Genomic DNA, 144179 nt, shown 5'->3' on the forward strand with positions numbered 1-144179 from the left:
ACCCTTCAGTAATTATATTATTAAGCGACGACGTTTTTATAATAAAAGATAAATGATAATGGAATAAAAGATTTATTATAAATGTATTTATATATATGAAGCTTAAGGAAGATATATATATATATATATATATATATATATATATATATATATATATATATATATATATACGAGGGGCGATCAAAATGTAAAGGACATAAGTAATGTAACATCATTATTGTAAACGGACCAGTGATTCTTAAATATAAAAGCTAAGCTCGCTTGTAACTTTTATATTCAGTCCCATCGTCGGGCGACATTTTTATACAACGAGATACTTTGTATCGTTTAATAATTACCTGTACCTTGGGCAGAAAGTGCTCATACTCAAGCACTATACTTGATATAATGTTAATTTAAAAATAACAAAAGAAGAATGTTTTTAATATATGTGAAGAAATATACATTATTGTATAATTCGTTGCTATGTAGTTGTTTATAGATACCTAGTCAATATGTATGTTTGCAAGACAGTTTGAGTGAAAATACGTTAAAAGAGTATCAACTAATAAACCATTTAATACCGATCATCGACTTGTAATTTCGATAGAAAAGGTGAGAATAATAGTGTATATAATTATTGAAGATATTTTTATGTGTAAACAATTACTACCACTCAAGATTTACTTATATCATTAGCCGAACCAGGTTGACGACTACCTTTGGTGAGTCGTTGTACGGATCCGAGATCCGGATATTATAGGATCCGGATATCCGAGATCCGGATCCGTCTGGCCATCCCTAGATCATACAGATAATAGAAAAAGAAGAAACGCCATTCTTATTCGGCACTCCGATTGGATTATCATGCTGATAGAGGGAAAGGCAGAGGGAAAACCAGGAAGAGGAAGAACAAGAATAGACTATCTAGATGTAGTTACGAAGAAGAGGCCTTATCAAAGTATAAAACAGCTCTCCCAAGCGAGAGAAAAAATTCCATGTTGCCCACCGACCTATGTTGAAGTGAACAAGAAGATATATATATATATATATATATATATATATATATATATATATATATATATATATATATATATATATATACTTTTCAGAGGTGATAACTTGCATAATGCACTTTTGCACTTTTCAAGTGAATATTTTCATTGTTTCTCATTCTACCGCAGAGAAACAAAGCCTATAGTATATTAAATATAAATCCTGTAGACCTTGGACAAATTGGCTTGAATGTGAGGTACCCAAAATTGTTCCCAAATAGGCTTAATATTAGGTTAAGTCCGGCTCTTGTTAGGACAATATAAAGCAAGGCCATCGAGAGATAAGTAAGAACAATTCACAGAGAATTAGCTTTGAAGGAGATGTTTCTGCAACAATGAAGGTCTGATTTCCTTAGACGATAAATAAACTGTTAGCAGTATTATTATTATTATTATTATTATTATTATTATTATTATTATTATTATTATTATTATTATTATTATTATTATAGACACGATGACTCAGTGGTAAAATTCTCATCTCTGTCGAAAGGGGTCCATGGTTCGATCCCAGATTATGCGAGTTTGTGATGAACAACAGTATGTCCGTGGAGTCTCTCAAAATTCCCCGTTTCCTCCCACATCCTCATCCCACCAAATATTTCATAATCGTTCATTTTCATTACCGATTCGTCTTTTGCAGCTTAAGTGGAATACCCATGGAATAGTATTTAGTTCGTTCAATAATGATTGGCACTTCCCCCTATAACTGGTGCCAAGTAGCAGTTTGAAATGTTCGTTGATGTATGCATTAAGATAGGCTATAGTACTATCAAACCCCACTAAATGGTTTTGTTTCTTTCCGTAGGTAGCACATTGTAGCAGCAGTTGTTCCAATTTGCCAGGACGCTGGTGGACAGCGAAAGGACAGCATGGAAGCAGACACACGTGGGCAACGGTGGACAGTGTGGTTTCTCTGGAGGGAAGGAGTGAATACTTCAGACATCCACAACAGATTATTAGCCGTATGTGGGGAGACAGCACTAAGTCGCAGATCCGTGTTTCGTTGGGTATCCTAATTCAAAGAAGGCAAAGACAGTGCTGCAAAAAACCAAAGCACTGGGCGTCCTGCAACTGCACGCAGACCAAGCAATGCCGCGCGAGTGAATGATTTGATAATGGGGCACAGAAGAATCACGTTTTATGAACTAGAGAAAGAAACAGGTCTATCACGGGGTTCGCTGTACACTATCATTCATGAGGATTTGAAGCTGCACAAGTAGTTTGCACAATGGGTGCCTCATGACTTCACCATTGCACAGAAACAAACGAGTATGGAGATTTACTAGCAGTTGATGCAACAGTTCAGTGAAAATCCGACCAAGTTCTTTGACCGTCGACGAAACTTGGTTCCTCTCTACGAGACTCCAGAAAAGAAACGCCAGTCCATGGAATGGAGGCATACTGAAAACCCTCGTCCCAAGAAGGCACGGATGGGACTATTCGTGCGGAAAGAAATGGCGACCGTTTTCTGGGATGCGGAAGGGATACTACTGGTGGAATGGCTCCCTCCCAATAGGTCCGTCGACATTGAGAGCCGCCGCCGACGCATCCAACAACGCCGACAAGAAAAATGGGGCCGTGGCATTCTTCTTCAACACGACAATGCACGGCCACACGTCAGTCACCAGACAATTACTACAGTGCATGAACTAGGGTCTAGTGTACTGCCGCATCCTCCGTATTTGCCGGATCTGGCTGCTAGCGACTATGCTTTATTCGACACAATGAAAGAGGGCATGAGAGGTAAAAAGTTCAACACAAATGATGAACTCCACGTATTTGTCCGCAGTGGCAGAGAGACACCCCCAAAGACTGGTTTGCTACACAAATAAGGAAGCTTCCAGAACGTTGGTAAAGGTGCATACACATTGCCGGGGAATACCTCTAAAATAAATTGTAATCGTTTGTTCAACAAATGGTTCCTGTAAAAAAAATGTTGTGCCAATCATTTCTGAGCGCCCCAAGTAAATTAAAGATATGTATATGGTTTTGACCTAAGAGCCGGGGTAAATGTGGGTCGCATGATATTTCACATGACGCATGATAGCTCCAGGAGTCCCGTGCCCATTATTGCCCATTGTAATTTTTATAAAGTGGGGGGACGCCACCGATATTTTCTGGAAGTGCTCCTGCCTAAGATAATTGTAGCTAGTGACACTAACATGAATTTATAACCTGAAAATATTAATAACACAAAACGCTTCTTGAACAACGCATCCCCAAATTGTATTCATTGCATTTTTGTTCGTAAGTTCGGTATTCTTTCCTTCTCTGAAGAACGATTTAAGTTTAATCACTCGTTAAGGTGTTTTGCGACGCGACGGTAAAAACGCTTTCGCATACTGCCATCTAAAGACAAAAATTGAAAATACGTGAATTCTTCCGTGAATAATGTAATCACTAAGTTCTAAATAAAGCCTGTAGATGGCACAAGTATACAAATGCCAACCAGAATCAGCTTCATTTTCTTACCAATTGCATGAACTCACCGTGGGGACGCGGCACTAGACCTAAAAGGTACAAAACCTAAGAATCATTTCACGACACAAGTCCTAAAAGTCACTAGTCCTAAACGGCATAAGACCTAAAAATCATTTCGCGGCACAAGTCCTACACGGCATAACACCTAAATGGCACAAGAGCTAAAAATCATTTTGCTTCACAAGTCCTAAACAGCACAAAACCTAAACGGCACCGGACCTAAAAATCTCTTGTGGCTACCATCGCATTCATACCAAGAATACTGTCAATTAGTTAGTCAAAGTTTTAGATATACTGTTTCAACGGCAACTTTCCAAAATTTGTGTGAATGCATATCAATACAGGACGTGTTAGCCTATGTGTTCCCATGGAAGTATCAATATTTGATTGATTTTTAGTTAATTTTTTTATGAACACTGTCATAAAGGGCTGTACTGTGATAAAGTAAAATATATCAGGTACTAAAAGATAAGTTGTGGCTGCCGTAGCTCAGATGGTAACAAGACTGACTTAAAGGCAAGAGAAACGGGTTCAAATCTGGGTCTAAACTAAAAATCTTGTGGTGCAGTGCACCCACAACATTATTTGTGTGGGTGCCGGAGCCCCGGAGCACTCACGTAGTCGGGGCGCATGTACTGTTTCATATTACAGAATCAGATTCTAGCTTAGTTCTTACAGGTAATTTGTATACAAACATATTCTATCGTTCTGAAATTAAAAAAAAATAAATAAAGTCTATTGTTCTATTTTAGTGTTTGTATGGTAGCATTTATATGGTGAAAAAATATTAACTACCTATCAAATGTTAAAATAATTAGAAGAACCTACTAATCATCCACTTTGTACTCTAATTTGCTTAACTGGACGAACTTAGAACTAAAGAAAAAAGTTTTCTGCTCAAATCTCATAAGCAGTGGGAAATTTTAATATTATATAAATTGACTCTTCTTTCCTCTTAGAAATGAAATTTTCAAGACGCTGATACATATAATTTTATTACTTTTAGTTAAAAGTTGAAATACTGAGTTTCACGCAACTACCTTAAGCAAATCATTGTTTATAAATATTTTTGAATAAGTAATGGAGAATTCGCACATTAAAGAAAGTGCACCCTTTGTTCTTTTTCTCTTATGTGTTGAATTTTCAGCCTTTTTTGTTTGTTTTACAGTGGAAAGTTTATATGCCAAATTTCATTTTACTAGCTTCAGAGATTTGCGAAATACACTACTCTTTTAAAAAAAAATCTTACACCATACGATACGTATTTCCAAAAATTCTTTCTTATATTGTGCTTTCGTTAGAAAATGATTTTTTAAATTAAAATTTAACGACTCTATTTATAGTAGTATTTCCAGAAAGTCACTTATCTTAACTCTTTTATAAAAGAGTACATAAGATAAACCCAGAGTCAAACAAATGGACTTCCATGAATAGTTTCTGATTTCTTATGACTAACTTATTCGTAAATTTCCCACAAGCTGTAGTTTTAAATTCACGCACTGTCAAGACGCAGGTTTCAAAAAGGTAACAAACTGAAAATATAATATTATATAATAATAATATATGTATTTATGTACACTCATGTCCAAAATTATTGTCGCATGTCTATAAATATGTTGTTCTAAGAATACAATTTGATAACGAATTCGCCAGGTATTTCTTATAATGTTAGTATGTGTATAATGGGCAAAGACAATGTATGTGACAAATTTCATGTCAAAAGAGCAGTAAATAAGAACAATAAAACGAAAATAATATTTTCTTGTCCATTTATCAACATTTTATTTTACTCATTCTAATTTTCATATTTATAATTTTTTTCCTATGAAATTTACCACAAATATACATTTCCCGATTATACACATAATATCAGTATTAAAAGTATCTTGCAAAATCATTATCAAATTATATTCTTACAAGAAGACACTTATAGATATGCGACAATAATTTTGGACATCAGTATACATGTGTAATATGTATATATTTAGTGTCTGATCGAAGCTTACATAATTTTGAATTGTTTTTGCTTTTAATATGAGAAAAGCTTGCTCCCTGGAAGACTTTGCAAGCTACATCCCTAAATGACTATGTATTGGTTTCTTCAAACGTCATGTCACGCCCCTCACTACGAAATCCTGGCTAAACGAACGAATATATGTTGGCAGTAAAATAGTTTGGAATGATCGAGTCCCTGGTGTGATGACCACAGTAATTGATGTAACGAATCCCCCCCCCCTTCACGAAATCCTGGCTACATGCCTGCCTTATTTATTGATTTTTCTTGCTTATACATATCAACTCTATCAAATCACACTGCTAAATATAGTAACTGTCCGCGTTCTTAGTGTATATAATCGGTATTTAATGTTCACTTGTGAAATATCTAGTGGGCTTTCGTCCTAATTAAGCAAACTTTGGTGGGATTTTATCCTATCTTTGGAAAGTGAAAGTGGGAACTCTTCTCTTTCCCACTATATATATCTCTTAATAATATACACTCCACAGTGTATATATATATGTTGTAATTCTGAATGCTTGCCTGGTTTCAGAAAAGTCTGGTAAAATATGCTGTTTAAACATTTTTATTATTTTTTTTTTTAGAAATTTGTTATGGGATTCTTGTATCTCCATTTCAAAGAAACGAATTTCTTAACCAATTACATAATTAATTCTTAGAATGAAGTATGTTATATAATGTAATTCATGTATAACTGCAGAGCAGATAACGATAATAATAATTTTAGGAGTAGAAATGTAGCTGTTACCGTTGGAATTAGCTACGTTCGTAACATTATTGCCAATTAGTTACTGCATCGTCGCAATTTCGAATGATGGAGGCAAATTTCAGAACTAAGGCAAGTGAATGAAAAAGGCACAAGTCCTAAATGGCATAAGATCTAAAAATCTTTTAAATGCAAAGTCTAGATACTAAATTTCACATCTCTAACCTTAAAGGATTCTAAAGGTTTCTATTATATTAATTTGAAATCTTGAAAGGTTATTAAAAGAACAGAAAAAATTAAAATAAATATAGTATAAATTACAAAAGTTCATTGGAAACTCCAGACGTACAGAAGTATAAATATAAATAGTAGCATGTGGGAATAAATTTTGAATCACATAATACACATTTATTGTTAAATATGACAATGTTGTAAAAACATGATAATGTACCATATACGATGCTATTTCAGTAACCATGGAGCAGATAAAGCAAAGGTAAAGATGCTAACGTAAAGTTGTGGATTGCTTTAAGAGATTTCCTGATGCTACAAATTGCCGCACTTTCTGCAGAAAGAAGTTTTTCGAAAGCAAACACTCTACGACCTTGCAATATTACATATTGGAAATAACGTCTCTTCGTCGCTAGATTATAACTTGATATATTTTCTGCTACTAAAGCATGGAAAGTTTAACTGTAAAAGGCATTTTATATATTTTTAGAAATTTCTTGTAAAAATTATTGTTTGACTGAAACTCGGATATAAGGGAAAGCAAAAGTACAAATTTTAATGCAAATTTGTTCTAAAGTAAACAACTTTTGTTACATGTAAACTTACTAACTTCATTGTCATAATTTCCTTTATTTCTTGGGATATTTTTGTAATACTTTTTTCAAATATAGTGTCTAGACCTACCTAATATTTGTAAATATTCTCTACTTTCAGGTGTGCTAGTAATTGAAATAAGTGTATGCGTTGCACCTCATATTATCTGAACTAAACTACTATTTTATTTTCAACTATACTTAATTTATTTTTTGCATAATCAGTTTACTTTGCATAACATAGTTATTTTGAAACAAATAACAAATGTTGTGCTAGTAGAGACTGGCAGTTTTATTTTCTACCATACCAAAATTGTAAACAATGAAAAGGTAAATAATTTATCTACTTTGTTTTCAGTACAGTGTGTATTCAAGTAAGCTATGGCTGAACTTTAGTTTCATTATAGAAAAAATAAATATATTAAAGTATTAATATTATATTAATAATTACTATTATATATTAGTAGTAAGTTAGATTTACGTTAGATAATTTATTTTACTTAAGCGTTTGGTGAATAAGGTAATTCAAAACACTGGATTGAAGGCCTTTCATAGGTGTATATTGGAACAAGTATTAGTCTATAAAGTGTAATTTTAAGGTGTTATTTTTCACGTTAGTTATTAGATGAAGTAGCTGTGAGTTGATATTGAATTTCAAGTATTTTTCCTTAAAAAATCTGGGAGAGTCTCCCAGTCACTCACTTTTGCTTAGGGATATTCCACACTTTCAATCCATTCCCTGCCTGGTGTGAGAGGCGCCAACATTCAATCTTGTACACATACCATTTGGCTCTTAGGCTGGCGCTGGAACCTGAAAATATTTTATTTACTCTTCGGCTATTACACTATCCTATATTTTACCAGATAGTCCAATAAATCAAAATTATCTGGTTATAAGATTACTATATTATCTCAGTTATGTGACGTTAAACAGAAAAGAAAAATGATCTTGAAAATAATCTAAAGTTCGCCAAAGAAGAAAAATTTTTAATCTTTAGTAATAACTTTACTTGTTTTACTTGTAAGTTTATTCATTTGTTTTACTCTCACTTTCGCATTTAGGTATTCCTATACAATTATTATGTACATCATGTCACACGTTTAGTATTGTTTGACACCTTAGTATTCCTTAAGTATAACCATATTTATATTCATGTACTCATAAATATTGAATATGTTGTATATGTATGTGCTTTGTCTTAAATAATATTAAAATATTATTTACATGTATAATATTTTGCAAAATATTTTCGTATGCTAACACGTGGGGACATTTTCAGATAAATTTTTCGTTTGTAATATCAATGATAATGACAGTAATCTCAAGTACAGTCACAAAAGAAAGTATTCTTCAGTTGACAAAATTCTTTTCTTAATAACTCAACAATAAATTAACCTATTACAATACCGACTTTGGCAAGTTATCAATACCGACTTTGGCAACTATCCTATGAATAACAACAAAAGGATTCAAATTAATTCATTTGTGCCCGAGTTATTGGCAAAAGAAAATTGTCAACTGTCAAATACTTTCTTTTCCGTGTGTACAACTCTTTTCGGTCAAAATTTGGCATTGAAGAACTGAATTTTCAGTATAAACTATAAAATATTCAAAACGTAATTTGATATTTTTGTTTTATTTATTTATTATTACATTGTAAAGTAACACACCATGTCTATCTCAAATTCTATACAATATTTCCTTAGAGTTGCAATTATATTTTCAGTCGTTGCAAAATGAAGATAATTTTCTGAGGTTCGTAAATTCCGATTATATACGTGAATGCTACAAAATGTTTAAGTTATAAATGAATTTTGTTGCTGATTTGTAGTTCAGTCAGAAAAAGAGTTTTTTTTCCACTTATGTAGTTACTTCAAAATTTAAAATATTTTATAATTTGAAGCCCGCTGTTGTTACTCTGAAGCTTCCTTAGTAAATCGTTGGTGTGATTTTAGAGCTTCCATATGAATAGGTTAAGGAATATTACAAAGAAAATAGAATATTTATTGGAGATATATTTTATAATATATTTATGTCATACATTGTATTGCACGAGTATTTGTTTTATTATGAGAATATGAATACTTGGGACTTAAGTTATTCTGGTAATGTAATGCAAATAACTCTTCACGGAAAACCAACCAGTCGATGTGTACATTGTCCATCGTTTCCAGCATAGACATTATCTTCATCTTCAGGACAAATATGAGGAGACCAGACAGAGCTGGGATAGACATTGCCGTTAATGATTGGTGGATAGATTGCTAATCAAATCTTGGCCAAAGTGCTTCTTATACTGTTCTTAGCCAATCCCAATTTGTCTGCTTGGTAATGTTTTACCTACTTTGCTAAATTACATGGAACAAAAACAATTCACAAACTTCCTGTGAATATCAGAGGTATCAATTGCCTGGACCTGAATATGATAAAGATTACATTGGAAGGCCCACCATTGCAGTTCGCTGCAAGAAACATGCCAACTACCTAAAACTTTTTTCCAAGTAAACTAATTGAGCATACTACAAAGACAAAGGCATTCCATATTACTTTCTGAAATTATTTCCCTTTCCAGATGTTTAGGGTATGGGATAAAAAAATAAACGAAATCGAAGTTATATGAAAAAATGCTGCAACTTAACAGGATATATATATATATATATATATATATATATATATATATATATATATATATCGGGTGTTGCAAACTGTTACAACTCCTGGGAAGTGACTCCTCCCACTGAGACAAGATAAAAGTTATCTTGAACTTTCAGTTATCGGACATAGTTTCGGATATACAAGTTGCCGAAAGCGTGGGAAAATGACTTTCGGACGCCAATAGTTCGGAAACTATCCAATGTAGAGGGTGGGTAAAAAATTCACTCAAGAAGTCATACCTGCTGTATTGAATTTTACATGTTTCACAATACTAACATGCACGCGCAAGGGATTCCCCAAAGGAACGTAGGGAATCCCGGATAATCTGCCAAATGAAAATTGGTCTAAATGGATATGAATTGATAGAGTTTCTACCAGGTAACAATAATTGGTTTGTATTAAGTCGATATCTGGAACAAATACAAAATGGCGGACACTTTCATTCCCGTTGTGTGTGGTTGCATAATCGCAAGGTACAGATGCAGGCCAACAGTGACGTTTTGAGTATTAAGTGTAGCGAATTTGTACTAAAATGCTCTAGAAAGACATCTGACGTGTCGGTAGAGCACAACAGATGAAGCAGGGTGAGTCACATGTGTGGAACCACTTAACGAGAAATGTCCAGAAATGCACTCATACTCAGTAAACGTGAGTTCAAAGCGTGGGAAATGTAAGAAATAGCATCAAGAACATGAAAGTCATTGCCAACTCTCCAATAATATTCCATCAATCCGATGTGATATGATCAGCACGGTTGCATACCGATAAGGATGCAACAACTGAGGCCAAGCTGAAATTGTGCAAGGGGACTCACAAAGAAACTGGGTAAACTAAAGGAATGTCACTAGTGGGATCGCATGATCGATATTGAAATGTGGCCAATGTGTGTGTTGATATCAATACGTAGCTAATGAACAAATGTCAACATGTCCCACTACTGCTGGACACCGTCCCACGTGTGAAAACTAGGAAAATAACGTTGTACATTCTGCTATTACATCTGGTGCACTTTTTGGTAGAACGTAACTAGAACACGATTGTATCAATGTCCCTTTTTGTTTGGGACATTGTAACACAGTCGACACATGAAAAGAAGTCTCTTAATCCATCATTCAAAAGGTAGATAGAGCGTATAAATAACAAACTTATATCATGTCCCACGTCTTCTGGGACATATGACGTACTCGAAATATAGGGAAATACATCCAGAAATTCGCATCTTACACACAGTGCACATGCCAAGACAAAGACGAAAATCAACCAATTTGGCCATGTAACACTACTACTGGAATACCATACATATGGAAAATAAAACGACATGAGAAATAGGAAGAAACGTCTTAAAGCTGTGATTGTTTGCAACTGTGCAGTAGGAATAACAATGAAACACACAAGTATGTCGGGAGGGTGTACAAGAGCGCTTGCCAAACAAAGTAGGTACTCCTCAAATAAACGAATACAGAGAAATTGAGGCTCCCACGAAGCCTCAGGGCTAGAGCGTTCGCTTACTGGGAGCCCACATCCTTAGATTCAAGACCCGAGTAGTTATTTTCCCATTTATCGCACGTGGGACGGTGCCCCAGCAGTAGTGGGACATGTTGACATTTGTTCATTAGCTACATGTCGATATCAACACACACATAGGCCACATTTCAATATCGATCATGCGATCACACTAGTGACATTCATTTAGTTTATCCAGTTTCTTTGTGAGTCCCCTTGCACAATTTCAACTTGGCCTCAGTTGTTGCATCCTTATTGATATGAAATCTTGCGCATCATATTCCATCGATTTGAGGGAATATTATTGGTGAATTGGCGATGGCTCTCATGTTCTTGACGCTATTCTTAACATTTCCCACGCTTTGAACTGACGTTTACTGAGTACGAGTGCATTTCTGGACATTTCTCGTTAAGTGGTTCCACACATGTGATTCACCTTGCTTTATCTGTTGTGCTCTACTGACACTCCAGATGTCTTTCTAGAGCATTTGAGCACAAATTCGCTACACTTAATACTCAGAACGTCAGTGTTGGCCTGCATCTGTACCTTGCGATTATGCAACCACACACAACGGGAATGAAAGTGTCCGCCATTTTGTATTTGTTCCAGATATCGACTTAATACAAACCAATTATTGTTACCTGGTAGAATATCAATTCATATCCATTTAGACCAATTTTCATTTGGCAGATTATCCGGGATTCCCTACGTTCCTTTGGGGAATCCCTTGCGCGTGCATGGTAGGGTTGTGAAACATGCAATATTGGCGTCCGAAAGTCATTTCCCACGGTTTCGGCACCTTGTAGATCCGAAACTATGTCAGATAGCCAAAAGTTCAAGAGAAATTTTTTCTTGTCTCAGTGGCAGGAGTCATCTCGTAAGAGTTGTAACACTTATTTTGCAAAACTCGATATATATATATATATATATATATATATATATATATATATATATATATATGGAAAAATTAATAGCAACTCCAAATCCAAAAATTAATAGCAACTTTATGTAGGATCCAAATCTACTCACAGAAGTTATCTATTTTTAAAATAATTGATGATATTCAACAAAATGTGTGGGAAAGGAAACACAAATTCGTCATGCTAAATATTCATTTAATGGATGGCTCGATGTTGCCCTCAGTGAGGTTCATGCTCAATAAGGTAATCGACATTCCAAGCATGTAGTATGGTTTCTGCTTCCTTACTTGTTGTGTAGGTGCCCTGGGTTACGTAATTGTGTTGTTCTAGTAGTGTTACTTTTACTGATAAATTTGCAAGTGATAGTTTTACCCATAAATATTGATTTACCGTTTATAAATTATTGATATGAGACATGACATAGACGAAACGAGTGACATTATACCACAGAAAGCCATTAGAATTAAACAATAAGTGATTGTTGCTAAACTAATGCTGAAATATCCCGGATTATGCAACTGCATAAAAGTACAGTTGGTAGGCAGCTGACAAAGATTTGGTAAGCAGGGTGCATATAAAGTTGAAGAATGGGCAAATGCCTTCGAAAAATGAAATCCTCGCTTGGTCAAAACAGTGCACTCCGGCGGTTGTGTCTTGCAGATTGGTTTGAGTACTCGGCAAATTTTTCTACAAGTTGATCTTGAAGATGGGAACAAATTATGCTCTTGAAACGTTGAACAAAGCACACATCAGCTGGTTGAAGTTCCGAGATCAGCTAATTGTAGTACGAGTATTATCGTGAGATTCACGAATAAATAAATATGAATATATCAAAGATATAAATAGAATATTTTGAATTTACAGTAATAAAAGTAAAGAAGGATATTTGACCTACATGCGTTCCATTATATTAGCAAATGTGTATGACTGCAGGTAAAAATTAATCAATAAATTTTCATATCTTTAAAAGAATACTTAGAAGTCCTCCATTACCTTCGTCAATATTGAGGTCCATAAGGAAAAATGGCTAATAGCAAGTTATCTTTTCCAATTCTTTATTCTTTTATCTTCTTTGTTTAGCAAATCTAATGTTGAAATCTTTCTTACAAGGGACATCACCCAATTGTCCGGCTCCGATTTCAGTGAAGTTTTTATTGCTGATAGAGGATATGTATTCATTACTTGTGATGACAGAAATTTTTGCCATGGTGCATGTTTTCCATTTTTTAATAATTTTTAAAGGTTGTGATGTGGTTAATAGAGATTACTGCAGAAGTTCCTTACTACCCTTTGTAAACGGAGGATTAATGAAAGAACAACCATGTAGATACATATAGGACCTACGGGAATGTCGTATGGTACGTATGACCTTGACGGCAGCCATCTTGAAATCCGCCATTTTGAATTAAGGTCAAGTTTTTTAAATTTGAATAGGGTAATATGATACATAATTTTGAGCTAGAATTTAATCAAGAAGACAATGGTGAAGTTAGTTTTAAGATGTGCCCATTTGGTGAAAAGTTACAGGCATATTACTTGTTTATACGTACTATGTGCGTAAGTCCCTTACCTCCGCTTCTAACCCGCGTATTAATGATAATAAGCGGATAAAGGTTTCGGTAATACATATTATGCCTAGAGGGAAGTGATACGATAAGGGTATCATTGACGGCAGCCATCTTGAAACCCGCCATTTTGAATTAAAGTGAAGTTTTGAAAATTGAAAACTATAGCATGTGGCACAAAATTTTAATAGTAAATTTTCCCCAGAAGTCAATGGTATGCTTATTTTTGTTCTATAGTTAACAAGTATGAATTTATGACTCTTCTAATGTGCAAATCCATCTTTCAAACTGGCAACACACCTAATTTTTTACCGCATGTTTTAAGATTTGCAATTGTTGCCATAGCTCGTGTTTTCTAAATTTATTACATTTTTTAAGAGTTGCGATTTGTCAGTTCATGAATAGTGTTGGGATAAGCATCCAGCAATCTTTCTGAATTTTGCAGACTTGCCATGTAATTATTAATTTCCTAGGCAGTGTAATTATTTATTTTAACCCAGAGTACATGAGAAACATATGGACCTATGTGATGTAAGGAAATACAAATGAAATTATAACAAATTGGTGTTATACGAACACAAAAATTATCATGAAATGTAGCCTACATGTTGCGCAAACGACAAACAATATTTTTTTAAATAAATACAACTTTACAACTTTAAACGATCAGCAGCAATGATAGAAAATATCAAAGAGACATAATATGACTGTTTCCAAAAGTTTCTACCATGAACAAAATATGAAAACAGATAACTTGTTTATAAAGAAGTGTAACTTAGTCGAGTTCCCGATCAATACTGATTATAAATCTTTCAAACATGAACCATCGACTACAATCGCTAGAAAACGTATGATTTTTTGTCTGACTAGCTAAAATATTGCCATAGAAAATAAATAAATAAATATACAATAAACAAATAAATATAAAAAAGACCATTAATTTACACAACAATCATATTTCGTTTTCTTTTTTGAATTGAATTTTCAGCTTATTTCTCGTTTCATCTACTGTCCATTACAAGCTGCGTCTCCGGTATTATCTGAATGCAAAGTTGGAGTTCTTTCATTCTACGATGATTCATGCCATGAAACGAGTTTTTGAAGGGCAGATATGGGAAATAAATAATTACATTGCCTATGAAATTAATAATTACATGGCAAGTCTTCCAAAATTCAGAAAGATTGCTGGATGCTTATCCCAACACTATTCATGAACTGATAAATCGCAACTCTTAAAAAGTGTAATAAATTTAGAAAACACGAGCTATGGCAACAATTGCAAAGTGCCAGTTGGAATCTTAAGACATGCGGTGAAAATTAGGTGTGTTGCCAGTTTGAAAGATCGTATAATGGACGTTTCGTGCACTTTAGAAGAGTCATAAATTCATACTGGTTAACTATAAAACAAAAATAAGCATACCATTGCCTTCTGGGGAAAATTTTCTATTAAAATTTGGTGCCACATGCTATGGTTTTCAGTTTTCAAAACTTCACTTTAATTCAAAATGGCGGATATCAAGATGGCTGCCGTCAATGATACCCTTATCGCATCACTTCCTTCTAGGAATAATATGTATTACCGAAACCTTTGTCCACTTATTATCATTAATACGCGGGTTAGAAGCGGAGGTAAGGGACTTACGCACATAGTAAGTATAAACAATTAATATGCCTGTAACTTTTCACCAAATGGGCGCATCTTAAAACTAACTTCACCATTGTCTTCCTGATTAAATTCTAGCTCAAAATTATGTATCATATTACCCTATTCAAATTTAAAAAACTTGACCTTAATTCAAAATGGCGGATTTCAAGATGGCTGCCGTCAAGGTCATACATACCATACGACATCTCCCTAGGTCCTATATGTATCTACATGGTTGTTCTTTCATTAACACTCCGTTTACAAAGGGTAGTAAGGAACTTCTGCAGTAATCTCTATTAACCACATCACAACCTTTAAAAATTATTAAAAAATGGAAAACATGCACCATGGCAAAAATTTCTGTCATCACAAGTAATGAATACATGCCCTTTATCAGCAATAAAAATTTCATTGAAATCGGAGCCGGACAATTGGGTGATGTCCCTTGTTAGCAAAACGGAATAAATAAAATCAAGAATGAAAAAAAATGTTTAGTAAGTTATTAACATTTTATTCCTGTATATGATTACTACTTTAACATTGTTCATTGCGTTTCTTGTTGAGCCTCCTCAATTTCTCTATGGTGGTATTATTTTTCTTCAGAATATCTATTTCCAAATATTTAAATTATATATTTATGTGTAAGAGGAATGTTGCGCATAAAATGTACTCTAGCAAGAATTATCTACTTTTAAATGTCATATCTCTAGCAAGAACTATCTACTTTTCATAGTCAATATTCGTTGTGACAAAACTTTTCATCAATTCCTTTTCCTCGGCATCGTAACACTTTTTTAATGCCAATTAATTCACCTTTGTAAAACTTAAGCCCTTTAGCTTTCATGCTTCTAGCTACTCATTTGAGACTCATTGTATCTTAATATCCTTATGCCTACTCACACTCAGAGTATTATTTTACTTTTGAATATTACAAGTATATTAATATAACAGTAACCAGACGACTTGAATTATTTTAATGATAACGTGCATGATATTTAAGAAAGTAAGTAGATACATGAAATAACAATAGCTTTAAATTCAAATGATTTGTTCAGTAATTTTTTAACTTGCTTTCTCGTGTTTTATTTGTTCTTTATTTAACATTTAAAATGAATGAAATTTAGAATCATTCCACAACTGCCATATATGTGCAAAAAGAATTAATTCAACATTACACCACTGAACATCAAAATTTATCTTTTACCAATAACAAGCGTATAAATTCTAGAAACTTACATGACACGAAATTTGAAGTACTTAAATATATCTTTAAACACATTACAGTGAGGAATCTTTAACGAGAGCTAAAACACACAAGCCTTACTAGTTTTCAAGTATATTAAAAAGAGAAAAGTGTTGATAGTAAATTTTCCGAGTCCAATGAAATGCTTACCTTCATCACTTACCCTGTACGAACAACCACAATCAACGTTTACAATATATTCAGCCTCATCGTCCTCTTATATCAAGTCTTTTCAAGGGGAACAGGATTTTACATCAACCTTTGAAAATTTCTATAGTAATCCAATATAAAGTTACATCAACGTCTAGAACGCCTTACAAGAGGCCCGCAACGAATGGGGCTAGAAAGGCTTGCTCTAGTCTTTAAATTTTTCTTTGGCTCTCCAGACCACAATGTTTAATGTGTTATGCTCACACCAAAAATACAATTTAGATATTTGTAAGAGGTACTTAAGTTTAAAGTTATTTTTGTTTCTTTAAGAGTGTACAAAGTGAAAATATAGACACTAGTGATAGAAAAATACTTTATTTGCCGAAATTTTTATATAAATTTCTCGGTAAGTGGACTTACAAATACCGAGATTTCTCGGTATATGGATTAGAAAAGGCAGAAGTCAAGAATACCAAAAAGGGTCAAAAACACTCTAATTCCAACTAAAATGAAGACATTCTTTGTGTGTTTGGTAGATGTTTAGCAATTAGCAAGTGAGAATGAGATTGATAACTTAGTAACAAGCAATAAGCAAGATATATATATAGAGGAAAAGTACCAAAACCGACATACCATTTTGTTTTTGACTTATAAAGCTCAACTAAATGACCAGGATTAAGAAGTAAATATATTTCTTTAAATCAGCAACACTACTCAATAAAATTATGTAAGGAGTTTTAAAAATTGCCATATATTGCCACGATTATAACGATTTGTTCAATTGTATCCGAAATCATATTTTTAGAATCCAGGCCCCAAAACCGACATTCCTTCAGAAAATTATTATGTTGCGAAATGAAAAGAAGATATCTTTTCAAATTTGTATTTTGATAGCCTTGTATAAGTTCTGCTACGCACAACAGTAGGTTTACTTGTAAGATAGTATTAGATCTGCAACATACTTTACTTTCCAAAAGTAGAAATAAGTGCTGATAGAAATAGTCTTATCGTCGTATTAGGTACAATTCAGTTCTAAATAGTTTACACAATTTATGGGTATTTTGTAAGTTAAGTGAATATTAATATATCGATATTGAATTACACATTCCGTCTAAACCAATGACAATAATCACAGATATAGAGGTCCTCTTCCACACCGACACATTCTGTGTGTGCCCATACCTCACAGGATACACACTGAACCCATTCTCCGCTGGTGTCTTCTGAAAAGAGTATTTCGCAAAAAAACAGAATGCATCATTCTCTGGAACATGGGCATTCAACTCATGATGAGTCGTCTGCTTGTTCATACCTTAGCGTTTACCTTGACCTGAACATAGATTGGGACTTAACCCTACTTTTATTTCCATTTGAGTCTTTCTGTCTATCTGTGTACCGTTTAGATTCTTTCTAGCCTTCTTTTCCATCGTACGTAATAGTTTCTTTTTATACGGTGACGAGGTTATCACTACTGCTTGAGTAGCTTTACAGCCTCAGGTTGACAGGTTTGCAGACTTGTAAATGAAAGGGTATGTCGGTTTATAGAGCACCACACTCCTACATGTTTGTACATGTTTCACAACCAAAGAGTATCAGTTGGTACAATAACCACGGCGATTTGCAACTTAATAACTTAAAGAATAAAAGTATGTAATGAGTAAATCATCTACCTCTAAATAATTCTCAATTTCTAATTGTAATGAATTAACCAGAAATTTTAGCACAACGAAAAACAAAACAATGCTCGTCACACACTAGTCCATCCTCACAACTGGTTTTAATTGCACTTGTCCATGTTTCTTTGTGCTCGGAATAATGTGTGATGCGATGTATTTCGTCACGGTATATTTCACGTTTTCTTCACTTACAAGCGTGAGAGAAAACATTACAGTGTGCGTTTTCCCGAGTGCGAGAAACCATGCTGCTGACGCATCGCGCCAAAGGATTCTGTGCTCATTGGTATCAAGGCTTATCGTTTGCCTGCTTTGGACCAATCATAAAGTCAGAGCATATCTCAAAATTCGGTTTATGGCATGTCTGGGAATTTCATCTTGTATGGAATACTCTGTACACCCACTGAAAATTTATGAAATATGCATTTTTGGATTGCGTATGTGTGACTTCCTTTACGCCGATAAGGACCACCATCCACAGTTTCTGGAATTCGCAATAGGGCCTCCTGAAATTAGGCTTTTTCGCGATTTTGTACAGCCTTAGCTCTGAAATTATGAACTTTCCCCACAGGTCCATAAGAACTTTTTGTCTTATTGTGATGTAAGGAATCACCTCTTACAGTTTGTCGGTATAGTTCATTAACACTATATAGGGCCTATATAAAGAGAGGGACTAAGACATCGCCATGTTAACATTATAACGTTATTTCCATGTTACAAACGCATATCAGAATATTAAACTGTAACACTATGTGAAGGCTTTGCATTCTAAGAATCAGTACAGATTTTTCACGTGACCTTTGGTGCTCATGAGTTGTCTGGAACCACGGTCCGACTTTGGATGCCTCGAATATTATTTCAAGAACGTAAGTGACATGCTGTAATGAGAATATGACAAATAGCTGAAAATAAATATACTATATGACTTACTTATTGCTATCATATTCTCTTCTTAATTTGTATTTAACATTCACATATAGAATACCAACATACTGTGAACACCTATCTCAGATGTTATATTTTAAACATAATAATCACTATGTTCTGCAATGATTATATGTTATGTATATAAACTGATGTATTTTAATGTAATTATTTTATAGAATTTTTCGTGCATTACGAAAAATGGATTTTCATTAAAAAAAGCATTGACCCAGATGGGAATCGAATTCAGAACCTTACGATGTGAAATCCAACGGCTTGCCAGTGAGCTAACACAAGCATTTTTTGTATCATGATTCTAGTGATGTATAACGACGGGCTCTCAGACAATGACTTTCATATGCACTGCAAACGCTGATTTTGTTCTACTTTGACTTTTAGTTTAGTACTTAGGCGAGAATTATGTTCTATATCTTAACTTTGAGCATTCTTTTACATATGGAAAGATTCCTTCACGTATCTAAATGTTCTCTTACATATGGAGAGCTAAATTACAAACAAGTACGTGCTGACATTAATACATGGTTTCGAAATATTGTATCATTAATTATTTCAATCAATGTTGCTTTTTTTCTACGTTTGGTAAAAAGTCTTATTATACCTATTTAAAAGAAGAAAACACGTTTGCAAATTTTTTCCCGATTGCAAAGGTTGGCTGGTCAACTTTTTTCCGGAGATACCTGAGGTTGGACTTAGAAAATGTTTGCTTCAAAATAGCAAAGCGAGTGCGGCCAAGCTTTATGAGAAAAGGAGTACATATCTTCACGCTGTGTATATCACCTGGTAATGGAAACAACGTATTGAGCTTTGGCATATTTTATTAATACTCTATAATAAGAGTAAGCCATTTTCGCTGAAAAAAATCCGAAATTTCATAGAGGTGAGGTGTTTTACGGATGAATTTCTCAAAAATTTCTGGATTTTATTATTTCATATATATATATATATATATATATATATATATATATATATATATATATATATAATCAGTTACAACGCTATAATGTTACGTAAGGCAGTTTTCTGAAAAGTCAGGGGGGTAAGTTATAATTTTCTCAAACTGCTAAAGTGGTTTTGTTCATATTCATAAATATATATTTACAACGATCTCTCCTGGAACTATTTCTTCTCGAAGAACACACAAGGGGTACTCTATTCTAGGGGTGTCTTTTCAGACGATATTATGAAAACCTGCTGAGGCAATTTCTCTATAGTGGGTGATTTTTTGTTTTCTCCCTCCTTTCTACAATTTTGTCTTTATAACTTATTTGACCCACCTGGTGATATCTTTCTCCATGACACCTTCCAGAGAACATTATCCAATATGTACCAGAAACACCTATTTTTTAAAAAGATCTCTCCTCCCGCCAGTCTTATCTACATTTAGAGATCTGTAGGGTGATACTCAAAATCTAGGGGTATATTTTTCATTATTTAATGTTTTTTTCACATGATTTTATTTTGATTGATGAATGAAAAAAGTTAATTATAACTAATCTGAGTTCTAAACAGAGTATCGATGTCAAGAAATTACGATATAAATCTTCAACATTTTTGTGTGATAGTCATTTCTACTTCTTTTTCTACTTCCTATCGTAAAATACTTATTGCTGTGCTTAAAAGCGCTATCCGAGTACTCCTAAAGAATAATAAAAGAGCATGATTTATGAAGTCCTCTCTCATTGGTAGATAGCTTAATTCGATGGAGCATTTGTAAGGTTAATCAAAACCGATGGTCGAAATTTCATTCACATATTTTCAATTCTTTCCATACATAACAATAATTTCTTGAAAGTTTCATCTGGAAATTAAATTTAATCACTACGTTTACACAATTTTAACGTTAAGAAAATTATTTAGATTGATTAATAAAAGATCAAACCCTAATTTGAGTTTTTCATCACATGTAATTTATGAAATGTTAATGAAAACTTCTCTCAACATCTGCAAACTGCTAGTTATTGTTTTATCAAACAGGAGAAGAAACGTTTTGTAATAATTTACAAAACAGCCTTATGTATTGAATATTTATAAAGATGCTTCATCTATATTCACAGTAATAACTATACCAGATAGTGATCAAATATTATTTACTACGTGGTTACCAATTAGTCAGTTTAACGGCTATAGCTAAAGCTAAAGTAACAGGATACTTAGGAGGTTCATTCGCACCAGATCATGAAGTTATCCATGTATCAAACTTTTCATCTTGCGTATTGTGGCATACCACAGTGAAGTTATACATGCAATGTTGTTACTATCAAATAACCATTCTACTGTGCATATCCTTTGGAAGTTTCTCAGTGTAGGTATACTGATCAATTATACTACAATCCATCATCACTATGAAATTCTGCAATTCAGCAATGTACGGCTAGTTCATTGAACGCATCAGCTAATTTCTATGCGAACATTTCCCGCTTCAGTTGAAGAAAAGCGGCAGTTTAAATCCTACCAAAAAGAAAAAAAGAAAGAAAAAAAAAACTCATCAGACAACTCACAATATTAGACCTCAAGAACTTGCGACTGGCACAAAACGTGATTCGCAGTTTTAACAGTTGAATGACGAAGGAAACCGATTCGCTTCAGTTTATAGCCTATCTTAGGTTTTCTTAGACCGCATATCTTTCGAATAGTTATTTGAAATGTACCAACCCAATATTACCTTCAATGTGTATAATGTAATACTTAAGTGTTTTGATTCACTGATTACTTTACAATTTTGGGAAAGTCATTTGCACATGGCAAAATAAAAGCACCAACAACTGGAGTTGAAAGAAACAATTACTTGTTTAAGTACCATCCATTGGTTATTTTTACAGACTAAACAATATATTACTCGAACAGAAAAATAATATTTTGTCAAAAATAAAGAATTTGAACTATCTTATATCGTTGTATTCACGAAAGTAACCTAATAGAATGTACTGCAGGTTGAAATATAGTTGTCTAGAAATCTGAAATTCTACATATATAATTTTACACACCATTTTAAGGGATATATTTACGATGAATAAACTAAGACTTGATTTTCAGAAGAGCTCCTTCGTGGCTAAGCGGTTAGCATGCGCGCCTTTGGTGCGGGAGACCCGGGTTCGATTCCCGGCGGGAGCTCATGTGGTTCGGATTCCACGTTAATCAGTAGGTCCACGTCTCATATAGCCTCGCTGCTGAACGGGACGTAAAACTCAAAAATCAATCAATCAATCAATTGATTTTCAGAATTATTTTTCAAAAGAGATTAATGATGACGTTTCAAAGTTAACTTTGGTTTGAACTTTAGAACGCAACTAATATAAAATATAGTTTCAAAATTTTGTGACTGTAAATTTAGACACATAAGAATTAGACAATGTGTAATATTTCAATACACCTTATTCAAAAAGGGAATTTTTCGAACCCTTTAATGTCAAAATCTAATGTAACTCAATCCTCAAACCTTGTTGCCTGCTAACGTGATTTCTGCTTTATTTCTGTTGCCGCACTTGTTAATATTTTACAAATATGAACGAGGATATGGCGATAACTTGATGTAGTTTCAAATAAAATTCAACAATCTAGTGCCAATGAATCTGCTAGTTCAGATTTTTCTTACTGATTCAAAGGGATGTATTTCTTCACATTTCACCCTTTTGCTAATATTGTACTTATGGTATAGCACATTATGTTTGTCAAAACTTGTAACAAAATTTATCCACACAATTTATAAAATACCTAGAAAGATAATTTAAGTACCGAATACATAATGAAAATTGCAATATTGGATTACAAAGTCCGGAAGGATGCTTTGAAAAAATCAAGAAGTTTGGACGCTCTCTAGTCGATCCGACATGAATGGTTGTTACATATATTGGGCACACATTTGGTGTAGATATGCAATTCGCGCCATATGTGAACAACACGTATCTTTTTGAGTCAGTTACAAAAATCTGGACTGGACTAACACTAACTTGAAGAGAACCACGTGCCTTTATTTGAAAGTACATAAGTTATCAGGTGATCCACTTATGAGCATAACAGTCACATAGGCGAGGCATTTGACACAAAACTAAATGAAAACAATGTTACGGGGAGGAGAATCTGAAATCAAGTGATATTTGAAATATGTTTCAGTACTTTTGACATTTGCGAATATGAAATATTTGAATAATTCCTGTGTAAGCTAGATCTAATGCTGAGACAATGTTGCATATTATTTGATCGTTATAGTTTAAAATTACATTGACACAATAATTATCCAAGAATATTTTATAGCAATTGAACAATCAACACTAAATAGTATTTTTATATCTGCATTTTAAAGAAATAGTAAAGTGGATAAGAAACCAGCTGTATTTTCCTTAGTATAGACAACACAATTTATTACAGATATGAAACAAGTTGAACCTAATAGCCGTATTTCTTTCAGTATAGGAACAAGTGGAAGATATGAAACAAGTGGAAAAAAGCTACCTTACAAATTCTAGAGTTACCAATATTCTAATCTTAGGAATTCGGAGTGCAAGTTACAGAAATATTGAGTGGAAATTGTTTCATTTTTGATAGAATAAATATGCATGTTGCTACGTCTTAATTTTTTGTTCGAATCTGCTCAGGAAATAACGTTTATTTTCAAAGCTACAAAGAACGGAATTCTTACTGTTTACCTTTAAGCCAGAATCAGCTAATGGAACACAAGCATGCATAAGTATGTTTGAAGAAGCTTCTCTTACTGGTACATTGTTTAAATGTGTGTTTCGATTACCTATCAACTATAGTAGCAAATATGGATTTCAATTAACGCAAAATCAACCATATTTACTACAAATAATTCATAACATACTTTCAGTGATCCGAAACTACAATTTTATTTGCTACTGCCTATTTTTTAATATTGTCAAGGAACGTTAAGTTTGAAGATAATTTTTCTATTTTAAATTCATTTTATTAGGATATCAGAAGCTAAAGGTTAAAAGTAAATTATATTTTAAATTGGCGTTGTATTTCAAAATTAAGAAATGATGCAGACAGAATAATTACTAAATAAGATTCGTTATGTTTATGTTTGTTTTCTTTTCATATCTGAAGTAACGATACAGACACGAGTTTGCACGTGTCGTCATTATGACAACAAACATTGAGAAAATCTTAATTGTAAAACTTTTATAAAATTTTGTTAACATGAACACATTTTTGAAGTTTGTCAAAACTGTTAAAATCGCAGACGTAGACTTTTTGGAAATTTAATTCATTGAGAGACAATGGAGAAACCAATGGTTTCAGCAAAGAGATGAAACAACACTAAAATGAAGTAAGAGATGAGACCACAACATCGTAGTTTGGAGGACGACATAAAAAGGTTATGTCGGAGAGAATGGGGATCAGTTCTATCGGATCAGTTACCGAGCGACAAGTTGGATCAGTAGCAGCGAGTCCGTCAACAGTGGAAATCCTTCCACTGTTAATCAGCGAAGTAACTACATCAGAGTCAAACCAACAACCTTAAGGAAGGAACTCAGAGTCCATGAGTTCTCATCTAATATCAACAGGTACGTGGTGTTTCATCTCAGTTGCTCTCAATTGAGTAAATCGCCAAGAGTCTACTTTGTGTGATCTGATGGTATTAACAAACTTACTCGCTCACACACAACATTACACTTCATAAATCCTTTTATAAGAAATACATGATTTTAATCGTATGTGGTCAGTTTCTAATTTAATGACTAACCACTCGCAATAACATGTCAATTTCTGTTATTCCTGTCTATTTCAGACAATAGACAGAAGCAACTTTATTCGTGTCATAAAGCATCTACTTCCCGATTAGGCACGACACGAGTAGTAGTTGAGAATATATAATTATTAAAGTCAGAAATTCTACAATATTTAGAACATTACTGAATATTCAGAAAAGTTAGAGAACAATGCATTGTCAACTTTAATTATGAAATTTATTTACGTATTTTATTTATATTTGGCATATTTCATTGCCAATTTATATGTTGTATGTGTATATTCTCAGTTCAAGATCAGGGCGGCTTGTTACTTCTATAACGTGTAAATAAAGAGATAATGTTGTTTTTCTACCTTTTCTGTAGGTGCTTATTTACGTCAAAGAATAATTAAAGAAGAAATTTTAAAGGTCAAATATGAGCACACAAATCCGTAACTTAGAAAAATGACACTCGATTTAATTCTACTTTAATGTAGCAGTATGCATTTCTACTTACCATTATCCAAATTTTGGAGCTATTGTAAATTTATATTTTGCTGAACGTCAAATTATAAAATCTTCAACTAGACAAGTAGAAAGCCAGTAGCATTAAAGCGATTAAAAAATAAGAATAGTGATTTAAAAATAAGAATATATTCTACAAATACAAAATTAAACTTATTTAACAAGCACAGTTTTCCAAATATTATGTATGTCGTATGCAAGGTACTATCTACATGGAAATTTCTAAAGGAAAGAAAAAAAAAACAACTGATTTTGTGCTCCAACTTATATCTAATTTAACACAAGTATCCGAAAATGAGCTTATTTATTTCCAAATTCCTTATGTTTTACCGGTCATATTATCATTGCATTTTCTTTTTAAATCGGAAAATGCAATCTTAAATAGTCAATATATATGTCAGGAAAAGTATTAGAAATATGATGTAAAAAGTTGTTAAAGAGATATGTACGGACGAAGTAAGTGAAATGTACGATACGCGCAAGAAATAAATATGCAATTTTTGCACAGCTGCAGCATCATTGATCTACTGTGTAAGTAAATTGAGATCTAATGCGGAAAAGGAACAAAATAAACTGATTTAAGAAAGAATACAATGAGGCAGCAACAGTTGTATGACAAAGATACAATTTGCAACAATTTAGTGTGTAGATACATTCTCTGGAACGAAGTATTCCGTTAAACTGCCACTGCAAATGCACGTTAGCCACAAAGAATTGATACGCCTTTTAACAGTTTATTTAGTAAGTTAGGTTTTCCAACTTTTTTTCTCTGTAACGTAATATGTACACTCATGTCCAAAATGATTATTGCATATCTATAACTGTCTTTTTGTAAGAATATAATTTGATAATGGTTTTCCTCGGTAGTTTTAATTCTGATACTGTGTGTGTAATCGGGAAATGTATATTTGGGTAAATTTCATTGGAAAAGAATTGTAAATACGAAAATTAGAATGAATGAAACAAAATGTTGCTAAATGGACAAGAAAGTTTTAATTTCATTTTATTGTTCTTATTTACTACTCTTTTGACATGAAATTTTCCACATACATGCCTTTGTCGATTATACACATACTAACATTGTTAGAAATAAAGGGCGAATTCGTTATCTTATATATATATTTGTTATCTCAATTATATTTCTACAACATATTTATAGACTTGCGACAACAATTTTGGACATAAGTGTACATGGAAAATTATTTTTAAAAAACAGAAAAATTCATTTTGTACTCCAACTAAGATCTGCTGTACATACAAGTATCCCAAAATCATATAAGTTATCTCCAAATCCGTCAAATTTTATTGGCAATTTTTTTTGTTTATCGGAAGACGCAATCCGTACATTTCTTGTAAGCGTCAGATTTACATAAAGCTTATTTATTTGAAAACATTGTTACAACACAAGTGTTGAACACTCAATACATATCAGGTGAATAACTAAGAAAAGTATTGCAAAATATTCTAGAAAGTTGAGAAGATACATCTCCGATCTTTATTCGAAAATATTCTGTAGCTTGAGAAAGTCTAAGAAGCAAGATTAAAATAAATTTACATGAAAATTAAATTTTTAAACTTGAAATAAAAAAAATTAAATTTGGTTATTTCAAGCATTACAAGAAGATATTTCTGAGTTTAAAATACCTCTCTCTCTCTCAATATACAGTGTATATATATATATATATATATATATATATATATATATATATGGCATTAATGAACTATACCAACAAACTGTAAGGGGTGATTCCTGACATCAAAATAAGAGAGAAAGTTCATATGGACCTATGGCGAGAATTGCATAGTTTCAGAGCTAGAGCTGTCCAAAGTTGCGAAAAAGCCAAATTTCAACAGGCCTTATTTCGAATTCCAGAAACTGTGGATGATAGTCCTTATGAGCATAAAGGAAGCCACGCATACAGAATCCAAAAGTGCATGTTTCGTCAATTTTTAATAGGTATACAGGGTATTCAGTACAGGGTGTAGTTCTCAGATATGTTCTCAATAGAGTTTTCAGATTTATCCTGATTTCAAGGAGGGTCCAAAGTAGGCAAGAGGTAAGCCTTAACAACAATGGATATCCAATGCTTCGGAGGGAAATCGGGAGTGTTAGGAACCGACAGCTCCATTTTTTGTGTGTGTGTGTCTGTTCGGAATAATGTGAGATTCGATGTATTTCTTCACGGTATATTTCACGTTTTTTTTTTCACTTACAAGCGTGAAAGAAAACATTACAGTGTGCGTTTTCCCGAATGCGAGAAACCGTGCTGCTGAGGATCCTTAACACTTCCGACATCACGCCAAAGGATTCTGTGTTTACTGCTATCAAGGCTTATCGTTTGCCTATGTTGGACCAATCATAAAGTCAGAGCATATCTCAAAATTCGGTTGATGGCAAGTCTGAGAATTTCACCCTGTATGGAATACTCTGTATACCCACTGAAAATTAACGAAATATGCATTTTTGAATTGCGTATGCGTGGCTTCCTTAAAGCCCGTTATAGACGAACAAATATTCCATCATATATTGTATCAAATATTTCATCAAATTGGAATTTGAACGTATACGATACCAAGTTGTATGCAACTTTTGGGTTGGTTACAACATTTGATATAACTGTTCTAAATTAGAACTTGTTCTATTTCTATCCAACATTGTATTAAAGAAAAAAAAAAGAAAATCGCTCTGCGGTTGCACTATAATCGAGTATGATGTGGACACAGAAAGCAGTTGACATTCTTTCGATGCATACTAGAAGTAATCTGTTATGTATAACTATAAAATTAAAGAATATTAGAACAGTACAGCAGGTGACTTCCCAAAATTGGTGTAGATGGGAGAATTTTCCGTGAAATATATATATATATATATATATATATATATATATATAACATTTTGTTTCACTTTTCTTCATTTAAATGATTTCCTAAAACGTTCTGGTATGTTATTACTTTATCGTATGCTCAAATTATTGCGTACAGAATGACAATATGCATGCATATGATGTATCTGGAATGATTATGTGCTATCTTACTATATGTCATTATTTCTTCACAAAATTCATTCGTAATGTTTTAAAAAAATATTTTTTAGGGTAGGAGTTGCAATCATGAGTGCAGATTCACTTTACGAGGACTTTCTTTAAGATATAAATACGCGTCGGACGAATACCATTTTTAAAAAAACTGTAGAAAAGGTAACTTACGTTAGGTGGCCATTAAAAGGGGGGATGATATTTAACCGGCTCAAAGCAGGAGACCCACGACTTAGCACAGGGTTGTGTTCACCAGAGGCAGGGGCATGAGTGACTGAGAGTGGGCGCGTAAATGAGAACAGTGTGAGAAACACTTGATGTTGCATAAAATCACATAGGTCAGAGCATTAATATTTTCGAATTTCTAAATATAAATTAATAGTTTCCTACACTACGAAAAATTCCTCCGGAATTTAATGTCCTGCAGAATCCTCTGTAATATGTACTCTCTCATTTTAACTGCAAATCCAAATATTTTTATGACTGGCTATTTTTTCTTAATCAGTGTCTTAAAGCTACAAAAGTTACTCGGAAATTAACTGAATTAAATGAAATTTAAGCATCAGACTAGCAAATACAATATAGATTCATACGTATTTAGCAAAGAAGAAAGAAAGCATGGAGGTAAGATGTATTTGGGAATAGAAATAAAGGAGGAAAATGAGACAGAAGTAACTGTGAATAGTCATTTCATTCATTTCTGCAACTTTATTGATTATAGTTACACCAGCAGGTGCCACCATAAAACTCACATATACGTTTAAGTAACCTAACAAGTGAATCTAGAAATATAAACAATTGAGCATTGATATTCACCTTTATATTTGATCGTTTATAATGGGAGCGAAAGTTTTAGCCAACTTGTTTGACCAGATTACCGTCAAAGAAAAGTTTGATACAATATTTGATGGAAAAGTATGACGATGTATAATAGGCTTTACGCTGATAAGGACTACCATCCACAGTTTCTGGAATTAGAAATAGGGCTTGTTGACATTTGGCTTGTAGGCAATTTTGTACAGCCCTAGCTCTGAAACTGTACTTTTCGCCATAGGCCCATATGAGCTTTTTCTTTTATTTTGATGTGAGTAATCACCTCTTACAGTTTGTCGGTACAGTTCATTAATACCATATATATATATATATATATATATATATATATATGTAAGCTGTTCTTACAATATGACAACCTTGAAGAAAAATTAACTTTTGCATTTACATGACTTCTATATTTAAGTTTTTATATCTTTGAAAATTACATTACCCAATTTACAGTACTTAGTATGAAAATTGTTCAAGAATAATTTAGAACGTAAATACATTTTGTGCAAGGACTTTGTTACAAACAAACAAAAAATAAAACTATACAATATATGAAGGAGGGTTACATTGCTCTCAAAATACAAACTGTACAAATATCTTCGACCTGTGCAGTAACTACTAAAATACATAATATATAGATCACACTCTACTACATTTTCGATAAATAGCCACATTTAAATAAGTTCCAAAATTAACGAAAAAATATATCTCTGTTCGATATGTATCTCTCCACTATTACTGGCATATTAAAGATACTATAAAGAATATATTATTAGTAAAACTTTGAAAGCTAATAAAGGTATTGCTTATAGGAATCTTCTAAAATGTGATGGGTATATAATAGTAACACATTTTTATCACCGAATACTTTTAAGCAAATGATACATTATAAACATAACACAGAAAACTCCGAACTCATAATACAGACAATTGGTCTTAAACATGTTTCTATACTGTTAATATTGTAAGTAAAGGAATTAGTATTTACTCCAACCATGTGAAAGCTGAGGAATAATCTTTAATTGAAGTTGAAACCGTATTTGTTTCATAAAACACTTTTAAAGATTAAAAATTTAGCTCATTGTTTTCTATCAGAACGGTAAAAATATATCTAAAACACCTTGCCTCTCGACATATCAGCGTGAATACGTTAAACATATATTCAATATATATTCTATATAATTTCAATGTGTTACGAAATCAAATGGTATGACGTATAGGGTATCATACTACGCATCTCCGTACACGAATTGTGTTAATTATATTTGATACAACTATTCCGATAATATCGAAATCAATTGTTACAATTGAATTTCACTCGTTATCTTGTGACCCATTCTTCATTAATACACATTTAAACTTCTTTGGATAACAGTTTTATACTTTTATGCGATTTATAATGCTTTTTCAAATGAAGTTTGAGAGCAAATGTCTGATCACAAAGAGTACACTTGAACAGCTTTCCTTTACAATGCAATTTGAAATGCTTAAAAAGATTGGTTTCATTAACAAATGCCTTTTGGCATTTTGAACACTTAATTAGTTTTTTAATAGAATGTTTTTCCTCACGGTGTTTTACAAGGTGCTGAAGTAATGCAAACGTTTCGTCGCAGGATTCACAAGGATAAGGTTTGTTCTCTCTGTGAGTGTTCATATGAGCTTTATATTCACTCCGTTTAATAAAATTACAACCACAAAATGTACACTTATATTGCTTTTTATCTTTATTCACTTTCTGAGTTGTCTGTGTCACTAAACTTTCATCTCGGTTACAATCAGACTGCTGACTACTGCTACACTCAAGTTGGTCTTTCTTTTGACTATGTGACAATAGATGAAGAGCAGCCTTCTTCCGTGTAAAAGCCGTACTACAAATAGCACAGCAATAGGGTTTCTCTCCAATGTGAATTTCCATATGAGAAAGACGTTGCAGTACATCTTCAAATTCATCTCCACATACTGGACATTTGTGTTTTCCACCATGTTGCTTAACATGAGTGTTGAAAATATGGGTATCCGTAAACACCTGGCCACATACATCGCAAGTGTAGTTGTGGTCCATATTGTCTCTGTAATATATATATTTGTATGTATAATACTACTTAAAGCAATTTATTAAGTGACAAGAATTAATGTAAGTCAATAAAATAATAAGATACGATATATACGTATCTTATTATTTTACCTATAAATTACGTATTAGGAAACAATCATATTAAAAAGGTACACTGTAAGTGCGTATACCTAAATGCTTTATTGGATAGGATGGGGAAGAAATAGAAAAGAAAGCAATGTTCTCGCCTGACGCGTTCTGGTAGGCAGTTGTGTTAGAATGTCGCGTTATTTACATTTCGTAGTCTGAAACTACTAAATAGAGAATACTGTACAGAAATTACCAAATGGGAATTAGGGAATGCATCAAGACACACTGTTCCACTTTTTTACCTGTTGATGGTCATTTTTTAACGTTTACGAATCACAAACTAGAATTTAACCTGTCATAAATATTATTCTATTGAGATATCTTAAATAAAATGACAGAGAAATAGAAACTTATCAATGTAATGGGAAGACGTGAAAAAAAAGTGCAATTTATCGAGATTAAGATGGTGTTGGACCACCTTTGCCCTCCGAACAGTTCTGATGCGACGTGGATTAGAATCCTATAGGTTATAAACTGTAAGAAGTGTTTAATTTTACCACTCCAAATGTAGCGAATCTCTCAATTTCATGGGAGAAAATGAAACAAATCTAAGATTAGATTCGTAACTCCAAAACGGAGAAATGTTCAATTATGTACACGTTCGAATATTCCCGGGCCAGGGAGGTGTTGAACTTAATCCTGATCTCCCTCAAATCACGCTCCAACACCTCTAGCTGCTTAAATAAGCGCATTGTCGTTCTGGAATATTGTGTCATTGCCAAGAATTAACATTTGTACCATAGGATAAATATCGGCTTTTAAAATGGCAACATAATCACAGCCAGTGACATGACCGGTAAGAGGACTCACTTGATTGTGGCCCACAACCTTACAAAGCCCTGTCATGTTTCACGGTTGAGTAGAGACACTGCAAATAATACGATTGTTTTGTGTCCCGTGGTTTGAAAGAAACTGAATAACCACTCATCTGGCCTACCACATATTTCTAGTCATTAGCAGTTCAGGTTGCATATTTATGGAACCATTGACGTCACCATAGAGTTATGGTCTTTTATCAGCGGTTTCGCTCATACGTCTATGTCATGTAACTCATGATGATCTAAGATGTGAACACTGGTTATCGGAGGGGCTGCTGGGGTTCTTTCGTCCCTTACACAGCAGTCGCAAGATATATATATATTCTTTAATTATATAATAAGACTTAGGACTGGATAATAAAACTCGTGCCATGGCCTAGAATCATACTCTAAAAGTGGAAATAGCTTTCAACTTAAGACTACCGCAATCTTACCATGCTCATTACTGTACTTTTTCATCCAAAGGAAATCTTTCCTAATAGACGTAAATGGAAACATTATTTTCGTTACATTCTTCGCAAGAAAAAATATTTTCGTGAGTAAGAAATATGCAACTTTGTATAACAATTACAATTTGACAGTTCACGGTAGTTCTCGTCAACACTTCTCTACGAGGGACACTAGTTATATTTTGAGCCTTGGCAACACTGATTGTTGTTAGGTGCTGTTTTTTGTTTGTATAGAAACGTTTGACATTGATGACCATAACGTACTTCAAATGTTTTGTCAGTAGCTTTATTTATGTTGTTTACGTTGACTTGAAGATTGCCTGACAAGAGAAAAATGAAAGTAACTCGCGAAAATGTTCGTGAGATGATTTATTACGATTTTCGGCGTGGATGATCAAGACAAGAGTGCATCGATCAACTTCCACATTTGGCGATGAAACCCTATCCTTTGCCACTGTGAAACGCTGGTTCAACGATTTACTCGTGGCCGCCATTCCCTCACTGACGAAATTCGTGAAGGTCGTCCAAAATCAGTTGTTATTCAAGAAAACATGGTTGCCATGCAAAACCTAATACTGCAAGATCGTCATTTGACATACTGTGAGATTGAGACAACCCTAGGTATTAGTTTCACCAACATATATAAAATATTACATGATCATTTAGCTGTGAGAAAGGTTTGTTCTTGTTGTATCTTATATAATTTGACAACAACTCAAAGATGCTCGCGTCGATTGGTGCACACAAATGTTCAATAAATACAATGGCGGTGCTTCGAAAGACATATATAAGATTATAACATACGACGATTCAAGGATATATTCATATGAGCCGGAACGTAAACAGCAGTGGACTGTATGAGTGTTTCAAGATGAACCAAATCCAACAAAAGTTGTTCGCGCTCGAAGCACATCGAAACAAATGGCCGCCTATTTTTTTCGGCAAAACTGGTCATGTGCCAACCGTGACTAGAGGAACGTAGAACGGTCAACTCTGAATGGTACACAATAATTTGTTTGCCGTAAGTCTTCGGTCAAATACGAAAAATAAACAAGCGCCGTCGGATCATTCTTTTTATCAAGACAATGCGAGCTCTCACACATCTCGTCTAAGAATCATTTTTTTGAACATTCAAAAAATCAAATTGATGGGTTATCCGCAGCCGTACAGGCCTGATTTGGCATCCAATGACGACTTCTTCTTCCCGAATGTCAAGAAAATTTGCTTGGACAACGATTTTCGTCGGTGGAAGAAGCCGTTGATGCATTCAAAAACCATATTATGGAGGTGTCTCAAGAAGATTGGGGAAAATGCTTTGGCAAATGGTTCGTACAAATGCGTGTATTAATCATAAAGGGGAATATTTTGAGAAAGAATAAATCAATTTTCAATGACAAATTACTGCTTTTTCATATTTAGGCTTAAAATATAAATATTGGCCCTCGTATGAGAGAAGTACATTAGTTTTTAAATACATAAAAATCATATTAATTTACACTTCTCGATCCTTTCTGCTGCCTGGAATATATACAAATATTTTTTATTGTAAAGATCAGTCTACCGATAGTATGACATTGGTTTTGCACTTCAGGAAAAAATACTACAATTCTTAGTAATGAGTGTGCTAAGTTTTGTTTCTCTGTGTTGTCAGTAGTAGAGATCAACGATGTGCATAAAATTTCTTGTGTTGCAGAATTATTCCGAACAAAAATGATAATGAAAAAGTAAAGCCACGTTCCTTTCACCTTGAAGACACAGTGCGGCAGTAAAGAAAAATAAATAATAAGAGAAATAAATAATAAATAATAACTGCGACGTTTAATGATATTGCAGACATCTTGAAGTGACTCGTAAGGCACCTCATAAATATTTGCTAGCTAACAGGGAAATCAAATTTCACTGTGGCCAATTACACAACTAGAAACAATAGGAAACAGACCGAGTAGTTTGTACTACTGGTATCGTCTCAAATTCAGAGATGGGTCATCCTTTTCTGTTTTTGTATACCGGACCTCCTTCTCATATATATATATATATATATATAATCACCGGAAAAATAAAATTACCCAAACTTGATGTCTGAATAGCATTCCTCTTCAAAGTAGCCTCACAGCTGAAAAACGTTTTTAGCAAGTAATCTTGTTATTCACTTTTTATCCTTATAGAAGCATTGTCAGTTTGGAAAACACTAGAAGCAGAATAACTGACCAAGCTAGGAACATTTAGGAACAAGCTGACCAATTTTTAGACAAAAAGCTTGAATTACAAGTCTTGCTCTCCACAACTCAGGCTACGGTCGTCTGTCTCACGGTATCACACAGGTGTCATAAATTTGTAACAAAGTTTGGGCTTCGAGTCGTGCACTCGTGGTACACCATAAATAACACTTGGAGAAAACGCTCAACATGACTGATTTTTCTGTAAACCTGTCGTAATTATTTTGGCTCGCAGGAAGATTTCCATTGGGAGAACAGTAGATTGGTTCTTGGTTCATACCCGTTAATGCACGACTTATTAACAGTGGTCAAGGTTCGAGTCAGTGATTACAGCATGACATGCGGGACATGCAGGGGGTGTTTTTCTGGTCTGTCGTTGGTACTTTGGATGAAGTGAGCAGATATTTTTCTCACGGTCAAGGCCTTCAATCAAGCAAACTATGTAGTAACTAAATTTTAATATGTATAATTTTCATTTATACCAAGGAGATACCACCCAAATGAACAGATTAAAACGTTAGGATATATTTTTACACATAAATTGTTTATAGATCATAGATTACTTTTAAGTTTAATAAATAATTATTTTGAACTTACCCTTCCGCGTGCACTTTTTCATGTGACTTTACAGCAAAAGACAAAAACCGTTTAAGAGGTACCACTGTATTTCCTATATGGAGCATATAAGGAGGACCTTCAACTTCACAGACTTTTTTGCAGGACCCTGGAACCATTTGTGAAGATTTAGAGTCTTGTTTGACATTGTCTTGAGACATACTATGGGATACACTGTTTACACTTGTTGCGTTACTTAAAATAGCTGGCAGTGGTGCACTTGGTTGTTCTGAGTGTAAGTTTTGTACGTTAGAACATGGCACATTCAAAGTGTTGTTACTAATATTAATGAGAGTCTGTTTGACTTGAAATTGAGGAAACTCTCCCATGTGACAAATATGACTAGAATTATGAATACTTTTCTCTGGATTCTGGGCATCTCCGAGATTAGAAGTTGTTTTATTACTACCAGTTTCTGCAAGGCAATCTACCGTTATCGAATTTTTTATATAAGATATAACTTTCTCGGTTGTGCTTTCTGGTCTTAAATTATTACTTTCATTAGATTCATTCGTATTTCTCGTGTCTATATTTGAAGATATAATGAATATGTCTTCGTTGTTGTCATGCGCGATTTCTGTTGATACGTTAGAATCATTATTTAATATTTTAGGATTATTTTGTATATCTTTCGTTGCATTGCGTGATGTACAAAGTACGACTTTTGATGTTGCAATATTGTCATCATTACTATTGATAGTGGAGCTGATCCCTTCAGAATTCTTTTCATTAATTAGTTCATCATCGAGGCTACCTTGTACTTTACACATTGAGCTAGAAGAACCAACGTAAACTTTCAAATTCTTTTCATTTTTAACATTTTTCTTACGCACTGACTTCTCACGAACAAAAGGTGTTCCTTTCTTATTGAATTTATGATAATTGTGATCACCGAACTTACGAGGTTCCACAATACCGGTCAGCGTTTTACTAAGAGGTTGCGAGTTGCCAGGTGCTGATGCAACTTTTGAGTCTTTAAGACTAATTACTAAGCTATCAGAAACCACTCCAATATCAGAGCAACCATCTACTGTAGTATCAGCTTTGCCTTCATTTCTAGAACTAATGTATGATTCACCCTCACAAGAAATAACATCCTTTGAAGCTAAGTCAGAAGATACAGACACACGTTTTGAGTTGGTACATAGATCCTCCTCATCAACGTTTTCACTACTGTATGTTAATTCTTTAGCAATATTTAAATAATGATCAATACTTGTCACAATTTGCAAGTCAGTATCTGTGGTTATTTGTAACTGTTCATCGCCATTTGTAATTGCACCATTCTCATCTTCCCGTTTATTTCCCGACTTAGCAGAACGAAGGTGTTTAGATTTGCTTCCTTCAGCAGCAGACATTGATTCTTCAGGATATTTCCGTTTATTCCCTACAACACCCAAAGTCTCGGAATGGCTTTGAAGTTGAGCCTTTGTTTCCATTCGCGATAATTTTGGTTCACAATGTCTTTTATCCTTCTTACAAGGTTTCTTTGCTTGCTCTTTAAATGATGCTTGGATGCTCAAATCATATTTTGTTTTCTTCGACGTTTGTGATCTTAGTTTTTGAGGCTTTTCATTTTGGAGGAAAGTCGAGCCCGAAATACTACTATCGTGTAAGTTGGACGTCTGTTTTTTCACCGTACCACACAAGGCATTCCTTCCGTTTCTCAGTCTGTTGCTTTCTTTTAAATACTGTGATGTAGCAAGTTTTTTATCGTTACTGTTCCTAACCGGAAAAGAAGACAGTTTTAAAGGTTTCTTATGTGATAGTTTTAATTTAGTTGTGTTCTGCACTTCATTTATCTCAACTTTCTTAGAAGTGCATTTGTCTCTTTCTGATTGAGATGGCTTTAGTTGACTCACACCCAGTGCTTTTACATCAATAGTACTTTGAACCATACTTAAATTCGAATTTTGGTTGGAACTGCTTTTGATCAGTCTCTTAAGAGCAAGCTTGAGTTTTTGTTTTTTATGAACTGCATCTATAGTATCATTTTCCACATTAAGTTCTTCACTCTTCTTAAGTCTAGCCGTAGCCTGTCCCATGTTTAACTGTGCAACTCTCTTGGAGGACTCTTCTAATTTTGGCTGCAATCTTCTCTTGGTTTTGACTAAAGTATATAAATCAGGTGGAAATGTACCTGCATTATTTTGTTCACAATACTTTGTATCTCCGCTCAGATCACTTTGGTGCAGACTACGTTCTTGTGTTGTACTCTTAACTTCTGTTAATGCCATAATTTGCTTTGCCGGTGAATTTCCTTTGGAACTCGAGCCAGAAAAATGTCCTCGAAGAGTTGATGCTATAGACGATAACTTATCACTTTTTCTAATTCCTTTTCTGTTACAGGAAATATTCCCCTTTGGCTTTTGGTATACGCCTGAAATCAAATCATGGATATTTACAGTTGGTGGGACATCTAATCTTTTTAGTAAAACTATCGGAGACAAATTACTTGTAAGATTCGAAGTATCTCTGAAGGATATTTTCTTAGAGACTACATCGCTGTGAGTATTTTCTCTACACAGTGCTTCCATATCGTCCATTAATTTGTCTAACGACGTAGTATCCTCAGAAGGGATGTTTCCTTCATGACAATGTTCTACATCACTAGAATTTTCTTTATTATTTTTTGACCCATCTACATTAGTACGTGCATCTTTTCTGCTTACTAATATTTTAGCTGGCGTAGTTTGACTTCCGTTTCTTTGTGTTGAGCTACGAATATTCGATTCTTCCCTTTGTACAGGTTTAGGATTTAAGTCTTTACTATAACGCTCGAAAGTGAGTTGAATTACACTATTCGGATCGCATGTATCATTTTCATTTGTATTTGAATTACCTTCTGTTTCTTCCGTAACATTGTCAACAGATTTTTCTTTCAAGAGCAAATCACTGTTCTCATTAGTATTCACTGCTGTAATAGTTTCATTATTTTCTATCACCTGAGAAATTTCCTTTGCTGGACATACTTGGATATTTTTCTCATTGTTTTTTGTGTGTTCAACTCCCTTGTAAATTCCTTTTGAACATTCAGAAATATCTTCTCTAACGCTGAGAGTGTCAGCTTCTCTGCTTGTTGAAGATACAGGCAAAACAACTTCATTGGAGTCATAATTGCTTTCTGCACACTTTTGGGAGGAATTATTTAAGTTTTCTCCTGGGAGATTTACTTGTTTGCCTGTAGCACTACCGCAATCATTATTATTGCTAGATGTGTTTTGAACAAGCTGCGTCGAAAAGACTTCAATTTCATCTCGAACATCACTACCTTCTCCAATATCGTGAGTTTTCTTATGTACTCCTAATTGAACCGATTTTGAACTGTCAGTTTTCTCTGAAACTTCAGGTTCGTTACAAATATCACCAGCACTACTATGTACTTGAGGTGCTCTTGTTGCTTGTGTTGTGCAAGTCTGATTAACATGAGACAGAGCATCACTATGAATCCACACCACAGGATTTAATTCCTTGTTGACATGATGTTTAGCTGAGCTTTTATCCTTGTTAGGACTATAAGATTTAACAGGACTTTGAGGTTTATTATGACTCCTAAGCTCAAGAGTACTTATAGGCTTATTTGAACTCAACTGCTTTACAGGACTTTCAGGTTTATTTGGACTTCTATGTTTAATAGGACTTACGGATTTAAGGGGGCTTCTATCTCTTATGGAGTCTCCAGTTTTATTAGGACTTGTATGTTTGACAGGACTTACAGGTTTAAGGGGACTCCTATTTTTAGTAGGACTTTTAGGGTTGTTAGGACTTCCAAGTTTAGTAGGGCTTTCTAGGTAATTCCTCAAAGAATGGCTCAGATCAACCGAGTTAGATGGACAAGCCAACACTGATATTTCACTGTTGTTTTCATCTACAATCACTTGTTCTGTAGAGTTCGAAGAACTAATTTCCTCCCATTCCGTTTGTACACATTCATCTTCTACTTTAACGGGTGTTGGTGTGGTAATATCATAGAGTCTTACATTTTCTTCATCATATCTTAAATTAAGTAAGTGTCGTGGCACCGGAAAATACATTGGTCTCGAGCACTGATCCTGTAAAAATAAAAATTTACTTTCGTTACTGAAATATATGAATGACACTTTACATGTCTGTAAAAATAAAGAACAAAGGTATTCTGAATGTATTGTAGACCAGGATTTAGTTATTCACACATTGCAAGTTAACCACCGACCATTAAAAAACTAACAATACATTCTTCAAGATATCTAGACATCCTCAAAGTGTATTCGCACTCAACTTTCTTATTAATATTTTGACCTTAATCCCGAGCAGGACCTGAAGGAATTTATTTGTGCAAACCAGCAATGTCCGGGTTTTCTTTGCTAATATTGTAGCGACAGCACCAAAAATAGTCATAAAAGTTTATTCATCTTAAAACAGACTGCTTAAATATTTATTTGTATGTATTTCGCATGCCAACCTTTGTTCACTATCTGATAAACATCTTTTAAAAACGTACTATCCTGACAAAGCTGGATTTTGCTTTATAAGCCTAGAAGTGGGTGTTAAAACAAATGGATGTGTCACAGTATATTTTAAATATGTGGTTCGTAACAAGGGAAATATTGTCAGTCAACCTTAAAAAAGATAAAAGAAGCATTCATGACAGAATATATTTCCTTAAAGTAGCATGTCGCAAACATTCAATCCCACAATCTATATATACCTTAAACCTCTATATGGTATAAATCTATATATTTATACCATACTTTAAGACGTGTACTGTTCTGTACTACTAATAAACATGTTTTGCAGTGGTTCATTACGATATTTTCAAAATGTTTCAAAAAAACATACAGTCATTCTCATTTTTTTTTTTTTTTTTTTGAACATTGCTATATCCTTCAAGTTTTCTACAATTCCTTGTAAACTTATATTGACATGACAAAAAACAATCGTCAAAATTAAAAAAGAAAAGAGAGTGTTCAATGGTCCATCACATTGAAATCTACCTGCAGAATTTAAAAGAAAAACATAAGCATACTCTTCACACTCTTAATGAAAAAATCCGCCTTCCATGCAAAAAGACAAGTATTCACAAAAACTTTTGGGAACATTCAATTGGAATATTTTCTTTGCACGTAGGATAAAATTAGAAATGTATCATTGATTCGCACACAAAAAATTAATATAGAAACAAATAGTACAGAAACGGTTTATAAACATATTTAGGCATGTAAAGTAGTACTAAAAACCACGAAAGAAGTACTGAAAAGCGCTTTAAATTCTTTATTTTGAAGTGTTTGCCATATATAGAAATATAATTTCAATGCTTTACATTACTTTTACCCCTCCTCATGAAAAACAGTATGAGTATCTTTAATTTCAGAAAATTTTAAAAGTTAATTTAACATAAATTTTAGAAAAAATTCTACTCTACGTATTTGAAAAAGTACTTCATGACTCAAGACCTTCAAGACCTTTTTATTGTTTTTTTTATATAAGAAAATGGCCGTATTTATTAAAGTCTGAGTTTCTACAAGCCTCAAGGAGGTAGCGGCTAATGCAGTACGAAGCGGGTTTAAAATATTCTCTTTTAGGCACCGCTTAGCATTGCCAATGGAAATTTTCATTACATCAGCTCTCGGATACGCTTTTCTTATTGAAAGGCTGGACAGTCTCTGAAAAGCTGGCAAGCACAATAGTGATCATTGCTATTAACATAAAAGGGCTTGTTACTGTATAGGACTCAACACATTGACTTCCCGGGCCCAAATAGGAAATGCTACATTACTATATCCACTGTTGTGTCCGAAATGTTGACATTTAAAGCGGCGAGAAGGACTGAGAATGTAAGCGTAAACTGGAAAAGGATAGTATCCAGCTTTAACGAATTCCGGGTTCGTAGACAAATTGAAAGTAAGAATCAATGACAGAGTTGGAAGGACTTCACCTAACTTTTTACTTGTGATCGAAACAACGTCAACATTAGTAAGACTCTGATATAATACCTCTACGGTGGCGTTGACGAGATTCCAACAGAAAATAACTCTGTGAATGATATTTACTACGGAATGTAGTTCTACTATAACTCTAGTTGTCCAATGATGGACAATTTCGCAAGCTTGAACCGTCTTTTATTTCCAGTTTCCATTACAATAGTTCCGGTCCGAAACTATAGATATTTCCTTATCTGTGTGATGAAAGTCGGTGCATACCAATATTAAATTGCTATAAGAACAATTGCAACTATAAAAGAATACTCAATTTACCTTTATTCGTTTAGTTAAATATATCCTACTAAGTACAACATGGAATGAAGTTCGTTGTTAAACAATAAATCAGTACTTCCCAAAATGGAAGGCTCATCTTCGTGGAAGAGAAACACGAAAGAGCAATAGGGTACAAGCTATTGGCAGAAATAAACCGTTAGATTATGAATACGGCACCAATTATAATGACTGTTTATACTTTATCTAGTAAACTTTGAAGACGCTATAAATTTGACTGCTATATATTAAATTCTCCCTACCTTGTCCTTAACTCTTTGTTTTTAAGTTAATTAAACACTAGGTTTGACGTTTTTTATTCCTTGAAGGGTTTCTGGGGTATTGAAAAACAGAAACTACATACAAATTTATAACTCATTCACAAGGAGTCAACAATGTACACTTAGTTACTCTCTTTCTTATAGTTATTTAACTTGCATACACTATTACGAATGTTCTAACAAAGAAGTGTCAAATCAAATACCGACATACAGAAAATATTGAGTAAGAACTGTGGTTTCATTAAAAGCAAAGCTGGTAAAAATATAATTCTGCATTACTTGGTATGCAAAAGTCTTGCTAGAAACAAATATAAATTACGAGAAAATTATTTAGTCGTATATTATTACATTGACTACGAAAAAATTAAGCACGTGAAATGAATGGTCCGAAGTCTATATAATTTCGTACACGTCGACACTTTCGGCAGGTACGTAAATAATATTGCTGCAATTGTGTGTGACGGCTAGAACGATCACCAGAGTGTAGTAGAATTGGTTCGACCATCTTATACAATCGTAATACAAAGAAAAATAACATCATGGTAGACAAAGAAAAATCTTAATATACAGCAAAATATGATAGAAAGAGAAGCTCTTCAATTATTCTACCCTTGACAGAAGCTGAGTCACAGCAACAACCATTCACGGGATATATTAAAAAAATGAAAAGCGTACAAACTGTCTAAGCGACGCCTGTTTAGAGGGAAAATTTACGAGCGAAGCTTACAGAGGGAACAATATATATATATATATATATATATATATATATATATATATATATATATATAAAATAAATAGACAATAAAGCGTAATATTAAGTCATTAAAGCAAGAAAGTGGTCAGTCAAAGAAACTTCAAACGAACGTGAACCATGACCAACTCTAAGAAAAGACAAGTGCAAGAAGAAAACTAGTAAAACGAGAGACGCTTCATTTTAAAAACAATATACTTATGTGTGTACATGTTACTTATTTGAATGCCGAGCTCCTTCGTGGCTAAGCGGTTGCATACGCGCCTATGGCGTGGGAGACCCGGGTTCGATTCCCGGCGGGAGCTCATGTGATTCGGATTCCACGTTAATCAGTAGGTCCACGTCTCAGCCTCGCTGCTGAACGGGTCGTGAAACTAAAAAATCAATCAATCAATCAATTATTTGAATGCAGCTACTTTTCACACTTATAGTGCTTCCGGCTTAGTGCTACACAATTTTCAATGCTTTACGAAAATGAAAGTACATTTATTTTGTTTTAGAAAACTTATTGTAATATACTTCTTAGATGACTTACAAAATGTTATTACTTTCGAATTTATTTTCTTGTGACTAAGTTTTGGTAATTGGTACTTGTGCACTATTTGCGTCAGATAACGTTTTACTCATAAAAATATAATCTACCGCCGTTTAATTCTCATGACAAAAAATGATTTAAAGAAAGAATAATTTAGATTGGACAATAATGGAAATCCTGCAGAGAATCGTGTTTAAGGGACGTCAGGATTCATAAATGGTTTATTGATGTACAGATTGAAGTATATTGCGCAAGTGATGTGAACTTCGATCATACATTCTCACTATATATATGTTACACTAATTTTGTCTGTTTCTATTTTGTTTTGCATTATGAATTACAATGTTTCATTTAAATATTGTTAATTTTAGTTTATATGTTCTACTGGAAGTTTGAGTGGATTAATGTAAAGATTAAGAGATCTCAGTAACAATGCAATGCTTGACTTCTCTTTAGATTTCTTGGGGCCGCGGTGGCTCAGTGGTAGAGCGTTCACCTATGGTGCTTGGGGTCCCGGGTTCGATCCCAGCTCCCGCCAAGTGAACTTTGTGGTGGACAAACACCGTGTGCGTGGGTTTTCTCGGGGTTCTCCCGTTTCCTCCCACTTTCTTCATTCCACCATTTCATACATTACTCATCATCACCGTCTCCTTTAGCCTAACCGGCATAACCGTGGGACGTAAAACTCAAAGGTTTTTAGATTTCTTCATTTTCCATTCGAATTATTATTTTTTAATATTCGTGATTTTATGATAATGATGGCTGTGTTAATATTTAGACTGAATAACCCATTTTTCAATGCTGAGCTACTGGTATGTCTGACGCTGTATTTCGTATTTTGGAATTCACAAAAACGATGTATGCTCGTTTACGTCTTTTCGATCAATTATGTATTAGGGTATTTTGTTATGTGCAGTTCTTGAACATGTAAGTGTTCGGCTATGAGTTTGCCGCTACCAGGAATTCTTAGGTTACTTGCGTATTTTCAAGATGTCAACCCAAGTTCCTTGTAAACCGTTTGCCATGGAATGGAGTTTTCAGTTTGTTTATACAAACACCAACCTTTACGTTGTGTTCTGTAATGAAGAGTGTAGATTAACAGACAAATTCTGACCAAAGCATATATTAACTAATAAATAATAGCGTTACAGTTTGGGCAAATTAACTTTGCCGTCATCAGACACATTATGAAATACAATTTCTAAGATTACAGCTTATATACTTTTTATAATGAGAGGAGGTCATTCCATGAACCAATCATATTCGTCCTTTCCTTTAACAATTTTTAATTAATACATATGCAACTTTTAATGATCAACTTTCACTTAAGAGCTAAACTTTAATTGGCACAACTGTGTATGAATAACTTTCACTTTTAAAAAACATAAACTTTTAATTGTCTATCTGCTGTTCAATACACCTGTTTTTACCTCTTCTTTCTTCTCTGTTTTATCCAATATCTTTCTCCATACATCATGTATATTTAGTATGCTATTCCAATTCATAAGTTTCTCGATTCCTCCCTTTCTTATCCATTCTCCTTCTTTCCACTTTCTTATAATGCTTCTTTTCTCCTTTTCCAGCCCCTCTACGCCTTCCCAGTCTATTTCACGTCCTGTCTCCCTTTCATGTTTTAGCGTTACTATCTCTCTTCAATAGAACGTCATCCCTGTGCTGTTTAATCCTTTTTTCTAACCTCTTTCTTGTTTCCCCTATATAACTCATATCACATTCTTTGCATTTAATTCTATATACAACTCCTTCATCACTTATTTGAATCTCTGTTACCTTCATTTTCCTCGTTCGCAACGCATCTAACATTCTTCTGCTACCTTTTCTGTACGTTCTTACTCCTCCTTTTCTTAATAATTTTTTTAAGACTTTCGTCCTTTCTCCTATGCTCTCTATCCCGAACCATCTTTTCTTTTCTTGTTCTCTATCTTCTCCCACTTCCTTCTGCCTTCTGCCCTCTTCTTTCTTGCTATTCTTCTTCAATCTATCCTCACTATATCCATTCTGCATTAATAAACTGTGAAATTGCTCTATGTCTTCTTTTCTCTTCTCGTCATCACTGTCTATCATTTTTATCCTTCTCTCCATGTTTCTAATAAAGTTCCTTTTAGTTCCTTCATCTACATCACTTCTTCTATGGCAATAAACATCTGCTGAACATTGTTTCCTATACCATGTTGTTTGGAATTTCCCTCCTACTTTCCTTATTGTCATATTTAAAAAGTTTATTTTCCCCTCTTCCTCTAATTCTACCTCCAGGCTTATTCCTTTTTCTTTATTTTCTATCCTTCCCACAAACTGTTCGAACTGTCTCTTCGTTCCTTTCCAAATACCTAAGCAAGCATCCACATATCTGCAAAACATAATCACTCTTTCGCCTCCTTCCTCTTTAACTTTCTGTTCCCATTTAATCATCACAATTTCTGATAACACTAGGGTTAGTTTCGATCCTATACCTAGTCCTCCCTTTATTTTCACTAATTTTTCTCCTATTGTACACACACTGTTCTCCCCTATCAGTCTTAATGCTTTTATTACTTTCTCTTTCTTCCATTTCCTTATTGTTCTGTTCTCTATTTCTTCTTCCAATACCTTCAAAATGTAATCCCTTCTTAAGCTGGGAAACATTGCTTTGACATCTACGCTAAACATCAGGGTTCTATCATTTCATCTTTCGACTTTCTCTATCATCCTCTTGATTATGTTTTGCAGGTATGTGGATGATTGCTTAGGTATTTGGAAAGGAACGAAGAGACAGTTCGAACAGCTTGTGGGAAGGATACAAGATAAAGAAAAAGGAATGAGCTTGGAGGTAGAATTAGAGGAAGAGGAGAAAATAAACTTTTTAAATATGACAATAAGGAAAGTAGAGGGAAATTCGAAACATGGTATAGGAAAGAATGTTCGGCAGGTGTTTATTGCCATAAAAGAAGTGATGTAGATGAAGGAACTAAAAGGAACTTTATTAGAAACATAGAGAGAAGGATAAAAATGATAGACAGTGATGACGAGAAGAGAAAAGAAGACATAGAGCAATTTCACAGTTTATTAATGCAGAATGGATATAGTGAGGATAGATTGAAGAAGAATAGCAAGACAGAAGAGGGCAGAAGGCAGAAGGAAGTGAGAGAAGATAGAGAAGAAAAGAAAAGATGGTTCGGGATATGGAGCATAGGAGAAAGAACGGAAGTATTAAAAAACTTATTGAGAAAAGGAGGAGTAAGAAAGTACAGAAAAAAGTAGCAGAAGAATGTTAGATGCGTTGCGAACGAGGAAAATGAAGGTAACAGAGATTTAGATAAGTGATGAAGGAGTTGTATATAGAATTAAATGCAAAGAATGTGATATGAGTTATATAGGAGAAACAGGAAAGAGGTTACAAGAAAGGGTTAAACAGCACAGGGATGACGTTTCGATTGAAGAGAGATAGTAACGCTAAAACATGTAAGGGAGACAGGACGTGAAATAGACTGGGAAGGCGTAGAGGGGCTGAAAAAGGAGAAAAGAAGCATTATAAGAAAATGGAAAGAGGCAGAATGGATAAGAAAGGAAGGAAGCGAGAAACTTATGAATTGGAACAGCGGACTAAATATACATGATGTATGGAGAAAGATATTGGATAAAACAGAGAAGAAAGAAGAGGTAAAATCAGGTGTATTGAACAGCGGATAGACAATTAAAAGTTTATGTTTTTCAAAAGCGAAAGTTATTCATACACAGTTATGCCAATTAAAGTTAAGCTCTTAAGTGAAAGTTGATCATTAAAAGTTGCATATGTATTAATTAAAAATTGTTAAAGGACGAATATGATTGGCTCATGGAATGACCTCTCATTTTAAAAAGTATATAGGTTGTAATCTTAGAAATTGTATTTCATAATGTGTCTGATGACGGCAAAGTTAATTTGCCGAAACTGTAACGCCATTATTTATTAGTTAATATATGCTTTGGTCAGAATTTGTCTGTTAATTTATACAAGAAGTTCCAAAGCTAGAATGAGTGGTATTCATAATGAAGAGTATACCAAGGGACAGTATATTGCTTGGTATATGTCGTGTTCATTGTGTTTACGTCCGAGGATTCAATTTTATAGCGTTATGGATGTACTACTGTACTTACCAACGAGATATCTCTAGATAGTATATTCATTTACTAGTAAGTTTGCTTGGTAGATGCTTTATATATAACATTGTTAAGCGTGTACTTAAATCTTCCAATAACAGATGACTTGATATAGCTGTAAGATGAATAATGTTTGAAAGAATTTCGTTTAATGAGGCTTAAGAAATCACTGTTATAAAATTTACTGCCGAGATTTGACTGGAATGGACCTCTTCAAGACTGCTTGGCGGAACATAAACTCAGTAAACGATGTAGTTATGTCCTTAACGCCTTTCATTTAACAGGAACAACCCAATGATATTTTCAGAACATGTAAATTACACTCAGTATTTCATCTCATAATAATTCTGACCAGGATTTTCAATGCATCCCTATTAAATTCACCAAAAGATCAGCTTGTCATAAGTCATTGATTCATTCATTCACTAACAGAATACGTGGATATTACCTCCGCGCGACTTTATAAATCCTGCCACTAACTTTATCCCACACACCCATTGCAACACTGAGTACCAGAATAGTTGCCTGACGAAGTTTGGAAACAGACTAAGTGATATCACTTTCCTCTTAACATATTTTCATTTATCGACGTCCAAATTAAAAACTTTCAGGCTTTTATGACCACGAAAATAATCCGGCATTTCTAACTCTACAATTTTCTTTACCATTAATTAACTTTGTTCTGGAATACGCTATAAGGAAAATCAAAGATAGCAACCAGTGCCTACAGTTGAACGGTATTCACCAGGTTATGGCATATGCTGATGATGTAAATTTAATAGGGGATGATAGGAGAACAATAGAAAGAAATGCAGAGATCTTATTAAACGCTTGCAGGGACATGAGTTTAGAAGTAAATGCAGAGAAAACTAAATACATGGAAGTGCATCGGGACCGTAATACGGCAAATTGTGGATGCGTTAAAATATTAAATAATACTTTTGATAAAACCGATACTTTCAAATATCTAGGATCAATATTAACAGACGAAAATCATATTCACGGAGAAATTAAATGTCGACTAAAAGCAGGGAATTCGTGTTAATATTCGGTTCAAAATCTCTTGTCGTCGCGAATTCTATCGAGAAATTTGAAACTTAAAATATACAAAACGATAATCATGCCTTTTGTTCTGTATGGTTGCGAAACATGGTCGCTTACTCTGAGGGAAGAACATAGACTGAAAGTATTTGAGAACAAGATCCTGAGACGAATATTCGGACCCAAGAGGAACGGGAATGGGTAATGGCGGAAACTTCATAACGAGGAATTACATAATTTATACGGTTTACCCAACATTGTTAGGGTCGTCAAGTCTAGGAGGCTTAGGTGGGCAGGTCGTGTAGCTAGAATGGAAGAAAGTAGAAACGCTTTCAAAGTATTGACTGGAAGACCAATCGGAAAACGACAATTAGGAAGACCTAGGCGCAGATGGGAGGACAATATTAAGATGGATCTCGCAGAGATAGGAATACAAAGTAGAAACTGGATCCAATTGGCTAAGGATAGAAGTCAGTGGAGAGCTTTTGTGAACGCGGCATTGAACCTCCGGGTTCCATAGGCCATAGAGTTAGTTAGTTTACTAATATAAAGAAAGGTGTCAATCTTGTGCTTGCTTGGGTATCTCACTTCGTAGATTTGAAAACGTTCCTTCAATGTGAACTCTCAAAAGTTCTCATTTAGGAAGTACAGCTTGCACGTTTTGCCATTTTGCAATACATGCTCAGCTCGTGGTACTGTTATGAATGCAGTGACTTCTACTCCCTAAAGAGATGGAAGTTTTTCATTTATAGAGGTCAATGGGTTTGTCAATCTACTCTGTCATTTAAGCTCGAGTGGATCTTGCATGGGAGGGGTAGTTATATCACGACTTTCGTAGACTATGTTAGATCTTGAAGGTGAAGAGAGATTGGGGAATCTTCTCTTTGTCATGCACATAATGAGTGCAGACAGATTGATAAGGATTAACTCATTTTTAGTATAAGGAATTGGCAGTGAAACCTCCCTTAAGGGACATCTATATATAATTAAGACACATCTTTTTGTCCCGGCAAAAGTATATGTTCCCTTATGGAACAAAAGCCTCCCTTTTACGGACACTCTCAGATACAGACGTAGAGAGCCCTTTTTACCCCAGACGTTTCAATAACCACTTCATAACGGACAGGATTTATTCTCAGTTCTGCGATATATTATTCCTCACAAGCGTATCTATCATGAGTCCAGACCTGATGAACCTTCAAACAGAACAGCTTTAAGCTAAACTTGAAATTATTCTTTTCCTGCCAGCAATAAACTATTTTCTGGTGGAAATCCTACAAAACCCTCAATACGCGATAATACTCATGCAGGGTCAGCCTCATGACCAAGAATTATATGCGAACTATCTTCCCTTCCGTAACAAAGCCCTTTAGTTCTTTAGCCTCTGGGCCTTGCATCATTCCCGACAATTTCATAGATAACAAAACAAACATCCTTTTACCATAACATTTTCAACAAGAAGTTTCCTCTCTTACTTTTTTTTTGGAAAGCAACATTTTTCTTTTACTTACGATACTGGAACAAGTTTGGATTGGAGTTTTCCCGGCTTCTTTATTTACTTTATCTAAGAGGATATTCTTTGTGATTGGGGCTGGGTCAATAAACATATGCACTTACATATGCCTTTTCAGGCATTCCGCCAACGAAGATACCGCGCCAGCATACACACACACACACACACACGTTTTTTCTGCAACCGTACTGAAGATTCTGAGACGACACTTGCTAATGAGTTTTATTACCGTTGTAGAGGAAAAAGTATGCCTTACTTGCTAAACAAAAGAGTTTAGCCAATTAGTTGATTCCTAACGCATCTTTTGAGAAGGTTCTGAGAATTTGAAACAAATGAGAAACGCTTACAGGGTGATGAGATGTACTTAAGAAAATTAACATATACGCATTATGTTTTGCAGTAACGGTATACGAATATTATTGACACACCCCCAACAATAATATTATTTAACAGAAATGAATTTCTCCTTCATCCCTCCCAGTAATTCTAATACGCACTAAATAGTATTTTCGTATTGAATGTTACGTACTTACGTTCGTACACAATGTATTTCCTGTATATTACAGCACACAATTACCGTTGTGAGAAATGAAATTTCTGTAACCTCTCTGTAACGGACAAAAATCAGGGTATATACTAAAAATCCAAAATGAAATTTCGTAACTTTTTCGTGACCTTTTCTTTACCAAACCATAAAATTTCGTAACATTTTCCAGAGCGAATTTGGGTGCGAATTAGGCCGAATTTTCATACATGGGATAGAATCGTGTTTTGTTTGCGATTTGTTGGCGTCTAAAGCGGGCCACAGACATTTTTGGTAGTGAATTTTGACATTTTATAGAACAAAATTTTCCAGTCTGTACTTATATTTGTACAGATAAAAAATCGTTAACCAAAAGCTAAATTTCGTGCCTTTTTTTTGACTTTTATGACCGTTTTCTGATTTTGTGACTTTTTCATGAATTTTGTGACCGATAGACACTCTGAAAATTCATGTACCATTGGTTTCCGTTATTCAGATGTTTCACTGTAGTAATATTTCCTTGAATACTTGGATATAGCATTGAGAAATAGGAATTTTCTAACTCATAGGAAAATTAGAGTGCCGAAGAAATTATCCTAAGCCGTGTTACGTTTAGAACGGAAATTGTAATAAATAGAGTATATAAGTTTTCTTGTTTCACTAGTGACCAACACAATAGGCTATTCTGTACAAGAATCCAAGGTACTGGGTTCGATCCCCGGAAATAGGCTCATTTAAGTGACTACTGATAGAGTTTGGTTTTTAGAATTTATTTCCTTTTAAGGTTTTTAGCTAGTCTTCTTTCATACGTGCTTCTCCTATATAAAGGAGACACGAAATAGGATCACGCCAGGATTTTGATATAGTGAATCGAAATTTAAAGATGTTAAAGGGTGCTTTTCATGAGCTCATCCCTTATCTTCCACAGGCCCTAGTTTAGAGAATTCTAAAAGAATTCGAGTATCAAAGCTTAGAATCCATACAGTGAATTTAGAGACAGGACTACCCTTATGCTCAATTTTTCTGAATAAATAAATTTGAGTTAAATAATATTTATGATTTTATATACTGAAATGAACCTAATGTTTTACAAATCCTATAGATATAAGTATTTGTGTGTTGTGTTAGGAGTGTAACAATCCTAAACGTTACTTCCTCTTAGAAGATTAATCATGAACGAGCTTGAATATATAATTATTTATATTTTTATAAAATGCTAGTTGAATCCTTTGTTATAGCGTGTCGGATTAGTTTGAACACACACAATTTTTTTAATTATGACAAGTACAAGAAATACTATATATATATATATATATATATATATATATATATATATATATATATATATATATATATATTAATTTAAATGAAGTTACTAATACTTTTTTTAAGTCTAGCAACATGAACTGTAGACACAGTATGTTCCAAGGCAGTAGCTTCACCTGCTTCAGTGAATCAATCGAGTATTTTAATAGAGCAGCTAGGTTCCTGATTAGACGTGCCATCCCCATTCATTACGAAATTTCAATGTGCATTTGTCCGTTCGAAGACGCTGTCTTAGCAACTGCTAAGAGGACGCAACTGTGCTCGTTACAAATTATCTCGATTTATGCTGTGCCAACATCCTGCGGCACTCATTTCTGTAGCCTCTCGAAATTCTCCTAAGATATCTAAAGTAACGATAGCTATCTTGAAGAGCACGAATGTATTGTTAACCGTAGTTACGCAAATTTGAAATTTGGGGTGTTCTTGTGTGGCAATAATAAGGTTACTGACCGTTATTTCAGTTCGTTTAGCTAGCTCGTTATACATGGCTAGAACGATTTGAAATTTTTCGCCAGTTTCTTTAAGGGGTCTAAAGGAATTCCATCGCTTTGGACAATATTTAGTACCACTCACACTAGTTAAGGATGTATTTAATTTATTCAGATCCATCCTTCGACTGCGAACGCGCTGGTCAAAGTTTTAAAGCGTACTTAAGTCTACCTGCTAGGATATCCCGTTGAACAGATTGTCTAGCATAACTAATGACATCTTGTGGAAATTTATGGTGTATGTTTGTATACTGTAACTGTAATTATATATATGCATGCCACCAGGGAACTATTCAACTGAATTAGTACCAGTTTTTTAATAAGAACATTTAACAATTTGAACGAAGCAAATAACGATCTTGGTATAGGTATAATTTTACTCCCGCTCCACGCTGATCTATGCATTAAGTTGGAGGTAACTGAACATGCTGCTGGTACATGTGCTGAAGGGGCATTCTACTAATTAATACTTGGTTCTTATCTGTTCTTGCAGACTGAAACGTACACATTGCACGAACGGAGGGAAGGCTAGTTACTAATGCAGACCTCCTATGAAAAGTCAACATTGCCTTATTTTCACTACCTATGTTGTCTTGGTTTCCCTCAGATCATCCTGATATTGTGAAAGGATGGATTGCGCATAACATTCAGGAAGCCTCAAACTAACCAGAACGTATTTTACCGCTAGAGGGTGAATACTAATACCAGCAAGGTTCTCAAGAAGTGGTATTTATTATTAAGGTCACGATGATAAGAATATCAATCCTAGAATATAATCCAGATTACAACATAAACGCCCCAGAAACTACGCAGCCCCAGAACATAAACTATTTTATACGTATCAATGGTTCCAGAGATGTGTGTCTAGGAAAGATATTGAGTTCGATGCTAAAATAGGTTCTCAATCAGGACTTTCTGGCAATGATCTTAAAAGTAGCAAAAAATGATAATGAAAACGATGTCAGTAAGAATTTCGGTCTATGTAGTGAGAATATTTACGTGAAGAGCAGCAATAACGGGTATTTCCACCTGAACCTTATAACAGTTCCGCTACCTTGCTATATAGAGTAATGGCAGTAAATATCGAACGCCCTCTAAATATCGAACACCTTGGTCATTTCGTTAAGAAATAAGAATACCAAAAACTTCGCGTACTATCTGAAATTTGTGAACACACCTTTCAAAACCTCGCCTTATAAAAATCAATAGGTCGATACGTTTCGATATTAGCGAACGCGGAAAAAGTTTCCTAGTCTGTGGTTTTGGTGGGAGATTGTAGAAATCGCTATATTTTTTGTAAGGTGCAGCACCGCAGTAATAATTCTTTTCCCCATGTGTGATGGTGTTATTATAAGGTATCCTTTTAATAATACGATGTGTTAATATCAATATATGTATATTTGTTTGTTATAATGTTACTTTTCAGCTATCATCTTATTTGAAGGGAAAAGAAAATAGTGTTCGATATTCGAGACCCATTTCGTAATATCGAAATGCCGTTCGATAAAAGAGGTTCTTTTAAGGTAAAGTGTTCTTTAGTATCGAACATTATTGTAATTGGAAGGGCTATTGGTGATTTAAATATTAATTTAACTAAGTTGTTGATTTCTTTTGCACTGAATACCGAATTTTACACTGAACTGTAAGCCATTCACCTTGTATTTGAGAGTTCTTGGGTTCAAACCGTTATAAAGAAATTTTTAGATTTATCATTTTTAATAATGTTTCGTCACAGAGAGTTATCTAATCGAGGTCTTACGTCGTGCTGATCGCATTATTTCAGACTTTTGACCCGGGCTCTTCTCAATATATAGACTAGTAAACACAGTTGAAATTAATCATAAATAATTGTTTACATTTTTTGTTGAGTATCTTTAACTACTGCTCAGAATTTGACAATGGGCAAAATTAAGAATCCGAACAAGTAAGGTTTCACCAAAGTCCGAATCAAACTTGTCATAAAATGAAACCATTCCAGTATTCGTTATCTGCCTTGACAACCTGTTTAGCAGGTGAGGTCCGGTGTGATGTCCCAAATGCAGGCATCGAGAACCTTCCAGGTTCCTATAACAATATTAAATGATAAATTATCTGGGCGTCAGAAGACTGAGATTGCTCTTGGCCGGAAGCCGTTCCTGAACCCACAAGAAGAAGAGGGAATTTCTGAACATGGCAACGAGGGGATTTCCGTTTAAGAAAAGTAATTTACTGGACACTGTTCAGGAAATTGTACAGTCTTTAGGAAGAAGCTTATCGTTCAAACATGGAAGATCAGGTAAAATTTGCTTCAGGTGTTTTATGAGACGACATCATTGCCTGTCTCAGAAGAAGGCTGAAACTATTAGCAAGGATAGGGCTGCGGTTTTGGAAGAGAAAATACGCGGCTGGTTTGCTGAACTTTCGAGCTATCTTAAATCTCAGAGATTAAGTGCAATCATGAAAGACCCAAGAAGGATCCTCAACGCAGACGAAACAAACTTTCTGTTCCACATGGTTTTAGGAAAGTATCCTGATGTGAGAGAACAGCTTCAAATTACAGCAACATCTAAAGAAAATGAGGGCATAATAGTACTTGGCAATTTTTGTGTTGACGGGCGTTGCGCCCAAACCATGATCATCTACAGCAACATACGACTTAAACAAATTATAGAGAATATCTGAGCTATGGATCTACGAGAAAACAGAAACTGGCTGAATGAAGACTACAACATTTTTTGACATACCACCAACGGTTTGGTCCGTGGCTAGAGACTGAGAAAATCGCACTTTCTGTTATTCTCATTCTTTATGGGCACAGGAATCATCTATCTCTTCAAGTCAGTGGATCTTGTCACGATCATCGAATACTGGTGTATTGTCTTTTCTCCAACGCCACTCATCTTTTGCAATCAGCAGACGTAGGCGTATGACCCTTGAAACGAGCATTCAAGAATGCTCTTTAGGACGAGAAAATCAAAACTCTCGGAGCATCGGTAACGAAGGTAAATTTTGCACCCAATTGAAGAAAGTTTAGGATGGTTCCGTCAAACCAGAAATTGTGAGATACGCATTTCGTAAGTGTGGTCTTTATCCATTGAGTCCTGCTGCTGTGGACTATAGCAAGTGTGTTGCCGGTATATACTGGAAAACCACAGCAAGAGAGTGAGCAGAGCACCCCTTCATCTTTTCAACAACTGTTCCCTACTCCTCATCAGAAACTGAAGTTCGTGCTTGATGATCTGGTAGAATTGATGCATCCTCGTGTTCTTAATATGTTTCGTGACAAACTAAGACGGACGAAGAGGAACAGAGTGATGGTGATTCAGAATTGGATGCTTATTGGAAAGTGTTAAAACCCGGTACAATCTGACACATGGTACTAAATTGGCTGTCAAAAAGTAAACAACAAATAATTCAATGTTAGGAGAAGAAAACGAAGAGTAATAAAGTGATAATGGCGAACTCTCATGGAATAATGAACGCTTAAATGTGTACGCATCTTCACCCAAGAAGGATCTTCTAGGTGCCGTCATTTCGAAAACTAGAGTAAAATTCACAAGTCAAAATTATTACATCAAGATGAGATTGCTTCGGGATTTTTATGCTCGCCTTCCTCAAATAGTAGTGATGACTTTTCAAAGACTTTCTCAAACTTCCTGAAGCCACGGAGAAACCCCATCAATTTAGGCTGAAGAAAATGTATGCAATATCTTCCGAGGAATACCGGGAAGAACTGAAGAAGAAGAAAGACAACAAAAAAGATTAACGTAAGATGCTCCTCTCTATGCTGAAGAGTAACGACATGAAACAAATATTTTGTAGCTTAGAACATTTTAATATGTACTTTTCTTGCATCTGCTATCTTAGTTTATATTTTAGAATTATTGCAATGTGTTTACAATGAAACTATATCCATAATATCCTTAAAGTGAATATGTTTAAAAATAAAATATTCTGTTCGAGATTTAAACCCCGCTGTTCAATATATAAAACATCCTGTTCGATAATTAAAACCTCATTGATCGATATATAGCACAACCCGTTCGATACAAGAAGTAATACAACTTTGCTATTTAAATGTTCTTTAAATTTCAAAATTGTTAATCATAATTGTCATAATGGGCTGGTTTCAAAAAATAAATAACACCTTTACAGTTTTATCGCTCAAACATTTGCCTGTTCCTCATTTATAGAAAATAATGATTAAATATTCATAGGAATGTCCTTAAGTGTTCGATATATAGTGCCATGACCCTATGTACGATGTTCATGTAGAATATAAATGTTACGCAAAGAAACACTGACATGTTCCTGTCCTCAGATGAATTTGATAAAAGGTCTATGTACCTCATTAATATGTTGAAACGTAAGCGTAGTATAAGCAATGGCAGGATGTTGGTATTTGGTTTAGAGCCATTAGAAAACTACTGCAGTATGATTTCAATTGGCAAGACCAAAATTATATCACGTATAAAAATGAGGTGTTTGAGTAGATTGTTTATTGAACACCCTCGATAATATGAGATGTAGACCTACAGTGCAAGCAGGAATCCGAATCTCCGTGACGCATTCAAATATTTAACGCCTTTTTATTGCGAATTGAACAAGGGAACACATTCATCAATGGTAAATATGGTAGCCACAGGAACAGGTATGAGAGCCGTGAGAGATATTGAGAATCAGTGTGCACACAATAAGTAACAACCACGTAATTTAGTTTGTAACTGTGCATCGGGTTGTCGCAGCACATACCTCTTGCTGAATTAACATATTAACTTCATTGTATTCCACATTCAGATTAGTTCCCCTCTGGATATTAATATTACCTTGCGTTAATGAAATTTGATAACCTCACTGCTCGTTCGTTTTATAAAACTTCAGGTTAATGCGGAACTTGCTTTAATGTGGGAGTTTCGATGAATTGCCAACGTCACTAATCACCCTGTTTCTGAGGCGTTCTGAAAGATAAGGTTACCACATGGCGTATTTTGATATTATGTTGAACAAGTTATTATTCAATACAGTTGACTTATGTGCACATATATCCGATTTCATTGAATATTTGATGTATTTAACATTACTGGGCCTAGATATTATCTTAATACAATATGAGCATGGTACCTATAACCTAGGAGTAAACACGTTGTGTGTTATGTGATGGTATTTTATATAGGAATTAAATGTTGTATGGTGGTATATAAATACTGCATCTGGATTATACATAGGTGTCCCCGAAGGCGATAGGATGTAGTGGCATAGATCGGAGTGATGTCGTACATACTTATACAACTATCACCAGCCTCCTGTACATAGGTGTTTCAGACCTAAATACGGACTTGGCAGGATGGAGGCATTTGTTTTTACTGTCAAGAAGAGCGTTTTGAGGACTTTCTACTTGCCTTATGTTTCTCGAGACCCGCGTCACAGATTTTGAGTGCATCGATGTAAAGTGCTTATTACTATTAATATTCTTGTATCTTCGTATAGGTTAAATGATTTCTTTCACAACCTGCGTGCACACACAAATCCTAGATTTCGTTTATGCTGAGCTTCTCGACATACAATGTGACTACTTTAGTTAATCCATTATAGAAGTGACATGCACTTATGATTAATATAATAAATGCTTGAGTGAATGGCTTATTCATAGCCATTGTTATTAACAACATTTTATCAAATGTACAACTTCTATATTACAAGAACACTGTTTCGTTAAAGTACGATAATGGTTACATTAAATATTCGCTCACAAAATTATGAACATTAATGAATGAGTTTATTTCCTTACACAATATGTTTACAGCACACTAAAAGTACTTGTCTTAAGTAAAACTTATTGATGAGAACACAGTATATGTAATAGCAGGAGAAAAGAAATAATTGAAGTTGCTGAAACGACTTAGAGGTTGAGTAAACTCACTATGAGTATCGCAGTTTTTCATATTAAAGTTCCACGTTTGTCCTATCAGATTACTGAAGCACACACTGATAATGAACGAAAGGATGAAATGGAAACACTGAGAGGAAACTGGTGAATCCTGAAAAATCTAGGTACACTGTATTTATACACCGCAAAACTCAATTAGCGAGAGCTGGTATCAAACACAGTAGGGATGAGCCGTCTACCACTGAGCCACCAAGGCTGCAAGATACTTACATGTGAATAGCAGATAATAAAAGGGAAGAAACCTAATCGTTTTCAGTGTAAAAAGAACTTTCAACTTAGACAGTGTTCATACTATACGATGTGCTTGGATTATTTTCTTAAGAGCTAATTCTTTCAAAGTTGGTTTATAGAATCATGCATAGTAAGTGTATCTCTGACTTAAGATCGAACATTATGAAGTGTATTTGTAAATTCTTTATGATCAAGAGCTTCTTAATCTTCATCCTTTGTTAGTATTTTACAATTGTTACACTTTCTTCTATTATAGCGAGGTGCTTGAATTGATCATAATGAATACGAGATGATGTCTCAAAGTTCTTTCCAGAAAATGAATTTATAAATACTTTGATTTTTATTTTCAAGAAGGATTCATTTTTCTCTCCCTTTTGGTTTATATTCCTGAAATTGATGATTAATGTAACAGGTATATTTTTTTACACTCTAGTGCGCTTAAACAGATCACGGAAAAGGGGCAAAGCATAATCAAATATTAAGTAGACAGTTGATTGTGAGTATAAATCTTAATAACTTGCACCTGCGATAGTTCTGAAACTGCAATGATATTTCAGTTTTGATTAAATGGATTTAAGTGGACTGATTTTATCGCAGCCAGGAGAGAAGGATAAGACTGTAGTAGAGACAGAACTGTATAGCCTCAAAAACAGACAGGTCTTTGCTGCTATTTCACAATTCGGTGTAATTATATCATTGTGAACTACAAAGTATAAGGAAACAGAAGAGAACATTACGTTGATCAATTCGTTTTTTTTTTTTCAATTCGGTGTTTTGATTGATGCTTTAATAAATAACATTACTTACAGTTAAAATGCTACAAACGTCATAAAGAACTGCTTGCAATGTGAACATCTGAGCCGATTTTGTACTACAAAATTTCAATTATTACGAAGTATGTAAATAAAAAACTCACCTGTCCAATATGTTGTATTTTCTTCCATTTTCGTAGAACAGCAGGCATACAAGCCTTCAAAATGTTTTCAGCCCTCGTGCAATTGACTTTGTATTCATCGAAAGTCTCGATTTTAGTAATGCATTCATAGCAAACATATTGTGGTAAACGATCTTCTTCTCTTATCTGTGAAATAGAAAAAAAATAGATTTTTTAAAAAATTATACAGTTAAACAATTGTTTCGTAGGTTCCTGAAATATTCTTCATGAGTAAAAGTTTACCAGATATTTTTCTATGCTCTCTAGTCTCGAGCTTTAACATTTAAGGATCATCATCACATATAGCTGGAGTTTTTTAGAACTGTTACTTAAGGGAAATCCTTTAATCCTAAACTAACAAGAATAATCTTCCATCTATAGTAATATGGTGTGGCTCGGAACATTTTTCACGACTTGTTAGAAATGTACCGCTTGTAATAGAATTGTGTATGTATCTGATATTTCTCGAAAAAGAGTAGCTGTCTAGGCGGGGAAAACTCAAAATATTAACCAGTGACTGACTCGGGTGAACTTGCAGTTGTTCTATCAATATCTCTTTCCTTCTAGATAGTTAAAAACTACTCTTCGAACAGTAAAGTATTTTTCAATAAGAGGAGTATACTGACGAAACCACATAATACGACGATGATTGGCGAACCTAAACGACACTTTCATACGCATTGCATTACTTGAAAGGTATTCAATGTTAAGTTCAAAGATCGAAATCCACATGAAAAATAGGGCATAGTAAAGTATTACGAAACAAATCTCTACAACGACTAACAGGAATATTTAGAAAGATCATAATTATAAAAACCTTGGACGAATCTTACGAATGAGCAATATATGAAAGATCAGAGCAGGTGCTACTACATATTTAACATATCCAGATATGAAGTTTGACGAGTTTTAAAATAATACGCAGGAACAGCTAACAGTAATAGTAGGATCAGGTCGCAAGAAACTGAAATACCAAAATTAAACTTCGAAGAAAGAGTAGCCAAATAAACATATTGAACAATACTGTGGTATACAATATATAAAAAATATAAAAGCGGGTCACCACAACTTCAACTTAAGAATATCATATATGAAAACATCAAATTCTATATTCCTAACAAATAAATGTCTATAACACGAAACCATATTATTGGTGTTATTATTATTATTATGTGGTAAAATCTTGTTAAGAAGGCGGCTCTTTTTCTTTTCGCAACATACAGATATTATGTATTTATCACGGTTTTTTTTTATCTCGAGGGTGACCAACATTACAAATATGTTAAACCTTATTGTATTCAATAACTATAATAGTACTATGTGGCATTAAATTATTCAATGTAATAGTGCGATCTACAGCTTTGAGTAACATACAAATATCCATAAGGACACCTTGATCTTCAACCACAGGTTCGCATGCCCACATCAGAGCCCCTCTTCTCTACACAGATCCGCCCAGCCTACTACAGCCGTGCCTATCTTTTGTGTGTGCCAATTAGTGTATGTTCTTGCTTATCTCACATGATGTGTTCCAATCAGCGTCTTTTGGTTGTACGGAGAGTTGTCATCAAATTGACTTGGCCCCTTTTGCCGTGTGCACACCAATCAACTTTCTTTTCTGGATGGTAACAACTATTTTCTTCCTCCCCACGGAACTTTTTGGTTAGTACGCATAACCAATCTTTAACCTTATGGGCCTAGTGCAACGTCAACGTCGGCTACGTTTTTTACACGTTACCTGAATTGGTTTCGAGTGCAATAATTTCGAGTCCTTTATAAACTGATGTTTTGAATTTCATCGGCACTCTGTGTCCAAGTGGTCACTCTTGATTGTTGTGTCTTAGATGAATACGCAACCGCCTTATACGACTGACCTCGCTGGACTTACTCCCTGTTCTTGGGTCCCTCAAGGTCGTACTACCTAAACGGAGTCCGGAATGTCTTTGATGCGACTTAACCTAGAGCTCCGAGCATGACTCCTGGTAAATCCTTGCAGTCACTCTGTCCGACTTCCTAGCATAGTCATCCTACCATATCCTCTTAGTTAACTTGACACTATGTTTCTCAAAGTTTGGCTTTATCCGGCTTCGCCCGAGAAACTGCTGGCCTTCTTAGGAAGTTGACGGTCGAAGTTCAATGTTTCCCACTAGGTGTGAGTTCGAATAGACTCTTGGTTGCAGCAATAGTATGTAGCGTGGCTAGGTAGCTCATAACTCACCGGTAGACCAAATACATATTTCCATCAATCTCAAACCTATCCCAAATTATTTGGTGTGATTTCGAATAGAGCAATCCTATAGATCCTACGTTGGAGCAATTCTATAGAGTGCGTAGCTAGCTCGTAACTCAACGCTAGACCAAACAGATACTTCTGTCAACTCGAAACCTGTATTCGGACTAACTAGAGCCCTCCCAATCTAGTGAAAGTATTTATCTTTGTGCACGCTTGATCTCGCTCATCACGTAAATTGTAATTCTAATATACATTTTCAAAGACTACACCCAACTCGTGGGCTTTATATTTTTAGTACAACTAATAATCGCAGCCAGTCTGCAAGGAATTACCTAAGGATTAGGCTATCAAATTTTAATCAAGAAACGAAGGCCTGTTTCTCGAAGCTTTGTCTTTGCCACGGCCAGCGCTACCCTGTAAAACTAAGATCTTCCAGACTGGTTAGTAGCTGAGTTCCTGTTCCGGATTGTAACTTTATCGCTCGGGTTATAATTTATAGTTTGCAGAAACTTTGCTGCTTAATAGTAAGAATAATTTTGGTCATTACTAAATTCTTTTGTGTGGGTGCCTTCTACATTGCTTTACCTGTTTTCCGGAAAAAATATCGTCTTAAGAGTGTAGCTTAAAAAGAAAAGTAATTCACTTGTGAACAGCAACTTTTATTCAAGTTTTCTTTATTATCTGCTCTAATGTACCGTAACACTTTATTGTGGCACAAAAGTTGTAATGCTGACATTGCTAATATGTGGGACTTTACTCTCTTGAGATTTCTACCCCATTTGGAAACAAATGCGAGTTTAGTCTCAACTTCCTATGTGAAAGACGGGTAGGATGAATCATATGCTATTAAATAATAGCAGAATGTTTTCAAATATTATTTCCTTTTACCCAGCTGATTTCGATGATTTATTCACAAATTACACAGGTTTTGCCTCCAAGAAGGTAGGCAGACAAAAGCATGTCTTTCAGATCTCAAATTGGCACTGAAACAATTAACAAACCGCGGATAGAGAACGGTCATTTTTTGTAGTATGTTTCTAGTTATGTTATTATTTCAGCTTCCATTGCTTCTTTATTTATCGTTCTGAATTAAAAATATAATTGATGTTCAAATTTGTAACTTGAAATTACCGTAATTTCCTTTATGGTAGCAATTTCATATAGGTGCAACGAAATTATCGTATGCATACTGCAAGATTATCGTTCAATTTCCACTCCCTGTGAAAATGAGCGAGACCTAAAGGGAATTCCTAAGTATATATGGCATTTTTTTAATAGTTTCTAGAAGGCAGTCTAGGAGTAGAAGTGTTCAAGTGTGGATACGCACTTGATCGAGAATGAAATGAAAAGGTTTTCCTGTAAAAATAATATCATTAACATTTTTAAAACTTCTATTAATCTGCACAAACATTCTCATGTGTTTGTGCTAGGCATCAACATGATGTTAATGTGGATGTTTCCTGTATATTCACGACGGCGTGTACCAAGAAATAAAGGAAAATCAGCACTTACGGAAATACACTATTTCAAAAAAAAATAAATAAATCAAGGCTGCATGAAACAAACATCACTGTACACGTAATAAAGTTACATTTAATATCATTTTACAATCACTTTCCTATTCAATTCTAAGTGCCTCAAAATTGCGTACGATCATCAGGTTTGTCTGGGCCATAAGATGAAGTAAGATTCTAGTCCATAAATTCATTTGGAAGTGTTTTAATGAGATAAAGAAGGGAAGTGTATCATGTTTAAGAACAGGTTTAATTAAGGAACAGATATATAATTGAACCCCTGAAGTAACTGAGATTTTGACGTATTCGATAGTGGAAATGTGAGAATACAGTTCTATTAGAAAACAAAATACAATGACATGTGAAGAAGAACAAAAAGGATCGTACAACACTAACGTATGTACGCTGTTTTGCGGCACGCTGTTTTGCTAGTCTAGGTAACAGTCAAAGCTAAAACTATGACCCAGGGTTGGCAAAAACCATGGTTTTTATTTAAAAAACCAAAAAAACCGGTTTTTTTGGTTTAAACCAGGTTTTTTTGGTTTAAACCAGGTTTTTATGGTTTAAATGATTTGCTCTATATATTCATATCATATATGGACAGAAATAAGTTTGTTTCGCCTTGATGTTATTATGCAACAACCGGGTTATGCTGGAAGGGGTCATATAAGCTTAAAGCGGAATAAAAACCGCTTCTCAAGTTACATCCGAGAGAAATGTCCTCCATTTGAACTCAGAACCAGGACTAATTGGCCACAAATGCGATACGTTTGCCGACTCACTCACGAAGGAATCCTGATTTAAAAAAAAAAAAAACCTTATACTGATCTTTACATGCTTCTTAATATAAATGTCAAGAGTCATTTCAGAAGGACAAAAAGATAAACATTTGCACAAGTGAAACCATTACACAGAATTACATATGAACAATTTCAAAGTACTACGGAGTACAGAAGAACTAATTTAGTTCAAGTTAGTTAACAACGATTTTTATTGGTCCAAATTAAAGAAATACACCGACTTAATCTGCATATTAATAAGAAAAGTGAATAAAGATACGAATTATTTGAGTCCACTTTGGCCCAAACTCATTTATACATAAATAGATACCACAGATACTTATTTCACTAAATGAATCTCGTGGGGTCTGTATGACCCCCCCCACACACACACACAAAGTACGGCATTTTCGATGTATTTTATCAATAGTAAACATTGAAACGAAACAATATTTAGAAATTTTCTTCGATTGCAATTACATAACAATAATAAGAGCTACAAAAAAATAACAAAATAAACTTGTAAAAAGAAGTCGCTTTTGTAGTATAATCTTTTTTGGGTAATGAATGGGGAATTTAGGTCTGAATATAATACGAATAATATACGGGAGTGAAACGTGATAACCCACAAATGTGGGTTCATCAAGATTTTACAAACACTTACACTTTTACGAACATTTTTTGTTTTTTGGTTTAAACCAGTTGGTTTTTTTGAAAAAACCAGCTGGTTTAAACCACCTTGGTTTAAACCAGCCAACCCTGCTATGACCTAAAGATAACATACCTTAAGATAGTATCAAGTAGTAAAAGTGGATTTGGTTCATACATCCGAAACAAAAAACAACCTGTATACTTCAAAACAAAACATTGGCCCACTTGAAAGGCGAATAACTAAGCTCAAGCTTCGAGCGTGACACCTGTTGAGGCTTCAAGAATTTCTGTATATGAAAGTCGTATACACTCTTACCTCAAGCGATATGAGCAGAAACAAGAGACACATGACCAATCAGGACGTTTATATTATCCTGACCTACCTTCCACTAACCCAACAATCAAGTGAAAAATTGATGCAAGGCCGCAACTATTAATACATCAATATTAGAGCATAAGATACAAATTCACTCATTATGTTATCTGGCACATCAAAAGTAATGTAATGTGTACGATACGGTAAGGAAGAAATAACATTATGATAATATTTTTGCTCGTGGATCAGAATACAAGAATAGTTCGTATTTGAAAATGGTATAAGAAAATTATTACCTTAAGAGCATTTGTAATTTCACGATGCCATTCAAACGACGCTACCAGAAGAAAAATCCAAAGAACAACAGAAACTTCCCAACATCAGCGTCTCCTGTATTTCCGTCATTATGTCACTTAGGGGTTCTAACGATAACACATTTAGTTGTTCGTGCAAATCATTTCAGGTAGCACTTTCCCTTGGCGTGTTCATATGCTGACAAATCAAATACTAATGGAAGGTATACAGCTCACGGAAGATGAACGACACTGAACTGAAGAAGAAACTAGTTTAGTGAGAAAAGAATACGCCATTTAGTGAGAAGGAGCCTATTCCTGATATTTTGTTAGCAAGTAACAGCCAAAACCAATCAAGACTGACGCCAGTGAATGGGAATAGATTAAGGAGGGTGGGATTCCTCCAACTCCAGCGTTATGTTGAATGTAGCAGAGTATAGTCAAACGGTGTGGAACTTACAATTGCTGTATCAAGAATTTCGGAAGATGAGATGAAACAGCGATGATGACGGATTTTAACGAGTCCGTTGGTAAGGAAGTAAAATAGGAGGAAATGATGTGTACTTTTCGCGATAAGACACAGTAGAAACAAGTTCAAGGAAATACCCCCTTTTTAGTAGAAGTAAGGAGTTAAACAGAAATTATATTATTGCGAACCTGATTAAATACAAAGATAAAACGTCACATCAAGTGGTTGATACAAAACAATGATGACAGAAAGAAGAAAAGGTTATATCTAATTTTGACATGTCTAGTTGAGATTCATGTTGAAGTCAAGGACAGAATGTTAGTGGAACAAAGACAGAAAGGAAAACGTAATTACAGATAGATTTGATATCTGACTGAGTTTATTTAAACGGTTATTTTATATATAAGGAACATATATTTTTTATTTTATCACAAGAAAATATAGTATATTTGAGCTTATCGGGACATTTGAGACTTTGATGTATTCAATAATGGAGATGTGTGAATTAGATTACAAGGTTGTGTGAAAAATAAAAGTTGTTCCAGAAAGCAAATACAAAGGTTCAATCAAAAATTGTGTATGTTCTTACGGTGAATTTGCTCGCTTGCTTAGTGTGACAATACTAAGTCTAAGACTCTGCAGCCAATATAATATAAGTAGGAAGAACTAATTTGATACATAAATTCCAAGCAAAGCATAACCTGTATAGTTTAGAACAAAACATACTGCAATCGGAAGGCGAACACTACACTCGATTTTAAGCACCATTAAACTGTCCACGTTTTATCATTTTAGGAACATGAAAGCTGGATACTGTCATGCCTTGAGCGATGTGAATAGAAATAAAAGTAGCGCATTACAAATCACAAGAACAACGTTTGCCTGTTCTACCGTCCACCAAATCCTAAAATCAATTGAAATCCTTGAACAATGAATTGGAATCCAATTGCCCCCACAACATTACAGCCGTAATGTACAAATTTTACTAACCGCTTTGGGTGGCAAATCAAAACGTAATTTGAATGTCATATCAAGTACAAACAACATCATGCCAATGTTCTTGGTGTATGAATCAAAATATGAGAAATGATTTCATATTTTGAAATGCTAGTTCAAATACGGAGAAAATTAACGACTTAAAGGATATCATTTCACGAAACAATTCAAGTGGGTCTAGAGGTGGAAATCAACCGAATAACAACTGAAAATTTTCAACACACTCCTTTGCTCCAAGTAAAAGGAACTTGTCCTGCGTTGGAAAAACAATGAAAAAATGATTAAAATGAAACAGAATGTACTACTTTGCCTTCAAGTGTCCATATTCTGACTACCCATCAACTAATAAAAGTCGAAAGATTCATGCACTCATGTACAACACCGAACTGAAGGGAAAGCTACTTGATCCAATTAAGTACAAAGAGAGATAATCTCAAGTGTATCAAATTCAATTCGTTGCAATGTCAGTTATCAGTTTTCGGGAAGCAATCCTAGATAATCCGTTAGTAGAAGTCAGTCGAAAACAAGCGGCATTGACTTAGGTGATCCCTACTAGCTTGGGAATTTGTTGGATGAAGCAGATGGTAGTTGAAAAATTATACGACGGTTGCAGTTGGCTTGCCAGGTACTTCCAGATGTACCCGAACAGCGACATTGAGATTTATGCTGAAGTAAAGGGAAAGAACACCAGCAGAAAGAAGACAGTAATTGCTTTATGTTCTGGAGGAGCGGATATGAGATGGCCTGCACGAACACTTAATACAAATAAGGAAAAAGATTTTTATGATCTGATTACGAGACAGTACTGGACATTTAAGAAAATAGAGAGGTTCAAATAGAAGTACCGTATATTCTTATGGTGTGCCAGTTCACTAATCTAGTGTGACAGTCAATACTCAATCTGGGACTTACACCCTAACACACTCTAAGAGAGCCCAGTAGTAGGTTCAAAAATATGAAGCTTGGAAAATTCTTATGTGAAAGTTTAGTACCATAATAACAATTTATTTATTATCTAATATTGATGTAGAATATCAACTTTACACTTGCAGGAGGGAAGCGAAGTTTCTTTTTCTTTCCCCAACGATCGGAAGTCAGAGGGACGAACAATAATCAATGTGCGGAGTTTCAATTGAGGATATTTAAAGCCTCGCACAGGAATTATCAGAAGGAAACCTCTTCATTACATCTCGAAAGCTGAAAGAGTACTTAAAACAATGTAAGATCAACAAAGCGGATACTGAGTGATAATTCCGTGTGATTTCGAGGATAATTTTATTTGCATTCAGAATAAAATTATCACTGAGTGAGCACTCAACACAATATTCTTTTGTTTATTACTATAGATATACTTTGCACGTCACGCAGTCACATGTATGTATTGTAAATGATCGATCAGAACAAAAGAGAATTGGTCCCATCATTCTAGATGCTACTAATACACCATTTAAGAAATGTTTCGGAAGAGCCCACGCAGCCTTCCTCATTACGAGTTTGATTTCGGGCTAATAAATGAATGGGATTTTTTATGACTGTTCGTGCCTTAGGTACTTGCGACGGTACAGATAAAACATAATATAATGCTTTCTATATTCCGTTCTTCACACAACCAAGATATTTCTCGGAATTATTGACACGTTTTGCGAATTTTTTTAACTAAAAAAATCAGAAACCTAAGAAAATATACACTGGACAATGAAATTTTATGATGATAAAACAACTACCATTACTATACTCACATAGCATAACAACATTAGCATTATATTTGCTTCCCTGATATTTATTTTCATTTCATCATTTTATAGATTACTTTGTATAAATAAAAGCATGGTATTGTACTGTACATTCATAATAGTTTGCAATGTGATTTTTTTCCTTCACACAGTTTCCATCCGTAGCAATTTTAGAACTCTTGGTAGATTTTCTTACCATGCATGCACTGTAAACTGAATTTCATTTCTCCTGTGTTACTGATTTCTTGAATTTACTTTACCGTAGATATTCAGGTACGAACATAGGCAAAAATTTTAAACAATTATACTTGACACAAAGTAAAACCATACGCTATGAAAATATATACAAATCGTTAACGAGCGTGTAGAATATACGGTAATATCTCAAATCCCGTAAGGATGAGTAACAGTATATGCTACTCGAAATATTGAAAGAAAAACTTATGAATATTACTAAGTTAGTAATTGAGTAAAATAGTACAAGTTCATATGTAAAGTCCTAGTCTACTCTCCATTTTTTTAAAAGCCTAAGCAGACTTTTACCTTAAGGTAATCCACAAGTTTGATTATTACTGATATTCAATTTCACTCAAATTGTGACACCAGTATATTTGTAAGAATGTTCGAGAAATGGTTGCTCTGAGCATACAAGAAGGAATTAAGCATTTAACGTACTGATCTTTACGAAAACGCATCCTAAAATGTATCCTTACGCGTATCAATCCAATTTGTAGGGATCCTCCTACGTTGTTGTATGTATTATTTGTACGTTACTACTAGAGTTAAATACGTTCCACTTAAATTCCTTACACAATGCACTTTCTTCGTGAAGTAAGATTTTAGCTGTAAATTTTCCAGTCTTATGTTAGTTTTGCTCTATCTGCATCAAACCTTGATGACTTAGTTCTTCAAATAGGTGAATATTCTGAAACTTTGTAATCATGATGAAATTCTGTGTTTTACACATATTTCCTATTCACAAAATGAATATTTAACGAGTAAAATTGAAATACCTCAGAAGAAAATAACATAATAACAAACCAATTTTTCCTTAAATCTTACGCAAGAATGGGTAAGAAAAAAAGGAGAACGTATGAGACAGACTCATTTTCCACCTTAGTTAAATATATATTATTGTTCTCTGTACGGACGAATGCATAAATATTTTCAGGAACTTTTACACCGAAATTTCCGAAGTTTAGAAACACCATTGCAAATTTTGATTTTTGCGTTAGCCAGAACTTGCGAAAGCGCACCCGGCGCAATGCTAGCTGCCAGTAAATTAAATTTTCTTGCTTTTGATGAAACTATTTGCTGTGATATTTGGTAAATAAGTTATTTAAAGGAATTTTAAAAATTCAATTGTTTTTTGCACGTGTATTTACATATTAAAAGCCACTAATAGAAATAATAGCTTCCACACTTCACCCTAGCTCACGCTCGGAATGCTGGTACAAGAAAACCCGCTTCAACAAGGAGGACGTAAGTGTTTCATTGTTGATACAATTTATTACTCAAAAAACTCCGTAATAATCAGTTTCAAGAAGATTTGAAGTGAAGGAACAGTATCCGGAGAAGAAAATACAAACCACATAGAGTTTATAGTATTAGAAGTACATTGTTAGTTGTACAAGTACAACGTTATGAAATATAGAAAGTGGTGATCAGTCAAGATGTGGAAACATGGTGTTCAAAATTGTTGAAGTGACGTATAAGTGGAAATTTGAGTTCATGGAGGCTTGTTTTACATTCACTGCCTCCTCTGTTCAATATACAGGTAAAGTTTATATACTAAATGTATTGATGTCCCAGATGTTTTGAGAGAAACTCGTATATCTGCATGACTAACGGAACGAACTGCATGGAACTTGTTTCTAATTATATTTGAAATACTGTGGTTTTTATAGAAGTATAAACAAGGAAAATTATCATAGTCTATTCAGAAAGTGATGGTTTATAGTGCACTTCGTTACCTGGGAATTCTGAGGGGGCTTGTAATTAAAATTGTAAGGTCAATGTACTGCTGGATTTATTTTCTTTTTTGCATAGTAATCCAACGACATTTCTTATTGGTTTGTATTGAAGTAGCCTATTGCATGAATTATTATAATTTAAGAAGGGATATATTTATGTTTGAGCACTCTCGTGGCAGTATATTAAAATGACTGCTTAATTGCAAACGTGTATCCCTGCAGCGAATTCCAATAACTTCGATAATTTTCATTCCTATTAGCTTAACGTCTGTTCTCAACCATTAAAAATTCAACAACCAAAAGTGTTTACAATAAATTTGTATTTCCACTAGAGTCCTGGCACTAAACGGTCCATTTTTTTTTTTTTTTTTTTTTTTTTTTTTGTAACTATCGCTTAAAGATTTGTATAAACACAAGTGGGAGGTACACAAACGTTACAAAAGCAGTTTCTACTACCATGCAAGCCTCAGAATAGAAGTAAAAATTTAAAAATATTAAAAAAAAAATAAAAAAAACAGGATACCTATGGACTGAAGAGGATATGTTTATTGGTAATTATTGCTATTATTATTTGTTATTATTGGTATTGGTATTTAATAAAGTTTATAATCAATTTTGCTTCGAAATATTTATGATTTTACGCTATCAATGTTCTTTTGATTTGGTGTTTAATATCCTATTCTATAAACAAAATGAGTGTTATGTTACTAGAAATGATATCGAATACCAGTCTACATATTTCAGTGTATTTAAACCAGAATTGGCTTCTGTTAATAAGTACGTATATTTCCTCGATAACTCTAGCAAAGATAGTAAAGTATTTGCCTCCAGTTTCGGCAGAACAACCTACACTGTTTTGAGAATGTTATTACTAAATAAAATAGGAACATTCCTATCACACCGGATTGTGATGTTTAGTAAACTATAAAAGTACAGTGGAGTCCGTCACTGGCAGATTGGCATAAACAGCAGATATTAATACAGTTGAGTTGTTTACTTGGCTTACATTTTAGATGTGTGTGGGGTGAACACTGTTGGTGAGTAAATTGCACGTTTCACCGGTGAAAATATTTGGGTGACAATTACTGAATAAATCGCACGTTACGCTGTCAGAGTAACACTGGCTTATTTTGTATTTTTGAGTGTAATCCCGTTTGCTGTGGTTCGGAACTAGTATATGATATTATTATGATTAATTGTAAGTTACGACGGCTGCGCTGATGCACTAATGAATAAAGTAAAGTAATAAATGTTACTAATATTACGGTTGATTGTATGAATAGATCGAATTTGTAGATGTATTGTCTTACGCTCTTCTCATTAGAGAAAATAAAGCTTTGCCTTGTATATACTTAGACACAAACTATTTGCTGAGCAAAACAATATATTCCTAACAAACTACACACGTGTTACAGTTTCGCCAAATAACATGTATGTAGTTTATGTGAATATATAGTTTTGCTCAGCAAATAGTTTGTTTGTGTTTGAAAATAAAGGTGTGTAAGAAAAATAATTAATACGTCCACAGTTTGCAACTGAATTATGTAAAGCAGTACACTTGGCCGGTGCTATTACGTACGTCATCCTTGACATGCGTTCCTGAGAGTAAGTTAGTGTAACGGTTTTCTGAACTTGGCTAGAGCTGCATATTATTTCTCAGGTGTCAAAAACTTGTTCATTTATCATATGATTGGATATAACAATTTATCAGGTTCAATCACATGGGAGAAGGTTATAGCGAAATCAAATACTACATACTGAGTTGATGTTCACTGACTGTTTGTGTACCTTTATATTTTCTTTCCTTCGTTTTATTTGCTAGTTACTCCAAAGACTATTATAATACTGTATTATCGAACGCTTGTCCAACAATAAACGTACTCCAACGTAATGTGTGTTTGTCAAAATAACAGTACAATTAACAGATTGTCACAAGACTAAAAAGACATTGAGAAGTAAGGTAAGATAAGATTATCTCGTTATATTTTATGAATGTTGTTTATTTTAAGTTCATAAGTTTATTTGGTTGCTCCAGAATGCAAGAACCCTAAAATATCATCAGGTCTAATTTGAATAAAATTCCGTTTCGCCTTTGTTATAAATTCGAAATTAGCCTGACTCTTGTTAGAGAGTTATGCGATTTAAACACAATTCGTAGAATATAAGAGTAGTGCCTATCACCTATTCCATAAAACAAGAGGAGTTAATATATGAACCTAACGCTGAAGAAAAGGATACTTTATAAGGGAACATGAAATTCTACAAGTGTTAATGACTGCAGGACAGTAACCATAATTTCACCAATTTAACTTGCTCTATTGCTCGCCTGCTTCCACTTTATTAGGCACTTCCATTCTCTGAGGGTCACAACCAGCAATGTCTTTGTGTTAATATATTCCTAAGTAGCCCGTAAAATCTCCAAAAGTATCATTAGTATCATGAAATCAAAAAAGTCTTATTACACATAACGTTTTAATAAATATGAGCAACAAACAGCTTTCAAACATATAAAAGGCTTCCAAATATATAATAAATTTTAAAACACGGTATAAGTTACAATATATATACTTCTGTTCATTTTTTAAAAAACTAAAATTAGCAATCTATGAATTAAAAATATGCTCAAATGCATCAGTATATTGCTATGATATTAACTGATGCCATCCTGTTGAACAATAGAAACTGGGGTATCGACGATCTTTAAACTGGAATTGAGAACTGGTACCGATATTGCTGTCTACGCGACGAAAATTTATATGCAGCAGCAGATCTATATAATAGCATAAAGTTCAGGGTGATTTAATTTCCCTCGTATCTGATGTCAGTCTCTGGGAGTTGACAGTCACACGCACAGGTTACAAATATCCCTCTGTGTAGCTTGTGAATTTGAATATTCTATCTATTCTGAGCTCTTCGTTGGACAAAGAAATTACTTGTTTCTTGCTCTTTAAAGTTTGTCGAATATAATCCGTTGTAAATACACACATGTGATTTCCTAGTTTCTTTCACAGAAGTACTGTTATAATCATTCTTCTATTTTCTGCTGGTAGTGTTCTTCAAATTCTCATTCGGGCATCAGAATGAAGGCTGTTGATGTATATGATTTCACCACTCACGTAATACCTGTGGGATTCTGAACTGCAGTTCTACTTGGACTGAAAAGATTATTTTTATAGCGTCGTGCTTCAGCAGTTCCCCTTCCCATGACGAGCAGCACTGTATAAGCAAGAAAATGGCACAAGGAATTTCGTGAATTCAAATACTTTGTCGTAAATTTTTGAAGTAGCTAGGGGCATAATAAGAAATAATTATCTTTTCTACCAGTGATTCCAGTTATTGGAAGTATATTGAGTATTGCCACCCATGCATGCGTTCAATTATAATATGTCATCAGTTATAAATGTACCACATCTGATTCTCTTTTGAAAATATGAGATTGATGTAAAACCTAAAACTTGACATTACTCCAGTGGTAACCTTGTGATACTTTTGGCAGAATCACATACCAGTTTTCAGCTAAATCATAGTGAAGCACTGAACATAACTGTTCCGCCTGTGCAAGTCTCTCCACTTCTGCAATGTGTTATGGTTGAGATTTCTTCAGATGTTACTGTTATTGCTTTCATTATTTCCCAAGTTCTTGAACGAAGTCTCAACGGTAACTTTTATTATGAGCTTGTTTTTCATCTATGTTCTATATGTACAATCAAAAGAGTCATTTGTTATGTTTTTCAGACCAAATGTTGTAAGGTGTCCTCCCTTTCCATGGCAGTCGTCACATTTCTGAAACAAATAGGTCTCTCACTGTGCATCACAGACTACCAGCAAGTGCTTCTTGCAACGCCTTTAATTTCTTCACAGATACCACGCACAGTTCTAAACTGGCAAAATATAAACATAAACAGACCTGTCTAGATGGGTGTTGAAACACTCCCTTAGGTCTTGGAGCATACAACTTTGATCTTCGGAAGCTGAATATTGAATGTTTCTTAATATGGCTTAAGTTTCTTTAATACTGAGGGTCATGTATATCTATACTTTCACCAGTTTTTCCCTTGCAATTGTTATCGCAACTGTGTATTTTTTGTTGGCGTTCTCGAGGGAGCAGTCCAATTTATCTTTCACATAAAATGACTGTGCAATTTGAACATGTGTCTAATTCATAAAATGACCATAATAGAATTACGGATTTCCAAGCAAACATTTGGCAGGTTTCATATAACTTGTTTCGTCCATCATGTATTTCGTTCCTGATACAATGTGGTGCAAAGTTTATACCATTGAACGGGACACAGGACAAACTTTTAGAACTTCTAAATTTTTATTGTAAGATTAACACAATTCAACAGGTCGGTTGATGTTTGATTTAAAATCCTGATAAGTTGCACGAAGATCAGTTTTGATTAAGTACACAGCACCAGTAGTTTCGTTGTGCTTCCTTGAAGCATACAGCTCAAGCTTTGATTTCGCAGAACATGGTTTCTTAACGAGAACAGCACTGACCTCTATAGCTCACAGTTAGATCTAATTCTTCTTTTGAAGATACAAAGCTTTGATCTATCACATTAAGGGAGAGCTTTTTTTGCTCAGTTAGTGCCATTCCTGATATTCTGCCAAAGCATTTAGAACACAGAATATCATCCCTGAAAACATCTTGGCTTTAAGTTATCTAGAAATGCGTACTCTTATTCCCAATTTCAAGTGCTTTATTTATTTATTTATTTATTATTTTAGTCCTATATTTCATTCTTTTATGGATACTCAGCACAGTCCTTTCTCCTGTGGTCCTAGTCAGAAGATATTTCAAATAATCTTTTCTATACACCATCACCTACAATCCATTTGCTATACACAGTCGCATAAAACATCATCTACAATTCAATCAATCAGCAGGATACATACAAAAGCTCATAGATACTGCTGGGCGACAAATTTAGCAAACTTCTCTCTCTTTTTTGCCTGTTAACAACTACGAAATCTGGGTCCTCCCTTTCACATTTTATGTCAAACGCAGAATTATCTGGAAATCCGTCTGCCGATGCCGGAATATTCTAGAGGGTAACGTCATATTCTGAAATAATCCGAGTGATGCCACATTGTTTCGGAAGACCTTCTGATTAGAAAGGTTCTATGTAAAGAAAATCAGCAAGAATAAAAACAATTCACCACTTCTAACTTCAATTTACAGATTTATTCTGGAACACAGAGCACATTGGTCTGAGGACATTCTTCATAAAATCATTATAAAACATACCGTAACCAATGTGGTGTGTTCTCCTTTTCAAACCATTTAATACCCCTAGAGAGATATAACTCCTCTAAAGTTCTGACTTTCTGGGATTAGTGTATCTGAGCTTCTTTTTTTAATTGCAATCAAAACGCTAGTCACAGAAGTTAAAACAAGAATATCGCTTATAAAACCTGTCAAACACAGAGGCGCGCATTCCTTTCTTTAGCAAATTGAGCAAGTATGGTATTAATCAACAGCAAAAATGTAAAAAATTTAGGATTGGTACTTCCGGAATATATATCTTTTAAAAACAAAACAATAATTAATTGACACCCTATCAACTTTTTTAAAAAAACCAGCGATTTTGCAGCTCGCGCCCTGTGGATTTTGTGGAGGACAAACACCGTGCTCGTGGACTTTCTCAGGGTTCTCCTGTTTCTCCCACTTTCTTCATGCCACCATTATATTTATTTCTCATAATCACCGTCTCCTTTAGCTTAACCGGCATAATCGTGGGACGTAAAACTGAAAGATTTCATTTTTTTCCAAATAGTTTTATTGTTGTCAGTTCCGATGCTTTGTGTGTTCAATTGAAGAATTTCCTGAGTACTTCTTTCGCGACGAAGATTTTTTTTTCAAAAATGCAAGCTTTCTTACTGTACATCGAAACTTCCACTAGTTCGGAAGTTTGAATTCAGCACTTGAAATAGTAAGCGTTACGTACTCAACGAAACTCCGAGAATTAAGCTTCTTAAATTTGACAAGAATTTTTACGTTATTGCTGCTGTTGATTCTACAGAATGCTTATTTGAAAAGTAGCAACAAATAACTGAACTAAACTGTTGTTGGAAAACTAAACTTTACTGAAGAATACTTGTTGCTACAAGAGGTAATAAAAAATAATACTAATATTTTTATTAATACACTACATATTTACTAATAGTACCAGCACTAATGGCTCAAACCCATCACACGTATGAGGGATAAGAATCTTCGGCGTTGCCGAGTGGGCGAGCACACTATTCACGGAAATTGCATATTTTACTTCAAATACGCTATATGCACAATCCATTCATTAATTTTCTAAAATTATATCAATCTAAGGTACAATCTTTTTTATCCATTCAGTGCATTTAGAACTTTATAAAGGTCTTACGTTCAATGTTGTATGCATTAACATGAAAGCACGCAATTCGCCCAAGAAAGCTCCAAAATCCGATAAAAATCACTTCCAATGTGATCACCTTAGTTGTACCAAAAATATATACTAACGGAAAACTCGAAAACCCAGGTGGGTTTCTTCGGGCTGGGCCCACTTGAGCAAACCTTAGTGTTACGTGTATCCTCTCTATCCAAAATCGCTAAGCTTTTTTGCCCATAAAAAATTAACATGATCGATCGTCCTGGGTTTTCGAAAGTTGGATTCTATGTAACAAAATACATTGAATCCATACTCTGGGGGCCGGTGCACAGAACTTTTATTTTTGTGTGTGTGGCTGTTATTATTACTGCGCAGATAACAAAATTTCATGGTGTGGTGTCTGTACTTTACCTAAAAATAAGTTCACTACCTTGAAACAGTTGGGAAATAAATTGTAATTACGAGGGCCAGAATTTATTCCTAAGAATTCATCGTTTTTTGATAACAATAGCAATAATTTGGTTAGGTTAGGCTATATTATGTTGTATTTACCTTCATGGTTTGTATACTGGCCTCCGGAATCAGAATTAACCCCAGTTGGGAACCACTAACTTAGAAAATAAATTAAAACAAAAAAAAAATGGAAAAAAATCATAATAAACTACAGTAAAACTGCAAGAAACACCAACATTATTCCTGGTGGCCACGCTATATTCCATCTGTCGCTGGTGAGGTATTTTCTGGTGCTGATGTGGAAAGACAATCATTGACATAATATTAATTTTCAAATGTTGTTTCTCCCTGCCCCATTGCAACTTTACGTCTGCAAATGCAGTATTTTTTATCGTCCATTGCAAATACTTTGGAGAGACGTAAGGCGATAATGAACGAAACAATAATTGCGAGTTTTGCTCTTAAACTTAACCTGCATGCAATAAACTGCGGCTTATGTTTAGCAGAAGGGGCCCAGCTATTTTCTCTAAAAAATGTTACAAATTTGGTAATTTCTGTTCACATTCGGTTAGTTTAGGTTAATTTAGCTTGTTATATTAGTGTAGGGGTCCCGCATAATTTTCCAAAAAATGATAGAATTTCGCTTATTTCTAGTAATATTAGGTTAGTTCAGGTTATCTTAGGTTAGTTTATGTTAGGTTAGGTTAGATTAGGTTACGCTATGTTATGTCTAAGTACTTGCATCATTCATTTCTCCTGTAAATTTTGTTTTTTATGTGCTTCTGGACCCCCTGTACTAAACATACTCTTAAACTGCTATATTTTTAAATGCCTTGTATATTCCTAATCTGTAGTTTCCGTATAAAGTCGTAGGTGTGCTGGTACGTAATGTTTTGAAATATGTAGTCAACATCGACGATCGCGTTGAAATTATGTGTAATTATGGCGATGTGGTGAAATTATGTGTAAGAGTAGATAATGCATCTAAGGTAATTATATTATGTAATTATTATGTGAACTATTGTTAGTCCTTAAATACTTACGAAAATAGATAACAACGCTTCAATCTTGAAATGTATATCTCTTCGTCTTGCCTCTTCGTCAAATAAATTAATTTTCAAACGTGATTCTGAGAGACAAAGTCTACATAAATCATAATAGTTTACAACTGACTGTGGAGTCTTTCTCATTTTGAAGAAATTCCTTTCCACATACACAGAATTGCAAAGAAAATGTTATTTAGCTAACACATCAACACAAGCTTCACTCTATCTCTACCAGTGAGGACCAATGTTGCCTACCTCTCTAAGAAAAATTGTAAGTACTCTTTTCTATAGAGGCCACATTCCATAACACCAATGGTAGCTTGCAAGTTAACGTAAAAGAATTAAAACAACTATGTGTTTTTTCGATTGTCGCATACTGAAAAACTAAATTGGCGCTCCTTTCACGCAACCCGAAACGCAATGAAATCCTTAGGAAATTAAAATTTGATTTTCAATTTATGTTATTAGGTATAGTATTTAGAAATGCTTATTAAATCTTTTGTGTTACAATGGACTCCCCAAATTTTATGAACACGGATAAGCAAAACAGAGGCGGATCAAGAGGAGATATCGCCCCATCCCAGAAGAGGAAACTTTCTTATTTTATGTATAAATAAAACTCGTTTCAGAGTTTGGAACTGTTAAAAGTATCTCTAAGCAGCAGTATTACAACTCATCGTCCCCAGAAGTCCGTCCTAGATCCGCCTCTGAAGCAAAGAGGGTTTAGGCTTTCTGTTCTGTCATCATAAATGGGTCCTTATCCACTAAATTTACGAATTACAGCAGAACACAAGAAATGCAACTTCCAAATATAGATTCTATGTTGGTTTTAGCAAAGATAAACAATCAAGTCCTAGAACAAATGAGTTCTTTCTCTTTCTAATTTCAGATTTGGCCCTGGAAATGTTTCTTCCACATTTCTCGGTCTTCAGCTTCCCCTTTTTACTTCCAATATATTCTTTTATTTTTCAAATCATCCATCGGTTGTATTCTTCTCCCTATGCTCGTTTTCCTTCCAAGTTGTAAATGTTGAATAATTAGCCAACATAGTACATCCTCGTCTGCCTCCTCTTTCAATCTCAACACTAATGGTTTCTTCTTAATTCAAGCGCAACTTTACTTGCTACTATGTACCGGTTGCGAATTAGTTGTCTGTCCCTCAAGTTACCCCGATTTCTTTTAAGTATTTTCAGAAATTTTGTCCAACTATTCCGTTTGAAATGTTCTCGCCAGTCTATGAAGCACATAACAACTCTTCCTTTACGTCAAGAACTGGTTCTTATGTAATTCTCATAAACCCAATAGCATCTATGTGCCTTTACCTTCCAGAATCCAAATATGTTCTCCAAAATTTATCTTATCATATTTTCCAGTCGCCAGTTCAGTATACGCGCAATAACCGTTCCAGTGTAGAAAATAATGTTAATGGTTTTGTGACCGCTGCATTTATTCGCCTGCTTTTTATTGGGTAATGTAATCGTTGCAATATGAAGAAAAGCTTTTGGCCACTTTCCATTCGGATAGAGCTTGTTAATAAATGAAGTCTTCTTCACTTTCATTGCATTGTCTTCTAACCCATTGAGCAAATCTGATGTATCTCGCCTCCAGTGGTTCTCCTTTCCATGCCTTTGATACCTTTTATCACAGGGTAGGCGGAAAGTAACTCCCTATTCTTTATATTTTCCCTCCTAAAATACTATAGGTATAAACTCAATTCTTTGCATACATTGTTTATGATATACCATTATCTTTCCAAAAGTTACAACTCAATGTGTGCTTCAGAATTTTTTAGGCACTGCCTCAAACGAACAAGCAGGTTGCTAAGTCCTTCCTCACGACTTCAGCAGCAACACCACTTATGACGTCATTAATCTTATTCTCAAGTGGTTTGTGGTTTTCTGCGATACATTTCTTCCTTAGCGCACTCCCATGAAAAGAAATGGCATGGGGTGAGGTCTGTACTTCGTGCTGGCCTTTCTGTAAGACACCGGCAACCTATGCAGCGCCTTGCCAGTGTCTTACAGGCAAGGCCTAAAGAGAGGAGCTCCATCTTGCACAAATAACTGCTCATGTGACTCATCAGAAATTGCAGGTTGCACAACACTTTCTAACATTACCAGATATCTTTCAGCTTTCATAGTGTCTCTCAACACATAGGGTCCAATAATGTGAGAAGTTAATTCAGACCACACTGTTACCTTCGGCTTGCCTTGATTCTCTCAACGGTATCTTTGGGATCACCATCTACCCAATAATGGCTATTATGATGATTAACGAACCACCTACATGAAACGCAGCTTCATCACTTTACACAATTTTTCAAGCAATTGTTTCATGTCATGTGAACATCGTTTCATAAAATTCAACACCCCTATCGCAATCATCTTGATACAACTTTGGACATAACGGGGCTTTCATGATCTGTAATGGAGCTCTGTGGAGAATTGGACGCACACAATAGCATGTAATTCTACTCTCCCTTGCAGCCTACCTTGTTGATTTTGAAGAGCTTTGCTCGAACATCATCATTGTGGCCATCATTTCCTCTGATACCGAAGTCGAGGTCCTATCTCATTTCTTAATGTCCACGATACTTTTGGTAGTCAATTTTCTGTGGCAATTTTTAATTGCTTTAACATCCAGAAAATCTTGCCTGCCATGTTGACCCTTCGATCACCATTGGGCCTATATCACGTACAGCCACAACTCAAATCTTGCTGCAATTTTGGATCTCTCTTAAATGCTTAATCGTCCTGGCGTCCTTGTGACTTCAAAGGAATAACAAAAGTTTGACAGGATCTGAAAAAAATACGGACAAATTGCATACTTTAGTCCGTGAAATAAGGTAATTTTCCTTGCTATTTACACATAATATCAATAGGGATTTGCAATTCAAAATAGGAAGTTACTTTCTGGCCAACCTGTATTTTTCAATATACTTTAAAATGCACTTTATCTTCCGCTTCGATCGCAATATATTTGGGATGGTGCTTCTGATCACATAGACCTTTCATGTATTGCTCCCAAATTCTAAGGATTCCGTGATGGTTAGTTACTACATGATTTTGTAGATCATCGATTCTAAACGTACATATTCTTTTGTTAACTCTACCTCCTAATGCATGTGTTTTCTGATACATCAGGTCTTATCTGTTGTGTCGTTGAGATTTCATTATTTCTTCACACGTCTTTTTCATGTACTTTTCTTTGTCTTGTCTGTCCCTTTTCTCAACTCATTCTTTAACCTTCTATATTGCTTGATGTCCGTGGTTTTCGCCCTTCTACGTTCCTCCATCTTCTTAAGCATCACTTCAATTATCCACGGTTTTTCGGTGCTCTTTCCATCCTGCCAATGACATTCTGAAGTGTATTTTTTAGAATCTGTTCAACTTTTCACTAACTATTTCATTTGTTCCCTACCATATCGCCCATTGCACAGAATTTTTCTTCAATTCCTTTTTTCACTGTCCATTCTTCTTAGTCGCACCTAATTCCATTTTCGATTTCTCCTCCATTTTTCTTGATTGACTTTAACCAGGTTACCAGCACCGAGGGATTGTGATCCGAGTCAATGTCCGCTCCTGGTGGTGTCTTCACGTCTTGTTCACTATTCCTGAAACGTTGCTTGACAAGAATGTGATCGACTTATTAGCGCTTCTTATCTCCTGGACTTTTCCAAATGTACAACTGTTTTCTTTACTGAAACGACATATTCGTCCTCACCATATCATGTTGCCCATAGAAGTCGATAGGCATCTACCCCATGTGTTTCTTCTACCTAGTCCAAATATTTCTACCACCTTATACGCAGCTTCTTCAACCACTACTCTGATAATTTCTTCTATTACTATGATGTTGACCTCCATCCTGATGCAATATGTCACTAATCACATCATATATTGCTTCTACTTCATTACCATTATGGTCGGTTGTTGGCATATGCACTTGTATTATCACAAAATCCACTTGTTTTACACTTACTTTAACAAACATCAAGCGGTCATTGCTACATTCCAATTTGGTTACACTTCTCGCTAGTTTGTTCTTTATCGTCATCGCGATACCATTCTCGGCCATAAAAGAAATAAAAATAGAATATTGTGTAATTTTTCGATACTATCTCATGTTTCTCTGACCATCTCATTTCACTCAAGCCCACTAAGTTTATTTTACGTTTATTTATTTCCACTTCGGAATTTTCAAGTTTTCAAGCATGTCGCAAAGAACGTACGTTCCAAGTCCCTATGCTGAAATTAAAATTATTATTATTTTGTTCTCTGATGATTCTCCCGGGAGGAGTCCCTATCCAGAGATCCAAATGGGGAACTATTTTATCTCCGGAATGCTTTACCTCAAGAAGAATCGTCATTATATTTATTTACGTTTATTTATTTCCACTTCGGAATTTTCAAGTTTTCAAGCATGTCGCAAAGAACGTACGTTCCAAGCCCCTATGCTGAAATTAAAATTATTATTATTTTGTTCTCTGATGATTTTCCCGGGAGGAGTCCCTATCCAGAGATCCAAATGGGGAACTATTTTATCTCCGGAATGCTTTACCTCAAGAAGAATCGTCATTATATTTATTCAACTCCGTCGTCCTTCCTGAGAAAAGGATAATGTGATGATATTCTCATTTCCTTTACATATACGTATATCCATGACGTTGACAACCTTGTGGTTTATTTGCCTTGTAGGATAGTTTCCCGTCCTACAAGGACAAGAAGCTGTTGTAATTTCCACCTGTTCATCCACCCTCTGAGGAGGCCACTCACACCTGGTATAGAGTGTCTCACTCTTAGATAACAGTACAGAGTAAATGGAGTGCGCTGTTGCTACATTTCTTCCATCGCGCCGTATGTTCTCTCCTGAAGGAAAGAAGAAAGACGGGAAGAGTGACTGAGTCTGTAAATAAAGATTTTCTTAAATTCATATATTTTCATCTTTTTTTGTAATTCCATTCGGGCAAATTCACTTGGAACGGTGAATTGAAGGGTACGAAACAACAGTCTAATAATTGTGTGTTAAAGATTTCGTTTTAAGATGGTTCATAAAGCGTTGCAATAAAATTTTGATGGGAGCAATACGAAATCGAGAGAACATATGAAAGAATAGAAAACGTATAATTGAAATAAATGATAGGCTAAACAGGTTCACACAGAAATTTCCTGTACCGATTGTGCAACAAACTAAAGAATACCAATAGGTAAGATACTGCTACTGAAGTTGGATAAGAGTGGAAAGTGGAGTAGGGTGATAGTGATACGTGACGAGATGACGTATGAGAACGCTCATTCGTCTGTGTATGCAAAATATTCGCAAATCCAATTCCGTTTGTCAAACAAAAGTTACATCGTAAAGTACATTGTGAAGGCAGCTGCCCCCCATTTCCGATGGTTTAGATACGATTTTCCCTGCGGAACAACAGTATATCTTAACAAATACCAGGAGGTCTAAATGAAACATAGAAACTATAAATACATTTGTGAATATTAAAGAAAGGTTTGTAAATTTAAAATAAAAGAAGAAAAGAAAGCATGATTAATACCTTTTAATCACTATCACTGCTCCCACCTAAAGGTGAAATCCCTTCCATGTATACAGGCTGTAGCTGAAAATTCGAAGAGCATGATTGAGGTGACGATGACGACGATGAAGTTGGTGAAGAAGATGATGATAGTGATTTGAGAAGACGTTCTCCATCGTCTTGCAGTTCATGGCCTTCTATAACTCTTGTTTCCGTTTTTTCAGTATTTCATTAAAAGAGTTACCGATGTAACTCGTGGAACGACGCAATTGATTTTTGATAAATTAGGCAAGGTTTCGTCTTCGTTTACATTTCTTGAAACAACATTCAGTCATATTTGCGAAACGTAACTAATGAACAATAGCGCACTCCACTCTGAACAATACCATCATAGATCACCGATCTTCCATTTTGTTGTAGTCCTTTTCTTCTTTGCTGACTTTCGCAGGAGTCGTCAATTTTTCCTGTTTTATTTCTTTTGTAATGCGTAAATAGTTCTTTCTGAACATCCTGTAGCTCTTGAGGCTTCTTTAACTGTAGAACTAACATTCATACTTCGTGCAAAATATTTAAGCACTTTCAGCACTATTTGATGCTCTCTTCCAAGCAGCCTCTCAGTTGAACATCTTTTCCGCACTTGACTCTCCATGACAAACAATGTAGTAAATACTGTCTAATATTATTCACAGGACACACCAATAATTTTTAATATTTCAACATTGTCCAAATGTAATGGTGAATAGGAACTAAACCACCCTGATTTCTATACTCACTTCTGAAACCTCAGACACACAATATCAGTCTGGAAACAGAGAAATAAAAAGAAAATCTATTAAATCTATTCTAAACAAGCGCACAAGTTCTAACTTTAAATCACGTATAGTGACAGACAACAAAATACAGATCTTTGGGCGAGAAAACAAAACCAAATAGAATTATCAAACTCTCCGAAAATACATTATGTTTCTTTCATGCTTGCTAAAGAAACATAGGGGAAAAGAACAAAGAGACCTTTCATTCTGCTTTATGACCTCACGAAGTTATTTGTTATTAATGCTTTTTTCATCTTTATTTGCGTACCAAAGTAAGTAGAAAAAGTGATATTATAAACGAAAGCAACTTTTATTCCCAAAATTGTCAGCAATCGGAAGGACATTAGGGACCCTGTGAGAACTGTAAATGAATCAATTACAAAAAGTAATAACTTTCTATTATCACCAGTGAGTGAGTTTTATTATTAACGGATTTTGGCCTGCTTCATCCTCTTCCTTAGGTACTGTTCTTCTGAAAAAAAAAACAGTTGTTTTTGTTTGAGTACCAACTGCATTTTTTGTGATTTATGTTAATGCTAATTGAATTACTATGCTGATTCAAGGTCTGGACACTTACTATTCACCCGGGATTGAAATTTCTCTTTCTTGGAAGAGAGAGAGTGAGAACTGTACGCTCTCGCATGCCTGAATGTTATATTGTAATGTACCATTACAGTTGAAAGTAATGGCAATTTTTTTTTTTACGCATCCTATACCTAGTAATTTTTTTTAATTCAATTTCGGTTTAGTTACACAATTTATTTACTCTCTTTACTTCGAATTAAAAATATAATGAACCCAAAGGTTTCGTTAGTAACCATATTCCCACTGTATAATATATTTATTTATATTTTGATTAAGTGTAAATCCCATTTACGGATATATAACTTGAATAGTGTTACTACTTTTCGTCTACAGAAAAAGGCAATAAGATCTATTTTTAATCTATCACCAAGGTCCTCATGCAAAAGGGTCTTTCAGTCAAATAAAATTTTAACTGTGCCTTGTCTGTACATATACAAAAGTATCATATATGTAAAGAGAAATGAAAGTAGTTTTCTTCATGTTGACGATGTACATTCATACAACACACGACAAAAGAATAACATATTCACAGCATACCAAAACTATGCGTGCACCAAAAGAAGTGTTCTTCCTATGTCCGCAAAGTTGTTTAATAAGCTCCCAAGTTATTTGAAGAATATCAAAAACATACGAAATTTCAAAAATGAACTATTTAATTTTTTCTGTAACAAAATGTATTATCATATTAATGAATACTTGGGTGATAGTTTGTAAAATAATGTAAATCAATTATATTGAAATGTCTTATTATTATTTGACAAGTCCTATGTACTGGTCTCTGACCAATAATGTACGACATGGATGAATAAACAATGAATGAATGAATGAATAGTTACAAGGTTTACCATTCTGACGTCATACCGAAACATAGTTCCGTTATTGGATATAAATTTCCTTAATTTCAGACCAATGTAGAATTTAGCCAGGTACCTAATCTTTCCCTCACCCCCTCTCACTAGTCCATAGTCACTTTCAGTTCCGGTTATATCTGGATTTGCCAAATTTCTATTTGCTTTGTAATTTCCGCGGCTAAAGTTTTCGTTCTGATTGGAGGAATTCTCCTACCTCTGGCTTTTTCGGCGCAATGTTATGAGAACAATAGAAGACACCTTGCAAGGAGCAGCTTGTAAATTTTGTGCTACATATTTTTCGGGAAGAATTCCAATTTCCAAGGACAACTAAGGTAACATATAATGTAATTCAATAGTTAAAGATTTACAACGAAATAGGAGCCCGAAAAATCCGCAAATTTTGGTAAAGAAGCTGCAATTCAGTGAAATAACAAATTCCAGTTCTGTTTACTAGGAAGCCATGTTTGCTGCCTATCGAGAATAGACAACAGTGAAAGAGTGACTTTATTTTTTTTTTATTTCAAACTCAAGTAGGGATTAGGGAAATTACGACCTGTTTGGTGCATGTTGTTCGGGTATTAAGTAAATGTGACTTTCTATTATTTATTCAGTAATCGCATGTACGTAGGTTTGATGGTTGTAAAGTGAATAATAATAATGGCAGCTTAAGTTAGCTTAAAAGGGCTCCTATCCCCTTTTCCAAATTGAACCAGTTCTAGCGGGGGAATGGGTTAGTTATTGTTCGTTTTAGGGCCTTTTCCCCTTTCAGGGGAAGGGTCCCTCCATAAACCTCGTTAAGGTTCCCCCAGGGCATCAATTTTTGGCAATCATTATGTAAACAATTGGTCAGGTCAATTAGACCTAGTGTTTACCTTTCTCATTTTACCCCCTTTAAATTAAATAGAGCCGACTATGTATATATCGACGAGGGAGTAATGTATTTTAAATTTAATGTGTTAGGTTATTTTCGTCAACATGCATGTAACTAAATGGTGCATGTTTAGTTTAGTTAGTTGTCTTTATGTGTAGTACTAACAGTGGTGTATGTAGTTAGTAGTTTTGTGTGAGTGTGTGAATTTTCGATTCGGACAGTGTATAAATATGCTTTAATTTAGTACCATTTTTCTAACATAAATAAACCAGAGTAAATATTAAATTTCTGATTAATGAGTACAAGTATACATTTCAGTACACGGTAAATTATGCCTCCACTACAGCGCCATAGCGTCAGTTTTCGGTAGTCAATTGTTTGTTGACAGTACGACATCGCATGACTTAGTGATTTAGATTGTTTGATTTTGGACAGTTATTCTCAAATTACTTCCCGTGGACATGGTTTTCGGTTCGGATGAGTATACCTTCGTATAAAATAGCATGAGATCTTACTGTACTGAAAATTTCAGCTTGCTAGGTCCAGTAGTTAATGAATAATCCGCTGAAATAAAGAACACCTATTTTCTTAATAGAAGTAAAGCCCATATGCTGTTACTGTTTGTTTAAAAATGTAGTATTAAATTCTTTTTTCCCGTGGCTGTCGAAAATTCCATTGTTGCTTCAGTTTTATCAACAAATCAGAAATAGATTAATCATTGACAATTTAACTTTCCGTAAATACATGTATGATTTTTTTTTAAACCTGCAAGGTAAATACAATTTGGGTGCTTCGAAATAAAGAGTACGTGGTTCGATGAATGTGATCGTGTGGTGGTTTGAGCGTGATAGATTGTGATAGTTATATATATATATATATATTTATTACTGCGTAATGTAGATATGTGTATGGCCTGCGTGTAAAATGTACGAAATAGGGTGTTTATAAAATATTACTTCGTGCGAAAATTAGTAGATAATGAATGAATGTAATGATATGTTAATAATATGATATATAATATGAACGAGATGACGACCCCTATATTTAAATGGATAGGCCTAGTGAATTTTATATAGTGAAAATATGAACATGTTTACGAAGAAAGAAAGAAAAAAAAATCTCTCGCGTTTTGACTTCCACACCAGTGCATTCATCCAACCGAGTTTGCTACTTGAAGGTAAATTATAGTTGGGAATTGTGTGTTACTTTGCATTTACGTACCTCATAATAACAGCCCCAGATCTTAAGCCTTTCAATAGATAGAGTAGTATCATGTGGGAATTACTTCTAAAGGATGACAGAAATGATAATTAAGAAAACCAACTGCTATATCCTGTGATCATCGAAAAGTACAGGTTTCGGTCATTTGTACCTTTAGCATTCATAGCCTCTCCGAGATTTTTTTTTTGTTGCTTACCTTATTTATTTATTGTGCAGTGTTCATATAACTCAGTTCGGACTATCCGATTAAATTAACTGCTACTAAATATAGCGTACCCGGATGTCGACCCCTAGTCCCCTTAAGTATTTTCGTTTCTTTTCTTAGTTTAATTAGATGAGGGAAATTAGCGACATCCCAGACTGTGGCGTGTCTGCGCAGGGTAGCTATCGGTGATGTTTGGGTTATTGAAATCACCGATCCAAAATTCAGTTTATTTAATTTTTTTTTAATTTTGGCAAATCACTAATTAGGGATATCTTAGCTATTACTCTAATTTCATTACTATTCTGGAATCTTCTAGTTTCCAAGTGGTCGGATGATTTTTTTTTTCTTTGAAATCCTAAATTAACGCCTACTCCAACCTTCCGGACGATTTTCGGGACCCTGTTGGTTTGGGCCGGATACGGTTACTAGATAATAATTTTACAAGCAATAACTTGTGAAGTTATTATTTACAAGACACAGACTTGCTCCTTGGCAGCAGGGCGCTCCTTGAGTCTACGTATTTGAGTAGACCACCCTTTTGGCATTTTAATAATATTTTGGCTAAGGATTTGTTGAGAGTGAAATTCGACTTCTGTCTTTGTAGCGTTAGTTATTTCTCACTTAAGTCTTTGGCGCCTCTATTCTTCGTCTTCTTTCTTTTCTATCTCTCTCTCTGTCTTCATTACTTAGAGATTTTTTTTTTCAAATTTTTCAACCTTGCCCCCCCCCCCGGTTTCTGAAACTCATAAAACATACAATATTCATTTCACTTATTTCGATCGTATGTACTAACTGAGACATCGAAGGATGCAATTCGTGGAGGTATTGCAGCACAACTCAGGACCATTTTCGCGATATTCAATCCACCACGGGAGAAATTGACGGGAAGGTACACTATGCTTTCAGATTCCTAGAAACCTTCGTTATTCATTGATCATACAACTTATATCAATTGATTACTGATTTCTGGTTTTTATTTCTATTGATTGGTCATATAGTGTGTATGTATTAATAGTTTGGGCCCACTAGTTTCGAATAACATTGATTTTTTTTATATACATATATATATGTACTTACATAGTTTTAAGAGTTACGTGCCTGCTCTATTTGTTGCATTTTCCACCTCTTATATCAACTCATTAAATAACACCAGCTATTTTTTTTTGTATATATACGCGGATCTTTAGTAAATTGAAAATGATTATTGATTATCGGGTTTATTCATATGAAATACAATGTTGCAACCTTATGAAGGAAAAAAGGTGAATTTTGATAGTCAGGGTTTTTGTTTTGTCTTTGAGCCAAATAAATATAAATATTTATAAAATATGAATACTTGTCGAATATGAACGGTTATGTAGAATTTAAACGTCGACGAAATATTAAGATAGATATTAAAGTGAAATTTATTGTATTGATTAATATGAATACATATATATATATGCGAGTATGTATGTAATGGGCTCGATATTTACCCTGGTCTTGTTAGGTTGCCATAGATTTTTGACACTCGGTATTAATTAACTATTTGTGATATATAGTATTCCCGCGTAAATTGTCATAAATTACTTTTGTTGAGTTGTTATTAATTTTTGTAACTATTAAAGTGGAATATAATGTTAACTACTGCATGTGAATAAAACAAGTAGCGGGTCGTAAGATAAATAAGAATAACCCTAATCCTTACCCAAATTTACTTTGCGAGTGAAATTAGCAACCTACGAAACAGTGCGCCCCTCCAACGACTTTTTCCATCAGTAAACATGAAACAAATCCTTCCCCTACGATCGGAAACCAAACTATTCAGTATCTAGAATTTTTGACTACAAGATCTATACTAGGAAAAAAATTAGTGATCTTAAATTCAACGAACTGAAAGCTGTTTAATAAGTTAATGTGAATACCGGAACATGGAAATATGTTCCCAATATCTGTGACTGGATTTGATAATTTTTCTTTAATATTAACAAACTTTGAAATTTTAGATCAAGTGCGTCGAGTGACAAAGTGAAAAATATAAACATATATGTGATATGAAGCAGTTAGTTGTCTATAGTTAAAACAAAACCAATTGAATACTCTCATGGACACAAACCACAGTGCGTAAAGAGAGTTAAAAAAAAAAAAGGAGCTATTATCGACGTAAAAACAAAGACTCATAAAACTGTCGATATGTCTCCTATTGAGACAAAGACTCAATAAAATATTACTAAAGTGTTTTTTTTTTTTTTTGAATGATTAACCAATTATTTTTTACCCCGGTTACCCTAGCAGACATCTGCTACGTTAAATACAAAATGTTAACAGGGTTGCCAGCAACATACGAAATTTAATACCATACAGTGTTCTACTAATTATTCGATATGCACAAACCAATTAAAAACAAAAATGTGATACTTCAATATTATAAATGTATCAACTAAGCGGCGATATGTACAACAATGGACAAAATATAAGGAGAAGATTAAACAGCACAATGAAAAAATAATTTTGAAAACAAGAGCCAAACCAGAAATGACAGCTTATGAATTGTAGCAATAATTATCCATTATTCATTTACATAAATAACACTATAATATTAACCCACTTAGAATGTGGGGACGCCATCATGAAGGACCAAAAATACCAGGTGTTCTTCAAAGTAATTATATGGTCCAATCTATTTCCATTTAAAACCCAAGAAACGGAAGTGACCTTATACAAATCGAAATCTCAATTATACAGTAAGAATCTACCTAGATTCTTGTATAATTGAAAACCGCTTAGAATCTAGGGACGGTACAACTAAGACCGAAAATACGAGGGTTTTAAAAAATAATTTTGAAGTCTTAAGTCCAGCTACCATACCATTTAAGACACAAAAACCGGAAGTGACCTTATAGAAATCGAAATCCAAGTTATGCAATAATGATCTACATCAATCCTACCATAATTTATACCTATCTAGAATCTAGGGACGGTACTACAAAAGACCGAAAATACGAGGTGTTTTAAAAAATAATTTTGTAGTCTTAAGTCAAGCTACCATACCATTTAAGACACAAAAACCGGAAGTGACCTTATAGAAATCGAAATCGAAGTTATGCAGTAATAATCTATATCGATCCCTCTATAATTTATACCCACCTAGAATCTAGGGACGGTACTACAAAAGACCGAGAATACGAGGTGTTTTAAAAAATATTTTTTTAAGTCCAGCTACGATACCATTTAAGACACAAAAACCGGAAGTGACCTTGTAGAAATCGAAATCGAAGTTATGCAGTAATAATCTATATCAACCTCACCATAATTTATACCCACCTAGAATCTAGGGACGGCACTACAAAAGACCGAAAATACGAGGTGTTTCCAAAAAATAATTTTATACTTTTAAGTTCAGCTACCATACCATTTAAGACACAAAAACCGGAAGTGACCTTATAGAAATCGAAATCCAAGTTATGCAATAATAATCTACATCAATCCTACCATAATTTATACCCACCTACAATCTAGGGACGGTACTACAAAAGACCGAAAATACGAGGTGTTTCCAAAAAATAATCTTATACTTTTAAGTTCAGCTACCATACCATTTAAGGCACAAAAACCGAAAGTGACCTTATAGAAATCGAAATCGAAGTTATGCAATAATGATCTACATCAATCCTACCATAATTTATACCTATCTAGAATCTAGGGACGGTACTACAAAAGACCGAAAATACGAGGTGTTTAAAAAAATAATTTTCTAGTCTTAAGTCCAGCTACCATACCATTTAAGACACAAAAACCGGAAGTGACCTTATAGAAATCGAGATCAAAGTTATGCAGTAATGATCTATATCGATCCCTCTATAATTTATACCCACCTAGAATCTAGGGACGGTACTACAAAAGACCGAAAATACGAGGTGTTTCCAAAAAATAATCTTATACTTTTAAGTTCAGCTACCATACCATTTAAGGCACAAAAACCAAAAGTGACCTTATAGAAATCGAAATCGAAGTTATGCAATAATGATCTACATCAATCCTACCATAATTTATACCTATCTAGAATCTAGGAACGGTACTACGAAAGACCGAAAATACGAGGTGTTTCCAAAAAATAATCTTATACTTTAAAGTTCAGCTACCATACCATTTAAGGCACAAAAACCGAAAGTGACCTTATAGAAATCGAAATACAAGTTATGCAATAATGATCTACATCAATCCTACCATAATTTATACCTATCTAGAATCTAGGGACGGTACTACAAAAGACCGAAAATACGAGGTGTTTCCAAAAAATAATTTTATACTTTTAAGTTCAGCTACCATACCATTTAAGACACAAAAACCGGAAGTGACCTTATAGAAATCGAAATCGAAGTTATGCAGTAATAATCTATATCGATCCCTCTATAATTTAAACCCACCTAGAATCTAGGGACGGTACTACAAAAGACCGAGAATACGAGGTGTTTTAAAAAATATTTTTTTAAGGCCAGCTACGATACCATTTAAGACACAAAAACCGGAAGTGACCTTATAGAAATCGAAATCCAAGTTATGCAGTAATAATCTATATCAACCCCACCATAATTTATACCCACCTAGAATCTAGGGACGGTACTACAAAAGACCGAAAATACGAGGTGTTTCCAAAAAATAATTTTATACTTTTAAGTTCAGCTCCCATACCAATTAAGGCACAAAAACCGGAAGTGACCTTATAGAAATCGAAATCCAAGTTATGCAATAATAATCTACATCAATCCTACCATAATTTATACCTATCTAGAATCTAGGGACGGTACTACAAAAGACCGAAAATACGAGGTGTTTTAAAAAATAATTTTGTAGTCTTAAGTCCAGCTACGATACCATTTAAGACACAAAAACCGGAAGTGACCTTATAGAAATCGAAATCGAAGTTATGCAGTAATAATCTATATCGATCCCTTTATAATTTAAACCCACCTAGAATCTAGGGAAGTACTACAAAAGACCGAAAATACGAGGTGTTTTAAAAAATAATTTTGTAGTCTTAAGTCCAGCTACGATACTATTTAAGACACAAAAACCGGAAGTGACCTTATAGAAATCGAAATCGAAGTTATGCAGTGATAATCTATATCGATCCCTCTATAATTTAAACCCACCTAGAATCTAGGGACGGTACTACAAAAGACCGAAAATACGAGGTGTTTCCAAAAAATAATTTTATACTTTTAAGTTCAGCTACCATACCATTTAAGACACAAAAACCGGAAGTGACCTTATAGAAATCGAAATCCAAGTTATGCAATAATAATCTACATCAATCCTACCATAATTTATACCCACCTACAATCTAGGGACGGTACTACAAAAGACCGAAAATACGAGGTGTTTCCAAAAAATAATCTTATACTTTTAAGTTCAGCTACCATACCATTTAAGGCACAAAAACCGAAAGTGACCTTATAGAAATCGAAATCGAAGTTATGCAATAATGATCTACATCAATCCTACCATAATTTATACCTATCTAGAATCTAGGGACGGTACTACAAAAGACCGAAAATACGAGGTGTTTAAAAAAATAATTTTCTAGTCTTAAGTCCAGCTACCATACCATTTAAGACACAAAAACCGGAAGTGACCTTATAGAAATCGAAATCCAAGTTATGCAGTAATGATCTATATCGATCCCTCTATAATTTATACCCACCTAGAATCTAGGGACGGTACTACAAAAGACCGAAAATACGAGGTGTTTCCAAAAAATAATCTTATACTTTTAAGTTCAGCTACCATACCATTTAAGGCACAAAAACCAAAAGTGACCTTATAGAAATCGAAATCGAAGTTATGCAATAATGATCTACATCAATCCTACCATAATTTATACCTATCTAGAATCTAGGGACGGTACTACGAAAGACCGAAAATACGAGGTGTTTCCAAAAAATAATCTTATACTTTAAAGTTCAGCTACCATACCATTTAAGGCACAAAAACCGAAAGTGACCTTATAGAAATCGAAATACAAGTTATGCAATAATGATCTACATCAATCCTACCATAATTTATACCTATCTAGAATCTAGGGACGGTACTACAAAAGACCGAAAATACGAGGTGTTTCCAAAAAATAATTTTATACTTTTAAGTTCAGCTACCATACCATTTAAGACACAAAAACCGGAAGTGACCTTATAGAAATCGAAATCGAAGTTATGCAGTAATAATCTATATCGATCCCTCTATAATTTAAACCCACCTAGAATCTAGGGACGGTACTACAAAAGACCGAGAATACGAGGTGTTTTAAAAAATATTTTTTTAAGGCCAGCTACGATACCATTTAAGACACAAAAACCGGAAGTGACCTTATAGAAATCGAAATCCAAGTTATGCAGTAATAATCTATATCAACCCCACCATAATTTATACCCACCTAGAATCTAGGGACGGTACTACAAAAGACCGAAAATACGAGGTGTTTCCAAAAAATAATTTTATACTTTTAAGTTCAGCTCCCATACCAATTAAGGCACAAAAACCGGAAGTGACCTTATAGAAATCGAAATCCAAGTTATGCAATAATAATCTACATCAATCCTACCATAATTTATACCTATCTAGAATCTAGGGACGGTACTACAAAAGACCGAAAATACGAGGTGTTTTAAAAAATAATTTTGTAGTCTTAAGTCCAGCTACGATACCATTTAAGACACAAAAACCGGAAGTGACCTTATAGAAATCGAAATCGAAGTTATGCAGTAATAATCTATATCGATCCCTTTATAATTTAAACCCACCTAGAATCTAGGGAAGTACTACAAAAGACCGAAAATACGAGGTGTTTTAAAAAATAATTTTGTAGTCTTAAGTCCAGCTACGATACTATTTAAGACACAAAAACCGGAAGTGACCTTATAGAAATCGAAATCGAAGTTATGCAGTGATAATCTATATCGATCCCTCTATAATTTAAACCCACCTAGAATCTAGGGACGGTACTACAAAAGACCAAAAATACGAAGTGTTTTAAAAAATAATTTTGTAGTCTTAAGTCCAGCTACGATACTATTTATGACACAAAAACCGGAAGTGACCTTATAGAAATCGAAATCGAAGTTATGCTGTGATGATCTATATCGATACCTCTATAATTTATACCCACCTAGAATCTAGGGACGGTACTACAAAAGACCGAGAATACGAGGTTATTTGTAAAAAATAATTTTATACTTTTAAGTTCAGCTACCATACCATTTAAGACACAAAAACTGGAAGTGACCTTATAGAAATCGAGATCGAAGTTATGCAGTAATGATCTATATCGATCCCTCTATAATTTATACCCACCTAGAATCTAGGGACGGTACTACAAAAGACCGAAAATACGAGGTGTTTCCAAAAAATAATTTTATACTTTTAAGTTCAGCTACCATACCATTTAAGGCACTAAAACCGAAAGTGACCTTATAGAAATCGAAATCGAAGTTATGCAGTAATAATCTATATCAACCCCACCATAATTTATATCCACCTAGAATCTAGGGACGGTACTACAAAAGACCGAAAATACGAGGTGTTTTCAAAATAATTTTGTAGTTTTTGTCCAGCTCCCGTACCAATTAGGACACAAAAACCGGAAGTGACCTTATATAAAACGAAATCAAAGTTATGCAATAATGATCTACATCGATCCCGCTGTAATTGACACCCATTTAGAATCTAGGGACGGTACCACAAAAGTCCGAAAATACGAGGGGTTTTAAAAATAATTTTTTACTTTTAGGTCCTGCTCCCATACCAATTAAGACACAAACACTGGAGGCGACCTTATAGAAATGGAAATCCAAATTATGCAGTAATGATCCACTTACAGAGTTGGCGTGGGTCAATGAAAGCTTGACTCACGACCCACTGAACCACCACCGGTCGTGACCCACTCTGACCCACCACCCGCCATCAACCACTCTCATCCACTGTGACCTGCTCTGGCTGACCAAAATCTCGTCATCAACTTTCACATACAGTATAATCCACTTCCCTTCTACTGACTAAAGAGTTTACACTTGTAACAAAAGAAGACTGAAATTGTCACTAATCGGAGTTTGAATTTTTACGGACAATCGGTCAAAGACCCTCTGTTACAATAAAGGTGGATCTGACCTGTAAGATATAAAATGGTAACGTGTTTGTCAATGAGGAAATTGAAGCACTTCGAGGTGGGGGGAAATTAGTGTGTGCCTAAAATATACTTGTACTAAGAGAGTATTCTTGCGAGTGTTAATTTCTAAATGCATTCCAAAAGAAACTTCTATTCGCAGAGAAATACTTCTGTACAATATGGAAAAGGTTATGATTTCTCACAAGTAAACCTTACGTTTGGGTGAATCGAGTTGCTGACTGAGACACATATGAGAAAGTAGTACTAAATGTGGTCAGTATTTCAGTGAAGTTTTAGGTGCGAAGCTCCAGAGGTTTAGGAGATACAGCTACCAGAACATCACATGGAAGTACAGAATAGTCTTCATACAGTTGGAGGTAAAAGCTCTGTAAGACCTCTTGTAACGACAAAAGGTGAATAACAAATATATGGGTACATATTAGGACTAGGGGGAAGTCATATAGTAAGGGTGTACCTGACGGCGGCCATCTTGAAATCCGCCATTTTGAATTAAGGTTAAGTTTTTAAAATAGGAATAGGGTCATGTGATACATGATTTAAGGCGCAAATTTAATCAGAAGAACAATAGTGACGTTAATTTTGATTTACGCGCAATTGGTAAAAAGTTACAGGGAAATTAAATATTGTTGCAGCATATGTATTAGTCCTTTACTCCACCTTGTAAATTTTGTGTTAATGATAATAATTTAATAAAAAGCAGGTGGATAAATATTAGGTCTATGGTAAGAGTTGTCTTGATGGCGTCCATGTTCAAATCCGCCATTTTGAATCAGACAAAAGTTTTAAACAAAACGCATAACAGTGACACCTTATTAATAGCAAATTTTACCATAAATACAACGATATAACCATTTTTACTTTATCATTACCCAGCATTTGTTATCGCTTAAACAAGTTGCAAATTTAAGGAAAAATGACCAAAGTGGAATTGAGTCATAATTGAACTTGGGTCTTTCTTCCAGAAAAGTCCTCAATTAGTACAATCAGTATGTAGTTCAAAAAAGAGTGCATGACTTGCACAAATGCTCTGCTCACAGTGAGCACACCTGACAAAGGTAATCGAGTTACACTTGACACATTTGTCGTTAACAATTCCGTCAAAGCAGTACTCGTAAGGAGCGATCCATTTAATTTTGTGCTGGTTAATGATAAAACAAAAATGGTTATACCGTTGGAGATATGGTAAAATTTGCTATTAATAAGGTATCACTGTTATGCGTTTTGTTTAAAACTTATGTCTGATTCAAAATGGCGGATTTGAACATGGACGCCATCAAGGCAACTCTTACCATAGACCTAATATTTATCCACCTGCTTTTTATTTAATTATTATCATTAACACAAAATTTACAAGGTGGGGTAAAGGACTAATACATATGCTGCAACAATATTTAATTTCCCTGTAACTTTTTACCAATTGCGCGTAAATCAAAATTAACGTCACCATTGTTCTTCTGATTAAATTTGCGCCTTAAATCATGTATCACATGACCCTATTTCTATTTTAAAAACTTAACCTTAATTCAAAATGGCGGATTTCAAGATGGCCGCCGTCAGGTATACCCTTACTATATGACTTCCCCCTAGTCCTAATATGCACCCATATATTTGTTATTCACCTTTTGTCGTTACAAGAGGTCTTACAGAGCTTTTACCTCCAACTGTATGAAGACTATTCTGTACTTCCATGTGATGTTCTGGTAGCTGTATCTCCTAAACCCCTGGAGCTTCGCACCTAAAACTTCACTGAAAAACTGACCACATTTAGTACTACTTTCTCATATGTGTCTCAGTCAGCAACTCAATTCACCCAAACGTAAGGTTTACTTGTCAGTACACAGTATTTTTCTCCAAAAGACTTGAAAAATCAGTTTTCCATAGCGTATAAAGGTGCTCGGGTACTGTCTGTAAGAGCATCTCCATAAAGTATGCTCATAATTGTAATTTGTGTAATCACTAAAACATCACGTTAAATTTACGTTACAAATATGCATAATTGCAATCATTATGAATATTTATTCAAAGTAGTTTACCTTCTAGTTTATGAAAAGGAAAGAAGAGACTTATTAAAAATTAGGTACATAGTTGAAAAAATATTAGGGATGGGTACGAGCGAGTTCGAGCGAGTTTTCTTTGAAACTCGACTCGACTCGAAACATACAACTTTCCTCCAACTCGACTCGAATTTGTTTCGAGTCGAGTCGAGCCAAAACGAGCCAGTTCCTGTGTGTAGTTCTAAATACTCTCTTCAAGTATCCTACATAGACAATAATTATTATCAATGATACTACTACAACACATTATTATTATTATTATTATTATTATTATTATTATTATTATTATTATTATTATTATTATTATAACATCATGTAAAAATATGAAGTTTTTTGTATATGAATACTAAAAACTAGTTGACTGCCAATCTCGGTAGTCGTGATGTCTAAGAGGCAAGGACTTCGTTCACAAGGTTCCGGGTTTATATTTCGTAGGAGGGTGATGGTAGGCATGGGGTCATACGTTTATAGGACCCTCCAAATTAATTGCCCTAAGACATAAAGTACATTTCCAGGGAAAGTGCATTCCTTGGCATCTCTACCAGAAGCTGGTAGACCTCGGATCAACTTAATTTCCTGCGTAATGATTGAAAACAGTATAGTATTACACAATGAAAATTCTCTTCGATGCTAGCGATTCCGGTTTTGCTTCCCGCTTTGTGCACTCGGTCGAAAATGTGTAAGAAGCTTTTTTAGCCTAATCATCCTGAATTAGGTTTTTCTCATTTACAGCAGCCCAATGCCGGTGTTGTACCTAATGTATAGGTCCCAGGCCGCTTCCTTCCTTCCTTCCCCAATCCTTTCTTCCTTCCCTTTCCCCGAAGACTCTGCTCGTCGAGGCATGTCATCCCTCAAACGTTATGGGCTAAATGGCCATAGATGGCGAAAGCGCAGAAATTTAAAATCCATCCACAATGAAAATTATAGCACCTTTTCTGTTCCTAACTGTTCCCTCTCCCTTATCCTAATAGCTTAGATAGCAGAACACACTTTCAATAAAAGAACGTTTTATTGTTTAAAGAGACCTAATGTCATGTGGACTGTTATTCTGCGCTCCCCTCAATACTTCCACAACACGCACTGATTGAAATTTCATCGAGAAGCATTCAAAAGGCTGATAGGTCTAGATCATGACAAATCTGTTAGACGAGATTTCTTTGCGTAAGACAATTGGAAGTTACCTTCTAATTTCAGAACTATAATTTGTGATGCTTTTGATCTTCACTTCATTTATAACTTCAATGGTATCTCCCTCGAAAAAACTGGGGATGCGAAGAGTCACTTAGGGCAACCACTATTTCGAGGCAAAATTTGGGAAACTGAAATGAAATACACTTCTAGTGTCCTTTTGTGTCATAAAGAATAATTTTTTCCCATATTATTCTAAATATTCTTACATCCTTAGTCCTGAAAAAGATTAGCTCACTCATTCCACAGGATCTATTGAAATATTCAATATTTTAATGTTCGTGGCAAACGCAACGTATTATTACCACAAAAATATTATAGGCATGTCCTTTGGACAAATCACCTAGGTGGACCGCAGTGGCTCAGTGGCAGAGCGTTCACCTCTGGTGCATGGGGTCCTTGGATCGATCCCAGCTCGTGCCAAATGAACTTTGTGGTGGACAAACACTGTGTGCGTGAGTTTTCTTGGTGATCTCACGTTTCCTCCCACTTTCTTCATTCCACGATTTCTTTCATTCCTCATTAACAACGTCTTCTTTAGCCTAGTTGGCATAATCGAGGAACGTAAAACTTAAATATTTAATTTCATTTTCTTTCAAATCAGCTAGGCCGCTACTTAGACAAGCTTATAAGTATTTTTTTCCGCATCTTTCTGTTGACTTTTTGTGGCCCAAGTCTCACTATCTAGAAGTTTGGAGGTTTTACCGCTTCAAACAAACGTACAGGACACAAAAAAGAAAGAACATTTTGTTCGATTTGCCGACGGTAGATTCACAAAATACGAAACATATGAGTAAATACATTGTTCCAAACAGCATGTTGTAAATCATAACCAGTCGGTCTCCAGAGAAAATGTTTATTTTTTCCCTCCCAACTGTAAAAGACTCAGGAACACAGATGAAGTATAACCGCTATTTGCAGATGCGGATATAACAGGTTGCAGGGAGTAATCTACACCCCCCAACACCCCCCTAACACCCCTCCAAATTTCTTTACACACACCCTTGGATGGAAAAGGAATGCTCCTCCAAATCCAATTGTATCAATCAGTATCACATATCTTATTTATTACATCAAGTTAAAAAAGGTTTAGCATTTAGGAAAGAAGGCAATATTCTTATTTATTTATTTCATTTCAAAATACGAAGCGACCTCATTCTCCTGTACGGCTTCGACAACCACATGACCTCATTGTTTCGGGCAGTGTTTCGATCGAAACAATTGACAAAACAGACCGCTGATATCTACCCTTCTGGGCTCCGTGGTCGTTTCCGATAAAAGAGATTGATGGACATATGCAGATGACTGAAATTGGCAACGTCTTGAGGGGTCACTCACCTACCTCCTCCTCAATAAGAAAAAATGTGACAATATAGTAATAAGCCTATACCAGATTCAGTTGGTAAGTGCTACTCTGCAACAGATCGCAATCCGAGGGGGGCTAGGGAGGGCCTGGCCCTCCCTAAATTTTTCATGTCCCATCCAGACCGCAATACAAAATGCACAATTTAGATATTTTTAAGAGAATTTTTAATGACTTGGACCCTCCTAACATATTCATGGCCACCCAAAGATGTGTGGCTGGTTTCGATCCTGCTCTGCAAGTGATGTATCAACGGACGGACGTTAGAAGAGTGTAGTCAAAACGTGTTTAGAAATGAAGAGATCGGTTAAATTAAGAATTATATATATATTTTAGACTGAGTCTAGTGTTATGCAGGAACGCATTTGGCGCTAGCTTAATGTTTTTTAAAGTATATTTTTATTCATTGAGTGGATCAGGGCTCATAGCGAGTCACTTTTTTTAAACTAAAATTTACTTTTTTCCAACTTGGTCACTAAAAGTTACTTTTTTTTATCAAATTTGTCACTAAAAGTTACTCTTTAAGAGGTAAAGTGACTTTTTCGTGTGATTTATGTTTTGCATTGGCAGTTTTCTTAGAAAAATATAAAAACAAATGGAAAAAGGCAGAAACTTGTTACTCATTACTCTTCTGAGCTGCCACATGTGAAACAGGCAGCTTTATTCTCACTTCAGCTTTTATTCTTTCTAAAGCACAGTGGACGGTTGGTGGATGCTTAAGCTCTCAAGGTGTGGTTGAGAACCCTTCTGTGTCTATTCTTTCTTCGATCATAATAATCTTTTAGTTTTCTTGCGTAATAGTTAACGCTCCGTTGAACGTTGTGTATGTGTGTCTGTGTGGTTCATCATGTTCATCTTGTGTTATGCTTCTTGTATGTTCTTCTTAAGAATAGGTGATGAATTTGAATATTTCACGTTTTTGAGAACTCTTAATGCTAACTTAAATATAATGTCTGGGATGAAGAAATTCGGAAATAGGCCAGAAGTGGTTTCACTTGCTCAGAAGCTTTTTACATCTGCTAAGTCTGCTTACCGTAACTACAAAGCATACTTTGAAAACCTAAGAAAGGAGGAAGCTCTAAAAGGAATAGTAAAGAAGAAACAAAACAACAAACAAAGCGAGAGGTGATGGAGAAATTGACAAAGGAAAAAAGGGTCATGATGAGATTTTCGTCACTTTTTCGTGTGCTTTTTGGCCATTTTTGGTCACTTTTCAACTATTTACAAGAGACCAGACCACTATGAGCCCTCGGATTATTAAAATTAGGGTATATTAAAAAAGGAAAAATAGAAAGATAAAAATATTTGTAAATTGAAAACCTGTATTTCTGGAAAACAACTAAATCAATGAATAATTTTCTTATGAAAGATATTCAGAGCGAAAAACGTAGCCAGGAAGGGGCAGGAACGGAGATTAAGAGGTCAAATAATATTACAACAATTAACGTTAACAACAGGGTTAGAATATTAAAAGAATGAAATTGGAACTATGTATAGTATTAATTACTACACAAATGTGATTTCAGCATGGGACGAGGGAATTTTTTCCTAATTAATATTTTGGAAAAAATCACCCACTAAAACTTGCTGAGAGTGAATAAATTGAAATAATAGCAGAACTTTTCAAAATAATTACAATAATTCGTATGTAATCAATTCACATGTAACTACTGGGTAAAATAGTGCAGGATAATTCCTACAGTGAAACCTCTCTTAACGGGCATCTTTCAGAAGTGGATATCTTCATAAGAGGACAAACTTTCTTATTCTTCCATGCCATAAATATGTGTGGTGTGGTGTTATGAGAGACAACCCTTCCTTTTAGGGACACCTCTCATATACGGACAAATAATCGGTTCCACTGATGTCCGTTTTGAGAGGTTACACTGTATTACTTAGTTTAATAATAATAATAATAAATGCCCAAATGTGTGAACTTACTTTATTGAACCTACCACTGCGAAGAGCTGATATTATTATTATTATTATTATTATTATTATTATTATTATTATTATTATTATTATTATTATTATTATTAGTAGTAGTAGTAGTAGTAGTAGTAGTAGTAGTAGTAGTAGTAGTATTGCAATAGTTGCGTAACAAAATATACTGTTTTCATGTTTGAGTTTGTTTAAAAATTATATCACTATTCTGAGAGCATACCCCCCTTTTATTTTGAACACCCCCCAAGTAAAAATTTCTGGCGTATTTACTGACAGGTTGCCAGATCTACATATTTATTTTTAGATCTAACGTATGTTATATATGTCCATTTGTATGTGAGATCCTGGCCGCCTATATTGTTTCATACGAAAAGTACGTATAGATGGACCGTTTTCAGTTATAAGTCTGGTGTAAGTTAAGTTCAAAAACTACAGGAATTACGCATGTAACCTACCTTTTTAAGTACGCTACCTACATTTTTTTCTTAGTGTAGCTAACAAGAAATTTATCGAGTTGGAAATTTACACCTGATTGTACAAGAACTTAGTTTGTAATAGTCTTTTTCATATCCGAACCAAGAATTTCTTTAAACTAGGGCCCAGATACAAGATCTATTGATCCAGATATATAGTCACTTCAATAAAAGCGACATCTGACTTCTAGTGAACAAACTCTATCCATTTGATCATGTTGAATCATCTGTGCCGACTCTAATAGTGCAATTGGTTTAAATGGGCCGGCTCACGACTTGTTCACCACAGAGCCGATCTCAAAAAAATCGTTTGCATGTCATTTCTACTGAGCCGATGGCTCACCTCAAGCCAGCCGGCTCGAGCTAATGGCTCACCAGAGCCGAACCAAACCGAGCTGATGGCTCATCCCAACCGAGCCGGCTCGAGCCATCGGCTCACTTGAGCCAAGTTGGTGGCTCACCCCAACCAAGTCGGCTCGAGCCTTCGCTCAATTGAGCCGAGTCGATGGCTCATCCCAACCAAACCGGCTTAAGCTATCGGTTCAATTGAGCCGTACCGATGGATCATCCCAACTTAAAAGTATAAAATTATTTTTTAAAACATCTCGTATTCTCGGTCTTTTGTAGTACCGTCCCTAGATTCTAGGTGGGTATAAATTATAGAGGTATCGATATAGATCATCACTGCATAACTTCGATTTCGATTTCTACAAGGTCACTTCCGGTTTTTCTGTCTTAAATGGTATCGTAGCTGGCCTTAAAAAAATATTTTTTAAAACACCTCGTATTCTCGGTCTTTTGTAGTACCGTCCCTAGATTCTAGGTGGGTATAAATTATAGAGGGATCGATATAGATTATTACCGCATAACTTCGATTTCGATTTCTATAAGGTCACTTCCGGTTTTTGTGTCTTAAATGGTATGGTAGCTGAACTTAAAAGTATAAAATTATTTTTTAAAACATCTCGTATTCTCGGTCTTTTGTAGTACCGTCCCTAGATTCTAGGTGGGTATAAATTATAGAGGTATCGATACAGATCATCACTGCATAACTTCGATTTCGATTTCTATAAGGTCACTTCTGGTTTTTGTGTCTTAAATGGTATGGTAGCTGGACTTAAGACTGCAAAATTATTTTTTAAAACACCTCGTATTTTCGGTCTTTTGTAGTACCGACCCTAGATTCTAGGTAGGTATAAATTATGGTAGGGTTGATGTAGATTATTATTGCATAACTTGTATTTCGATTTCTATAAGGTCACTTCCGGTTTTTGTGCCTTAATTGGTATGGGAGCTGAACTTAAAAGTATAAAATTATTTTTTGGAAACACCTCGTATTTTCGGTCTTTTGTAGTACCGTCCCTAGATTCTAGGTGGGTATAAATTATAGAGGGATCGATATAGATTATTATTGCATAACTTGGATTTCGATTTCTATAAGGTCACTTCCGGTTTTTTGTCTTAAATGGTATCGTAGCTGGACTTAAGACTACAAAATTATTTTTTTAAACACCTCGTATTTTCGGTCTTTTGTAGTACCGTCCCTAGATTCTAGGTGGGTATAAATTATAGAGGGATCGATATAAATTATTACTGCATAACTTCGATTTCGATTTCTATAAGGTCACTTCCGGTTTTTGTGTCTTAAATGGTATGGTAGCTGAACTTAAAAGTATAAAATTATTTTTTTGAAACACCTCGTATTTTCGGTCTTTTGTAGTACCGTCCCTAGATTCTAGGTGGGTATAAATTATGGTGGGGTTGATATAGATTATTAATGCATAACTTCGATTTCGATTTCTACAAGGTCACTTCCGGTTTTTGTGTCTTAAATGGTATCGTAGCTGGACTTAAAAAAATATTTTTTAAAACACCTCGTATTCTCGGTCTTTTGTAGTACCGTCCCTAGATTCTAGGTGGGTATAAATTATAGAGGGATCGATATAGATTATTACTGCATAACTTCGATTTCGATTTCTATAAGGTCACTTCCGGTTTTTGTGTCTTAAATGGTATGGTAGCTTGACTTAAGACTACAAAATTATTTTTTAAAACACCTCGTATTTTCGGTCTTTTGTAGTACCGTCCCTAGATTCTAGATAGGTATAAATTATGGTAGAATTAATGTAGATCATTATTGCATAACTTGGATTTCGATTTCTATAAGGTCACTTCCGGTTTTTGTGTCTTAAATGGTATGGTAGCTGGACTTAAGACTTCAAAATTATTTTTTAAAACCCTCGTATTTTCGGTCTTAGTTGTACCGTCCCTAGATTCTAAGTGGTTTTCAATTATACAAGAATCTAGGTAGATTCTTACTGTATAATTTAGATTTCGATTTGTATAAGGTCACTTCCGTTTCTTGGGTTTTAAATGGAAATAGATTGGACCATATAATTACTTTGAAGAACACCTCGTATTTTTGGTCCTTCATGATGGCGTCCCCACATTCTAAGTGGGTTAATATTATATTGTTATTTATGTAAATGAATAATGGATAATTATTGCTACAATTCATAAGCTGTCATTTCTGGTTTGGCTCTTGTTTTCAAAATTATTTTTTCATTGTGCTGTTTAATCTTCACCTTATATTTTGTCCATTGTTGTACATATCGCCGCTTAGTTGATACATTTATAATATTGAAGTATCACATTTTTGTTTTTAATTGGTTTGTGCATATCGAATAATTAGTAGAACACTGTATGGTATTAAATTTCGTATGTTGCTGGCAACCCTGTTAACATTTTGTATTTAACGTAGCAGATGTCTGCTAGGGTAACCGGGGTTTATTTTTTCTCTTTTGCCTGCAACGATATGTATTCATTGCATTGAATTTTAAATATATCTTGACCCTTGAAGTTTTTTTTTCTTCTTTTTTCTTGTTTCGTCTTTGGTTTAATTCTTTTTCATGTAATTCAACTTTTAATATATATATATAAAAGGGAAATGTGTTATTTGATCTTGTTGCAAGTAGCGAATTTCTGTGCATGTTTATGAAACATTCTTTTCATGTATTAAAATTTTTTGTTATGTCAAACTAAATCTTCTTCTATTGAAATGTAATAAATGTCTATAGCAATGTAGTTAGGTTAGTTTAATTTAACTAAATACAACCCGAAGTATACATTGTCCTGTATGAATGTGTGTGTGAGTGAAATGTAGGTTTAGTATTAAGTGCATCCATTATCTTGTCATACATGTGTAATTTATTATAATTATTGGTAGTTATCAATTGAACTCATTGAATGTTAATACTAACTTAAGTTGGCTCTATGAAGGAAGTAAAAAGGACTGAAGTAGCCTGAACGAATGATCATCATGAGAGAACTGTGAAAGTCAAAATCTTCGACACATATGTGATACTCTGATTTTTTTTTTTTTCCTGTGGTCGTTTCTAACATGCCATCAACTTCGTCGTTCATTTTTCAAATATTGAATATTAGTCTAAACTTTCTGGAAATATTGAATAAACGGTAAAATTAAACTTTCTCATCTATCTCCGAGCTAGATTGGGATAATTCGGTAGTTGGGGTCAAATGGATCTAGATCGGGGATGTATGGGTTAACATGTGTCTATCTTTGATCACCCTAATACCAGACATTTACCCAATAGCTATTGGAAATGATCACAATTAGATAATTATTCACTTTCCTTTACCATATTCCTCAAAATATTTAGTAACAGCTTCCCCTTTATCACCTTCTTACTTTACATCTTTCCTCTTCTATCTTCCTCTTCCTTTCTTCATCTTCTTCTTCTATTTTTAATAAAACTGAAAAGGGGGTCGTGACTGGGAATTCTATATGTAATAAACACGGTCATGTATTTATTTGATTTTATTTTCTTTAGAAGTCCGATAAAAAGTTTTCTCGTTTCGATCGAACCTAGTATGTTCGAAATTAAGAAATTAAGAAATGGAAATTATATTCCAATATAATTAGGCATAAGCTGATAGCTTCATGAACATCCCCACCAGGGGTGAAGGGTTCCCACTCACGACTTATTCTGTGCATCACTTTTGTTGCAGATTTTTTTTTTCAATCAGTTTTAGATTGACGAGCGGTGACAGGATTCGTTGTTATGGCAACAGTGGTTTCTATGACAACGGCCCCTTTTTCCAGTTTTAATATATATATATATATATATATATATATATATATATATATATATATATATATATATATGCAGTAAAACCTGCCTTCAACGGACCCTTTATTAAACGCAAAACTGTCTTAAAGGGAAATATTTCATGGTCCCACGGATTTTGGAGTAAAAGACATGTAAATGTCCCTTCATTAAGCGGAAACTGTGCTATGCGGACAACGGAAAGCAAAATAAACCTTTAACGGAAAATTCTGAGTTTCAGACTACATCGTTTAGAAAATTTTTAAACATCCTGTGAGAGGGTAAACATATACTGTCTGCGATAAATCCTTCATTCTTTTGTTAAATCTTTATGGGCAGTGTTGACCTTCGTCAATCACTACTCATATTCAGCTCCCACAATTTTTCGCTAGTCCTACGTAGCACGTCAGCTGTCAGTCTTCTTTGTAGGCGTACTTCTGTTCCGCTTCTGTTGCAACTACCGACAACCAACAAAAATGAAAAAAAAAACTGACAAAACAAAGTTCTGGAAAAAAGGAATTGAGGTAAAGCAGAATTTACATATCTCCATCACGTGTCGTGAAAACAAGGAGGAAAGAATTCAGAGGACTTTCAAAATTCCAGAGAAAGCTTTTCTGTGTCCTGAAGTATGTCGCAGCCAGGTAGTAGCAATGTACACAAAAAAAATCCTGCTTGACTATTGGGAAAAATAAAGAAAAGTGTGCACACCATATTTTGTGTTTATTTTAAGTTTTTTTGGATATTAATCCGTAGAAGGAAAAAGTACTGTAGTCGAACAAGTTACGTACATCAATATATTTTCTCATTATGTCCGTTATAAGCATATATATTGTTTTAACGGAAAGGTCTTTCTCCATTAAGCGGAAACCTGTCTTTAACGGAAATTTTTGCGAGTCCCGCTCGATTCCGCTGAAGACAGTTTTCACTGTATATATATATACAGTCTCGCTGAACGAGCAAAGTAAGTGAAACGTAAGATTGAGTGGAGTTGACGCAATGTTTCTCGCTGGTGTGGTCCAGGATACGATTTTGTGTGATCATGCTTCCGTTAAGCAGTACAGGCCAAGTGGTACAATAGATTCGTGTTTGCATAGCATCAACAGATCTCTCACTGCCTTTCTTCTGATCAAATGCGCGCGCTTTGGAAAGTTGATTATTCAACATTAAAAGTCATAAAGCCTAAATAAAGAAAGATATCGACCTGCGAATTCCTTTAAAAATGACTTCAACCATTACTCAATATTTTTCTCGTTTTGCATCCATATCTAACTTGAAAAATAAAAAGGTTTCTCACTAGTCAACTTTCTAGATATTGCATTGCAATAGTATACGCACTTTCTCTTGCATTTTATTTTTTATTTTAATATTCGAAAAGTTTTTTGAATGAAACTTTCCCAACAATGGCACCAAATGTGATATTAATAGTTGTGTAAGTTTCAACTTTGTATCTTTTATAGATCAGAACTTATGACGTGATATATTTAACGCTACGTTACAATTTGCAATTGGCAAAATTTCCCTATTTCAATTTATTTTAGTACTAAAAAATTCCTTTTGATATGAAAAAAAACATATTATTTGATAGAGAATACAATGTTTTACAATAATCTATCCATATCTAGCAAGAAAAAAACTATTTCTAAAATTCAGGCCAAGTTTGGCAACAATGGGCATAAGGAAAAGAATTGCCATTTACTCCTGTACTCCAATCTAAGGGTGAGACGCTCTATAGAGATAACTTTTTATCTCGAAAGTCATTCGGTCCCCACTTATGTTAGCAACCTAAGACGTTGCCCGCTTTCTTCCCCAAGGAGGTGTAGGTTGGGATTTTCCTTCGTTGAGAACTGACTAGAGGGAATGCCTTCCTGAGACTAGACGGCATTCCTCAAACCTCTCAGGAACTTATAAAAACCATATATACATAAACCATGTATATATAAGGTGGTAAGAAATTATTTGAACAAACTTTGGGAGCTGATTGCTGACACCGAAACAAGCAAATATAGTCCTCTAGAACTTTGGTCAGTGAGGGATAGTTTCGGTGATATAAGGTGCCCACAAGCGTGGGAAAATGAACTTCAGGGGGGCTGTAATTATAAACCAACGATACATAGAAATTGCGATTTAGAACATACCTGCTTGATTGAAGTAATACCTGCTTGATTTAGACCATACCCTGAAGTCATACCTGCTCGATTGAAATATGTATTCTGCAAACCTCCGCAAGATGTGTGTGATGGATTTCCCCAAGGGAACGTAAGGATCTCCTATAACCTGGCAAATAATCTCTGCGTTTCTTTGGAGAGTGCCTCACACACATCTTGAAGGATTTGTTAAACCTTCAAACAAACTTTTATATTAAGTAGTTTTTGGTTTTCAATAGTAGATTTGTATGAATATTTGCTGGCTAACTACTAGAAAGAATGAGCGTGTGCGAAAATTGGGAGCTCAATACAGGGTGAGAATGTCGAACGCCCATATGGAAACCTTCTTTGTAATCACTAAATCCGAGAATAACTACTTTCACATATATACCCCTATTCATGATGAAGGAGTGTCTATTCTTATTTTATTTCTGGTTAACTATTTTATAATTGAGGGCTACATTTCATTTCATAGTTCAATGATGTTCTACTTATCTATTCACTTGTACGCTAGAGAGAATCATAACGCAATAACAACAATCGACACAGACGACAGCAGCTACCAATAATGACTTCCTTTCGATGCTTTGATCATCAATAATATAAGAATACAAAAATACTGTGTGGAGTACTTCTCTTATGGGGAATAACATGGTGGTTGCCACTTAAAAACTATTTACGTAATTTCTGTCTTTTCCTTTCCTTTTAAGTTTGAGCTCTCCTCGGCCTCGGTTTCAGTCAACGTAACGCAAAATCTGTCCTTTAGCTTGCGACAATAGGAATAGAAGCTATTTTCTGTACCGTGCTTCGCAAAAAATATGAACCGTAAACCATTGTAAAGCTTGCAAAAATTACTTATATAAGGCATTGTTTTCATTACCTTCTTAGAGGGCTAGTATCGCATTTAGCGAGCTCAATGTTTCTCATTTTTGTTATCACAGAGACGTGCATATACTACGCTAAATTACGACTGGGTTCTACACAAGCGTAAGATAGATATTTCATTGTAGCTGCGAAGCTGTTGTCTCTTCAACTTTCTGGATGATATCTATGGGCATCACTAAGGCAAAACGAGACAGGTACTATAAAGCCAGATTGTTGCTTTGGTCCCAAGATCGCTGGATGCGCTGTCAAATCCCCTGGTCGTGGTCCTTTTGTGTTGTGGTGTCAAATGATTCAATCTGAGTAAAAATATACTGCAATTGCCATATTGTTATCGATCCTGTTTCTACAAATGAATTCTGTAATTTCTATAGCATTTAATGTGCTCCTATTATTACGCAAAGGATACTAATTTATTGGAAAAGAAAAATTTCTATAAAGGCAGCTATTGTTTTTTTTATTATACACATTGTGAACAAAGTAGTCAAATTAACTCATTTACTTCTAAACATTTTGTATACGATACACACAAATAATTTTAATCTAAGAAAGAAAACTAAGTATTGACTTAGACGAGGTTGTTAAAAGGAAAAATAAGTTGTTTTCAGTGACTGTAATGCTTAAATTGCACGTACAGGAGACAATCGTAGACAAGGTTCAACAAAGTAAAAATAAACAAAATATAAAGGAAATTATTTTGTCGGGAAACTCCACTAAACTCTTGGAATATGTCAGCTCCTAGTCTTAAGAACATCTTCAAGAAACATAAACAAGTGATTCCAAGTGAAAAATGAAAGGAAGAAGACGTTGAGAGCAGATGAATACATTACGAGAACATTTACGGTCGATATGCGAGAGGCCCATTTTACACTAGGCTCGATCTTGCTGAGCTGAACTGGCACCACTATCTTAATTAAAGCATATGGTCTCTCCCTATGGGCGCGAATTCACAAGACTTCGTTAAAGGATTAGGAGAACGTCGCTACCCAAATTTTCCTCCTCCCACGAACTGAAAGCTATGAGACTACTATTGCAAGTGATAACTATAACCGTAAATAAAATAAACTAAACGCCTGTATAAACAGACAGGGACGTACACAGGAATTTATTTCGGGAGGGGTCCAAAGCTTTTCGGGGGGTCCAAACACATTTTCAGGCTAAATTATACTAAAAATTGTAAAATTGCCCCTAAAATTAGACTACATTGACAAGAAAAGTACGGATTTTGGGGGGTCCGGACCCCCAGGATCCACCCCCTGCGTACGTCTCTGTAAAACATATTATGGAGGCTTTCGATATAATTAGAAGCCAAAAGTGAATAGTTTACATCTTTCATTTCGGAATTGGCTACAGTAAGTACATTAAATTGTGAAATACTAAATATGGTTTATAGAAGGAATAAATATTCGCGGCGGAGATATGAGTGAATTTGTTAGAAGAATCAAAATGTAGTTCAGAGGGAAAATTCCCCCTCTCTTGCAAACAGTGACGACTTTAGTGGGTAGGCACGGGTCTACCCCAAAAAATTTCAAAAATATATAAACGCTAGAATAAATATATTTTCCACCATTTATATTAATGGTAGACACTTATTTAACAACTAGCATGAACCACCACTACAAAAGTTATTCCCTACTTTCAGTAATCAATTAAATGTGTATATGTATCCTTAAGCGTGGGAGCGAATCTACTCAAAATTAAAGTTTAAAGTCACCTCTGCATGCAAATTATAGGGTTTGTAAATCAAAACAACATTTCCTTACCCTTCATCACATAGACAATGTGCATTTTGAATTTCGAGGAGCGAAGTTTATATGTACGCTAATAAATCTGTACATAACATGTTTTCGAAATTGTAAATTATCATGCATACTGTATAAGCATGTCAGCACTTGGATACGGATCATGATAAATTATACATACACAATTTTATTAGTCGGATGGCAACGTTGAAAAGTAACACGTTTCAAGTTTTCTATAGGGTATTGAATCAGAAAGTTCCAGAACAGCAATGGTCTGTGCTGCCGTTGGAATGAACCTGTACTTTTATTATAGGACTTGTAGAAGTTTTTGCATTTCATAGTTTTGAAAGTTATGCTGCTTTTACCTACTCAAATCAATGGATCTGATTCTTATCAATAAACCAATATGATGTGGAGAAACAGCGAAAATTCCTCAAATGCCATAGATGTTTGCGCGCCTAAGACCTAGGTTCTTGTTCGATAGGAGAAAAAGTACCACGGCAAATCACACAAAACCTAACATACTTATAACCATATACTTATAGTATATGCACACCATATAATTCATGAATGTTAACATTATGAAAACTTCTACTACTGTGGGAATAATACAAGAATAATACTGTCAGTCGACATTGATGGCAACATGTATACGAGAAAAGTATTTATAGTAGTATATCAAAGAAGCCTTCCCAATATATGGGGTTTACTTATAGTCACGAAACATGAACTCGTAGAAAAGACACTCTTCCTGCTTTAAAAAGTGGTGAGTTACATTAATGAGTGCAGTTTGATTTTACAAGGGTTTGGGTGCAAATGCAACATGTTCGCATATGACACAGAAGTACGATAACATCGATGAAACTCAAACACGAAATGACAATCTTGTCATTTGCGCACCATTTCCACACTCACTTGCCCACAATTATAACAAGTGTACCTCTCCACCAAATAGCCCCTTCCGCCTTCATACATAGTGCTGCTTAGAGCATCAAAGGCAACAAGTATTTTCTGAACATCAGATATTCCCTTCACCTTACTTTAGGCCTATGTTTAGCAGAAGGGGTCCAGCTCTTTTCTCTAAAAAATGTTAAAATTTTGGTAATTTCTGTTCACATTCGGTTAGTTTAGGGTAGGGTTGGTTAGTTTAAGTTAGGTTAGGCTAGTTTAGGTTACGTTAGGTTAGTCTAGTTTATGTTATATTAGTGTAGGAGTTCCGCATAATTTACCAAAAAATGACAGGATTTCGCTTATTTCTACTATTATTATGTTAGTTTAGGTTAGTTCAGGTTAGCTTACGTTAGTTTATATTAGGTTAGATTAGATTTGGTTACGTTATGTTTCGTCAAAGTACTTGCATCACTCATTTCTCCTGTAAATTTTGTGTTTTTTACATGCTTCTGGACCCCTTGTACTAAACATACCCCTTACTTTAATTTACTCTTCATTAACCACAATAAATTCACCAATGCATTTGGTAATTTCCTAAAATAGGTCCGGGGATAAAGTAATTAATCCCAAACTTGTGCGAGGTAACCACTAGAAAGAGCGAATGATATTTAATTCAGTCAGGATAATGTTGCTTCCATAGACGCGTCACTGTCTGTGTGTATACACGTGTACAATGATAATAGAAAGACATTTTATATGGTATGAAAGCAAGCCTTTTGTATGTAGTAGAAGTTTGCTGCACTTCTATTTTCTCTTCGTCCATTATCTTCGCACAGAACTTCACTTTGTCACGTGTTTTGTGTGTAATACTGCGTGGTAAAGAGCTCGCTTTGCATTAGTACGTTCGTTATTATACATTTGAGAGGTAAGATCGCTATATGTTTTGAATAGTTATATAATTCTATATTGAAATCAAGGAACATCTTACTTACGTAAATTTTACATATGTAGGCACACGCAAAATAGGATAGCACGCAAGTAATTGCTCAGAAAAGAATCCTGAGAACAAGGTTGTAGCTACCATGTTTATAAGCAACAAATTTCTGGACGTGACTGGTTTAAATAATCAAGATATATTTCATGTTTATAAGTGTACAGTTGAGAGTGTAAGATCATTAAAGTGCTGTACAGTGGTTAAAAAGTTTATGTGCATTTGAAGAAAAAGCGCGTCAGATTTTATTTTCTGATGGCATATTATTTCTGCACGGTATGCAAAAGCTTACTCAAATGTAACGATAGTAATGTGAAATCATTACAAATAGTGTGGGAACGCTTATTAATAAAAAACCTCACAATAGGATACTTGTAACTATGCAACATATAAGTACCACCCTACTAACAATATATTCTGCTTATCTATCCTAACTTACCGTACTCTTGCCTTCAATCCGTAGCGGTAGAACCGTTCGACAAACTAGCCATCTAGTAACATTAAAAGTATAGTGTACTTTTACCATCGTCGCTTACGCGCCTGCTCTCTACGGATGCACCCAGCGCTTATGCAGCTTTTCCCTACCCAGAGTCGGTTAAATAGCATGCATGCCTTCTCGTAGGCCCCTGCCACAGTTTGATTTCCATTTTTTTTTCTTTTTTTTTTTTTTTTGCATTGTAGTATTTATTGCGTACGTTCGAAGACTTATTTATACGCAAATCACGAAAGATTATAATTTTTCAGCAGTTAAGTCCATAGTCCCCCTTGAAATTCATCTATGCTAAGCATATTATTGTCATATCGCCCAGTGCAAATTTTGCAGAACTATTAGAAGAAAATTAGTGAAAAACCATTATTTTTCAACCGCTCTTTCGAGTTGTGTACCTAATCTTAGCCAGTACGGTATTGGTGTTTATTTTGTTACTAAACACAATAATATGATGCAGATATAGAATGTAGCAACATAAGGATCCTATCATGAATGTAGAATAAAATGCAAGGAAACATCCCAATGCACAAGAAACAAAAGTACTGTATTCGACAAAACAGTTTGATTTGAAATAAAAAAAAAGAAAGCTGACAAGTTTGGACATAATATGAATATTATAGGCCTCCAGATAGGGTAAGATTGAGAATATTGTGATAACAAAATTGAAAATTTGCGGTTCACAAATCAGTGAACATAATTTATATAATCGTGCTTTACAGCAGAACGTTATTGAAGACCCGAAGTAAATTTCGATCTAATTGCCATTTTCTGAAATTTTGAGTTATAACTGGAATGATAATCTACGGACCAAGCCAGTTTAAGTAGATTCGGATCTAAGCGCCAAACCTATGTAGTAGCACAGATCATTGCCAATAGAATGCGTAACGTGTATGTGCACGGCACAAATTCTCAAGGAAAGTCATCATTATATCAAAACTGTTCAAATGGCAGTTAGATCTTAATTTACTTCAGGTCTTCGTATAATGTAGTATAATGTAATTTTAATTAGTATGTAATCCACCATGCTGAAGCTGTTCTATACAAGACATTGCGCAGTAAGTGACAAGGAGTGCAAATACATCAACTCTCAGCACGACAGGTATCCCAATCTGTGCAATTGCTTCCTCCAGAACCAATACATCCGGAAGACTCAGAAGAGCGGTTCCCATATACAAATATTTCAAGTAAATATAGAAAGTTGTTAGTGTATCTTGACTAAATCTGTTCGCAGTAATAATACTATGAACAGTCTGTTGCCAATATATAAGGAAAAGTGACTTAATATATTTTGGTATTCACAATAAACATAATATTTATCCTGACATAATATCACTAGTTACGGTAAAGAGTGGGAAATGTGTAAAATAAGTAATAGGATTGGCAAACCATTAAGAGTCTAATAATTTTCTTTGCAGAAAACAATATATTTGTGCTTACAGTATATTGATAAGTATATTCTCAATCTGCAAGAAATAAAGTTCTAAAGTATGTAGGTAAAAGATGAAAGGATACAAAATGGCATTTAAAAATTAAGTCACTTATTTCCATTTTAGAGCTGCTAAAACTCAAGATAGAAAAGATAAAATTGAAAAGCAAGGTTCATTTTACCGTTTAAATACCACCATGTATAATACAGATAATGATAACAAGTTTCAGTTTTTAAAAATCTGGGATGGGAGTTTATTTTTTGTATAACGTTCCGTCAGTTAGAATGGTTTCGCAATGTACTAATCTAACTACCTCTCTCTATGGCCTATAGAACTCGAAGGTTAAATGCCGCGTTCACAAAAGCTGTCCCTGACTTTTGTCTTTAGCCAATTGGGTCCAGTTTCTACTTTGTATTCCTATTTCTGTGAGATCTATCGCAATATTGTCCTCCCATCTGTGCCCAGGTCTTCCTAATGGTCGTTTTCCGATTGATCTTCCACTTGAGATTTTGAAAGCGTTCCTACTTTTTCATTCTGGCTTCTGTAAATTTAACACAGGTATTCGCTTACAGAATTTAGTGGTAAAGTATTGTAATAAGTTTGAAATCTTAAACAATTCTTTCAAACGCTCGATTATACAAAACTGAAATCGTGAATTACATTTTCTTTTCATATTTACCAGTACTTGAATGCCTCTTCACTTACAGGAAAGGATACGAATATGTCAGTGCAAAATATTATCTGTCCCATGTTTATTTTCACACCTCCGTAGATATATCAATATTGTTCTCGTGACACACTTCTTCGTTATATATATAATATTACAATACTACATAATACATACGAAACAAATCTGCATTATACTAAAAGCACTGATCATCATCATTTCTGCCAAATAATAAACAGCTATCCTAATCCTGTTCCTAGCCATTGCCAAAATATTTCTAATGGAGCAATATGTAAAACGACAAGCGCAGAAAAACACACAACACAACTAATTCGAACTTTCATTTATATTTATATTTTCATTATAATTATTCTAAACTCCTACCCAAGTCACAAATTCAACAACTTGTGCATCAATAACACTCTGTCTAAATAGTATATTATTTAGAAACTGAATTTTAAACGATAAATCACTAAATTTTCTTGGTTAAATACACATTTTGATGTTAAGAGAACAAGTCACTAATTAACCACACAGAATGACAATTCCTATCGCAAGAGCGAATAAACAAAAGAATAAACATATCACTAATTTTTGAGTGCAAATGTTCTTTTCAAGGCGAGGTATTACCTTGTATTTTATTTTATTTTATTATTATTATTTTTTTTACTGGACTTTTACCATACAAAATTTATATCCAAACTAGCTATGATTCTAACTAAACAGATTACTAGGTAATATCTTCTACCTTTAAAATAACTTGATATTTTCTTTCTTTTTTCAAACGGTACGATGTGAATTTCTCATTGTCAAACATGTTACCTGATGTAGATATTCCACCTTTCGCAAGGGTAAGATGTAAAGATCACACTGTAAAATAAAATGATGTGACGCTGAAAGGAACTAGTAAAATATTTAAAACTGCTTCGTGGAGATAATTTCACCTCGCATAATCAAATTTTGATTAATCACTGCCAAAGTCAGAATTATTATAAACAAATATTTTGCACCTTGCCAGGAAAATAGTTAAGACTTCTGACACTTCACTAAATAAAAGTTTTGAAGCCAACTTACTTGCCTTTCCAACTGTGCTCTTAGGATACCAAGATCCAGTACCAGTAGTTCATTGCATATTATAGCCTCTAAACTCCAAGAACAGGTACAAAGTATCGCAGCTTCCCAGGAGTTTAACATTTTGTTCATCAAATAGTGACAACAACACTGCGTATCTCCATCCCCGTTTTGGTAACTTCTCAGATCTTGGTTGTTACAAAGTCCATTTTCTGCTTAATAACACTTTTGGCGTACATTACATAAACCAGAGATTAACATTTCCATCATGGGTCCTGATGCCGCGTCATGGCTCTACTGTTCGCAAAACCGCTTATCTGAAATCTTTCCTGTCCATAAATTTTCACAGACTCGTTCAATCCTTCCAAAAGATCTAATTTTTTACATTTCAGTTACACAAAATCAAATAGTTATGCCTTGACAGGTCCTGAGTTCCGACTCCATTTTTCAAAGCTGCTGGTGCTGGAGTGCTAGGAAGACGCTTCTTTTGGTGCATGCTGTGAGATAGAAAACAAATCACAGCAGTCCACCTTTGGTATTATCCCCTATAGAAAGTAATTGCTGATTGGTTTAATTGTCCCTGAGAAACTTCGGAGAAATTCCAAATCATAATAATCTTTTATCTTACAAACAATAATTTCGCAGATTTGTCCTAAACCTTTAACAACTTTCTACTAGATGTTACGCTATTTCGAAAACCCTAATACGAATAAAAGTATTGAACTATAAAATAATTTTGTGATAAAAATATATTGATATAAGAAATTACGAAATATAGTAAAAGTGAAGACTAAACAACCTACAATATAAAAGTAAAAGAAAAATCTAAACGACCTACAATATAAAAGTAAAAGAAAAATCTAACGACCTACGATAATCCTTACTACTCGAATCTAAGAAAAAATAGAATAAAAGATAAACATAAATCTAAGCAATTTTTTTTTTTTTTTTTTTTTTTTTTAGTAAATGACTGTCTAGCTTAATTTCTGACATCTATTAAATAGTAACTTTTATACTATTTTCTTAAGGTTGTAACGTCAATCTGGGACGTTATATACTCACCCTTATTTGTCTTTTCTTCACTAGCTCCTCGACTGATTTCGACGAAATACACTGAAGCATTTATGGAACGACAAGGTGCTTACACTGCAGATTGTGTTGCCCAAAATTCGGGCTGAAATTATTAAACGTGCGTATGAGATTTCTCTGAAGTAATCTTAGTTAACCAATACTATTTTCAGATGATTATCACGTTATCATCACCTAAAATTCAACATAACTTACCTCACGCTGTCCGATGAAATGTGTGATTGATTACATTATTACATACAATTACAAAATGAGGACGTTGACAGAAATCATCTCAGACATACATGCATCGACTGCATTTGCAGATTTAAAACAGACTAATACCCAATACAAATTTTTAGTATTTTTCAAATTTGAGAATTAAACTGTAAAATGTTTCTAATATTTAATTATTCTCAATAACAAGATTAATTTTTTAATACTTCAAATTATGTATCTTTAATGACTGCAGTGATACTGTTACTTCGGAAAGCAATAGTGAGCAATAGGAATAATGTTTAAATTTACGTATTGAGACGGTTGCGTAAAGATTATCTTTTCTGAGAGGTTTTACGGTTGGTAAAGTTTTGGATAATTTGGACGTTTTTTTTTTGTTTTTTTTTTAATTTTTCCAAGTACAGGGAAAGCAGTCTTAATCTTGGGAAATGTTACACTATGAGCAGCAGTTTTCATTTTAGCTATTTTGTAGTTATTTCATTATAACCAGCTGAACGAACGTTTGTTACATAGTACTTACCTTAAATGTACTAAGTATAATTAGGAATCTGTTTTACAGATTACCTTCGGGAAGTAAGCGTTTTGGTAATCCGGATATTCTAAATGTGCAGTCGAGAAGGGGACAAAGCAATCAGAATCTTTTGGTTCCTCAGGGTGCAATAGAGATGTTTTTCTGTTCATAAGAGGGATTTCTTGTACTCATTTCCACTTGTTTAGTATGTTTAATCAGCTTTAAACATTTGGAAAATGTATAGTTTCGTGGCGAACCATCGTCATTCTTGAATTTTTACATCTTATAATCTTTTTAATGTTGGTAGTATCCAATGTGCTCGATTATCAGTTTCATTACTATTGTTTTAATTCAAAAAAGAAAAAAAGCATTTAAGATTTTGTAATCTTAATCTTCATATTAAGAGCATTATTATCAAATACTGTTAGTCCTCAATTTACGGCTCACTTCGATTACCACTACCTGGTCGGTCGGTCAGATATTGTTCAGCATAAAATATCATTTTGATCAATCGTCTGCAAGGTGTTTGGACTGCGGTTTCGTGAATCAAAATTCGTACAAAATTTGGTTGTATCAGCTCTCACGAATTAAAGAAGTATAGAATTTTTCGAACAATGTAAGTATAATGTTTTCGTATATAAAATTATTTAAAGTATATTTCTCCAAGCTTAGTAAAATTAGCTTTTCTATATTAGTGCTGTATCTGTTATTATTATTTATCTGTGAATAATTATCAGTCGTTGATGATAACCACTGAAGTTTAACATTTATAACTGGGTGTGATAACCAGTAACATCAGATGAAGTGCAAGAGTCATTGGTTTAAAGAACTGAGTATGTGACAGTGTGGTTACTAGTTCAAAAACTAACACCGTGTAAAGTTGCTCTCCATTTAATCTGCAGACAGAGATCACATCTTCAAAGTTGTTATGGAATACTTTGTGTAGATGTTACGAAATCGATGAAAATGTTAATAGGACATTTCTACCGACCACACTGAGAACGTCCCTATTTGTCCTAGAGGCTTGTAACTGTTTTAGTGGCAATTCCCAGTGAAAATATAATTTTATATGACGATTTTATTTTATTTGTAGACTGGCTTACACGAATAACAAACATTACAAAATGCACTGTAGTTTCTTGGTTCATGAACACACATAGTCACGCAATGGGATTAAAACAGTATAACATGTTCAAAACAAGATAGGAAAATAATGTAGATTATGTTGCCTTCTCTTCATCAACCGGGCATAGTGTCACAATTCAATTTCTTCTTTTCAGACAATGATTATCTCCACGTTTTATTCCTTTTTTTTTAGCGAAAAACAATAAGCAAACGGGAAGTAAAATCAACTTTTTATCCCCCTATGGTATCGTACCTTTGGGACGAAGTGTCCGTATATTAGACCTCTTCCCTGGAATTTGTTACAGGAAGGTTCGGTATTGATGAAGCATTTTTTCGATGTCCTTAGCGGTCCTATGAAAGACTGCACAAGTGAGAAAAATACAAAAGACCAGCTTGATTTGATGAATTCAAGCAGGTGTTTAAAAGCAAAGGAAAATGCCCTCCTTACTGTGATTCACTTATAAAATTTCATATTTTTCCGTACTATACTCCAAGGAGAAAAAGAGCATACCTGCTCCAAGGGATTATCTCATCGCGTCTAAATTCACAGTGCATCATAATTAGACAACCATTGTACTATAATCCAACCTTACTGTGAAGTTTTCTACGCACAAGAAGTTCTACAAGGAAAAGAACCAATCAATGTTGATTATTCTAGTTATAGATTCGCACTGAAAGTTAAAAGAGTGGCTTTCCAAAGTAGCTGATGCGTTATTCTCCCAACCGGAAAATTCCCAGAGTTGAAAGTGGTTTATTTAAATACCCAAGGCAAGTAAATGCAATTACAATGAACATAAACAACATGCTGTAAATAAAATACTAAGTTCCAGCAACATTGATTTTGTTATCGGATAACTACGTTTCATGAGACGACTCTTAATTATAGTTTCTCAAGCATGTAAAACGTTGCTAACTACATAAAAGTATGGAAGAAAACATTCGTATAAGAATGTTTTAGTTAAAATACATTTCGATTATTACTATTGTCGACTGGTGCTTGTCCGTCTTGACTACATCTGATGCGATGAAAATATAATTGGAATGAAAATATGCTTTTTTGTGAGCTACGACGAGTGTGGAGAATTAATTTATCATCATGTTCATCAACATAAACAAAGCTTTTTTTCCTTTTCAAATAAAACTTATATTAAAATGTATTTTTCCTTAAATTGCAAAGAAAGTCGGGGACAAAAATATATGTAACCGGAAAACAGATTTGTGGCTTTACAACATGACAAATAATCACCTTAATAGAATATTAAGTAAGTAAGATTAGATTAAGAACCCTGGCCGTTAAATATTTCGGTTTTCAAAGCAACTAAATTTCAATTTTTTAAATTTTTGATTCAAAATTTAATATAAATGCCAACATTGTTCAGTAATCAGTAGACACTGGAAACATTGTTTTGGTGAAAAAAGCATAACTGTTTTGTATTAAAGCAGGAAGTAACACTAATCGCTCTAAATTCCTTCGCACTAATATTTCATCAGATGGAATGTTGTCTCAGATAATTGTTTCACTGACGAGGAAAGGTATGTAAAATATGTGCAAATTGAATACTTGGTTTTTCTGTAGTATAAGATATTAGGACTTATTTGCTCTTGGAAAGTCACTTCGTTTCCTTTGAAGGTTTTAGATCCTTGAGGTTCATCTGAATTCCATAGTAAGTGAGATCTATTCAGAAATTTTACTCCCTTGGTGGGGGTTCCATATTCATAAAATGATTCCAGTATCCTCTTAAAATAAAGAAAAGGTGTGGAAATTGTCTTCTTTATTTTGTTTAGAAAAATAAATTTTTACATACAGTTCACGGTTTTATTTTATTAATTGAAAAAAATATTAAAGCTTTTTTTAATTTTTTAAACATCTTTAGTATTTAGATCTAATTTCTGCACATTCTTCATAACACTAAATATAATTTCAAAAACACTGAATACTACATATTGATATGAAGTCTTTCATGAATTCCTCTAATTCAGTACCTCGATATTTATTTATTTGATCCTTAACTTGGAAATGATAAACACTGAACTAAACAAAACATGTGTTGATTTATATACATTTTTTCAAAAGTTCACAATTTGGTCCGTATTATTTTAGTTATTTATACATTCGAATTATATCTCACAACATGTTTGTTTTCATTCAATAAATGATTAACTATACATTTGAATATAAAATGCAGAAGAAAATATAAATAATTGAAATATTGAAGCAATATAAAATATTGGTAATAATAAAATGCTTTTTATGTATGCTAATTCACAATAGATTCATAAAATAACCTTGGTGCATGTAGATAGAAACTAATTCTAGGGAAATGTTCTATCCATACTTTAAGTTGCAAACCTAATTAAGTAACGAGTATTTCAATTCCAGTCTCGGATGACGGAAAGTTACGAACATTTCCTTAATAACAATGTTCATATTATCGTTGTTTTCAATATATGATAGGCGCACTGTTCCGCAGTTCGAATTGTTGCATATACTGAATAATGCGTATGCAAATATTGTCTCAACTCGTATATAGCATGTTATTAATGAACGCATATTGTACAGGAATTGGTGGATTTTTAAAAAAAAGAAAAAAGTGGACGGGAGACAATATGTCCGTGATAAACAAACATCTTTATAAAGTGTCAATTATCTCAATTGTTCTGAAAGAAATTATTTATTCGGCATTTACTATACTCAGAATCTCTGTCTCTCCTATGAATTTCTAAAATATACAGGTACTCCATGGAATATTTATAGGTATCGCACTATTTCTTGCCTTTTTAACCTTGATTTGCAAATAAATTCAAAGCATTGATGTCACAAAAATAATAATGAACTTACATAAGCAATATTCAGAAGTTACAGTCGTATAGATCTCCATAGGCTGCTTTTGTTGATTTGAATTAGCATACTAGTTGTAACTAAATATAAATTCACATTAATAATCCTTATATGTCTATGCGGCAATACGCGGTAATAAATATATAACAAATTGCAAAATACACGTCTATCTGTTGTAAATATAATCATCTCCATTACATATAAGTGCTTGCTTTGTCGAACATCACAATGTTCATTTCTATAAAATATATTCTTCAGTATTCTTAATTCCCACGTATACCTACGAATAATACTCACTATTTTCCTTTTTTCACAAAATACGACATAACAAGGACTTCAAACCTTAAAGCAAATAATATGAAACTATACAAGTAAAATATCTTCTAATACTGAATATTTCTGTTCACTTCGAAACAATGTTACTGCTCAAATAAAAATTGCCAACGAGGTTTGGAAAGTTCTGTAAATACAATTATACATTAATTGTAACTGCAAATGTTGACATAGGTTTCATCGACATGTGGATTGTGTTATTGACTGAAATAAAATTATTACACATATCCGAAAAGTTTTCTTGCAGGAACAACTGACTTGTAATGGTTTTGTGCTGTTTGGATGGGTTTGTTCCAAAATTCTGTATTGTCACTTGTAATAGAGTGTAATAAAATGACTACTTAAATTTAAATATTTTTAATTTCTTTTTCCCCATCCAAAAAATATTTTTTTATTATTAATTTCAGTAAACAGTCCCGATAGAATATGACTTATCTTTTCTATCATAATACATTCAAAGTATTTGAGCTACGTAAAAAAGTCTAAATCGTTATACACAAATTGGAATATTTGCAAAATACAAGACAAAACCTGAACTTTAGAAATCACTATTACTATATCACCAAATATTACACATATACGAGGGTTGTTACAAAGTTCTAAGTCTACCTGTAAGCAGAGCAGCAAAGAGTTTATGAAAAGTGTTATTTCTGGACACAGCCCCCTGAAAAGTAAACACCTTTTGCTAATCAAAATTCAAGTTCGTTAATGCCGCTGATGAAAAATGATTTGTCGAAAGCGTGCAAAATTTCATATACGGCATGCTTTGGAAAGAGATAAACGTCAGAAGGTGCCAAATCAGACAAATAAGGTGAGTGCAGGACCAATCCGTAGCCGCAATTGTGATTTACTCCCATTGCGAAGAGAGACTTGTTAGAGGTATTGTCCTGATGGAAAAGCACCCTGCTCCCAGTTTCCAACGACGCTTCTGCCAAATATTACCACGCAGCTGTCGAGGATCTCCATAGTGCTCCCCAGTCACTGTTCATCCCTTTGGAAGACAATCTATCATCACTATCTCTTCCGAATCTTCGAAAGCTGGCCATCAATTTCAGCTAAGACCAGTGATTTTGTTTTCGGAGAGGAAGGTGAAGGTTGTTTCCACTGCTTGAAACTTTGTTTCGATTCTGGTTAGTAATGATTTACCCAGGTCACATCTACTGTTATAAATTGAGTACGAAAGGCATCTGGATTTGTCCAGAAAATATGACGATTCTGTCATTGGCGGGATCCAAATTCTTTGTGTTCCTATTTCTGCGAGATCCATCTTAATGTCCTCCCATCTAAGCATAGATCTTCCGAATAATCCTTTTACGATTAGGTTTTCAGTTAAATTTTATAAAGCGTTCCTACTTTCCTCCATTCTGGCTTTCTGACCATCTGAGCACCCTAGATTTAATGAACTTGACAATATTAGGTATGTAATTAGGCAGCTCCTCGCTATGAAATTCCGCCAGTCCCCACTCCCGTCCTTGGGTTCGACGCCTCAGCATTCTATTCTCAAGTACCTCAGTCTGTGTTCCCTCAAAGTAGGCGACGATGTTTCACAGCCATGCAGCACAACAGCATAATTAATGTTTTATCTATTTTAAGATACACATATTTCAACAGGATTCACGAAATCGATAAAGTTTGAAGTGAATTACAACATGAATTTTCTTCTTTCAATAGATATTATCAACTGAATGCTTAAAATTGACTGTTTTCCATCGGTAAACGTTATCAACTTAATTCCTACAAACACATTTATCTGTTCATCACAATGCATGAGGAGTGTTGCAATGTTTAGCAAGCATTTCTATAGTAGCAATCCCTATTCTTCCAGAAGTAATACTGTCGCTAGTATAATTGGCTTCTGTGTACAAGCCTTATATTGCCTTCAATGTATACCTTTCTATATACAACTAAATTTATATAAGTTGAAAAATAACTGATGAACTACGTGATTTTCCGTAAGGTTTGTCGAAGTAGGATGGATCACCAAAAATTTGAAAACCATGTAAATTTAAAATATATGTTCAACGTGTAAATAGGTTCTTATATTAGTAAGTTCTTTCTATAAGAGTGTATAATATACATAATCCACCATATTTTAGTATGCATCACGATCCAAATCTGATACACCAATAAAATTAATACAATGGAACATACAGAAAGCTGGAGGAAAATGCATGAGCTCCACTTGGAAATAATAATATTAATAAGGGTCTTCGGAACGACTAATATTCACACTTAGATTCTTTGTGTATAATGCATTGCACCGATTGTATATACAGATATGGAAAACTTGATACAAGAAGACAATGCTATTTACAAATAAATCCGAAGTTATCTTCATATGCAGCAAAACCCAAATACTTGGAATTACCTTTGAATTTGAACAATTACTTTTACAGAGCTTGAAAATTATAGGCCTATTTCACTTCTCTCAACTTTCTCAAAAATTTTAGAAACCACAATGAGTATCCGGCTATCATCCTTTTTACTTAAACATGATCTAATAACACACGAGCAACATGGCTTCCTAAAAGGAAAATCAACGGAAACAGCAATATATAATTTTGAAGGAAGTGTACATAAAAGTTTAGATAGTAAGGAGAAATGTATAGGTGTTTTCCTTGATCTTTCCAAAGCATTTGACTTAGTGTCACATAGAAATCTTCTTTCAAAGCTCCAAGATTTTGGAATAAGAGGCATTGCGTCCAAATGTTTTAAATCGTATCTGGAAAATCGGCAGCAAGTAGTAGAAATTACATACAGTAACAAAGATACGAACCAAACTACATACTACACATCGGGAAAACAGGAAATATCATGTGGAATGCCACAGGGATCCGTATTAGGGCCATTATTATTTTTGATATACATTAACGATCTACCATGTAATATTGCTCCAGCAGAACTATCCCTTTATGCAGATGATGCTAATATCATAGTAAAAGGGAACACAAATGAGGATGTTGAAGGTAATGCAAATGAAATCCTTCATAAACTATCTCAGTGGATTAAAGAAAATAAGCTTAAATTAAACATTGAAAAGACACAAGCAATCAATTTTCATCATATGCGCAACAAACATACGTAGCCTGCTAATATTTTAATTGAAAATAACGGAATAGCCTATGTAAACTCAACTAAGTTCTTAAGAATCTGGATAGATAAAAATCTCTCCTGGGATGTACAAATAACTAAGCTTGGTAAAAAATTAAATCAAATTTATTTCGCAATTAAAGTACTTAAAAATGTCTTAAAAGAGTCTACTTTATAAACGATTTACTTTGGATTATTCCAGTCAAATTTAACTATGGCATTATATTTTGGGGAAATACACACAAAGCCAAGGTAATTTTTACAATACAGAAACGAATAGTAAGAATCATGGCGGCCGCTAAACCAAAAGATCACTGCAAACCAATATTTAAAAAATTTCGTATACTCCCAGTACCTTGTTTGTACATTTTAAATTTACTGATATTTGTAAAGAGACACCTACAAGGTGTCCTTACGCGAGTAGGACAGCAACATGATCATGATACAAGAAACAAAACTTTTCTATTGTAGAACACAGAACCGTATTATATGAAAAAGGGTGTAAATACGCGGGTATCATGCTATACAATAAACTTCCCAAAGATATGAAAACTCAGGAATCTGTTGCTAAATTTAAAAAAGAACTACAGAAATATTTTTATAACACTGCTTTTACTCAATAAAGGAATACATGAATTGCTAACAGAAACAACAAAAAAAACTACATTATCTACAGTAACAAGTGTCGTTACTTGTTTTTAACATTTGATATATGTTCAAGGATTTCTACATACACTGCAAGTAATAATTACTCTTACTTTATTTTTAATATCATGCAAAATGTAATGGATAAGATGTAAGGTGTAATGTTTAATTATTAACCTAGTGTGTGCAATTTTCATTATTATTGTTCTTTTTTACTTTTGTGTTTATATACCGGGTGCACCATTTATAATGTCCCACCTTTATAACAGAGGAACCAAGAGAGAGAGAGAAGCGAAACTTTGCACAAAGCAACTACAGAAAGGGGAACATCTATCGATGTATTGGGTAACATCACCAGGTGAACAGTGTTGCCAACCCAATATAAAGTTATGATTTTTTAAATGGAATGACCTAAATTTAATTTCACAATTCGAATCAGCAATGAAAACAAAGACGAAAGAGATGCCACTCGCAGATCAGTGTTGCATACTTTTTGAGAAATATTGTAAAACACGTGTCAAATTTAAACGCCTTTAACACACACAAGGAATGAAGTAGTAACTATTTGTGCACATTAAATGAAATACTAGGAAGAACTCTTTAAAATGACTTCAAGTTTAGAAGGATCAGTTAAACAGTGTTGCCACAACAGAAGAGAGAAAAATTGAATTTGGAAATAATGCAATAACTTGAAAAAGGTCCCTAGTACAGTATGATTTAAAATTCATAGAGCAAATCAGTATGTCATAAGGAGCATTGTGACGCTTATTTGAGATCGATAAGTCAAGTACTTACCAAGATATTCGGTACTCTGTAAAAGCTGAGAATTTTGTGCTGTACAAGATGGTAACGCTGTTTCAAATTTCCCTTTTTTCCCTCTGCGTGGGAGAAATATTTAAGTACTAATCTGTGACACAAGTTATATTCTGTGACGTGCCGAATTAAAGCAAACTATTTAAAAAAGCAAACAGATTATGTTTTCTGTTTCATGAATTTTGTAATGTATGTTACGAATAATTGTTTATTGATCATCATAAACATATATTTCTTTAATTTAATTTTTTCTCCTGAATATAAGTTAGAAAAGACAATAAAACGTAGATATTAATAGTTGTAAAATTTAAATTGAAAATACATAGGCTAAGTTCTCTTAAATGGTAGCAAAATTTTTCAAATCATCCAATATTTATACTTACTATCCAATTTTAGGGGACCATACACAACTTATTTTGTATTTCATTCACCATGAAATTAACTACAAATAATGTATAAATGTTGTTTTTTAAGAAGTAAGTTGCATTTATGGATTCATAGGTGCCGCTTCCCTTATGAGGACTCCGGGAGACCCGGGTTCGATTCCCGGCGGGAGCTCAAGTGGTTCGGAGTCCATGTTAATCAGTAGGTCCATGTCTCATATAGCCTCGTTGCTGAACGGGACGTTAAACTCAAAATCAACTCAACTCAACCTTATGAGGACTCAAACGTGATGAGTAAAAGTACAGCACGTAGAAATATGCCATAAAAGCTATAGTGGAACAAACACCAAACAACCCCTGTTAAGTGGCCATTAATAACAAGAAATGTATGTGATCGGTTAAGAAACGGAGAACCTGGTGGGACCATAAACGGTTGGATCCGTAGTGAGTTGACGAGTAAACGAGTACAGTATTTAAAAAAAATCAAATCAATGCTGGATGGCCACAAAAAGCAAGGAAGTATTTAACGAAGTCAGCGCAGGGCTAAAGTAGTGGAAAGTCAAGGTGTCTATAGGGACCAGGCGCGTTAGCAAAGTTGGGTAAGTTGTAAACATACTGTGTAAAGAATATTCCATAGTTCTGCAAATTATATACAAGATCGTATTCCTTAGCGCAGCGTAACTTTCTGTATAACGTCCCACGTTTATGCTATTTAGGCTAAGGGGGACAATGATTAAGGCAAGTGACTGATGATAGAAGAATTAATGGGATGAGAATGTGAGAGAAAGGGAGAGTACCCGACAACCCCATGGACACGATGTTATCCACCACAAACTTACTGGATCGGAAATCGTATCAGGGACCCCCCGCACCAGAGGTAAGTGCTGTACCACTGAGCAACCGTGCTCTCGCAGTTTAACTTTAAGAAGACATAACCAGTCAATTTTACTATTATAATTCGCTCAAAATCTTTTGCTTTGTGTACAATAGTTCACAATAATTGAATATAGATTTAGGATATACTGCAAAATGATATGTCTGAAAAGCGATTATTCTCGGAAAAGTACGTACAAACCTCTGCATGGTGGTCACTAGAAACTATCATTTCATCTATTTGAACAGAACGAAGTTGGAAACTCACACGGGCTTTTGTTCGTATAGAGAAGGCATGTCAGCGACAGTGTATATGCGCGTAAAGAAAGACAAGGGAGAGAGACAAGCACCATCCTGTGCTACGTGGGACTGTGTCCGTAGAAAACAAACACGTCACCACGTGAAAGTAAAACCGAAATGCTTATTTTTGCTTTGTGCTGATGTAAACCGTTACGAAATGAGAGGGTTCAGGTATAAATACGAGGGTCATTTCAAAAGTCTTGCACACATCCTATGCACGACCGTTTGAGTGGTTTGATCAAGTTCACTTTTAGGTTAGTTGTGGGTCAGAGTTTGGGCTTGACGATTGTTTTTGTGTTTTCTGGTTTGCGTAGCTGTGTTGTGAGAAATTCAGTGGTGAACCTGACTGAGGTTGCGTTACACATGATGATAAGCGTTCCTATATCAACATCGAAGCTATACGTGGAAAGAATCCAACTGAAATTTACAATGCTTTGCGGGAGGTTTGTCGAAATAATGTAGTGGATCATAGCACTGTATTTCGGTGCTCAGCTCTTTTCCGTGAAGGTCGTGTAAGCAATGCGGACACCCCAAGAAGTGAAAGACCATCAACTGCAACAGACTACACTCCTGAGATTATTGTGAATGACATTTTGAGAGAGAGTCGACGAAAACATGTAAGAAAATTGCATATGAAGCCAAAATATCTGTCACTTCACTTTACAGAATCATTACTGAGAAGCTGAAGATGAGATGGGTTCCGCATGGTCTGAGTAAAGAGCAGAAAGCATGTTGCAAAAGAATCGCAGAAAAATTGCTTCAACGTTATCAAACAGAAGTTTTTCCAAACGACTGTTGTAATTGATGAAGTCTGGATAGGAGAGTTTGAATCAGAATTGAAGTTTCATTCGTCGCAATAAAACAGTTCAGTCTCTTCACGCCCGAAGAAATTCCGCTAGCAACAATCAAACTTTTAACTCACGATGATCTTCGCGTATGATACGAATGCAGAGATGGCTACAATAGAGTGACACATGGGACGTCTATACCAGTCATATACTACAAGCTGTTTCTGCAAAATGTTTTGCGCCCGAAAATTATTGAAAGAAATCCCGACATGCTTGCAGCTGGTGTCCTCATTCTGAACGATAATGCAAGGCCGCATACTGCTCTACAAGTAAGGGTGACAACAAGTATGGATGGGAAATACTTCCCTTCCCAATATAGTCCTGCTTTGATCCCACCAGACTTTGATTTGTTTCCCAAATTAAAAGAACTACTCTGTGGAAAATGTTTAGATTAGATTGACGAAGCTTTCAGTGAGGTGACCCGAGTGATCAGACACCTCAACAATGAAGGTGCAATATCCAGAATACAGAATTTGCTAAATGTTGGGAAGCAGTCATAAACCAGTATGGAGATTGTATGGAGATTGTAGTGAAGGTATTTTTTACAATAAATTATTAGCTTGCATAAAATCTTTCAGTGTGCAGAACTTTTGAAATGACTGTCGTACAATATATTGCAAAAAATATTCCGAACAGTTGCTAGGACATAATATTGTACGTAACGGTCCATCTAAACGCTAAATGCAAACATTAGAAGCTATTGGTACCATAACAAATAACAGTCTGTGTGCCACACTAAATAAGAGTATATCCGCCTTATGCAGAGTTGTTTTGAAATATGATTAGTGTCATACTAAAGGCCTGACTACTGCAGGAAACATATGTTAGTCGAACTCTTTAGCATGTCACTAATCACACGTCAAAACGACTCTGCATAAGGCCCTATGAGTCTAATTTCGTAATAATGTTCGCAAAATTTGCGGATCGCAAACGAACACAAACAATGCAATAAATAATTATAATTGCATACCGAGAATCGTAGAAAAAAGAGTAATATTTTACATTTCGTTAACACAATCCACTGCAGCATGAAGCCGTATGAAACATTTTAAGACATTCATTAATTACGACCTAGCAGTTGTGTATGAAAGAGAAAACTTGAACCTATGATTTTTGTGATATTAATGCACAATTCGCAAATTTTTACGTTTGCTGCAGTATTATAGAAGGAGTTTACCATATGTATACTAAACTAAGCTAACCAAAGCCAACCTACGTATCCTAACTCATATTTTATGTTCAAGGAAAAAAGAAAGAAAAAAAACACCTAAGTAAAATTTTAATGAACCCCATCAGCACTATATTACAAAAGTTAAACATATGCATTGTACTTACCAGTGTATAGTACATTACGCCATTCTTACTACTTGCTACTACTTGCATTTTGGTCAACTTATTTACTTTGAATTTATAGTAAATATGGTGCTTTTTTAGTTTTGGCGCACCAAATTTTGACAGATTTACATGTAAAATTCCGTACTTCGCATGAAAAAACATTTTAAAAAATTCTGCAAGCGATAGAGTTAAATACAAAGTAATACACCTGTATTTTATGTTTACATGTGTAGGTTACCATAGTTCGCGTCCCTCGAATTGGCGTGTGGCATCAGCCAACAAGCTCGCAGTGTGCTGTTACTATACCTTCAGGGAGAAACCTAGTCATTCATAATTGTCCACTAATACGAACAAAATTAATTATGAATGATTAGCTTCCTCCCTGAAGGTTTAGTAACAGCGCACTGTGAGTTTATTGGTTGATGCTACACGCCAATTCGGGTGACGGTGACGCAGAGTAAGTGTAAAAGCCTTACGAGTATTTTACTACGGATAAAATAAGTGAGTGCATATAAATGATGGTTGTATTAAAAACTATTTTCCACCGGTGCTGTATTTGTGCACAGTGTACTGAAGTTGTATTTTATGTTTACAAGTGGAACGCTACAAGTATGAAACCGTGACAAGTATTATTGAAACTCATATCATTACCAAAATCCACTCATTTCACTATCTTGAATTTTGTGGGGAACTATTCCGATATGGATTGCGTCAACGCAAAGCAATATTTAACATTTTGTTAGTGATCATCGGCATAGCAGTTATAATGACTTCTTGCATTTCTTGTATGTACAATTTCTTGAACATTGCTTCCGAATGATCCCCTTAGACGTGCAAACGAAGAAAGTGAGTAATTATCATGGTTACACCACTTGGCTACACTCACCAGCTACAAAACAGCCAAAGAAATTGTGCTTGCAAATCATCCTTGTGCTTCAATTGGAACAAACTGTAACTTATTTCATTCATTCGTGTTTAAAAGAGAAATAGTAACAAGTCGGTAATATTTACAGATAATATTGAAATGTTTCGATATTACTCCCCTAAAGTTGCACGAGAATAAGTATATTCACCGCACGAAATAGCTATTAGGTAACTCTCGTAAACGTATTTCTCCCCTACCATCTTCTTCAAATATGAATTCGTATTACTAACTCAAGATCAATTTATATCCACATTAAGTTTAATTAGTCCCTTCAAGAACTCAAATGGGTTTCATTTCATTGTATGTCCATTGATTAATGTTTTATTTCGTTTTAAACATTTCTTCACGATTTCTCTAACGCTGAGGGGAAAAAAGGGAATTTTGAAACAGCGTTACCATCTTGTACAGCACAAAATTCTCAGCTTTTACAGAGTACCGAATATCTCGGTAAGTACTTGACTTATCGATCTCAAATAAACGTGACAATGCTCCTTATGACATACTGATATGCTCTATGGATTTTAAATCATACTGTACTAGGGACCTTTTTCAAGTTATTGCACTATTTCCAAATTCAACTTTTCTCTCTTCTGTTGTAGCAACACTGTTTAACTGATCCTTCTAAACTTGAAGTCATTTTAAAGAGTTCTTCCTAGTATTTCATTTAATGTGCACAAAAAGTTACTACTTCATTCCTTGTGTGTGTTAAAGGCGTTTAAATTTGACACGTGTTTTACAATATTTCTCAAAAAGTATGCAATACTGATCTGCGAGTGGCATCTCTTTCGTCTTTGTTTTCATTGCTGATTCGAATTGTGAAATTAAATTTAGGTCATTCCATTTAAAAAATCATAACTTTATATTGGGTTGGCAACACTGTTCACCTGGTGATGTTACCTAATACATCGATAGATGTTCCTCTTTCTGTAGTTGCTTTGTGCAAAGTTTCGCTTCTCTCTCTCTCTTGGTTCCTCTGTTATAAAGGTGGGACATTATAAATGGTGCACCCGGTATATATAAATGACGTGTCCACTTCATATGCATTGCAATACAGTGCTAAATGTATGAAAAAAGGACGAAATAAATACACTACAATACAATATATATATAGATATAGATATATAGATATATATATATATTAATATTTTTGGCCACCTACCTTGCTTTAGAAAACAGTGTTCTGGCAGCCGTGCGTGGAAAATTTTATTATTTTGACTCTAAATAAAGATTTCAATTGGCCAAAGAAAATTCACGTTGATTTCATTTCAATGTAGAAAAGAGTGCATGGAGTTTTTGAATAATAATGTACATACCTACATCAAACCTATCAGTTGATTCTGGAACAAAATATTGCAGTTAAATCGAAAACCGACATAATATTAGACAACTGTAACATACAGGCAATATTATGAACACTAATGTAATAGTATTGAAACATTAAGTCCCTGCATTAACACAGGCAAAGTACTTATACATGAATACACTTCAACAAGACGAACTGAGGAAAAACTGCATCCAAATTGGACACTGGTAAACTCTTTAATTTTGTGTTATGTGTCCTATGACTCATTTGGTAGTCGCTACCATCCGCTTAATCAAATAAAAGTACGGTAAAATTCTAGCTATCTGAGTTTAGTTCTGGATGTAAAATTGATTTTCTCAGAAATCCGATAAGTACGGAAATCATCGAGAGATTACGCTGTAAGATAATAAAATTAAATCACTTGCACTAAAAACAATTCCAAAAATAGAGGAAGTTCCAATTTTAACGGTAATTTAAACAGAAATTCTACTGTAAAAATTATTTTAGAAAAAAATATATGTAGTTGGTATATCAATTATCTTTTCTTTCTATTATCATTTCCGATGGAATTCGTATAATTGAGTTTAAGATGCAGATAGAAATAAATATAGGAAGGTAAGTCAGATAATAAACTAAGAACATAAAAATGGTACGTAAGACGGGGTTCTTTCCACAAAATATGAAAAGAATTTCACAGTTCACTGTCGGCAAAACCATGAACAGTAAAGAGGAAGTTTCAACTGCCACCGTAAGATAGAACATCTCACTGTATTTTGGCTATAATGATGGCGGTTAACATAAGTTCTAATTACCGGGATGGTTCGTTAGTGTAGAGGTATAGAAAGCAGTCACTGTAAAGACCGTCAAAATTTGAAAGGTATAATCTACAAGAATTTCCTTCAAAATTAAGTCACTTTCGTAGAATACCACTGTGTATAATGGGACTTTGACGCAATAGTTAAAACTGAAATGTGAAACGTTTCAAAGTCGTAAAAAAGTAAAACTGGAAGAATGTGGTTTCAGCTTCTACTCGGGCTTACTTTGCACCGGTCTAAAATACCGCCAAGATAGGAAATTATTACTACTGGAACCTCCTGCATTCTAATTTAGGTAAATTTCCTATTTCGGTAGATGAACAGAATTTCGTGTTGGAAAATAAATTATGAAGAGTGGCGGATCCAGAAATGTAGTTTGAGAGGGGTTTCACTCGTAAAGGTTTCGTTTCCTTTAGAAATCACTAGACAGGGGGAAGGGTCTTGCAGCTTATACGAATAGGAACGACTAACTGACTTTCTTACAAAGAAAGCATGCACTTTGGGTGGGCTTCAGTCGGAAAGTCCCAAACCCTTGTAAATCTTCCACTGATTGCGGTTCGGATGATATTCTTGGACATAATGAATTACCAAGGGATATCAGTCACGGAAATTTTTTTGTTTCATAATTGGCATGTTTGTTGGACATAACGCTAAACTATTACAATCTGATTCCTGTGCCGGTACCAGAAAACACATAATTTTCTTTACAAATATCTACAATTCAAATTGAGTCCTGATACCGGTACCATCATTCTAATATCAATATTTGTGGACTGCATGCAATTTTGTGTAGAAAGTAAAATTTATAAACGCTGATAGGAAATGTATGTCCGTATTGCACAGAAACGTTATGTCCGTATGTGAACATACTTTTTTATATGTTGTGCAATGTAACCCCATCTATGGGCTTACTTTGCACAAAAGTTAATACTTCAATAACTATGGTCATTCTAAATGTTTACTAACGAACTTGCACAAATGTTCCCCAAATATATATCTGGGTATTTAAAATACAGTGTTCTAAATCATTACGTTTGTAAATTACATGCGATTTTCTTTAAAATTGTTTAAATCTTGTGCAAAGTAACCCCATTTTACGGTACTTTTGTAATATATATTTGAAGTTATTAAAAGTAAATACAGGTAACAGGTAATATAACATGCTAACCTCAAAATTTAAGAACAAAAACTCAGCTTAACTTATAACACAGAACAAGTAAGGTAAATGTAACAGTAATGAACATTTTAGGGATTGTTTTATAGTTTTCACATATAACATTGTTAGTTTATATCAACATTATGAAGATTTGCTCACTTGCTAATCCTACTCCTTCGCTTGTAGGGTTCCTAAATAAAGTTATCTGTAAGATACATGAAAATTATGTTTTATTTTTGACAAAACCTGCAGTTCTACCGGCAATGAATACTTGCTTTTCACGAAGGAAACTTTAACAATGGGTCCATCCATATAAAGTGGTAGTTGCTCGACCATCTCCGAAAATAATAAAACTTTGAGTGTGACGAACCTTGTGTATGAGAAGGTCAATAACAGTATTCGCATTGACGTATGTAGAAGTGCTTTTAAATGGCGGCCATCTTTGTTGTCAGTGGAGTGTCACACTACAAACACTGGTTTCTTGCAGGAGCTGATATAAAGATTAGCAGCCTCACACCCCCAAATGCATTCTGGTTACGTTTGTAACCAGCAGAATAGTTCCTACGAAAGCAGGTAGTACCATCTGTTGACAATACAGTGTAGACGTGCAGTGGTTATTTTTTAAACTAAAGGTCAGCTCGAATTATTAATGTAATTAGATTTTTTAATGAGCTTTAAAGGCACTAGTTACTTAACAACAAAACGTTGAAGGTTCCGCTAAGTTAGGAGGCCAATTCATATGCTGTAGCTCCGTAAAATGTTTCTAGAGCCAAGCAATTACAGTGCGTGCTTGGTAGCGCCATGCATTTTCGTCCTGGAAAATGTCGTCTTCGTGTGGGTGGAAGTGTTGCATTGTACGGTGTACGGGATCCTGTAGCAACTGCAGGTAAACAATGGATGTTTCACTGTGGTCCATCCACACCAGTGGTCCCAGTCCATGCCAACAGAAGCATGCCCAAAACACAACTGCTTCCAACTGCCTGTCTATAGTTTTGTGCTGTTGACGCCACACATGCAGACGCCCGTTATAACGTGGAAGGTTTGATCCTTATACGTCACAAAATGGCGCCCGAACAGGGACAAACACTATCGAACCCAGACACTGACGTGAAACCCAACCTTTCACGTTATAAAAATGGCACACAGAACTGGGGAGAGAATTTCCGAAGCGTAAACCTAAAATTGGCGATTAATGAATTCGATACGTGATTGTGAAAAATAAAAGTGACTCGCTGCTATTACAGTAATTTGGATATGAAATTTTGAATTTATTTTTAAATGAATGTTTTTAAATTTGATAATATAGTTCAAAATTTGGAAAAAGTAAGCCAGCGCAGGAAGGTGTTGCGAGAAATGCAAGGAATTCGGAACGAAAGGAATTATTTAGTATCAGAAAATGTGTTCAAATCGAGATAACAACCTTTCGTATTAGATGATGTTCTGAATTCGTTAGGTTTCCACAATGAAACTTGTACATATCGGAGAAGAGCTATACGAGTACTCGGTGACAATTTTTAATCGAAATGTAGAATATAGAGAAAAAAATTGAAAATGAAATCAGTTCAAAGGTGTTTGAAATCAGTAAGACTGAAAATTTCCGAAAAATTGAAAAGAAATATATTTATAAGTAAAAACCTGTTTCGTTAGACCATTGAAGATAAATAAGAATATTTGAAAAACTCCGCAGTTGGGAGCGAAGCGAATCTCCGACTAGCCCGGAAAATTTATCAAATGCATTTACGAGTTCACGCCAAGAGTAGTAATGAAAATTTAGTCACCAGTCGCACAGTAAATAGTAGCTCATGTAATGTTAATGAAAGTAAAATTGTAGGCAAGGAAAAAGCTCTGTGGACATCGTAAATAGTAAAAATGTAGAAAGTTTGGGGACACGGGTAGAGTCAAAGAGAAATAACGTTCAGCAGAGCTCAGAGTACGTTAAATGTATTTGCCTCCACTTAGGGTTAGAACTCCAGTATTTGAAAAGGCGATGTTTAAGTAGAGCCAAAACTGTGTAGAGCAATGTATCGTAATTGTACCCACAGTCGCACACGCGCCAGTCATCAAAGCAAAACGGAGAAATTAAATATGTCGAATTTAGGTATGAGCGGATTAAGAGCATGTGCGTCCATGAATAAAAAATAGTTCAAGTAATGATTGAAACGCCAGTAGAAAATTTTAGTTGTGTAAATGTAGAACAAGGGTGCCAAGAAGTTGTGCAGGATTCAATTGCTTTTAGCGCTTGCGCTGTTAAAGAAAAGGGTAGTCAGCGAATACCAGACAATAGTAAAATTTCTCTTAGTCAAAGTGGTATGTCATGTAGGGCCTATGCCTAATATTTGTTCAAAACTTAAACAGAGATTTGTTCAGAGCGAAGTCTTTGTCATGTTATGAAAAAATATGCACTGATAAGTTTTGTATGTGGAATTGTACTAATGTTGTAATATAATGTAATAGAGGCTGGAACGTGCGCTCTTTACTCAGTAGTCAAATTTTGAATTTGATGGAGCTATAGTACGTCCTGAGCACGTCACAGAGAGGTTAGCATGTATTCCAGGTACATTTGTTTGTACTTCGTGAACATAGTCATGGTTCAAATAGACAATTGGCAGGACAACGGTAACACTTGTAAGTTGGTAGTAATCAATCTATATGTTATGAAAATCAAGCGCATAACTTTTTACTGTTTTATAAGTACCCAAGTATTTGTAATGAATGATGAAATCAGTTCAGATTCTTGTAGGTTCAATGACAACAATGTCGATGAAAAAGTATGGCACAAGTAAATTGAAATATGTCAATATAGTTTTAGTAGGCTGGCATATACACTTAATAATTTTGTTAGAAAATATTGGTCATTGCGAGGTTAGTTCAGGCACTGTAAGAAATAAAAACTAATGTAAACTGAAACGAAAAATAAGAAGGATGCACAGAATATTGTGATCTTTTGAAAACGTTCGAAATTTATTCGTAGGAATTTCAAGAAAAGCCAACGACAGCGCAAATGCAGTTACATAGTGGCAAATATTAATGAAAAGGTAGATGTAACCGTTATAATTTAGAAAGCGTTGTAAGTTGCTCAAAAAGTAAAAAATCAATGTAGGTGCAGACCACACACCACAACTAAATGATAAAAGTCATGAAAGTTCGCCCAAAAGGTTTAGCAGTTGTGTGAGAAAACCGTATTATCGTAAAAAGGTAAAAAATAAAGAGATATATATATATATCAAGAAAACCAGTTAGGTTAGTCAAGCGAACTTGTGCTACATGTTCCAACCATCATGTTACATTACCGATGGGTAATCATGCAGGGAAAAAAATTGATCAGAAAAGCGAATTCAGTGTTTTATTGAAAATCATGCAGGAAAATTTGTGCAACAAAATTTTAAAGAAATATAGTCAAGAAAATTACAAAAATGACGTCCTGAACAGGAACAGACACTATCAAACCCAGGAACTAAGGTGAAAACCAACTTTTCATGTTATACCGTCCAAGAGCAGTAGTACAAACCGTTATCTGTCGGAAAAACATACTTTTTCAATCATCTACAGCCCTATTAGTGTGTTCCCGTGCCCAAGCGTGACAAGTGACTCGTCTGCTGTGGAACTTCATGCGTTCCAGTGTGCACCGTATAGTCGCTTGGGATGAGTCTTGAGCATCCACCATTGTATTTGTTACTTAATTCCCGGACACTAATGGTTTGTTTGGCTGTCACGATCTGTTTGAAGCGACGTTCGCCTCACGTTTTGAACTTCAGTTCTGTCTCGGAATCCGTTACCTCATTTTCCCACACCTTGTATTCCTTCAGTACACGAGAACGGGGGTATCCGACAAGTATTGACGACCTATTGCTCAGGTACGCAGCATAACCATGCCCTTTTGAAATACTTATAAATCCTGCTCACTTCCGATTGATAATATGAAGTCTCAAATGTGTTCTTTTTCTTCAATATTACCAGTCGGTGTGCTCATGTAATCAGCTCGGCTGCTGGTCACACTTTTTTATGTGGATGGTATTCAGTGAGCACTCGGTGTATATTACTGTAGAAACTCAACTCACAAAATATATTTTGTTAAATGGAATTAATTTTTCCTTCACTCCGGGATACATAAAACCAGACTTTTCACTTAAAAGAAATTTCGTTGAGTATGTGCAAAATAGATTATTAAGACTATACAGGAATATATGAGAAAATAGCTAGCATAGAAAGAATAATTCATACTATCTATCATAGAATTGAACTCACAAATGGGAGAACAATTTGGGAAAGTTGATAATCATATCGTAGATTAGTATTGCCTGCTTGACAACTAAAATTATTCAATCATTGTTTAATTATTTATAGTGTTTTTCAGAATAAAATCAAATTTTTCCCAGATGACTGGATTCAGAAAAGGTAGGCTATATTGTGATGTTTGTAGTGATTTAATCATGCCCCCAGTCTCATAATACGAACGTCGGCAAATTTGTGATAAGTTTCTTGCTCAAATTTCTATTTGGTAGAGCATATAAATGTTTAAGACATAATAATGAAGAGTATGACAATGTGTGTAGAATTATATAGGCAAATATATGTGAAATTGAAAATGAAATTCGACTCTGAGGAGGAGAATTTTGAAAAAATCTAAAAATAACAAATTACCAGTCTCTAAATCAGAATTAGTCAAATAAGTAAACTTGGGATATCTCTACAAATCGCGCACAATAAAGAACCCAATTGGATTTTAAAAACTGGTACTTGCTTAGACAATTCTTGAGATTCGTAGAACCACAATGTTCCTTATATTAAATCAAAGTTCATTGGAGCCCTAAATGATAAAATACACTAATGAAAGCATTTTCATGGAACTCATTGAAAACTGATGCTTCTTTTCTGAACGTAGGGTCCTCTGACACTTCTTGACCTTACAGATCACTGACGTCTGACCTCAAGATGGGTCCTTAGGTTTTTACAGGTGCCAATAGCGTGGGGAAGCTTACTTGGTTCGTACGCATGTTTATCTAAGCTTGGGGTTTTGATGAAGTAGAAGATTACACAGTGACATATTTCCGTCGAAATTGTGACCATTGGCGGGTAAAAGTCAAAGTATATAAAATAACAGGTAGCCACAGTTCGCATTTAGCGTTCTGATTGTCTTCCTGTCCGTGACGTCATGTGGAAGTAACGGTGAAGACTTTTTTTGCTTGCTTGCTTGTTACACTTCGTGCTTTACTCGTAAAACTGGATTGAAAACAATATAATAATGAACTGCCTTGTCTTACTAAATGCAAAGAATGAGTTTTTTTCTATTTACAGACGAGACAATATAATTTAATAAATAAATAAATACTGATCAATAATGATTATCAACTATACAAATAAAAATGAATATAAGGTTTGGTCGTTAACTTTTCCTAGACCTTTTGGCAGATTTTTACCATTTAAGTACATACATGATTAAATGTGTATATGTATCCATCAGCGATGCAGTGGGCCTACCCAAAAATAAAATCCTAAAGCCGTCCCTGCCCAGGCCTAACTTAGGATCTTATCATTTTTCGGCTCGGGCGTGAAGGAGATATGAAGGAGACGACAAATAATGGAAAACATCCGAAATTAGTGTCCACTCCATAATTTTCGAGGTCACTGAAATGAATAATGACCCACCCGATACGGTTTAAATCCAAATTCATCCTCTTTCGGCGTGCGGAAGGAATGACTATAGATTTCTGTCATTACACTTTCATTGAAACGTGAATTCTAAGGGCGGGAAGGAGCTTAAGTACTTCCAATTAACTAATCCTCTCCATGAGAGTATTTCGGGTAGTATATTTACAAACAATGCTAGATGGCGTCCAGTAGCAATGATGTGAGTACTTGTGCTCCTGTAAAAGTTAAGTTGGAATACGATGAATATTGTGCAAAGTGCAAAAAATTGTGAAAAATGGAATTTTGTGTGACTCCTGTGCCAGATGGCTGCATTTTAAGTGTGGTAAAATAGAAAATGAACATGGAATTGATGAAGATTTAGAGTGGTTCTGTCCAACATGTGAACAACATGGCGGCCCAATGAATATGAATTCGTCTGATGATTATTGCGGTAACTTGCTAGAAATCATAAACATTCTACAGGAAGATATGAGGTCATTGAAATCAGAAAACGAAGATTTAATAAAAAGAGTGAAGGTATTATAATCAAATGTTGATGCAAACAAAACTTCACACTATGAATGGACAACAATATGTTATAATTGACATAGGTCGAGATATAATCAACCTGAGCCAGTACTAGCTAGCCCAGTAGAGTGTGCGAAAAAAATCAATGTTTAAGCGAATTTTGAAAGTGAATCTCTGGGCAATCCAAAATCAGTGAATATTAGTAGCAAAACTGTAGATAGTTTGAGAACAATGAACAAGAAGAAAGGAAATTTCATAAACGCGAAGGGTAGTGCAAGGATGAATATGATTAGTGCAAGGACAACTCCTAAGACAGCCTAAGGTGCTCATATATGCTGACAGTCATGGTAGGGGATTGGCTGAAAAAGTGAACCAAGATTTGAAACACGATATTATAGTAGAAGGATTTGTTAAGCTTGGATCTAAAAGCGTGCATATATTATCCAGTGTTAATAGTCAAACAGCAAACAAGGAGGGTAACTATATTGTGATATTAAGTGGAGCTAACGATGTGGCTTGTAATGAGGGAAGTGAAGTCGTGAATAGAATTAAGTGTAAGCTTTCTGAACTAAACCATTAAAAGGTAATTGTAAGCAACATTCCACACAGGTATGATCTTACTGAAGAATCGTGTGTGAACAAAGCAATTCAAAATAGTAATGTAAAATTAAAGAATTTGTGTAACCACTTCCAAAATGTCGAAATTCTGGATGTAAATAAATTAAGTAGGGAGATGTACACGAAACATGGCAAGCATTTCAACCAACGAGGGAAAAGAATATTGGGCAACATGATTTGCGAAATAATTGATAGGGATCTTTATGGCAAATCTAAATTTAAGGTCGCAATAAGAATGCCATGGTTAGTTCAGGGAAACTGAATACACTCGACTCCATGAATACACTGTGTGGGGCCGGGTAGAAACCTCAAATCTAACGAAGAGTGCTGAACTGAATGATATAAATGACGTAATAGATGTGAAAACAATCGCATCCTTTTTCAAAATTGAAATAATCATATAGATACGGAAAATTTATTACTATTTCATTTAAATTTGCAAGCAATAAGGAAAAAACTAGCCGAACTTGAGTTATTTTTAGGTATTCTTCCTTGTGATATTTTATGTCAATAAACATTGGCTAACAAGTGATGAAATTTACATGTATACGCCAACAGGTTACACGTTAGCTACTATTTTCTGTAGGGATAAAACATTACACTGTGCCGTAGGCATTTAAGTAAAAAATGGTATAGGTATT

At 34.5% G+C, this 144179-nt stretch overlaps 2 protein-coding genes across 2 annotated transcripts; one reads left to right on the forward strand and one right to left on the reverse strand.

Moving 5' to 3' along the window:
• Nucleotides 1-2329: 2329 nt before the first annotated feature.
• LOC145667862 (histone-lysine N-methyltransferase SETMAR-like) lies at nucleotides 2330-2869 on the forward strand. The gene has a single exon (XM_081735295.1). It carries the CDS (start codon nucleotides 2330-2332, stop codon nucleotides 2867-2869), a length of 540 nt encoding a protein of 179 aa, XP_081591421.1.
• A 26434-nt stretch (nucleotides 2870-29303) lies between these two features.
• Nucleotides 29304-78731, reverse strand: LOC145668784 (uncharacterized). Its single transcript, XM_081736948.1, has 4 exons — nucleotides 78476-78731; nucleotides 59634-59798; nucleotides 35721-39790; nucleotides 29304-31506 (listed from the first exon to the last, which is right to left on the reverse strand). Exons 1-4 carry the CDS (start codon nucleotides 78620-78622, stop codon nucleotides 30792-30794), a joined length of 5097 nt encoding a protein of 1698 aa, XP_081593074.1. The 5' UTR covers nucleotides 78623-78731; the 3' UTR covers nucleotides 29304-30791.
• Between the last annotated feature and the right edge of the window lie 65448 nt (nucleotides 78732-144179).

The sequence above is a fragment of the Thermobia domestica genome, chromosome 13 (genome assembly GCF_964235325.1).
Source record: "Thermobia domestica chromosome 13, izTheDome1.hap1.1, whole genome shotgun sequence".
NCBI classification, from domain to species: domain Eukaryota; kingdom Metazoa; phylum Arthropoda; class Insecta; order Zygentoma; family Lepismatidae; genus Thermobia; species Thermobia domestica.

Bases quoted from the DNA above. Each gene is read 5' to 3' on its own strand.
- LOC145668784 (XM_081736948.1), bottom strand. From the start codon at position 78,622: ATGAGAAAGACTCCACAGTCAGTTGTAAACTATTATGATTTATGTAGA. The intron at 59,799-78,475 runs GTAAGTATTTAA...TCTATTTCACAG, and splicing joins AAGCGTTGTTATCTATTTTC to ATAAGAGAAGAAGATCGTTT. The intron at 31,507-35,720 runs GTAAGTTCAAAA...TATATATTACAG, and splicing joins GAAAAAGTGCACGCGGAAGG to AGACAATATGGACCACAACT.
- LOC145667862 (XM_081735295.1), top strand. From the start codon at position 2,330: ATGCAACAGTTCAGTGAAAATCCGACCAAGTTCTTTGACCGTCGACGA.